The 144179-nt window shown below is 47.1% G+C and overlaps 1 protein-coding gene across 4 annotated transcripts; it reads left to right on the forward strand.

Moving 5' to 3' along the window:
* The first annotated feature begins 2469 nt into the window (after window positions 1-2469).
* LOC146179587 (galactosylceramide sulfotransferase-like) lies at window positions 2470-82122 on the forward strand. Of its 4 annotated transcripts, none has more exons than XM_084579254.1 (4): window positions 2470-3127; window positions 73990-74093; window positions 76749-77444; window positions 79169-82122. In XM_084579254.1, exons 2-4 carry the CDS (start codon window positions 74008-74010, stop codon window positions 79626-79628), a joined length of 1242 nt encoding a protein of 413 aa, XP_084435380.1. In that variant the 5' UTR covers window positions 2470-3127; window positions 73990-74007; the 3' UTR covers window positions 79629-82122. The 4 variants fall into 4 exon arrangements, with proteins under 4 accessions (XP_084435380.1, XP_084435382.1, XP_084435383.1 ...); XM_084579256.1 differs by lacking the exon at window positions 2470-3127 and adding an exon at window positions 39046-39180; XM_084579257.1 differs by lacking the exon at window positions 2470-3127 and adding an exon at window positions 39050-39172.
* Window positions 82123-144179: the final 62057 nt, after the last annotated feature.

The raw sequence follows: 144179 nt of genomic DNA on the forward strand, positions 1-144179 counted from the left end.
GACCGCCTGAAGCCGCCCTTTCCCGTATGTATATAGCCCATATAGTCACGTCACGCCTGGCGCGCTGACTCGATTCGTTATCAGCTGATCGTATGCAGTCGCGGACGCCGAAGGGCTTGTTTGAATAGTCAGTGCTTGTCAACGCAAAAGAGAAAGTTCGATGGGGAAGGAGGAAGAGACGAAAGGGGGGGGGGGGGGGGGGGGGGGCGGTATGCGCCGCCGCTGAATCAGCGCTTCACGTAGCTCAGATCACTACGCGCTGTAATAAAGCGGTGACGGCCGGGGCCCCATATGTGCAACGCGTGCCTAGTAGTTGTTGCGACGGTTCCCGAGGGCTGGAAGCGTGTGAGGTGCGCGCGAACGCGATCAACACGCCGAGCACGATCCCAACCACGGCACTCGCTTTTGGCGCGATCCCCCCCGCGGCGTTGTATAAATCTTTTCCGCCTCGCTTGTGTATACGTAGAGCGATGCAGCAATGAAGCCAAAGGGCCGGAGACAGTCGAAGAGAGATTGCGAGTTGTCACGAACTTATGGGTGTCCCCACATTATAAGTATGAGATTGTGACACCGTCATTTTCATCGCGTATCCTAATCATCGCTCAGCCGTCGGGTCCACCAATCCTCAGCACTTTTTGCATGGCCTTGATTAAGACATGATTTGGAAACCTGATCTTAAGGACACCCCCCCCCCCCCCCAAAAAAAAATAAAAAATAAAAAAAATAAATAAATCTTCTTTATTAATGTTCTTACAGCGAAAACGAGAGAGGTCAGCGGACGCTGAATGTATATAGCTCATACAGCACTGCACGGTATTTGTATCAAGGAGCGTCTATATATATATATATATATATATATATATATATATATATATATATATATATATATATATATATACGGGCCTGCAAGTGAAGGCAGGGTAAGAGCAAACATCTACGCCCACACAAGGCATATATGCACAGGCCGTATGCAGAGCTGAGCTATCGCGTAACGGATGTGCTCGTAAAAAGCGCTAATGTCCTAGGTTGCGTAACCTTTCTTTTACTATATTGCTTTCGAGGATGACGACTCCCTTGCTGAAGGCGTCGAGTGCTCGATTCACAGATACATATATTTTTGCCTAGTTAAAGCGTAAAGATCTACGAAGCTGAGGCCACCTCGCCAAGCCTGATTTTTTTTTCTTTTTCAGAGCAATAGGGCGTTGAACCGCCGCGAATTCTGTGCTTTATCACGCCAGAAATCCATCCATCCATCCATCCATCCATCCATCCATCCATCCATCCATCCATCCATCCATCCATCCATCCATCCATCCATCCATCCATCCATCCATCCGTCCATCCGTCCGTCCATCCGTCCGTCCATCCATCCATCCATCCATCCGTCCATCCGTCCGTCCGTCCGTCCGTCCGTCCGTCCGTCCGTCCGTCCGTCCGTCCGTCCGTCCGTCTGTCCGTCCACTCATCCACCCATCAACCCATCCACCCACCCACTTACCCATACGCCTGCTGGCCCCTTCTTCGATGCGATGGATATACAGCTCCGTAGCGGGATTAATTTCAATATTCTTTACACAATGTTGCTTATTCTGTATTGTTTGCCTACTCTGGTACTCTGTGCTCTTAATCCCGGATAACACGTTATCCCTTCAGCGTGAGTAGAGTAACGTCATCCAAAGCTGACCGGCTAGCATGGCGCGAATTAACGCTTCCCTCATGAGTCCTGAGCCCTGAGAAGCTTGCGCGCGCCAAATAAAAATTCGCCAACAGCTCCCAAGCCGTTCGCCGCATCTTTCATCACACTGCCAAAAACATATATAGCTTAATCGGATTCTGCAAACCATCCTCTAGAGTAACGCTATTACGAGCACGAAAGTAAAGCGGCAATGCTTTCAAGCGTTTTTTTTTTTTCTTATGGTTCCTCCTCGCGGCGCCCTCGGTAGCGAGCCACCCTCCAACCGCACAGAATGAGGTGGTCCCCCGACCAGCGAAAGATCGCAAGAATGTGATACAAACTGGCTGCAGGCCTCTGGAACTCGTTTCCGAAAGAGGGGAGAGATGCAAAACTGATGCCAAAGAAGGAGCGGGCCAAACAGAAAGGGAAGTAAACAACCAGAGTTCATGAAGAGGAAGTGCGAGAGGGGAAAGGGCGGTTGTTAAGAAAACTAATGCGAACGTCGCGACGGAAAGAGCGCGCGATAGAGCGAAGGAAAAACCGTCGAAATACGCGCGCTGCAGGGCAGACTAACGAAAGAAAAGAGTAGAGTGAGAGAAGAGGAAAGTAAAAAGTTAGAGCCAGTGAGAGGAGTTGGGAGTGAGCACTGAGCAGAGAGGGCAAATAAAGCAACAGGAGGAGTCCTATTCCTCTTTCCTGCTTTGACCCCCCCCCCCCCCCCCCCTCCCCGAAGCGGCCGGCCAGTCTATCGGAGCAGCAAAGCCAGAAGCCAAGCCAAGCCGGCGCTCCTACACACGAGAGAGGCGGGTGAGAGAAGGCGCGGCAACGGACGCGGTGAGGAAGAAGGGTCGCTCTTTGGAAGCGGTCGTCGCTTGCGCGCGCGTGCGACAAACTCGCGTTTTGTGCGCCACTGCTGCGGCCAGCACGAGGGGCGACAGCGTTTGCGACCCGTCTCCGGTGGGCTCGTCGTGCATTTGATGCCGGTGATTGTTGCGACCACGTTTCCACGAAAGGCTCGTTCGTCCCCGACCACGAACGCTCCGCTCCGTTGGTCCGTTCTCGCCTGCCGTGCTTCGACGTACGACTCACGTGCAGTGCGTGTGTTGCTTGTTTTCTCGGGCTGCTGCCAAAGTCTCATCCACGATCCAACAGCTTCGCATCGTTCCAAGCACTTTGTTTCCCCCATTCTTCGCTGTTTACGTGAGACGTCAGCTAGTTTGTCTTGTGGTTGGATGTGTTTTGCAACAGCTCGGAAGAAGCGCCCGGCGCGTCGCGAGTGAGTTGTGAACCGTTCTCAAAGGCAGAGGCGTTCGCCAGGGCCGCTGCATAGTGGCCGTCGTCAATTGGGAGCGGCTAAACGAGGCGAAGAAGAGTGGCGATGACAAATCACGTGCGGGACCCGTCGACGCAGCGAGAGCCTCGTCCTTAGAACGTCGTTCCCCTCCCAATGCTGTGAGTACGGCATGCATGCGAAGTCTTTAACTCTGACAGATACTTTCCCCTTTATATTCTTTTGTTAGCCGTGCCAGAGCTCGACTCGATGCGAGACGTGTGATCATAAGGATTGATAACTCTGTGGTGCAACGCAACAGTCAGTTGCTTTAGATATGTTGCCTTCGGTTTCCCAAGTACGGTTTCGCACGAGGCGCATCCATTGAGGCGCGGTATTTAAAACGTCGCAATAGTGAAACTAAATTTTCGACCGCCCTCTTTACTGGGAGAGGAATGCGCCGTTTATGCCTCCGAACGACCTCGTCTTTGACCTAAACAGGACATGCGCTAAGAGCACTGTTCGAGTAGCGACTGTACACCGCCGCTAGTGGGACCGCATCAAACAATGGTGTAGTCCTTGGACAGAGGATGATTCTAAACTTTGTAGAAGTGGAACAGAAAAAAAAAAAAAAAACTGGCTTTAATAATTTTGTTGGAGAACGGCGGTCCAACGAAGGCAGCACAAAAGAGACAACAAATGCGCACAATGACATGAAAAAAAAAAAAAAAAAAGGACGGAGGTTCTGATCATTTCTGTTTCTATGATGCCCCTGAAAAAATTCTCGAATAGTAGATCGTGGTTGTTCAAAAATAAAGTCGCAAGTTCAACTCCTCTGTTCGTGTCGTCTTCTTGTTCTTTTCCATTATGTTATTCGGCTCTTTTTTAAGCAATGTCTATTGTCCCAGAGCATCAGGGTATATGGTACGGCGCTATTGTTTTATATGTTTCCAGCTCTCAATCTTTGAGATGCGGTGAAGAATTCAACGAGCCCAACATTAACTGTTGCAACACTCATGCATCTCGGATCTCTTTCAATTGTATCGCTAAAGTAATCATATGGATCAGGTTGGAACGCCTCATCGGGGAAAAAGTTCTCGTCGGTCATAAAATACGGCGATTTCCTGGAGAAAAGTTACATCACTTGACCGAGTAATTCCCAATAGCTGGTGGGAAGCGACACCTAGTCGTAACAAATTACAGAACCCTGTCAAAAATGCGGCAAAATATTGTGGAGTTGTGTCGTAAACGTCAGATTGTTCTTTAGTACGTTTCTGTAGTGCTGCAGTTTTTTTTTTTGTGGTAGTTTACTGTTTTCTGTAGTTCTGAGTACTTTTTTGTTGTGACTACAGGAAATTCTCATGTTACTACAGAAAGTTGTGTTACAACAAGTTTTCTGTCAAAAACCGCACAGAAACTCTGTCGTAACAAGAGAAACTTTTGTTCTTTTTCGTCATCACAACAAAACTGACAACTGTACGTCCCGATGTATCTTTATTTCGCCCGTGTCACCACCTCAAGACACCTTCCCGAAACATTTCCAGCTAAGCGACCCGTATCTGGTTGTGTGCAGATGTTGACGTGTAGGGGTCCACAACCACATCCATGAAAGATGATAGAAAACTGGATCTAAAGACGACAGTTTCTTCTGCTACCAATACTAACTGTAATCAGGTGTCCTTGAGAATTTCGTGAATGCCTCTCATGTGTTCAATGTGTTCTTATGACAGTACTGTGTTTCACCACTGTGAAAATGTCTCGGAATGATCGATTTCGGACGCAGAACTTCGCCGGCCAACGGCACACTCTGTTATGGCTGTACGGACAGCATGCTCATAGTCATTTATGGTAAACTTAATACAAGGGGTGACCGCCGGAACATGAATGCCATCCTGCGGTGAGCAGACAGCAAGCCTTGCCATGAAAATTGGCAAAGCTCATTACAAGATCTACGTGTCGGAACAAAAGGACCCCTCTATCTGAAGTAAGGCGAGTCACTTAGAGCGCGAGAATTCCACCGAAAGCCTTATCACTCCCTTCGGTTCCGGACACTGCGCCGGACGCGACGCCGGTGGCTTATCATTGCCCAGAAAGGAGGCCGGCAGTGGCGTCATGGAATGACGGCCATTAGCGCAGTCCTGAGCCAACGCTTTTGCAATTCTGCCGTTGTTCTCGCTTTCACGGTCGGTCCGAGCACATGACATGCCATAGTGTGATGTCACAGAGAGGCTACGAATTAAGAAGACAGCTAGCCTGCCTGGTGTATCGCTATATCTTATTGGTTTTGCATCATTATGTACCCGCAGGAAAAGAAGTTCAGGAGCGTTTGCTGCAAATAGGAAGTCGGAGGAACTCACTGCTACCCTACCAGCAATGCAAACACAGCGAGTGGATCCTAGAGATGCTGTTGCATATACATAGTCATTCAGAAGTGTTCATTTGTGGAAATATTGTCTTTTGTACTAAATGAGTAACCTGTGGCAAAACAAATTCCATTTGATATCGCACTGTGATGCTATTTCTTATTCACTTAAAGATGACAATAGAAATATAACCTGATCAGCTTACCTGCGGTCCAACGAAAGTGATAGATAACACCCGTACTACATCTGGTCGCTCAGAGCCGCCGAACTGCCTGAGGTGTCACCAGTGTGCCTCTTGGCGCAGCCGTCTGAGGAGGATCGTATGTAAATAATCAACCGCATTAAGATTGTTCGATTCGCCTGCAGGGTCCTGGTACTGCCGGTGACCGCAGTTTTCTGGGCCAGTTGCATCCGAAAATGAATGGACGCTCAAAACAACTGCTATCGTTGCAGCTGATACAAGCATTTCACATTTATTTGTTTGCTGCACTGGACAAGTTCTTCAATTTATATATATATATATATATATATATATATATATATATATATATATATATATATATATATATATATATATATATATATATATATATGGGCGGGGGGGGGGGGGGGGGGGGGCTTTCGTCAGGAGTGCGAATGCATGCGATGCGGGTAGGTTCTATAGACCTTTTCACGATCCCGGGAGAAACCGGTTTGACTGGGCTGTGAAGCAGGCGTAGGGGGAGAATCCGCAGTTTTTTCCTGTGCTATGAGCACAGCCCAGTCCCCAGTATGGCAGCGCCCTTTGGCCAGTTTTGAAAAGGTCTATAGGCGAAGAGTGGAAAAAGAAACAGGTGGCGCAGAGGCGAACAATGGCATTGTAGTGGTGGGTGGGGTAAAAAGCAGGTACAGGCGGGGAGTGAAAAAGAGTGCAGGTGGGGAGTGCGAGAGAAAAAAAAATGACGGCACATGGAAGGAAGCACAGTAATAGGTATGACCACAGGTGACGGAAGCAGGAATTGCGTGACCTTCGTTGTGTGTATGGTGAGGGAGGCTGACATTCCTTCGGTCTACTGGTAGTAAGCTTGACTTGGCAGTTTGGGTGAGTTTGCGGCAGGAATTCAGGGGGTAACTGAACTTTGAAGTGGAGAAAGAATACCAGGGCTCTCATTTATACCTGCCTGCAGGGCATTAAATTTAAATATAAAGTATGATTCTAGTTGTTCCCGTTCGCGGTTGCTATGGAAGCCGCTCTGGAGAGGAGAGGAAGCACATACATGATAAAAGACCATCCACAGGAGGGTACAATAGCCCATTCACCATGCAGGAGCTGAAGATTGCACTAGGCACATGTGGTAACACAGCTCCAGGTCCTGACAGGATCACATATGGAATGCTCAGGCATCTGCATGTGAACACTCTTGAAACCCTACTCTGTTTGTATAATAAAGTATAGGCCACAGGACGCTTTCCTAAAGCATGGAAGGAAGCGATCATGATCCCGATATTAAAACCCGGAAAAGAACCCACTCTTGATGCCAGTTATCGACCTATTGCTCTAACCAGCTGTCTATGCAAGCTTTTTGAAAAAATGGCAAATCGTCGCCTTCTACATTTCCTTGAATACAGGGGTCTTCTTCTTCCAAACCAAAACTTTCCTTCATTGCCCTCATAAAACAGTTGCGACTGAAGTGTCTCAAAGCAATGAATCTGTTAAAAATTCTGTCTCACCGGTCTTGGGGCACAGATCGCGACTGCCTTCTGAGCCTTCTGAATAGTGTAGTTCTAACACGCATTGACTATGGCTCGATGGTCTATGGGTTCGCATCATCCTCTGCTGTAAAATTGCTCGATCCCGTGCACCACCTCAGCCTTCGGCTTGCCACGGGTGCTTTTCTAACCAGACCAATTGTTAGCTTCTATGTCGAGGCGAACCGATGGTCACTGCAACGAAGAAGAGAATTTACTTGTGAAACTTATGCCACGAAGGTACTATGCCAGCTGAATTATCCATGTCGCCGGCTCCTGCTTGACACAAACCGCACAGAGGTTTTCTCAAGAAAACCATCACTAATGCCACCAGACCCAATCAGAGTTGTCGCCCATATTGAATATCTGGACATTCCGGTTACCAGTCTTCATACAACTTCCATAAAAGACCTAATTGCTCCTTGGGAAATGCACGGTGTTAATTGCGACCTGTCGTTCCTTGAAGTCGGGAAACGTGCGTCCCCTATTGCCATACAGCAGCACTTCATGTCACTTCAGGCAAAGTACATATGCAATGAGTATTACACTGATGCTTCAAAATCTGCTCAAATCTCCTGTGTAGCACATGGACCACAGTTTTCGGAGTAAAAAACACTGAACAGATATGCAAATATATTTACCGTTGAATGCCATGGTATCCTGTTAGCTGTGAGACACATTATAGAAAAGAAAATACAGACATCGATCATGTACACAGACTCCCTCAGTGTTTTAACGTCCCTATCCTTTCGAAAGTGGCATAATAAGAACCCAGTCCTGAATTCCCTTTATAACACCCTTATGTCTGCCCATAAACTAGATATTAATATTACACTGTATTGGGTGCGCCAGGCCACCGCTGTATACCGGGTAACGAGGCAGCTGATAGGCTTGCTGCATCAGCTGCCCTTCGAAACACTACGGACATTGACAACATATCATATCAGGATCTCAAGCCACACATCAAAAACATGATCCTACAACAATGGCAAGAGGAGTGGGACACAGCAACTGAGAATAAACTACACACAATAAAACCAAGGATAGGCACTACAGAAAAATGAAACAGATTCAAAGAAGTAACTTTGTGCAGGCATAGAATAGGCCACACATATACAACACATTCATACCTTTTAACAAACTCTCCTGCACCACATTGTTCGAGATGCGGTGACCGGCTAACAGTGGTCCATGTTTTAATTGAATGTCCGAGACTTCAACAGCAAAGAAGACATCATTTTCCCGAATTACACAAGAAACATATACCCACACATCCGTCCATCTTTCTTAGTGATGATCCAAATTTCCCTTTAGATAGAGTTTTTAAATATTTATTAAAAGTAGGCTTTTTATACGGAATTAGTAAGCAACATGGGCGCCACCCCGTTTTTTTTTCTTTTTTTTACTTAGGTAGCTTTCTTTTTCTTTTTACTCAGACCACTATACACCGCAATTCAATGTTTTAGGCCCTATACTCCAGCGTTTTTAGATTATACACAGCGAAATAATTTTTAGGCCCTATACACCACGGTTTTAAATAGATTATTAAACATCACACTTCGGACATTTTATTGACTTCAGTTAACACTTCACTTTGTGTTTGGCGCTCTTTGGCCTAACATACTCTTGCGCCACAAAAATCAGTCCATCATCATCATCATCATCATCATTATCATCATCATCATCATCATCATCACTTTATTGACTCAATGTGCATTCGAGTTCACATCATGTTTTCACAGGGAACATGGTGAGAACGTTTGTGCCCTAGCAAGTCTCATATATATATATATATATATATATATATATATATATATATATATATAAGACACTATTAATACACCCAAGAAAGTAGCAGGTGGGACAGCGGGGTCGATGTAGCTCAGTTGGAAGAGCACCGGATGCGTTATTTTGAGGTAGTGGGTTCGGTTCCCACCATCGGCACGTTGTTTTTCCTTCTACTTTGTGTTTAATTCTTTCCTCTAAACAGATTACATTACTAATTTATGTGATTATCGAAGTAAAAATTAAAAAAACAAAAAATTTACAATCCCTAATGCTTTCCTTGGCCTCGCCGACTTCTTTCCTTCACACACACACATATATATATATATACACACACACTGGACCTGTATGGCTCACTAGTAGAGTACAAGCACTCTTCGTTTCGCATTCAATGATCGCGGATGGGACGCCCTGTTCTGACGCGTCACTCAGAGTAAGCAGCTGCACAGCGTGCTTTGCGGTAGCATTTTACCCTCTTCTTGACCTCCTCGCCCAATGCGACGGCCGAGCAATCTTGACTTTGTTTTCGACGAGCCCCGCTCCATCTGCAGCTTTGCTCCGTAGAGGTGTGAGCATCATCACAACCAACCGGAGCTGAATGGCCCACTAAGCCGTGCTGTCTATTCGACAGCATGAGACATTACGAGAATGGTTGGGTCGGGTATTATTAGCGCGGACTTAAAAAAGGAAAGAAGAAAACTAGTGCGGAAGAATCATGTAGAGGAATTAGGCGGTTAAAAGGAGTGTACGCGGTTCCAGCATCGCGGTGGCTGAATTATCACATAGTGCGGAATAGAGAGAAGTGCCTGAAACGATGAGACATGAAAGTCTGTGACCCTTTGGGCCACAATTTTCAGTACAGCTTCGAGGAGAAAATAATATCCTATTTTGAGCTGCCAATTACGACGCTAAATGCGTCAGTGCTACCCAGCGAACGTCAGATGAATAACAAAGGGCCGAACAAAACCGAATCTTGCTATAAACATTATCTTCCGAGACCTTTATAGCCCCCATAGTGCACATTGCGTAAACTTCCTTCGGCGGCTTAACCATTATGCTAAAGAGCATTTAGCGGAGAGGAAGTTGTAGTATATGTCAAGGTGGCGCAATGGTTAAGACGCACGACTGCTGAACCTATAGGACGCCGGGTATACAATTTCCTTCTCGGCGGCCACTTTTAGATGCAGGCGAAAAGCAAGATGCTCCTCCGATGTCAGCGCACGTTAAATAACACCAGGTGGTCGAAATTTTGGCCGTCCTCCACTACACGATGCCTGTCATAGCCCGAGTCTCTTTCGGAGGTTAGTTGAATCCTATACACCAAATAAAATGATATCAAAATCAACGAAACCAAACCAAACTATAGTTGTAGTATATCCATGCACCTTATGTGACACCACCACTGCTTTGAAGTCTGCTTTCCTAGCAAGCATTTCTTCAACGTGCAAAGCAAGATAAAGGAAACACTCAAGAGAGATCGCAGGACCGCAGCTTTCACATTGATTTAACAGATTATACCAGTTTCGTTTTCCTTTCCCAGCTGCTTGCTGTAGATCTTGAGGCGCAACCAAAATGGACGTTGAGCAAAGAGGCAGTGTTGAGTAAACCCTCCTCGTGTGCTTTGAAGTGGTGATGCATAGCGCGAGCAGAGGAATAAAATATTGTCACGTAGTGGTGACAAGGCCGTAGACACCAAAAGAAGACACAGGCTTGATGGTACTGAAATAACTCTTTATTGGGCTGGCGCGCCCGCAAAAGAACTAAGCAACTCGGCGGCGGCGATAGCAACAAACGTGCTCGTCGATCGTCGAACAAAGAATGCTCGTCACACTCGTCAACGCTCAATCTAAAGGCTGCTCAGAACAATCTAGACAACGTCGCAAACTGATACTAGCACAACCTGGAACATTGTAGAAGCATACGCAAGTGATCGAAACCTTCGAGACAGATTTCGGCGCATCGTGCACGACAAAGAAAATGATAACGCGTTGTATAGCGACAACGAGCATGAACAAACACGGGATACAGAATTGATACGCGTGCCAGAATCACAGTGATAAGGCCGCATGCCGGCGGCTTTTAAAAAACAACAAATACAGTTTTGAAGGTTTCGCAGCAATATAGCATCCGGCTCAACTGTTCTCAACGCTTGGAACCTATAGATTTAAACCCATTACTAAGGCACCTTTTATGTACCACATAAGTGGGACAAAAGACAAAAGCGGAAAAAAGATGGGGCAGACTTAACCGGTACCGCAAGTGCTGTCTCGCAGCTGTGCGACAAGTTCCGACACTCTTGCGGTATTGGTACTTTGGCCCACCTTTCGTCAATTTACGCTGTTCCTCTCAAAAGATGCTCTGCCAACTGGCTCGACTGTCCTCATATCATTTGTCAGCTCTGTAATGCCACACATGTGATCCGTCCTTCTTCTATAGTAGCAGGTAAAGAACAATGCCGACAGTAAATTTGCGAGGCTACGCAATTAACTGCACGAGACTCAAACAACTCAACAGTGCAGCAGTGTCAAACGCAAATACACTGCGGACTCGAGCAAAGCCGGTGATGAACTCTGGCGGATCTTTTTCGAACATGCATGCAGGTCGGGGGATCAGGAGCACATTCGTTCCCGCCTTTTTTTTTTTTTTTTTTTTTTTTTTTTGAGCGGCAGCTGTTAAGGCCCCTTTCAACGCTTCTGCGGTTTCCGTGTCGGCGTTACGGTACCAAGATACTTTGTTGGGCGAGTTGTTAAACATCCATTATTAATTTAAACAGCGCGACACACAGGACAAGATAAAAGGAAACCACGGTACAAGCGCTGTGGCTTGTACTGTGTCTTCTTGTTCGCGCTGTTTAAATTATTAATCGGCGTAACGCACTAGGCGCAAAGCGTCATGCTGATTGGTCGCAGTGGAATGATGTAATGATGATACGCAATAACAGTGCGACAAGGAAAAAGTACATTTGCGGCTATTTACACCGCAGGTTAGAGATGCGGCATGCATATATGAGTAGCATACACACATATTAGTATGAAGTAACCTCCAGATAACGTCTTGATGTTTCACTAGGAATAATATTGAGCCCTTATAGGTGTGTAATGATTGTGCAGTATGTTCGCCCATGCGATTCCTAGCCGAGGAGAAAAGCGCATTTGAAGGCCAGGCTGCCCGGTCCTGTATCTGTTTATCGGCGTAGTATTCAGTTCAGTTCAGTCGTTCAGTCGTGTCCGACTCTTCGTGACCCTATGGACCATATCACGCCACGCTTTCCGGTCTCTCACTATCTTCAGTACGGTCTGTCACAAATATAACGACGACGTGCGTGCTGAAAAATAAATGATTTAATATAGTTGACGCTTTCACCAACGCTCTCGTCATTGCGTTGCGACAGCTATAGATGCATAATATGAGTGCACATAACGTAAGATGGAGTCCAAAGTCGGACTCCACCCTGCCGGATTGTTGCCGACGAAGTTTTTGCGGGCGCATTTAGTGTGTAAGCACTTAGTGGGCAACAACCCGCCTGTTTGAAATTCAGCCAATCACATTTAAATTATTCTGTCATGTGCCCCGCAAAGTATCGCAGAGTGTCGCTGAAACGCGTCCTCCGTCAGCAGCGTCGTCAATTAATAAAGTGAATTATAATCCTCGCAGCTGACAGCCATGCTGTCGACTGCAGGGCTCCGAATCTATTATACGTACGACTCGGTCCATACTTGTAAATACCAGTGGTTGCTGGTTCTTGCTCCGCGACTAAAGCATAAAAGTATCATTCTTTCCTTAAAAAAATCAAAAGTCGTTTGAGACAGCGGCGAAATTTATTTCAACAAGCCTTGTTCTTGATTTCATTCCAGTACGTGCCGTCACATGTGATGTGGGTGACACCCACCGGTAAAAATGGGTACAAGCTTCCCCCGGCCTGGCGCTCGGTTTTTATAGGGGTGAGCGCTTGGGAGAAGTTCCGTAAACCCCTCTGCGCCCTTGGTGGGCCAGACCCAGTTTCGAACAACTTCGCAGCCTGCAAAGGTGGTTCATTTCATCTTGGTTCTCCCTTTGAGCCTCGGGTACCTAAAAAAAAGCCATGGTTAAAAAAGGGCCACATATGGGCTTCTGCCGCGCGAGGCGGGCTTATGGTTGTCCGATGGCGGAACGAAGCACTGTCCCATCGGCGCAACTATTTGGGCGATGACCCCTTTCCCAAGCATTTCACCCCTGAAGAGCCGAGCACCAGGCCGCGGGGGGAAAGCTTGTACCCATTGAAAACTGGTGGGTGCCCGGCGGCACCAGGGATCGATCCCGGTACCTCCCGAATGCGAGGCGGATGCTCTACCTCAAGGCCACAGCTGGTTTTCTGGCGCTAATTTTACTAGAGCTTCTGTATTGGTGCTAGCGCGGTAGTCTGTACACCAGCTGACACTTGGGCGAAAGCGACGGCTCATCATGCATACTACCATTCCGCATGGCTATGTCATCCACCGACTTGCTGAGTAATCGTTGCAACCATTGCGCTCCTGCCTCGTGATATTGTTTAACCGCTCATATGCGGAGCAAATAACCTGACCTATTGACCTGGCTGCAACATTCGCAGCTGACGCAGTACTGGCCTCCTAATTTGTTTAGGGTACAGCCGCCGGTATGCAGGCGGCATTTCTACAGTACTTATTAATATGGGAGTACATTGAAGAACGAAGATATATCTAAAGAGATTTCAGCGCATTCGGAGAATATCAGTGGTTGCGTTCCTGCCCCTCTTTGTGGTAGCATCTTTTGCACTGCCGCGATGGCCTTGAATAATCTTAGGACCATGTAGTTAGTATAACGTAGTTAGCGCTTTGCCTTCCTTGCAGTGGGATTTTTGCCTCTTATTTCGGCTCTAAAAAGCGGCCGTTATGACGCACCATACGGGCTTGGCCTACAAAAGATTACTGCCCTATTAGCCGCGGTAGCTCAGTGATTAAGACGCTCGACTACTGACCCGGAGTACCCGCTTCGAACGCCACCACGGCGGCCAGTTCCAGTGGGGGCGCTTAAAGGCGTCCGCGTGGTGCGTGCTGTGCGATGTTAGTGGACGTTAAAGGTCCCCAGACTAGAAATTATTCAGAAGCCCTCAACTATGGGACGTCTTTCTCTCTTTTTCCACTCCCCCCTTCCTCACTTCCCTTAAGATGCGGTTCAGGTCTACATCGAGGAGTGTGACAATTAACTTCGCCGTTCTTTTTCTGCTTCTGCAAACCAATTTACATCTATATTTACTCCTGCCCCGTTCCATCCGATGCTGGGAGCCAACTTATACATTTCCAGGCGGATCGGGCTTCGAAGCCGCGTCAGTGGGCACGCCGTTCCTGATATGGCGTCGCCGGCAGCCCACGCGCTTAACGTCATTGTGGTTTCCCTCTGCTTTTTGCTAGCGTGTTCATCTGGAACGCAGATGTTCGCCTCCTTTCGTAGGCCGAGAGCTTCGCTGTGTGAGACACCGCAACGGCAGGGAGGTAATTTTTTTCGCCGACTAGTAGGAGAGGGTATCTAGGAGGTTTTCGTTCTGAGAAGGCTGATGCGAAAGCGCGTGTTTTGCAGCTGTGGCGTTGCGTTGCCGGGATGACTATGCTGGACATTTCCAGGTCAAGTGAAATTTATTACTAGGCAGAGTCGAGTCAATTCTATATTGTAATCAGTGGGGAATGCAATCTGGCCTAAAAGTATTCGTTGACATCCGTTCGAATAAGCTCAAAGCGTACGCCAGGCTGTTTAATGCAGAAGCGTTACTATCAGCGTTCTTTCATTTCGCTGATGCCTCATTCTGGCAGCCGCTTGAAAAAAAAGAAAAAGAAAGAAAGGACTCGCCGCCAGAGGGTTTCGAATTCAGGCCGAAGCTGAGAGACCTTCGCCTCGCTCGTTGATAGGCCAGTGCGCCATTTCGTTCTTTGTTGAGTGGAACATGCTTTCTTAATATATACAACGTAAAGTAAGACCTGAATATGTAGTACCTAAAATTTCAACTTTGTGTTTGTGCACATGGGTATAAAAGTAAAAGTAACCGCTGGAACTAAACAGTACACACGTTTCTAAGAGGAACCGGAAATGATCAGAAATCATTAACGCTTGGGGAGGGATGATGCAAGTAGAGGAGGGGGGGGGGGGAGGCATTGTGTGTGAAATTACGGCGAAAATTACTTGGAAACAAAATGTTCTTGCCTCCTTGCTGCTCATTGCTGCCTGTTGCTGCCAATTGCTGCCGTTTTCTTTCATTTTATTTTTCTTGTTTAACGTTTATTTGTAACTACTTCCCTATTTCCTTCTCGAAGACCATGGGCGTATGCCGATAAATCAGTTAATGAACAAGGCTAAACGTGGCACAAGTAAGCTGCTCGGTCCAGCCGTCTGTTATTTTAACCGCAGGGAACTAAAGAGCTCTGTTGAGTTTGCGTGAGGTCACACGCCCCATGTCGTGCACTTGCGGGACGACCTGCGGACCCCAAATTGAAGAACAAAAAATAGTAACGCCACGCAGATTGTTCGAAGTGGTGAAGATATATGGATCGACTCCTTACGTCGATATTGCGCTCCAGTTGTGAATAAGGAAAAAAAAAAAGAAAAGGGTCTAAAAATGTCACGCCACCTGCGGGTAGAGAAGTGGGCTAATGAACCCCCATTTGTTGGGAGCAATGCGACGAATGCCCGACTTCCTCTCGCTGATTGAAGATGCGAGTTTCATTAAAATTATCTCGCGTGGCTGCACCTGATTGCGCTGCTCTTGCCGCTTCAAAGCTCTGACAGCATTTGTCCAACTATACACAACTATAGTTGCTGTCTAAAAGCTGTGCCGGTTTGCACGCTGGTTCGCCACGCAGCTCGGACATATACGCATCGGTCAGTGAGTATTTTTGCGCAGTGTGTATTCTTTGCAGCCATAACTCTGTCGCGTCATACCCTTGAAGTCGGAGCTTTAATGAATCTTATTCATATAGTATATTGAAGCAATATTGAAGGTATATTGAATCGCTCTTGTTTTGTCCTCCAATTCCTTGCATGGTCCTCATTTTTTGCGCTACCTTCAATACGATTTAAAACAAGCCTAATGTGCCCGGTACAGCTAACGTTCTAAAAAGACAAAATAATGCAAGTCGGACACTATAGTATAGTTTTATACTAGGGTAATTTGATTCCTCCATGAATGAAAATATTGATTTACACCAACAAACCATAAAATTTGAAAGTAATTGCATTCCTGCCTTAACTAGACCTAAAAGCTGCTTTTTTGTGTGTGTGTGTGTGTGTGTGTGTGTGTGTGTGTGTGTGTGTGTGTGTGTGTGTGTGTGTGTGTGTGTGTGTGTGTGTGTGTGTGTGTGTGTGTGTGTGTGTGTGTGTGTGTGTGTGTGTGTGTGTGTGTGTGTGTGTGTGTGTGTGTGTGTGTGTGTGTGTGTGTGTGTGTGTGTGTGTGTGTGTGTTTAACGCAAGCGTAGCTGCCGCTGGTACCCCGCAAACGTCATGAAAAGGCTGCCAGTGCCCAGAACCACAGTAAGAGCCCGGCTTTAATAAATATCGGCTCCAGCTGTAAGTCTTTCGACCACAAAAAAGCGGTCGTTCTTGATTGTAACGTGTTTATTCGAAGGTAGCGCAACTGGATACGTTCCCTGCGTAGAAAATATCCCGTAGCGCGTCTGCGGGCTTAGCAAAATATAAATTTTAACATGAATGCCTGCAAATTATGAAGAGTAAAAATGTACGCATTGCGCTAAAGGATTGCGTGGCATCGCAGTAGGTTTATTGGAGTATTGTACTTTACCTGTACTTACCTATGGGGCTGAGTACTATAACGAAAAGGGTTCTACTTAAGCTGAGGACAAACAGAGAGCTATGGAACGAAAAATGGTAGGATGTAACGTTAAGAGATAGGAAGCGGGCAGAGATGAAGTGGATGCAGCTAGCACAGGACTTAATGGGAGGAAGGTAGGAGAGGCCTCCCTTGCAGTGGGTGTAGTTCGGCTGCTGCTAATGGTGATGCAGTGGGTTTTACTATAAAATTCAGATCATTTCACTGATGGTTGAGACAGCGTCTTTATTTTGTTTAAGAACCATCTGACAGGTCGGCATCTGGAAAGTCCAGATTTAAAAATCCGCAATTCCTCAGTCGTAGTAAAGCGGTCATCTGCATGTTTGAGCGCTCGTGCCGTGGGCGGGAAGGAAGGGGGGGGGGGGGGGGGGTGCAATAGAGTAGTTCGCCCGGCAGCTAAGATTCGAAACAGGAATTTGGCGGTAGTTAGCTTTGGCGTGAGGATATTCCGAAATGCAGGGTACATATAGAAGTATAAAGTTATCCCAGCATTATCCCCTCCCTAAAATAACAAAAATGTAATCTGGGGCCCTGTTCTAGACAATTTATTTATCTATTTAACCATACTGCAGGCCAATGCTTTGGGTCTAGCAAGAGGGGCATTACAACAATAGGACTAAAAATGAGGCTGTAAAAAAAAAAAAAGAAAACTGAAGTTCACAAATTTAACTCGCGTTATCTCAGCGAAAAAAAGGACACAAATCTCGAACACAAAAGGGACGAGTGAAAAACACAAAAGTACTAAAGTAGGAATAGGATATATGTACAACAAAGAGCTAGACTGGGAATTCCTGTCTAGTTATAATATAGCAAAAACAAAAAGAAATGTTCACAAATTGAAAATGCAATGCAAATCAATGCACATGTACATGCAAAAAAGAAAGGGATTCCAGTTCTGTTAGGAAGCTGTTTGATTCAAATGTGGTCGGTGGTAATTTGTTCCATTCTTCCGCTTAGGGGAAAAGAAATGTTCTTATAGGAGTTTGTTTTTACAAATCGGAGCAAGTGCATGTTGAGTAGCATGCCTTGTTCGCCTGGTGGTAGCTTGCCGAATACGATTCGGAAGGTATTGTTAGCAGGCCGTCATTGCTACGCTCAATTGACAACAACCCCGCGGATCGATGGTTTTTTATGATAGCAAAGCGTTTGCAAGGGGAGGGCAGCTAGGGCCCCCGTGCAGCTGCAGATTTGCGTCTTCATTATTAATCCTCTAAACGGTTGCGTAGATGAAAAGTACCCTTATGACATCGTTTCAGTACTTTTTGTAATTACAACAAAATGTCTCCGCTTACTTCGCCACCTAGAGTAATTGTCTACCAAACTGCGGTGATCTAAGGAATGATACACCACGTCAAATTTGCCATGTTTTTTATGCACTCTCCTCGGTCCCAAACATGGCGCCCAACTCCTGCCCTTTACGGCAATGGAAGCATATTATTTACGTCGTGAAATGTAATTTTGACATCACCGTTTAATGTTTATGCATGACGTATTTCCCGCTACACAACGCCAGCCAATCACATTTCAGGAAGCGCCCCTTGACAGGAAGCAGTGCATTTTACCCCATTGGTAATACAAGCGCAAGTGCTTTCCTCCCTACCATATATAATTCTTCCTCCCACCCCACGATTACTTATATTTGCCATGCAGGCGGCAAGAATTGCTCTGCTAAAAATCTGTTTGCAAGGTCATGTCATTTTGACGTCACCTTAAAAAGCCATTTCGACAGCTCAAAATTTCGCGCCAAAAATTTGAAACACGTGACTATTCTGGAGAACCAATCAGAAAAGCATTATGGTGCCGAGCAGCGGCTATGCGTATCAAGATTAAGGCCCCTGGTACTGGGTGGAGAGATGATCAGCTGAGGTCCTGTCGTCCAGCCGATCAAACAGTAAAGTGATACGCTGGATCAGATCGACGATACCAGTAAGCAGTAACTATCCCATTTTTGATTTCGTGACAAGCAACAGCGGGTGGCGGACAACTTGTCTTCAGGCATTCCGGACTGCATCTGACCAGTTCAAGTGTACAATTCCCGCCAAAAGTTTCCAGGCCACGTGTTTGGCGAAGGCGTTAAAATCAATTTGAGCCACGACTATGCTTAATCATTTCTATACGGACTGCAAGCTTGCGCAACGCATTTGAGATTAGAATTTAACCCACAGGGGCCCTTGCAGGCACGTTTATACGGCTTGGTTCGCTCGTGAAACTTGAGCAGTATGCATCACGCTCCTCCCTACTAGCATATATGTGTCTGGAATGTAGTTTGTTGACAGGGTACCGGGCCGGGCACTTATTTGTCGGCGGAATTTCGCGTCGCCTTAGGCTTTTGTGCTAACCTGTACTTGTCAGTTCGTTGGCAGCCCACTCTACTGTAAGTAGAGTGTATGCAAACATTATGCATACTCACGATCTATGTATCCAATTCGTTGATTCAGAAGCATTATTTTCAACTGTATAGGAAACTTAGTAGCTCCGTAGACGTGTATTAAGCGGTATCATGCACTGATGAAAAGTAAACACCTTGGTCTAGAAATGTTTGACGGACCCTGTACGGCAAGCACACGAGTACGCGTTGAACGCTCGTGGTTATACTGTGGCGGCGTGCGACATTATTTGACCCCGTTATTTCGATATTTTCTTGATCGTGGACGGGCAGAGCTTTTTTCGCTTTAGCTGCGAGACGAACTCGTTTTTGAAAGCCTCTGAGCCCCCGAGAAGTGGTCATACCAGTGGTCATACCAGTGTAGTACTCTGGTATGACCATGTCTTGACAGCAAGGTGTGGGACTCCAGCGCTGAGCTGCGGTAATTATAGATGCACTGTCAGATGCACTGTCTGACAGCTTGCTTGTCGATCTATCAATCACGTGAGGTCTGTCAGGCTGACATAAACCTGAAGCGCTAATTTATTCAGATCGAAATCATCGATTGCCAAGTCAATTGACCTTCGCTTTGTAGCGCGCGCGTGTGTGTTTCTGTGTGTAAGTTGCCAAAATTTTCGGGCTGCACATTTATATATTGATTAATCGCTCAGTGTAACCGCTCTGTTATTGATGGATGCGTCCGCTTGTCCTTTAGCTTTTCTTTCATGGCAGTGATGTAAATTATAAGAGTATCTTTTCTTTACTCAAAGTCGTATGGGCTGTCCCAGACAGACGAAGGAATGTGTTTGCTACAACACGCTAGCGAAAACAATCGTCTCCGTCCTTTAACCAGCACCGAAGGTTTCTCAAGCCTTTCAAGCTTGTAGTTTGGTATGTCTTCAGGTCATAGGTATACTTGTAAGACAAAGTCGAGCTGTGAGTGGTCCCCATGGACCACTCACTGCTAATATGTCGGGGGTGGATCTCGCACCTTTGCCGTCTGCGGGAGTTTGATTGCCTTCTCATCAGAAGCGGTGATAATCTTTTTTTTTTTTTTTTTTTTTTTGTCCAGCCAGAGGAGGTTATGCAAATATAGCGATAGCTGGCTTCGGTTCCCCGCAGAGCCATGCAGCCACGTCTTTGTGACTTTGCCGCTGTTATTTACGTTGTGATAAAAGTGGTGCAGTGGTGGGAAAGAAGTAGAAGCTATAAACGAAGGAAAACAGCTAATTGCTTCTGCAGGTATACACGTGGTTGACAAAGTAAATTGGCGCTTAATTTTTTTAGATAATATTCTTTTCGTCGAAACGTTCGCCCATTGGCCAGCACCAACCAAGACCTGAGCGTTGACAGCAAGCATGCAGCACTATTAGTGCCTCCAGCTGTTTCCCGCGTACTCCAGGCGGTAAAAGGTCAGTTTACAACTGCCTGCTGAAATTTCTTCCAGTGAAAGCTAAGAGCCGCACCACCAGTGAGGCCTACAGGAATAAGAAGCGTAGAAAGCTGGCTAGTTGGTTTCTAGTACAATTGTGAGACATTCTTCCAGCGCACGAAGAACACGGACGAAGGACGCAGAGAGCTGAAGTCCGGCGTTCTTGTTGTCTCTTCTACCTTCATCCGCGTGTTTTTCGAGCGCTGGATGAATGTCTCACTAGCTACAAGTCGTGTCTCAAGCACAGAGACATAGCAAAGTCTGGCACACGGTGGGCTCTGGCAGCGCCAATACTTTTCCCCGTACAAAGCGATCCGAAGCAGCCACCTCGCGTACGTGCGGACCACCTGTTTATCCCGGCACATCTCGCCGCTCGCGCGACGCTTGCATGGATGGTGCGTATCGTGCACGCAATACGTGTGCAGTATGATGTGTATACGTACACGTAGGCTAGAATCCGCCTGTTCAAAAAGAACGCAGTTGTTCTGGCGTTAAAAAAAGAAATGCTATGAGGCACAGGCGCCGCTTCCTGCTCTTCAACAGGCTGCCTCTGTAGGGTGGCGTAGGTGTATAAGACGAAATCCTGTGCACATGTCTCCCGTTTGTCACAATATTCTGTTATATCAATAAAACAAAAAAAGATGCAAAGACCATTTCCTCCTCAAGCACAAAAAAATAAAAATAAAAAAGACTTGACTCGAGCTTGCAGTTGTATGCGCGCATGTGGTGCACATCCTACATAAATGAAAGAAATGAACGCTCCTGGCACTCAACAGCAGCTCATGTTGTATGAACTAGCGTTGCGAAAACCCCGGTGCTTGCTATAATGCTATAATCGTAATAACATGAGCAGGTACAAGAGCAAGGACTCGTCACAGGGTCGTTAGTACACCCAGTCGTCTTTCGTGCTGAGAGCTGCCCTGAGACGCCCGTATATACGCTGTACCCACGCTCGACGAAACACGCGCCAAGGCGTCCCTGCATCAAGGCCGTGCTCAGTCTTGCGCGCACTGTCGAAATAGCCTCGCACCGTTATTCGACAGGCTTCGGCAGCAGAAATTTTGACTACAAGGACGCGTCTGCTGACTACGAGCTAGGTGAGAATATCATTAATAATTTTCATCGCTTCAGCTCGTGAACGAAGCACTGACGGTTATAGGTTACTCCTTAATTATTCGCTATTCCGTTAATGAGAGTGACGAGCTCATTTTGTTTTTTCTAAATGATTTTCATCTGAACAAAGATTTTCTCACATGCATTTTGAGCATAGTCGTTACTGTGTGTTATTTGACTGTTCCCCGTCTTATCGCAGTCACTCGGGAATGCAGCGACTGTTTATTCGTTTCCAGTTACTTTCGTACCAGCATAATGAATGGAAATTCACGGTTATCCAGAACTCGAGCGCTTTCTCCTTGCGAAAGTGACTGCTTTTCCCCGAACAGCGGTCTGCTTTCTGTATGGATGCATTACGCGTCAGTGCGTTGAATAACCTCGGCCACTTTGTAGCATGTCTCACTCAGCGCATGCACCGACAAACGCGGTACTTCGAGCGTGATCCTTCGCACTTTTTCATAGTAACCTGCTCTCTCCCTTCTCGTCGTGCAATGCAGTTGAGATGCACTTACGCCAGCATATTTTTGACGTTTCCTTCATATTTTCTCAGAGCGTATTCGCTCACCACCCGTTGCTACTGCACTTTCCTTGTCTGAGCGTGAATGTAGAAAACTGCAAGGCCAGGTGGCTACAAATGCGCCTCCTAACTGTCTTCAGCCAATGAGCTTTTCGTGCAATGGTAGTGGTGCCAGCGGCAGGGATTGCCTCTGATTGAGCGTTAGTACAAATGAGTGTTTATTGCTGTTTGTTCTAACTGCGTACGTCAAAAGTGCAGCCATGTGTACCTTCGAGTTCATGTCACCGGCAGTCGACAGTCGGGGCATTGTAAGTTGCCTGAACATTAGAGTCGGTGCAGCCTGTACCGGTGCACTGGGAAGTCATTACCTGTGGCATCGCCCCTTTGCAAGGCGCGTGAAACCGCCAAAACGTCAAAAAACTGCGTAAACGGACTAACCGCGCGAACACAATTGTTTAGATTCCCGTTGTTTTTATGTTGTGACGATTGTAGTCATTAACGATATAATAACGCCGGGAACATGGCCGGGAGTACGATTCCTTCAAAGGTTCTTCGAACGTTTTCCGCGAGCATTGGATCACAAAACGCAAGCTCGAATCATGTAGAGCAGAATAAGAATTACAGGTGTACCTTGGAGGGGGCACTTATTGGCGGGTAGTAGAGGGGGGTGGAAGAAGGTGGAAGGGGGATCATTTCAGCGGCACTGGAATACGACAGGCGTATCGTCTTTGCGCTTGCGACGCGCGTTTAACAACCGTTATTCAAGCACTTGGCTACTATTTGATTCGAGGCATCTCACAATTCACCAGTTGCTTTCTTGCGTGCAAAACACCACTGAGCAGCTCTTTTTTGTTGCGTGTTGACAGGAAAGAGTGTTGCATCGGATATTTGTTCAGCTGCCAGTGTGCGACTTACTCTGCTCATTTTTTTCTGTCTGGTAACCCCAGCCACTCAGAGCGAAGGGACACCATTCGCTTTTTGAGAGCTATGTTTCACAGAGTTAATTTTTAAGGCCTTCTAACGTGTAGCAACACATCGATTTTAATCTGTCGTGCTGGCTGCGAAAATAATGATGATATAATAATAATAACAGTGTTTTCCTATTTGTTTATAATTCTTTGGTTCCAATAACGTTATATTTACCTTCTTCACTCCGTCGTACCGTTCCATCCTACAGTAAGTAAATTACCTCTTCTGTGTTATTCTTCGCTCAGCAACTGGCACTAGGACAAGGGAACAAAAGAGGGCCTGTGTGCTTTACAGGCCTTCGAAGAGCCTTTGTGAAAAGGAAGGTCAGACAGTCTCCTGAAGGACCGTTTCTAGTACTCTTGTTATATGTGCAGGAGTGAGGACCATAGCTCCCATCATCCTTAAGAGCTTTAGAAGCTTGTGGAGGCGCAAAACAAGGCATGCCGCACAGGGCCCAGTAACACACATGGTAAACGGCGTGAAGTATTCGCCAGAACATTAACCCAAAAGCCTCTAAACGTGTAAAAAAATTTGTCCTCTAAAATAATCATGAATAGGTCACCGCCACCATCATCATCACCACCAGCCAGACTGTGCTCACTGCATGGCCAAGGCCTACCCCGTATACCTCCAATTAACCCGGTCCTGTGCCAGCTGCGTCTACATAATCCTCGCAACTTCCTAAGATCATGCCCCCACCTATAACCTTTTCCCGCCTCCTGATACGCGTGTCTTCCCTCGGAATCCAGTTGGTCACCTTTAGGAATCAGCGGTTTGTTTGCCCTCGCATTACGTGCCCTGCTCACGCCCATTATTTTCACAATTTCATCAATTTGCCATCGATATGCGTTTGTTGCTTGACGACTGTGTCATCTCCCACCTCTTACGTTAGACCTACCATTTTCCTTCAAATAGATCGCTGCATTGACCTCAATTTAGGCTGAACGCTTTTCGTTGCCCTCACCGTTCCTTCCCCGTAACTGAGTACTGGTTAGGTGAAGCTTTTATATAATTTCCTCTTGATTGATACCGGTAAGCCACCGTTCACAAACTGTGAGAAATACACTCCACCCCTTTTTTTTTTTTTTTTTGCCTTCTAATTATTTCACACTCCCGGTCTGGATCTGCAGTCACTGCTTGCCTTTGGCAGATATTTTATCTCGCCACTCCCAGCGCCACGATTCGAATCATAAGCTGCAATAAAGTGTGTTGAAAATTACTTTAGCGTCCTGCATATTTCATTTTTCAGACACTCCTTTCGTCTTTGTATGCTTGATCATAAATCATGCTTTACGATTCGTCCGATCAGTTTCTTAACGAGAGAATGCATATCATCAGCGAGTCGCAGATTACTAAGGTGTTCTCTTTTTATACCTATCCCTAGTTGTTTGCACTTTTGGTATTTTAATACATAATATAAACACTCAGTGAATAGCACTGGATAGATTGTCTTCCTACTTGAGGACTCTACCTATGAGGATATTGTTACTTTCTTTATACAGGCGCAGCTGTGCAGCAGCTATAGATACATTCCAGTATTTTACATATGGTTTTTCTATGCCTTGGTTCCGTAATGCCTGCATGATTGTTGAGGAACTTGTGAAGGCTACATACAAACATTGGTGACAGTTTGTGTATTTCTCAATCGTCTGATTGATAGAGTGGATATGGTCTATTTTCTAGCAGCGTTTACGAAACCATGCCTGGTCTCTCCGTTGGTTGCACGCAAAATCAGTCCTAATGTTCTTATCGACTGCCTTAGTGAATATTTTCTTTCTTAAGGATTAAGGCAATCTTTGCGCTTTTTCATTATCCTTGTACTCTCAAGGTCGTGACTCGTGTGGCATTGCGTATACAGGCTGGCCAGTTTTTCCACAACCGCCTCCATGTCGTCTTTCAATAGATCTGCTGTCATCAGATCTGCTTTTTCTTCGCTATAAGTGCCTCTACACAAATATGCCTTACCAACCTACCCGAGCCGCTATTCACTTTCCGTTCAATCTGTTCTTCATCGATGTGCTGGTATGTTCGACTGACTGATTGATGAATTTTTCACGCATCGAAACCAACACTGCACGTTCTGAGAGTGGACCCTGCGAAATCTGGTTACACGGACCGCGTTTTTGTTGTTGTTCTCTATTTCATCCCGGTTGCATCAAGGCCGTCGCGGCTAGGGTTCCACCGCGCGACCTTGACCGAGCCCCGCAGCGGCAGGACGCGTCTGCCTATCTGTCTGCCTCTCTGTCCCAATCTCGCTGCGCACGCCTATCCCTGCTCCTTGCATCGGGGCCACGCATAGACGGCCGTGCATTCAGGTATGCATGGTGAGGTGGCGGCGCTGTTTTCTGCGAGGCTCCGCTCCGGCGCTGCTGCTCTGCCGCCATCGCTGGCTGGTGCCAATGGGCGTGCCATCCGGAGCCAGCCGAGCACGCGGACGGCCCGCTATCTGGAATTCCTTCCGCTCACTGCAAGAAGGTTGTCACCGGATGTCGGTGCCGTCGACACCCCGCACAGAGGAGGCAGGAGTCGGCAGCTCTTGGTTCGGTGATTAGGCTTCGAGAGAAAGTGTACAGCTGCCAGGAAATGTATGTAAGGGCGCGTTGCATCAAGCGAGTACGTGTAAGTGCGCATAGATTACCTGTGGCATGGCTGTGCGCAGGCTGAACGGGAGCGCCCGTTGGTTACTTCAGTTGACGGCGCAAAAGTGCAGGCATACGTGCTGCCATGTAGACAACGGCAGTCCTATTTTGAAGCTCTCGGCTTGTAACGGCTCGATGCGGCCAATCGACACGACCAGTAGACGCATAGCGTAAAGGGACTCGCTTATTGTTTAGCTTTTGTTACTTCCTGCGGTAGCTCAGTGGTTTCGGGTTCCGGTTGCAAAACACCAAGACTCGCAATCGAATTCCGGTCGCGGATGACGTATTTCAGCGGAGGCAAAACACTAAACAGTCACCGATTGTTGAAATTACTATATATAGCCGCTTGCAAGTGAAGAATGCAAAGGCGAATACCCCCAATGAAAAGTGGAATCGACAGAGGGGGCCCTTCCAACAACTGACGCACGAAAGGATTTATTTCCTCATCTCATGCTTGTAGGTGGCGAAGGGTGATTGGTGTTCAGTACCCAGAAAAAAGAAACGAAGATATTCCATGCTGGGGATACACGGGCAAAGGCTGGAGTAAGAGGGGGAGCAGCGTTGAAAAACTGACGTCATTGCCTGGAGGCCCGGGCCTCATTTGAAGGGAATTTGCCGCGACATTTTCTACTATTAACTGAGTATAATCCAGGATCTCCCACATAGGCTACTCTTTTTCTATTCCCTCGTTCACCTTCTTCCATTCTTTCCCTCAAGGTATGGTTCAGATGTCGGCCGAGAGCGTCATAAATACTGCACCGTCACTGCATTCTAAAACGAATGCATTTTTGGATCGTTCATTTTTAAGAAGTTCATGAAGCCGAGGCACGAAGGTTCGCTTTAGAAATAAGAAAATTGCGTTCGTTTCGCTCACAAGCGCATTTTAGTATTACTACATTGGTCGCTGGGCTCTAATTAGCACGTGCAGCGTGGTTCTGCATATATGAACAAGAATGGGGAAGGGGTGTTTTAAAGTGAAATTAGAAAGCCTAGAAGGCAGTTGGTACCGACAGGTGATGGTCAAACATCTATAGGTTCCAACAATAGAGCACGCACGCGTCAGGGAACATTCACCCACAGAAATCAGCGCCCTGCAGATGCAACGGTATGTACCGATAAGTGACGCAGCGTCTTTCACGTTTCTGTCCGTGCGCGCTGTTTCTCGCGCATTCATGTAGAAACTGCCCCGTCTATCGGCACAGTATTGTATTCGGGAAGCGTTCGATAGATTGAAGTGAAAATAGTTAACTTCTGAGCCAGAGTTTTGAGTGGAGTTAACAACGTGGTCCGGACCGAGATTTTGAATTGATCAGTTAACGCGTCTGCGCAAAAAAGACCTCCTGATGTACCTTATTTCATCGTCTTACCACATGGCGTCAATTTTTATTTTTCTGCCTCAGAAGTGTATGCACAAAGGAGCTGCCTAAATATCCTTCAAAAAAAAAAACAGCGCGACAAGGTCACAACCCCCATCAACAAAGCAGCAGCAGACAAACAATAACCCATTGAGCTGTCAGTCGTATACGAAAAAAAAAAAAAAGGAAAATATGAAATATAACTTAATACATTGTTAAGTCATCCCAGAAAGACAAAACAGAAACCGGCAGAAGGCAAGTTTATAACAAATGCATGCAACTTTCAAGCATCAAATACAGAACGCAGAAGCAAATACAGTTATTGTAATGTAAGTCAGTACGAATGGTGTTCGGCTATACCTTCTATATACATCCTACGCAGCATCTGCGTTGGCTGCAATTGAAGGACTCAAAGTTTTCAAGGGAATAAGCGTTCAGAACGCAAGGGAGTGTGTGTTGAAAACTTTCTTGCCCGGAGTTTAGGCGCGCGGTTGGCACTATCCAGTTATCATGACGTTATTAAAACGTCATAATAACTTGATACTGGAGTTTCGCGCTGTGCAACTCCACACCAGAGGTAAAAATATTCCGGAACATCCCCTACGGCGAGCTTTAAATCTGCTTTTTTTTTTTCAGCTATGGCGGGTAATACCTCTTTATTACTGCATTTCTCCACTTAGAGACATCCCCGTTTTGTCCATCACACTGTCTCTTGAACGTGCAGACTGTTCCGTTTGAATTCGTAGCAGTTACGTCCGCTTTCCTGCGCTCGCATGCCCAAAAGCAACAGGGGAGAAATTTACTACAGAGGAGACGTATATATACTAGCGTAGGGGTATATTATATTACAGGATGTATATATGGCTAGATCGCTCCCCACCTGGCCGCCCGCCTGCCACGTGCTGCTCATGCGGAAATCCGGTACACGTCGCTACAGTACGTATCCAAAATGCCAAAAATCTATATTAGCGCATTACATTTCTAAGCGTATATCGTCGACTTACAACCGTCCTTGCCATTCTCAGTCTATACCCCCGGTTGGGGATTAGTGCTAGGGGTTGCGTTGGCGCATTAACACCGTGTACTTGAATGCGACGCGTTACTGTCGCGTGCATTCAAAAACAGCTTATAAGCTGATGACTTTGGGCCGTGGCAAAAGAAGCAAAAGAAACAAGAGAAGCAAAGTCGCATAAAACCGGCGCCCTACCGTCAAAGTTGAGACCAATCACAGAAACGCAACCCCAGTGGCCTCAGTTCTCTTCCACAGTGCATGCGCTGCTCAGCGACACAAAATTTGCGCTTACTATAGACAGGCAAAACGTAGGAAGGTTACCCACGTGTACGCGGCCAGTTCGCTTTAGTACATCTACAGAAGGCAAGGGGGGGGGGGGGGGGGGGGGGAGTATATGATTGCATATTGACCTCAGGTATTGTACAAAAGAGCTCTCTTTTGTACAATACCTGAGGTCAATATGCAATCATATACTCCCCCCCCCCCCCCCTTCTGTAGATGTACTAAAGCGAACTGGCCGCGTACATGTGGGTAACCTTCCTACGTTTTGCCTGTCTATAGTAAGCGCAAATTTTGTGTCGCTGAGCAGCGCATGCACTGTGGAAGAGAACTGAGGCCACTGAGGTTCCGTTTCTGTGATTGGTCTCAACTTTGACGGTAGGGTGCCGGTTTTATGCGACTGTTGCAGGATCTAGCGTGATTTGCCGGCGAGCAGGCAATGATGAAACTTTGCGGTGTGACCATTTATTTTATTGCTTATAGCCTTGCAATCAGTAATGGCCTATTGCGAAATAGTGTGCAAATGGAAGGAAACGAAGGTTTCCGTTAAGATCTTGGTATTAAAGGGCAACTGGAGTGGTTTTGAATTCAACTAAACTAAAGGAGTCGAATGTGTTAAGGCTAATGTTAAATCATACGAAGACGGTTTGTGTTAGCGTTTAAATTGACGACGTATCGCCGAATAAAACTATTTCGGCATTCAGGCTTTTCCATAGCACATGCTGAGAAGTAGGGACGCCAGTGATGATGTCATGTGTAGGAATGATGCATTTCCAACGCAGAAATGTTTGCTCTGAGAAAGAGGCCGACAGTAAGAATGGTAAAGGTCGCTTGGCGTTGTTCGGCGGCTTCGGGTGGCTCACAGAAAGGATTGGGTGAAAGCGGCTGAAATTCGAAACCTCACCCATAATGACGTCATCGACTAGTTTCATCGCACTGCTGCAATAGTTTGAGAAGCCTTGCGATTATCGGTGATTTCAATAGTAGATTACGTCATAACTCTAAATGGTAGCGCGAAACCGCATCGTGAGCTTGATCTACAAGTTTCATATATTCGAATACGTGTGTCACGGGAAATTGTCCAATAAGCATTTCAGCTTCCCTTTAAGTCAAGTAATGAAACCCAATAATAGTTTGATTGATGGACTGGTTTTCTTGCATGTGAATGTGTCCTTGCTCTGCCAAGGAATCTTTTTGCCTTCTGTTGCCCTCCTGATCTCGAAGGCTGCCGCATATGGATACACATGTGCGCCGTTCCACGGATGACTGACGTCCCTGGCACACTGCGTGCAGCCGTTGTTCGTGGTCCTCAGATTCCGCAAACAGGGACTCATGTTATCTCAAACAAAGGAACTGCATACAGAAACGCGCGCTATTATTCGCCAGCATCAAAATCGGGCCCAGGTATGCGACAACGCCGGGAGACTACACGCATGCCACGACGATCCCCTCGATGCTTTCATAATTAAGTGCACAATGAGAATGACGTATCGGCCGATCTAACGAACGCATCAGCATTCAAGCATCGGCTGCTGATGTATTGCATGTCATACCTTGAATGTCCGCTTGCCTACGCTTCTAGTGGGTGCTGAGATCGACTATGGTTGCGATACCATTGAGGAGATGCTCGCAATGGAACGACTGAACACGCTGTCACAGCGGCCACGGTACAGTGTTCGTGGATTCGTTGCCATGCTTAGTAGAGCGCGATCATGGAGCGGAACGCGCTCTGTACTTTGCTGTCGAGACGTCATCTTCGCGCCTTGTTTGTGCCTCACCAGCTTCGCGGTACATTATTGCGCCAAGTTCAGTATACGCGCCAAAGCTCGGCCACATTTCCGGACGCAATCACGTGTTATATACGTTGGCGTTCAGAACGCGTGGTTTCTGAACAATGCCCTTTTGTTACGATAGGCGCGTAACGATGATGGCGCAACGCAACTCGCTCATTATTGTGTAAGCGCAATTAGGCTTCCGTTTCTCCATAATTGAATACGAACGATTCACGCATGCATTCTGCATGGAAGCGTAGGCGAAGTTACGTTTCAGAAAAGGGATGCTCCAGGATCGCGGGAAACTTTTTTTGCCTACTTTTTAGCCACCTGAATGGCTGCGGATTGTACAGCCTGCCACGGTACCCGCGATAATACTTCGGTCAGTAGGAGAGAATGGACAAAGCCAGGATCAACGAACTTCAGAACATCGCACGTAACATCATAATTACATTTGGGAAATCCTGCCAGCATCTTCGAAGAATGGGAAAAGATGATTGCTTTTGCGATCCGCACTTCACGACGCATACGAACGTGCACGGTCTCTACAGAGAAGCCATCGCGTTTTGGCACTATGTGATTTTACGTCGATCCATAAGGTTGGGCGGAGCAATGGCCATAACTTCTAAATTACAAAGCCAAGCAACCGTCAGGAGAATGCAGGTGACGCATAGAACGTGTGCAGTTGGCGAATCCTGCTAGTTTATCCGAAGAAATAGTTGCAAGCAATGGTTTCCGCGATGAGCAGATCACGACGTAGGTGACCTTGAAGCTTGCTACGAAGAGTCGCTAGTCTCCGGGGCCCATGCAGGCAGGTGTACGGCGCAATGTCCGGACAGCGATTGAGCGCAGTATTCTACTTTCTCTCCACCGATTATTGCCGCTTCACTTGGTGAGCATAGTTCCATTTACACGCTACGCTGAGCGCAACCGCACGGAAGGCACGAAGCTAGGCGCATGTCACCCTCCTCCGTGTGCTGTCGCAACAAAAGATGGTAGAGGGATTAGGCATTCTGCCAAGGTCGTTGCTTGCGCAGTATTTCCGCCACCTCGACAGTACCGCCACTTTGTTCAGAACCATTATAATGGTTTTGCGGGAGCCCGTCATGGCTGTCGATGTCCAAAGCTGAGTGATATGCCCAGCGTATTTCTGCAACCAGGTGCTCATATCTATGAGCAACTTCTGGTGTTTATTGGTCAGCAGTTTACGAGTGCGGCCCATTGGTACGGTATGGGAATGGTAATGGCGCCATAGTGGAATGATTCAGGGTAATTTAGACCACCACGAATGTTTTTAACCTACAATGACATTGTACAGGGCATGCACTTTTCTGGATTTCGACTGCATCAAAACGTGATCGCCGCGGCGAGGATCAGATCTCGCAAGCTCGGGCTCAGCACGTTTCATTCACTGTGCCATGCGGCGGGTCTAAAATGAACTTCGTAGTAAGTCCTACAGATTATTTTCCTGCACCGCGACTTCTTTAAATTGCACGCAAAATCCGACTTACAGAACATTTTTTTTTTTTTTTTTACATTTTACCTCTTTCGGAATGCGGTGGCTGTTGTGCGACTGTTGAATGGGGCATCTGGCTCGAAAGAAGGCGGCGAAGGGAATGGTTTGGGCTATAGAATAGGTTATAAAAAGATGAACATCTTCTATATGTGAGCCCGGCACACAGTGTTCCCGTAAGCCTTGAAGACGCTCTCATAACTGTGCGAATATCTCTGCAGCACGCATCTTATCAATGGTCCGACGCTTTGGGGCATGCATGCACGTCTTCGGACACGACTTGATGTTGCCGAACGATCGCGCCGTTTCGCTGGGCCTGCGGAAAGGATTTATAAGGAAGGATGAGTGATCTCGCGTTTCAAGCCCCTTGACGGCTATTCTGGGTTGCTCTGCTGCTGGGATCTGACCTCCAGGGGAGCGTTCGCTGGTGGCGAGTCCCAGATGTCATCTCTTCACTGTCGGCAGTAGGAGCCACGCTTAACAAAGAGTGCGAGTAGATGCTTATTTGATTTATTTTATGGTATACTTTCTGATCTATTTCCTGATTGGAATGGGATTGCACTGGTCTTGGAGCCGGAAATAGAAAACGCAAACTTTTGTTCGGTGGCGGCTCCTTGTCTAAGCACATATGTTGAAAGAGACGCGGAAGTGGGGAGTTGCTATACCGTTGCAAAGCAGCGAGCCTGACATGACCTGAAGGCGCTCCCTATAAGCTTAACCTGTTTTGAGTTAAGTTCTCTAGCCCAATATAATCGTGTAATTCGACAACTACAAAGCTTGCGCGACGCCAAAACATACATCGACATATAAGGTCAGATAAGACTAAAGAGAGCAGGATGAGCAAGGTGATTAAGAAGTAAGGAGAAGCAGATGGCGGGAATCAGGGTTGGCGCTAAGCCAAACCCTTCGCTCATCCTCACTCTGAGCAGGAGACGGTTGCTTTAGAATTGGCGCCACAGCTGTAGTGAAAGTCTTCGTCGCTGAAAAGCCGTTGCCGTGCGCGAAAGTAATAAAGAAAAGAAGGAAGTTGCAAAATGTCGTCAGTCTTTTGCATAATTAACAGATCAGAGAGCACCTGTGTTCAATGCAGCTGTTTTGCGCTGTTAAAACAAAAAGGCTCAGTGATAATCTCTCGGTTCCTCTATGTACTGCACCGTTTATATTTACAAAGGATCAGTTGATTGTCACGCCTGTAAAGGTTTATTGGTCCTGTTCGCAGAAGCATTACAGCAGTTCTACCATTGGAGTTTGAACGTCACATTCAGATCATGTTTGCATTCGGCCGAAAAGGTTTAAGATGTATGAATGTGTGCTAAAGCGAATTCGTGCACGATGCGCTCGCTTCACCCGCTGGTAGTTAATAATACTGCGTAAAAGTGCTGCGAGGAAGCGCTGTGATAAATTTGTTGCATGTATATAGATGCGTATGTACATGCAACCACCCCACCGCGGTGTATCAGTGGTTAAAGGCGCTTGATTGCTGTGCCCAAGGATGCGGAATCGAATCCCGGCCGCGGCTGCTGCTTTTTGATTAAGGAGAAAAGCTAAGCATCCACGTACAAATCAATGTTAGTACACATTAATGAACACCAGGTGGCCGAAATTTGCGAAGTCGTCTACTACGGCGTCCATCGTAGCCTGAGTCATTGTGGGATATTAAACCCGATAAACATAAAAATCAACCTATACATGAATCACCATTTATTGAAAGGATAATTGAATCGAGGCTTTCATGCTCCTCGAAGAGTGACGCTTTCTCATACGATTTATGGCTATCGGCGGAAGGTATACCCTTGAGAGAAATAAAGATAATCTCGGGGGATTATACGCTGCGTGTCTGTCTGCGTGAGCTTAGTTAGATAAGTTGCTATCCAACGAAAGAAGCTTCGCCAGCGCTCCTATCTCGCGGCGGCAAACCATTGTTTGCTTTTATCAGCTGTGCGTGCTTTCGGAATATGTTATTCTTTCAGAAGATGTGCACTACACCGATGCGGCACGCAACCCTCATTTGCTTGTAAGTTTATTAAAATTAGCGGTTGTGATGAAGGGGTTCATAATAAGCAGGACTGCAATAAGGCGATGCTTTAATGACATCATCATCCCGCATCCTTGGGAATAGTAGCCGAGCGCCGTAACCACTGCGGGGAGAGTGAATAAAATCACCGCTATGCAAAGTCGCTATCTGTAAGAGACAAGTATATTTGTGGGCTTTACGCGCAAGAAATAATGAAAATTAAAAATGATTTAATCACAAGCATAAGTACTAAGCAGGAGTAAATTAGAGGCCGCGTGTCTGCGTTTTCCTTGCTTTCTCAAACGCCTGTTCTTACTAGCAAACTATATATGACCTAAGAAACTATGGCTACGTGCTGTGTGGCCGAGAGCTTGATATGCATTACAACGACACTATAAAAAGAATTTTTTTTCTAAATAAACTTCATTTGTTATTGAGTGCCTTGTTGTCTGCACTTTTCTCGGCCGTCGTCCACACGCAGAGCTCCGTAGCAATGAATATTTACTAACTAGTCTAATTAGCCGTCCTGTCAAGTAACTTGTGTGTAAACGACGAAACAACGATGACAGATGCATGGAACGATAGAGAAGAAACAGAAACAAGCGCTTGTGGCCGCTCTACTCGACTGTCATGTAGGCTCCCTTGTTTCGACCGACATAAACCTGGCCCGACTCAGCCTTCTTTTTGTACGTAAAGTTTCTCGGCACATTTTTTTTTTTTTACATTTCACTAAAATCTATCATCTGTGCTGTCATTTTTCTTAACGCACCACGATGTAATATCCTGCAATGCTCGAAGAATGAAAAACGAAAGATAAATTTTGCAAATTTGCAGAATTTCGTCGTTGATGAACTCTATTCGTCGCAGAAACGCAGAAATCGGCTACACATTATTCAGAACGCTTTGTATTTATGCAGTGAAATTAAAAGCAGCTATGAGAATAATTTCTGTTCGTATGAAGCAGTGAAACTCCTTATAGCAAATTAAAAAAATTAATAGAGAAGGTCCAATGCTGCATGAGTGTCATGGTGCGTCAACTTGTCTGTAAAGATCTCTGGCTTTTTAACGTGGAAGTTTAGAATTCGATTTGAATGAGTGAACTGAACAACATTATTCTCATTTGTTTCTTTCAGCGGACGCTGCAATATAGTTTGCGCTGCGAAACCTAAGCGTGTTATCGTGGGGATTTTGTATTTTTGTTCGAGCTAAAATAATTGGTAATTATCTTTACCATGTACGCGGCATACGTCATACGTAGGATATTCCGAGATTCAAACAAACAAAGGAATAGGAAATTACCATGGGGAAGACGAAGTTTGCGAATATATATGTGCTACTCAGGAAAATGCCTTGACTATAGGATAGAGGGTAGACAGAGCAGGGTTCTTGTTGACTACGCGCCGTCAAGCAGCCTGGCTGACGATGAAAAGAGGACAGAAGCAAAATACGTCGTTGCGTATAGACGCCTATCTTCCAGACGGCTCCGTTTTATGGCGCTACTATCTTACTCGCAGACGGCATCCCTGCTTTGCATTTCTTTTGTTTGTCTTATTTGCAGCTGCTCAAGCTTGGGAGCAGTTTCTTGTTGTTTTTTTCTCCTGCGTTTCACAATGTGCAGCAGCAGCGCATGGACCGCGCTTAAATCTTCGGTTAGTTTTATAACTGTCTTCTTTGTGAAGAGGAAGGAGCGTATCTGGGACGCAGAGCAGCGCGAGATCAGCGCTCTTTGAAAAAAATGGCGCTTCAACGCCTTTATGGGATTCCGCGTGCGCAGATCGGCGTGTAGATCGTCTGCTTCTGGAAAAAAGCGATCGTCTGCTGAGAGCTTCACGAATCGTCCGCTAAGAAGAAATGGCGCCGCATGCCTGCGGGTGCGCGGTCGTCTGCTTTAGGCAAAACTTTTAAAAGGACTTCATGGTGAACGAGCGAATGAGGCAAGGGGCAGCAATTGAATATATAAGTGAGTTTGAGGTGGACAGAATGGTCCTTTTTTAAGAGAAAAAATTTTAAGGATAAATAGTGGGAATTCTATCATTCCTTTTGCAGACGCTGTCGTGTGGCCAACGGCAGCCTGCCAGTTCCCCTGGAGGCGATAATGCGCAACAATTTTATTGCGTTAACAATACTGCGCCAGGTTTCAGCCCGTCGCGTAGTTCGGGAAGGGCCACGCTTGACCTTGAGCCGCAGCCGAGCCGAATACGGCTTTAACCAAGCCGTAGAACGTGCCTTAGCAGCCTGTAGGGGTAACGTGAATGCCAGGTTCCTGGCAGGTTTATTCTTACATAACCGTCCCATCTGAAACGAGAAAAAACATCCCAAGCTACACCATGAGATACACTACATGCTGAACCATAAGCGCAGCCTTGGAGGTATTGCTAATGCAATTCAACCCGGTTTAAGCATAGCTAAACCATAGCTATTTGTTTTTATACTGTCAGGACATTTATTCGACTTAGAACACTGTAACCCAGCCTTGGCATGGGAAGGCATGGGCTAAAGACCATGGCTGTGATTCAAGTGAGGTTTGCAAAAAGTGTGCTAACTCAAGTCGAGGTAACCAGCTGGTAGAAAGTGGGCTTTTCTGTGTACAATACTCATTTATTTTATTTTTTTTTTTTTAGAAGTGTGGGCAGTTTATAGCGGCAGCCTCGACGTCGACGAATCATGTTGGAAGGTCGCTTTTGATCGCTCTCTTCTTCCAAGGAAGTGATTGCGGCAAGAATATAAACTGGCTGCATACAGCGGACGAGCTTCTTGCGTAATGTTCTTTAATGCCGCGAAAAACAAGCGAGTCCACGCCGCGCGACCGCTGCCAGGACGAGTTTCCTCGGAGTATTTTCCGTGAACCGCCGGCTCCGTTTTATTTTTTGGTTACTTAGGTGCACGCGGCAAGAGTAAACTGTATCGAGCTGCTGTGAACACATTCACATGTGCTTTATGCACATCATTAGCGTGCCTAGATCAGCAGAACAGTGTGACCGCATTCACATATTGCGGCCTCTGTGGAACAAGCGAGGCGCCGTGAAATCACGGCATGAGACTGCAAAGCCCCGTTTACATTTGCACGCGCTCTTGAAAGCAACAGAAAAAAGTTTGGAAAAGCAATGCGTGAAATTATCTCCATCAGGTTTCCATCTCTTACAAGCGTCGCGTTGTACGTGTAATATGTATCTTACTATAACTTTGTGTCTAAGAACAGTGAATGCGGTCAGGGTGTTTTCTTGAATCAACAGTTTGCGCACACCCTGTTTACTAATTCGCGACCGCTCGCAAACTTTTTCGCTGCCCTTGACATGGGTTCGTCTAGCTTCGCAATGGGCGTTTCGAAACATGTTCTCGTGGTTTCTTTATTCTGGTTTACGCTCTCCTGCGCTCAGCTGGCCTCTAGCTGACCGATGGCTGCCGGGAATGCCCACCGGGCACCGGCCAAATTACGAGACGCCAGGGCAACCGAGAACTGTATTCGTGCGTCATCATCACATGACACGGGGGAAAACCCCATTCATTCCCCCTTCCTTTCCCCTTTAATAGATGTAAGCGATAAAAAAAAATCGTTTCTCCCTGCGGCCTATCCGCTTTTGACCCCCAAAGCGTTTTTTCACACACACACACACACACACACACACACACACACACACACACACACACACACACACACACACACACACACACACACACACACACACACACACACACACACACACACACACACACACACACGCACACACGCACACACGCACACACGCACGCACGCACGCACACACACGCACACACACGCACACACACACGCACACACACACACACACACACACACACACACACACACACACACACACACACACACACACACACACACACACACACACACACACACACACACACACACACACACACACACACACACACACACACACACACACACACACACACACACACACACACACACACACACACACACACACACACACACACACACACACACACACACACACACACACACACACACACACACACATTTACATGTATTTTGTCCTATCACTAACCTCGCTGGCACTTGGGAACAGTCTCGGCGTGCTCCACTCTCCCTCTTTTGATTCAGATTGCATCTCATCGCTTTCAAGTTACGATCATCGTGCTCAGGTCACGAGAACTCCATTCCTATCGCTGTGTGGTACCACGCCCTTTTACCGCCAGCCGATCGTCTACACGGTAGGGAGCCTCTACACGGACCAAACGAGACCCCTCTTCTGAAGAAATGGAAAGTTTACCGCTCTCCCACTAAACCTCCTCCCCCTAGAGGGCATCCCCGTCCTTCGTCGTCGACTGCAGAACGTCTCGTAGCGTACGACGTCCCTGCCTGCTGCTTCTGGGTAAATGGGCGCCGTCCCTCCTCACCACTCTCCCCCTCTTTATCCGACTGGAAACTCGCGGTGGTGACTCCCTCCAAAAGGAACGCGGTTCGCTGCCGCTACCCACCGCCGATTTCTTTCAAATGCCCACGCTTTTTCGGCTTCTTCGTCGTCGCTGGTGTTGAGGCTGAAGGGCAGTCTGTGTGTGGGGGGGGAGTCGCTCCAGGAGCTCGCGGCCGGGCGGCGCCCTTGCCTTTCTTTCTCCTCTCTCCCTCCGATATGCGGAAAGCGGCAAGCAGCCAAACCGCTCCGCATCTCTTTCACTTTCGTCCGCCGGCTGCACTGCACGTAGAAAGAGCGCAGCCCGTCGGTCACAACGCGGATGCTTTCACTCTCTTGTTTCGCGTCCTCATCCCTCTACTGGCGGTGGAGGCGTAGGCTAATTTTAAACCTCGCCGAGGCATTCTTCCAGTACACCCTCGAAATCTGCACATCTCACGGGCTTGCAGGACGAGAGCAGACGCCGGCTACTTTCTCTGCCGCGATCTCCAATTGACCAGGATTGATCCGCCTTCAGCTGAGGACTCCGACCACCAGATCTTCTACCTGTCCGCCAGTCACTTCATTCATTCTACGTACGATCGCCCACAGTGACCTGCCCTGTGAGCAGGGCAGTATTTGAATCTCCCAGCGGTCAACGCCAATTGCTCACTCCACGCTTCTGATCACTTATCTTCAAGCCCCACTCGTCCTCCATGTGTCAAGCGATGCCTCCAAAAGCCTAGGCTGACCAACCTGCCTGCCTGTCTAGGCATCCTCACATGTTCGGCCTTCGCTGGTTTTCTTTTGCAGCTGGCAATGGAAGTGCATGCAACAGTTTCAAATGAAGGCAGCTGCTGCGGTGTGTGCTCGGAATGTTCGCGTTATCCTGCTGTTTTGTTTCCGTTCGAGCCGGAGTTCCACGGATTGCTGTTGCATCAGAATCTGGAGTGCGATGCGTGTTGTGTCGTGTGACACGGTTTTCCTCGCTGTCGTCTGCAGTGGTTTTTATTTCGCTGCGGAATGGTCTCGCAAGTATGAATGTGTTGTGAGTGGAAATCGCACTTCTCGGGATAAACCCTGTCGCCGTTGCCTAGCTGCTTGACCTCAAGTGAAAAGTTGAGGAACCTGCTTCCGAGGAGAGACGATCAGGTGTGTCGGTAAGCTCGCTTGTCCTTATATATGCAAATGCAGTATTTCCAAACGCTGATAATTCGTTTATCGGAACGCCAAAGAGTAGAGAGCGCGCTATCGTGCCTTGCAGCGAAGTGTTGTTTGTTACCGAATTTGAATTGGGCCCCATCGCTGTGGTTTAGTAATGAGGGCGCTCGACTACTCAGCCGGACGTGGTGGCCGTATTTGAATGGAGCCGAAAGACATTCGCCCGTACACTGTTCGATGGGGTCCCTTATATGTAGTCGCTTTGGAACGTTAACGACTGAGGACATGGGTGGAATAACACAACGACGCCGAAATCAATTTCATTCCCCAGGTGATGACGTCAAAATTGCGTAGCATGACAGCAAGGCGTGATTTTTTTTACGAAAAGAGCCAGCGAGATAGTAACAGGCAGGCCCAAACGCTCTGTCCTGTTATTTTTATTGCGAAAACAATATTACGGCAGGTTTCGACCCTTCGCGTAGTCCGTGGCCGCAGTCACGAATGACCTTAAACAGCCGCGCAAAAAACGAAGAACGCTCGGTCATCCGCAGCTAATGCTTTTTCTCCATATTCGGTTCAGCAGCTTTGAACCCTTCTCATTTTTTTTTTATCAACAAATGTCCATAAAACAAGTTTATTGTTGAAGAAAATTCATTTCCTACGAAGTTAGTAGCAAGCAGTAAGATGGTATCATAAATTCCAGTGACGTCGTGCAACGGAACCTCATTATGCACATATTCAAAATTTGGCCGACCAATCGCAGAGAGTGTGACGACATTGAATCGTTTTTTGATGGAATAGAATCGCTATATTATTCCACCCCAGGCCATAGACCAGTGAAAAAACGAAGCTCGTGATGTAAAATGGCAATTAGGCTAGTGCAATCTGGCTGGTCAAGCATTTTAAACTGGAGGCTTTTCTGTCACTTGGATTGGTTGCGGACGTTCCTGACATCAATAAGTGCATCTCAATTCATTTGGGGCGAAATGTTATTGGCAGGTGCAATATGAGACGTCACCATGCACAGCGCATTGCAGGATAGCAAATAGAAGGAATGCAGGATTTATGGGAAGAACGAACGGGTCACCTCTATGAATGCGCCGGCATGCTTTTAAAACTTATACTTCTAGGTAGCGAAATACTGGAAGTAGTAGGCGAATATGTCTACTTAGGACAGGTAGTAACCGCAGATCCGGACCTTGAAAAGGAAATAACAAGAAGAATAAGATTGGGATGGAGCGCATTTGGCAAGCACTCGCAGATTATGACTAGCAGCTTACTGGTATCGCTCAAGAGGAAAGTATACAACAGTTGCATATCGCCTGTACTCACCTATGGGGCTGAAACGTGGAGGCTAACCAAGAGAGTTCTACTTAAGTTGAGGACAACCCAGAGGGCTATGGAACGAAAAATGGTAGGGGTAACATTAAGAGATAGAAAGCGTGCAGAGTGGGGCAGAAAAATAACTCAAGTTACCGACATTCTAGTGGAAATTAAGAAGAAGAAATGGACATGGGCAGTACATGTAGAGCGAAGAGAGGATAACCGATGGTCGCTGAGGGTACCAAACTGGATTCCAAGGAAAGGAAAGCGTAGCAGGGGGCGGCAGAAAGTTAGGTGGGCGGATGAGATTAAGAAGTTCGCAGGGGTCAAGTGGATGCAGCTAGCACAGAACCGGGTTAAGTGGAGAAATATGGGAGAGGCCTTCGCCCTGCGGTGGGTATAATCAGGCCGATGATGATGATGATGACTTTTCACCATTATGTTACGACATTCCTTGCAAATAAATTGACCAATGAAAGACCTGCAGGGTAATAAACTTTCACTGCGTTGCTCTGATTACGCGGTCATAATTTTTCCCTATCTTTGTTTCGAATTCGACTTCCTGGTTTCTCATCGAGTTCTCACATTATGGGATTTCATGCCTCCACCATTAGTAGCACCGAGCATTAAAATAATTTATAAAAATGTTATGAAATCTAGTTAACGTTGTAGGATGTATTCGAATGCCCATGTTCATGTAGAAAAAATAAGAAATAACTTTGTACATTGCATTGTTATTCTAAAGTTGCTTTAATGTAATCGTCTCCAGATTAATATAATGTTTCAATCATATATATAAAACAACATTGCATACGTATTTCAAAACACTGGATCCCACTAGCTTTTTCGACATTTCGAACAGTAAAGTTGTTTGTAAAGTAACAGCACTTCGCATTAGCGAGTCCTGTCCGCCATATTGATTGCCTGCTCAGCCACATTATTTTATTAGAAAGCTTTGGTTATTGCTCTTTCGCCACTGTTCCTCATGGGACGCCCCGCCCCGCATTGGCGGATATATCAGCTGGACTCTGCTTGTTCGGAAATGAGTGCATGAGCCTCATGCTTTGCTCTACGTATTATAGAGCTCAAGTGGCTCGACCACAACAGACGGGGAATCAACTAAAGTTTTTATCTAATAAAGTTAATTCCATCTATCCACTTCGTCGCTCTCTGTGTGCCCCGCCAATCACGCAGCACGCTGTTTCTGGCATCAGACCGGCCTTGGTGTCTATGGTGATATCCGGATGTGCAATAAGGTTCCTATTTAAAAAAACAAAAACAAAACGAAAACGTTTTAGTGTGATGACGGTGGCATGCTTTTTCACATGTATAACGCAAGTGCGAACACGGGTGATTCAGATGTCAGGCATTCATTTTCAAAGCGTCTGTACAGAAGTCAGCGCAATAGGCATTACTCATCTGGGGGCTCTTGAATTACCTCGTAGCCTTCTGTACTGTGAGGCATCGTTACCTCGTGCCATGAAAGACGCCGACCACTCTTTTAACTTCGACTGCAGCGACCCTCACGGGCTCACTGCAATTTCTACGAGGAGGCATTCGTTGCGTGAGCAGTGGTGGATCGACCTGCGCTTGCAAACACACGCTTACCGAAATCGAATTTGCCATGCTGTTCTCTACGACCTTATCAACATTTCAAAACTGCGGCGCAGAAACTATAAAAGAAATACCAGGGCGAAGTCGAGAAAGTAAAAAATAAATGACACTCACTAAGTGCACGCTGTTCATGGAACAGTTGCGTGCGATTGCGTGCCGTGAGCCGACAACGCCTTTCTGCGCTTGCGCGCATCGTAGGCGCGGCTGAGCTGGTTGCGCTAGATCGAAACTCCCTATTGAGCTAAGGTTGCGCTTCGCGGAAGCTCTGCACCTGCCGCTTTTGCAAGCTGCCCACCGGTGTATCACCCAGCAGAGATTTATTTGTGCTCTGTTCGAGTCAGATCTTCTCCTCCTCCCCCGGGAATCGCTTTCTCTCAATTCACGGGGACAGGTAGGCATGCAACTAAGTGATCAAGGCTACAGCGATCGGGTCACACACGTGGCTGGAGTCGACCCGGCGCCAATGCCTAAACGACCGAAGTAAATTCGACCACATTTAGATTTTGTTGATGTATTGGAGCGATTCTGCTCGACCCAGCCGTATGTGTATGTATGAAGGGGAAATGAGGGTGCTCGTTATAATACATGAAGGAAAGAAGCCAGCAGTCGGCGAGGCCAAGGAGAGCATTGGGGATTGTACTTTGTCTTATTTTTCTTTTTTTAACTCCTGCGTGCGCAGAAGGGGTGCGGCAAACCGGTAAAAATAAAAAAAAAAGACAAAGTACAATCCCCAATGCTCTCCTTGGCCTCGCCGACTGCTGGCTTCTTTCCTTCACACACAGATAGAATATATATATATATATATATATATATATATATATATATATATATATATATATATATATATATATATATATATATATATATGTATATATATATATATATATATATATATATATATATATATATATATATATATATATATATATATATATATAGCCCTGCCTTTCTCAAGACTGTCTTGAGAAAGGCAGGGCTCGATCCTGCCGAAACGTCGACTCCAAATAAACTTGGAAACAGTATGAAGCAATTTATATATATATATATATATATATATATATATATATATATATATATATATATATATATATATATATATATATATATATATATATATATATATATAGAGAGAGAGAGAGAGAGAGAGAGAGAGAGAGAGAGAGAGAGAGAGAGAGAGAGAAAGACCCTGAAATGGACACGACCACCTAATCACCAGTGCCTAGTTATTGGGTTTAAATAAATGTTTTTTCCTCCTCCCTAGAGAAGCACGTCCGGCAGCGGCAATTCTGGACGCAGTGGCCGCGATTGCACCCATCCCTGTCAATGCGCGTGCGCAGGAGGGGTCCGGCAAACCGGTATACGTATATAATAGTACGTCTCCGGCAAACTAAATCTTTCTATTAATCAAATAGAAAAAAATATGCACTCCATATTCTTGAACAAATGTTTGAATGCTTCGTTTTCTCTAGCTCGCGGAAATGATTTTTTGGTATGTTTTGGGTACCCGCGTGGCCCGAAAGGCTTTCTACGCTACATGAGCATATGCACTTGGGCCAGACCGTAAACAGTGTGTCACAAATATAGCACGCCACGTGGTGCCGGAAGTCAAGGCAAGCGTCTGATCTTATCGCTTTGCGTTCGCGTGGGCGCCGCGACCGGAAGACATGCTTGGCTACCGCAGCGTTGACACTGCTCAGAGAACTGCGTCAGATATTTTAACGCGGCGTATTTATTGGTAAGTTTCCATTAGAGGTGATTCTGTGATCTTTATTTACAATGTATCAGACACGCACAACTACAATCCTTCTGGTTTTATTATTTTTTGTTATCAAGTACAAAACGTATTTAGATCCCATTCATTCGGGCGAGTATTGTTGGGCGAATATTGTCAGTGGACCGTTGGCGAACATGAAGCCGAACTTGGCGAAAATTTCGCCGTCACGATGGCAACAATTAGAAAACGCTTTAGCTCTGAGCGGGCTTCGAACCAGCGCAGCTAAGTTTTCTTGCAACTCAGGCCACTGGACCGTCGGCACAGCTTGTCGTACAGATCATTCTGCCAGGCAGCGTTTCGTTGAACATGTTGCAAACCGTAGAGTCTTTCTCATCGGCGTGTCCCTGCTTCCATGGTTGTTAAATTGATCGGAATGAACGAAGACACAGGAGGGGCTCGACTGCAGGCACCAGTAGTAGTTTTATAGCCGTTCACAAATATGAGAAAGCGGCAATGAGTAAGGGCTGATGTAGAGAGCGACTGCTATGACATGCCAGGCAGCGAATACAGCGGGAGTCAATGAGAGCATGCACTACCCATCTCGAAAAACAGAAGTGAAAGAACGTGGTGAAGTGAAACTGCCGAACGAAGCGAAGCAAGACAGGCATGTTGTTCAGTTGACACGCTACCCTATCGAAAAATCCACCAGGCCGCGTCTGGTGTTTTCACCAGGGCGGAAATTCAGGTACGGTTCTGGTGTGCCCGGCCTGGTGTGTTCATGTTGATGTGTCCGTGCTGTTGTATCCGTGCTGGTGCGAATATGTTGGTATCATCGCTCTAGACTGGTGTTTTAACACGAACTCTCTGGTGTGTCTGGTGTAATTAGCACGGATATTTAGGGCAAATGCTCAAGTTATTTCCGTGTTTTTTTTTTTTTTTGAGGGATATGTTATATCATTGGTTAAATTAATGACTGCCACAGTAGGAAATACCAGGAAGCGCAAGTAGCGGCTACTTCTTGGTTTCAGATGAATAAATTTAGCAATGATGTACCAAATAAGCTGGTTCATTATGTCATATATAAGGCGGTAAATAACATTTTGTTTAAAAGTGAGAGGTGTATAGCTAGCGCATCGATCGTTCGCCATTTGTGTGTCGACATATTTTTTCGCTAGTAGCAACGCCGATTTCTATATTCCCAGTACAGAAACGTTTACGTTCCAAGTGAAAATTACTTTCATGAAAATTCTGGTGCTTACTTATTAGCTCACAGCTTTTCGGCATTGTTACTTCCATTAATTACGAAACACTTCGAGAAAGCCTTCAAATCTGCGCGAAAAAGTTCACGTATAACGTTTAGCGCTCAGAAACTGATAAACTCACTTTCTTAAGTCCAGATTATGTTATTAATGCAGAAAAAAATGTATCTGTATGCCAGAAACAAAATAAATATTACAGGGGCGCAATTAGGTCTCCTTACGCGAGGAAATGCGAAGGCATTACAAGTTCTCCACTCTATCTATCTTATCTCAGTGTTTTCTTGACTATCTAGTAATGTGCAACGTTGTATCGCTGCGATATCGCATTATCGTTATTGATCTATTATTAATCACCTTGTTATCGTAGGTTATCGTTGTTCTTATCGTCATCTCCTGAACTGATAGACTGTCTCTTAAGTCCAGATTATGCTATTAATGCAGAAAAAGAAAAATGTATCTGTATGGCAGAAACAAAATAAATATTGCAGGGGCGCAATTAGGTCTCCTTGCGCGAGGAAATGCGATGCCATTGCAAGTTCTTCACTTTATCTATCTTATCTCAGTGTTTTCTTGACTATCTAGTAATCTGTAACGTTGCGTCGCTGCGATATCGCATTATCGTTATTAATCTATTATTAATTACCTTGTTATCGTAAATTATCGTCGTTCTTATCGTCATCTCCTGTGCACATATCGTGATCACATATACTGCCCACGCTAGCCACGAGCCGGTAAATTTTCCCGCGTTAGGAATGTATGTGAAAGCGTTGAGAAACATGGGTGATGGCGGGAACTCGTGAAGCTTAGAAATCAGCCAGGGTGACAATGCGCGCTGCCGAATTCGAAGGGCTGGAGTGGGCGAAGAAAGGGGCCGCGTTCAGCAGTAAGATGCCTTTGCACACATCAGTCTGCGGATGCCATCATACAAGTGTGAGCTTAGAATCCCCTTTTTATGCCGTTCTTCATCTTCAGGTGCCCAAAAACGGACAGCTGCATAACGCAAGGGTGCTCGCGGCGATCAACATAGAGCAGAACGTATTCACTGCGATGAATTTCGTGGTACTAGCACTAGTATCCGGCCGGATTCACACGATCAGAAGCAGTTCTCATTAGCTGAAGAATTGGTCACCTTTCTCCTTCGTGTTGGAGTTTGAGAGCTAAGTGCGCGTAATAAACTCGTAAACTCGCTATATAGTGAGCAGAGCCTGTCTTAACCATGTCTGACCTTGAGTTACCTGCCTCTACTAACATGTCCATCTTTATCCCCAGTGCGCTTGATGCGCCATCTTTCGGCGAGCTCAGCTCAGTCCGCTTCAGTTGAAGTGAATTGCGACGATATCACGCTATTGCGAGGTGCACTGAGCTGGTGAACCCGGTTAGTTAAAGCGTAAAAGAGCCGAGCAAATGAACGCCGTCCGCACATCTACTCAAATTCAAGAAAGAAATGTTCTGGACCAGTTGGTAAGAAACATATGAGGGTATAGGAGCTGCGGCTTCAAACAGGATGGAGACGAGAGTAGATAGGACGAGCGGTGCTAGCAACTGAGGTTTATTGGAAAACACCCTTAGCAGCAAGAGGGAATTTGCGCGTCGCGAATAGCAGAGAAGAAGGAATAAGCCAAAATGATCTCCCGTCAAAGCTGGGCGAGATAACCGCAGATAAAGCACAGAAATTAACGATATTCACAGATGGCTCATTACACACCTGCGAAGCGCCAATTTGCGCATATACAAACATGCACTTGCTCTGCCCACTTCTCGTCTCCATCCTGTTTAAAGTCGCGGTTACTAACCCCCTCAATATATTAACTATTCAGATTTTTGTGCGCGTTCTCATGAACCGGCAGGATCCGTCCAGACATAGGGTCGCCGTCTTCTGTAACAGGATTGGGATGCTATGATGAGGGACATGTACGACGACCACCCTTTCGAGGTTCAAATCTCCGTCTTTACATGGACAGTGCACGAGCTCGTCATTTTACGTCGTTATATGTACCACATTATCCGGGTTCGTGGCCCTGCTTTGCGCGCAATGTTTAGACGTAACTCGTGACACATTCTTGCCTCGTTCGCCGCTCGGCGTTGCTGCTCCTGAGATAAGTAACTCGAGCACCTGCCGCACATAGCCGCGCCGTAAAAAATGCCGCGAGAATTTTCTGCTGCTCGGCACACCATGCTGTTTGCTCACAAAAAGCATAGAGGGAGAGTTGGTGGTAAGGGGGAGTTGTTATGGGATGTTGTGTGCCGTAAACTACGGGACAAGTGAACCCTCTCTTCTCATTCCAGCGCGCTGTATCCAGCTGGTGAATGAGAGAAAGGAGGAACTGAGGCGGCGAGAGTCTACTTGTGTCACACTGGACCGGTTAAGTACGCCGTTAGCTCTTGGAGATCACGACTTTCGCGCGTTGACTGCCCGCGTTGTGTTCCGGGGGCGCCGTGAGAGACGCCGGTCACGAGTCTTGCTCTTCACGGACAGCTGCTTCCTAAGTGGTGGGGCAGTTCGAGCTCGTTTATGAACTCCACCGTCTCTGTCCGTCGGACTGCATGCATCTGCTTAGCGAGGGAAGGGGGGGGGGGGGGGGACAGCTGGGGCGTTGGTGAGGATAGTCTGCTTTGGGCCTTTGCCTGGTCTCGCTTGTGTCCCTCAGGAATGCCATTTAAGGAGAGGGGTGTACAGCCATTTAGATGACAGCAAATGCGCGTTGCTTTTGTATTAAGGTATGCCTGCCGGAAACCTTTGCTGAACTGGTGGACTCACTAAGTAATACAAAAGTTGAACACGTAACTTCTCGACGCGAATGGATGCAAAACATTACTTCAGACGCAAACCATTTTCGGCAAACTAGCCGGTCTGGGCAGGTTAGTAGCCGTGAAATCTAAAGTATGCTGCAACACCCCTCAGCGGTGAAGGCGACGCTATAGATGATGACGAGGAGAACAAAAAAATATGAGAACTCGAAGAGGCGAGCAACAACGCGAAAGTCACAAATGAATTCAGGAAGTGTTCTCTTTTGATCTCAGGATATTTATGTTTGGCGCAGTCCACAGGATTCAAACTTGCGCGAGGAAGCCCCCTGCGTATTTACGTCATCATCATCATCAGCAGCAGCAGCCTGACTATACCCACTGCAGGGCGAAGGCCTCTCCCATATTTCTCCACTTAACCCGGTTCTGTGCTAGCTGCATCCACTTGACCCCTGCGAACTTCTGAACCTCATCCGCCCACCTAACTTTCTGCCGTCCCCTGCTACGCTTTCCTTCCCTTGGAATCCAGTTTGTCACCCTAAGCGACCATCGGTTATCCTCTCTTCGCACTACATGTCCTGCCCATGTCCATTTCTTCTTCTTAATTTCCACTAGAATGTCGGTAACTTGAGTTATTTCTCTGACCCACTCTGCACGCTTCCTATCTCTTAATGTTGCGGATTTCCGTAAACGTGTCTTATTTAGGTCACGTTATCGAAGAACACGTTACCTAAGAGCAAGTACCCTGGCAAGCGATTGTCTTCGTCGGAAGACTCGGCCTACAAGTCTGAAAATAATGGGAAAGCGGAACCAAAATATCGAATTTCGGTCGGTTGTAAGATGGTGGTCTTAGTTCCTTGCAGGCGGTAAGAGCATAGTTGTTCGTTAGACAGGTCACGTAGAGTTTTTTGTTTTCCTTCACTGGGGGAGCTTTGGTTGCGCGCCTTCACGCGTGGAAAGCTGCTATAGTTGCTGCGAAACAAAGATATCTCTTAGCAACTATACTTCGGGTACCTGTTTCTATCAGCAGCCATAATTACTGACATTTTACATACCATATCGCATTGTGGCTTGTCAGACACGTGGTAGTGGAGGCATATTTATCTAGACTAGTCTGCACTACTTACTATATTTTCCTATTTTCACTATCTACTATATTTTCTTAATTCTGGCAGTTGTAAGCTTTACCCACTCGGCCTTCTGTTAGGTCACTGGCGTTGCTAGTCAATGACGACTCTCCCCCCCCCCCCCCCCCCCCCCCCTCTTCCCCCTATATTTACTGGCACGTGGGTGGTTCGCCATGTGCGAAGAAGATATTGTACACATCCAACAGTTTCATTTCGAAGCAAATAAATGACAAAGTCAAAATCACCCCAGTTACAAATTCAGTCACCGTATGGCTAACTAGACTGTGCAGACTTGCATTTCCGCAGCTTTTGCAATGACGAAACGACACGTTAGGGCCCTTGGTTTGAGCCCAGGCATTCAATAGATCTCGGCCGGGGCTACGTACGTAGCACGCTGGACCTGGGTGAAAGGAGCTCAAGAGGAAGCGCACGCTAATTGCATCGCGTGCGTTGCGCACAAAGGGAGGCCGCGCGCGCAATGCCAAAAAAGGAAAACAGCCTCTCCGCCGTGTACAACCCCTAGCTCCAGGATACGCGCATGCGTAATAGCTGGAGACAAAAAATGGAGTCACGCAAACTGTGGCCCTGACGGAAGAGAATAAAACGCGGCGGGAGAGAGGGAAGATGAAGGGAGGGTCAGCCATGTTGGTAACAAAAGCAGCGGCGGGACATCCATCGCATGTGAGGAGGGAGTGATACACTATCTGCGACCCTGTATAGAGACGCATCGTAAAGCGACCGCTGTTCAAACACGACTGCACTGCGAATGGTCCCGGGCAAAGAACAGCAACAAAATAAAATGGAGAAAGAGTGGAATAACACCGTACGACGTCCGGCTGTCCAAGCGGCACGAGGTAATGTGTTCTGTGCACATAACTCTGATTCCTTCTTCTTTTTTTTTTTTTTTTTTTTTTGTCATTAGGAAAGCAGACGTTGACTCGATGAAGCATAGCGCTATCCAGCTGCTGTGATCATGGCTTTCCGGCTAGTGCAGTACCTGACTTAGCGAGCTTTCTGTTCCTGTTCTGACTGGCTATGTGATGCCAGAGAGTCTAGCCGCTCTCACGCGACCAAAAAGTTTTTTCTAGTCCTATGCGTGTGGGGGAGCTTATATATTCGATCTTGTGGACCAAGAATTTGTTTTTGCAGGGCCAAAAGTTAGAGACACGCACAAATCCACTCTCGTAGAGTTGGCGCTTTTCGCTGCGATATCTCTTTTTGCAATGAGAAAAGCCATGCCTGGCCCTGTAGAAAGTTTGCCCTTCGAAGATCGAATGATGCTGCGCGACACTGGGCTGATACAAAGAATGTGAAATGAGGCCGTGGGTTTTGGTTATCGTCAAAGTTCAGAATTACTTCCAACCGTGCAAGGGAACCACCGTAGCGCGAATGGTTAGACTGCGGACAGGATAGTTTAGGGAAGCCAGCACTAATGTAGACCTTCGAACGGGAAAACACACTGTCACTGACCCAATAGTAGAACAGAAAGATAGACGGACATGACGGATTACGTTTTCCTCGCTGAAGAATAAGTAGACAACTCGACTGCATATGTTCAGATGCGATGGCCTACAATTCTCGGTGATTCTGCGATTCTTTCTCAGGATCGGAAGGCGAATGGAGTTATCTACTTTTTTTAGTGGCGAAAATGCGCATTTACTCTCTAACGTACAACAAAGGTAGAACAGTAGGGTGCACATTGACAGTACATTATTTGGTGCAGGTCGGAAGAGTAAATTAGAAGTCATGTTATGCTTAAGCTAGAAGCAATTTATTTATTTATTATTTTTTACTGTTATTCAGGTATACATTGTTGACGTTGTGCAGACAGAACTAGCGCATTTACTTTGCCTGCAGATTTATTTAGGACCTAAATCGGCGCTCGACATCGGGACATAAGCGGTTTTCAGAGGCAACACCTAATATTTTTTTTCAATAGTTTCATTCGCTGAAGGTCAAAAAGTGTGACAGGCAAACAGGAAGGAGGATGTCGGGCATAGCGCTGGCTACGTTCTATTCATGGTGCTCCCTTTGACGTCCCCGCTTCGAGTTGTAATAATTAGCGTTGCCGTCCGGCCGCCTTCCTGCGTCCTTGAGTCGGTAAATGCGCTCGCCTCGTTAGTGAGTCTGCTACAGCACGGCTTCACACTCGGACAGGCTTTGCCGATTGCATTGCCATATTGCTTTATTCTCTTTTTGTCCCGTCCTAAACCGCGTGGCACTTCACTCGCATGAATACCTTCATGCGCAGAAAGTGACGTTCACGACTTAAAGCGGAAATTTTCGCTTCGGCGAGCAAGATTCGTTCGCTGACTCAGCGCCGCGGGACCGTGGCAGTAATAGGCACAAGACCCGTGTTGCGTGAAATTGCGGAACCGTTCTAAGAGTTTCACAGTCTGGTCACCTCCAAGTGGTTACACGTCAATAAATAAATGGATAAAAGGTGCTGTACGGCTGCTGAAATTGCAGTGTGCGCCGTCCGACTGGATATTACGGGTTCAATGTATACGGGCCCGGCGACCTGTTTGCACAGTTAGTCCAACAAATCTGAATTCAGGGAAACAAACAAAGAACGAAGTCCTCGTTCTGCGTGTTCCTGTCTGCGCCCTCGTGCCTTTTTTATTATGATGCATCAAAAACCGGAAGTATGCACTAACTAGTTCAGTTATCCACTCTTTTAACAAAAGCAGACCAGTGTGTTGGTATGGCAGAGTGAAAACAGGTTTTCGAGAGTAATATACGCCCATTTGAAAAGTAAGTTGGAAGCAAAAATTAGAGTAGCGTGCCCTTGTGCTGATTTTATGGCAACTATTTCATCGCAGCATTGAGTCTTAAATGTAATAATTGTTGGAAAAAGTGAAGCCATATTTAAGCGGTATGCATGTTTCGGCCTTGCCAAGCTCCCGGGGAGTGAAATGAAGTCCTTTAGTCGGATAGCGAAACCAAGGTGACCTAGCGTCTAGCCGCGGAGCTGTACTTTCTTGAAAGTGAGCGCCTTTTGTTCTCAGCACGCCATCTTGTCACGCGTGGCGGCGTTCCTTCCTTCCTTCGTTTCATCGAGGTTCCTCGTAGGCAACCTTCCGCCCCTGCGTGCTATTTCTTACTTTATTTTCGCCCGTCATCATGGCGTCGTTAGTCCCAGCGTCGACCGACGACATCTTGCTTCCTGCGCCAGCACCATTTGTGAGAGAGGGGAGGTTTCTAATTGGTTTGTCCTTGATAACGGTGGGACTTGCATTCTCTTTCGCACCTGTACTACCCTCCGCCCCGCGATGCGGATTCTGGACTAAAATAACTGGCGTTTATACACCTTCTTTCATGGGCAGATAGCAGAAAGCAATCGAAGGCGGAGCCGGCCTCGCTTCTTCTCTTAACGGAAGAAAAGTTTGGAAAGTGACGGCCGCCAGGCCATGAGCGAGACGTAAACATGTGTACGGCGCCAGGACGGGCGCTGTTGCGCAAGTGATAGTTTGGTCTGGACGCCGAAGAGACAACGACACAGCGGTGAACGAAAACGGAGAATCCAGTGTCTCACACAGCGCGGAGTTGGTATTGTGTGGCTAACTATGTCTTTGTGGGTCGTCCTCATTTGTAACGCAAAACTCCTAACCAATGGGTGTCTATGCTTTAACCGAGCTCAAACGAAGAAAAAAAAAAGAGCTAAAGGGCGCGAGGGAACAATAAAATTAATTTAATGTTGCTTGTGAGAGTGGGAGGGGTGATGTCTGGGCCACTTGCTTGCTGCGCTCTTTTATGTCTTTTTCATCAAGTGCACGCGCTCGATTTTTTAATTTCTGTCTTAGCCTCTCGTTTGTAATGAATGAATGAATGAATGAATGAATGAATGAATGAATGAATGAATGAATGAATGAATGAATCCCAAGAGTGTGGCTGGGTTTGTACGATGGGAATCGATTCCAGGGGAAGAGAAGGAATAAAGTTTAACCCCTGAAAAGGAAAAAAGTAGCTGTTGCTTTCCAGCAGGGATCCTAATGTCCAAGCAGGATGGGTTGAAGATGAAGCCATCTGCGGGAAAATCCAAAGATAACGCTCGAGTTGGCTTTTGCGGCTTTGGCAGGAGGCACAGGGAGCGGGCTCTAAGGAGAGGTGGGTGCGGTTAGATTGGAGGGGACTAGCTACTTATTGATCCTTTCCTCTATGACTTCATGCTAGACGCCGTCTTCAGGCGTCATGTACGTTGAACACGTGCGTGGTTCGAGCGCTGCGCGTTGAACTCACTGAGCTCGCATTTCTGGAAAAGCAGGGTTAACGCCCCAAGGAGTAAAGTGAGAAATGCGTAACACCCGCGGTTGCTTCGCGCTTCTGACTTGACTGCACCTCAGTTCAGGAACTATAAAGCGATCGCTAACAGTGGTGTAGGATTTGACGCATGTAAAAAAAAAATAAAAAAATAAATAAATAATAATAATAATAATGATAATAAATAAACTGTTTAATGCCTTTCACGCCAGTTAGCTTTTTCAGTTTATTTATTTATTTATTTATTTATTTATTTATTTATTTATTTATTTATTTATTTATTTATTTATTTATTTATTTATTTATTTACATTACCCCTCAGGGCCAGAGGCATTACAGAGGGGGAGTGGTAAATACACACAAAAAAAAAATGAAGAGAGTACAGTATGTACATGAATGTCAAATAGCACCAGAGTATACAATGTTAGCTAGAGCTACGCGGAACTGCTCATAGTTAGTAATGCCAACAATTTCTGCGGGAAGGTGGTTCCAGTCTCGTGAGGTTCGCGGCAGGAAAGATTGTGAGAAGCATTTCGTGTTACATGATAAAATTCCAACTTTGTGTTGATGGTCAATGCGATGGGATACATAAATTGGACGGGGAATGAGGCGATCACGAAGAGCGGGATGATGGTACAACTTGTGGAACAGGGTTATGCGGAAAACTTTTCTGCGCGATGTCAGTAGAGGGAGGCACAAATTAGTCTTCATGGCTGTTATACTGGCTGTTCGGTTGTAGTTAGCAAGAATAAAACGTACAGAGTTATTTTGGACCATCTCGAGATTAGTAATTAAGTTCACATGAGTAGGGTCCCATACCGGTGAAGCATACTCGAGTTGCGATCTTATTAATGTTTTGTATAGTAACAGTTTCAAGTGAGAAGGAACATTATAAAAGTTGCGACGTAAGTAGCCTAGCATGCGATTAGCATTTTTAATTATGTTCTCGGTATGGAGGGACCAATCGAGGTTACTAGTAATGTGGACGCCGAGGTATTTGTATGACGGAACTGATTCCAAGGAAATGTTATCGAGGTAGTAGTGGGGTGGGGAGGAAGTTTTTCTAGATACGCGTGTGACTTTGCATTTGTTAATATTTAGCTGCATTAGCCAATCCTTGCACCATTTACCAATAGCAGAAAGGTCTGACTGAAGTAAGGTAATGTCGTTAGCATTGGTTATTTCTCTATAAATGACACAATCATCGGCGAAAAGGTGAATATGAGAATTTACAAGAGAAGCAAGATCGTTAATGTAAATCAGAAACAAAAGAGGACCAAGAACGGAACCTTGTGGAACTCCAGAACACACCTCTGTAACGCTAGAATTATAACCATTAGCAGAGACAAATTGTGAGCGATTAAGAAAAAACATTCAATCCATTTCAATAAGTTAGAGTCAATGTTCAGATTTGATAGTTTGTGAAGTAGTAGTTTGTGACAGACCTTGTCGAACGCTTTAGAAAAATCTAAGAATATGCAGTCAGCTAGTGATGAGATGTCTAGAATGTGATGCAGAGCATGTGTAAATGATATTAACTGTGTTTCACACGAGTAAGATTTCCGAAAACCATGTTGCGCTGATGTAAAAAAAGATTTCGATTCGAGGAAATTAACAAGGTTAGCGAATATTATATGTTCGAGCATTTTGCAACAGGTACTAGTAAGGGATATTGGACGATAATTACTAGGGGATGCTTTACTGCCGGATTTGTAGACTGGAACCACTTTTCCGATTTTCCACTCATTAGGAAGTGTTGAATGATCAAGTGATTGCTGGAAAAGTTTTGATAACATTATAGAAGAATAAGCCGAAGTGTTTTTTAAGAACTTTGAATTTGAAGAGACACAACTCCGGACCTTACCTTCGTCAAAACTGACGGAGGATCAAGAGAAGCGAAATGGAGAAACACGGGCCAAGAGCTGGGCAGCGATCACTACATCGTGGAGGTCGTCGTACCGCTCGAAAGCCAAGGCAACACCGGCATAAGGAAGCATCGCATTACGGACTGGGACGCCTTTCGAAAGGCGCTACCCGCGGAGCAAGTGGACATTACGGACATCGAGCAATGGACGGCCAACGTCGTTGAGACGACGGAAGGAGCCACCAAAGAGCTAGAGACGGACGAACGGATAGACAAGATGGACAGTCGGCTGGCCCACCTGATAGAAGCCAAGCAGTCCATAAAGGCGAGGTGGCAGAAGCGACGAACCAACCGAAGTCTAAGGAAGAAGATCGCCGAGCTCAACAGGCAGATCGAGGTCCACTGCAGGGTGCTATGCACCCAACAGTGGAACGAGGCCTGCAACGAAGCCGACGGACAGATGTACAAGGGCAAGACGTGGAACATGCTGCGGAACCTTCTCGACGAAACCAAGACCAAGGGCCACCAACACAACAACCTGGCCAGGATCCTACACAAGGCAATCTGCGAACACGGGGAAGACGAGGTCAAGCGGCGCTTGGACGCCAAGTACCTGCCGACCACCCCCACGGAAAGACACCCGGATTACCAAGGCAAAGAGAACGAGACGCTAGATCGCGACATCCAGACCTGGGAAGTCAGAGTTGCCCTGCAGGATCTCAATGGAAGGTCTGCCGCGGGTCCCGATCGAGTGACCAACAGAGCGCTCAAGAACCTCAACGAAGCGGCCATCGAAACGCTCACGAACTTCTACAACAAGTGCTGGCAAGAAGGAAGGCTACCCAAGTAATGAAAAGCAGCCAAGACGATCCTCATCCCCAAGCCTGGCAGGCCGCCCAACATAGAGAACCTCAGGCCGATCTCGCTCACTTCGTGCGTGGGAAAGGTCCTCGAGCACGTTCTCATGAACAGGTGGCAGCGTTACCTGGAAGAATCGGAGTTTTACCCAAATTCCATCATCGGGTTTCGGAACAAACTCGGGACGCAAGACGCCATGATCTTACTGAAGAACGAGATCATCGACGATACGACGGGCACCAAGGACAACAGAGCCGTACTCGGGCTGGACTTGCAGAGCGCCTTTGATAAAGTGAGGCACTCGGCTATCCTGGCCCAAGTATCCAGGCTAAATATGGGCAGGAGGACATACCAGTACATCAAAGACTTCCTGACGGAACGGACCACCAAAATCTGTGCGGGAGACCTGCAGCTCGAAGAGAAGAAGCTGGGCAGCGTCGGAACACCGCAGGGGTCGGTAATCTCCCCGCTACTCTTCAACCTCGTGATGATCGGGGTGGCCACCCGGCTAGAAAGAGTAGCGGGAGTCCGGCACACCATCTACGCCGACGACGTTACGCTATGGGTACCGGGAGGAAGCGACGGACACATCGAGACAACGCTGCAAGAAGCGGTCAACGCCATCGAGGAGCAGCTGGACGGGTCTGGACTCGTTTGCTCTCCGGCCAAGTCAGAACTGCTGGTGATTCCCCCGAAAGGATCGGGCAGGAAAAGAAAGAATATGGAAGTCAAGTACGAACGTCCCAAGATCACGGTCAAAACGGCGGGAGGACAAGTAATACCGGAGGTCGAGAAGATTCGAGTACTCGGGCTGCTCATCCAGCGAAACCGAGCCAACGGTGAAACGGTCAACAAGCTCGCGGGCAAAGCGGCTGCGGCAATGAGACTCATCAAGAGGGTGTCCAACAGAAAAGCGGGGATGAAGGAGGAGAGCCTGACTAGGCTCGTTCAATCCTTCGCAGTTAGCCACATAACGTACGTGGCCGCCTTCCACAACTGGAGGCCGAGTGAACGTAACAAGATAGACGCCACCATACGCAAGGCGTATAAGGCGGCACTCGGTCTCCTCGGGGGCACGAGCACCGAAAAATTCATGGCGCTGGGAGTCCACAACACGCTGGACGAAATAGCCGAAGCACAGAGAACGGCGCAACTCGAGCGTCTCTCTGAAACGAGAACCGGAAGACAGATACTGCGGGACCTTGGCCTCGAACCGAGAGAAGGCAAGCAGCAGAAAGACGTACCTATACCAGATAGCATCAACAGAAAGCTCAGGGTCTTCCCGATCCCGAAGAACGTGAACCCCGAGCACAACAGGGAGCGGAGGTTGGCGAGGGCCAGGGCTCTCGTAGACCTCCACGCCAGAGAAGAAGGCGCCGCCTACGTGGACGCGGCGGAGTATCGAGGGAACACCGACGCATACGCGGCGGTGGTTGTCGAGACATCGACGGGTGCAACGACGGGTGCGCTTCCGGACTCGAGAAGCGCACCGGGCGGAGGAGGTGGCCATCGCCTTGGCCGTTTCCGACCCCGGATGCACTACAGTGTTGTGTGACTCTAGAACGGCAGTGAAGAACTACGCCAAGGGTAGGGTATGTAGAGAGGCCGCGTGCATACTGCGCAAGGCCGAAGACATCGGACACAAAAGTCCTGTGGTGATCAAGTGGTTTCCGGCCCACATGGGCAGTGACGTGTCGGAACGCGGAAACGTGAACCACAACGAGACGGCCAACTCGGCCGCGCGAGGACTAACCAACCGCGCGGCTGCAAGCACGGCCGACTCGGAGTCTTGGTCGCGGCGCAGTGCCAAGGACAAGATGACCACCTTCAACGAAATAGTGAAATGGTACAGACTGAACAGACAGACTATGCCGCCACCTCACCCGGGGCTTACCCGGAAGGAGGCAGTGTTATACAGACAGTTACAGACGGGGTCCCTGCTCACCCCGGTGCTAGCTAAGCACATGTGTCCGAGTGTGCACGCGAGCGACATGTGTAGACTGTGCGCGAAGGAGAGAGCCGCAGCTAGAGGCTGCAACGAGGAGCTATGATCAAGAGACACAACTCAAGGCCGTCCAGCAGGTCTCGGCAGCTCTAGAGAGGCAGCGACCGAGCGAAACCGAGGAGAGGGGGGGCAGCACCCCCAAGAAGGGGGCGGCGGCCCTCTCGAACCTGCGGAAGTAGCGAGGGACGTAACAAGACCTCAAGGAGCACAACGCACGAGACTGACGTAGTGGCCGCGTCGCGGTAAAAGCTTGTCCTCCCTGCTTGGAGGGAGCCTAACCGATTCTGCAGGCATTTTAAATAAAAGTTGTTCTCTCTCTCTCTCTTGAATTTATACAGTCATATCCCGGAGCAGAGTGAAAACTGAGACCATCAATAAGCTTGTTGACACCTGGCATATCAATGGTTATTGGGGGCATAATAAAATAGTTTGAATGGTGTATTGTTGGCATAGGTACATCAGATATGGTTGTAAAGTTGTCAGTAAATGCGCGGTTCAGAATTGTAGCACAAACGTCGGAAGGAACGGGGTCACCTGTTAATCTGTTGTCAGAGCTAGACGAAGCTTGTCCCTTTCTTTAACCAGTAGTATTATTGCGCTCTACACCGCTGTCTCTAACTGGTCTTCCTGAAGCTGCATCAGGAGAATAACGTTGCTGACACTTGAAGTAGGGTGTGTAGCTGATCAATGGGCATTCTGTCTCCGTTTTAATTAATTCTCTGGTAACCGTTTTACCTGGTGACAGATGACAGTGGATGGCAGCACATCCACTGTCTAAAGTGGTCTTGAGTGCGAACGAACGGTAATCAAGTTCGACTTGATTTACAGGTTTTAATGTACGTCCCAAAGCGACTCGTGCTGTGAGGGACGCCGTAGTAGAGGTCTCCGGAAATTTCGGCCACCTCGGGTTCTTCAACGTGCAGTGACACCTCACAGTACAAATTACCGAAAAAAGTAATTAAATTACAGTAACAAAGTTACTGTAATTTAATTTGTAATGTAATTAATTACTTTTTCGGGTTTGTAATTTAGTAATGTAATGAATTACTTTTGGTAGTAATTTCGCAGCAAAAGTAATTAATTCCTTTCAAAATTACATTTACTAAATTGCGCCACTACTTTTTTAATAGACAACAAAGAAATGCCTCGAAAGCAGGAACGACGTGCGGCAAACTGAATCCAGCGTAACAGATCGGTAAAAGGAGATAGAATCGAGCAGAACAGTGCGTTTGAGACCTCGTGTGCAGCCCGGGTTACTTAGTGCGGCTATCCCATGACAACCATTCTCCAAGCAGCAGGATACAAGGCTTCAAGGGAATGCCGAAGGGAGAGATGGTGCAAGAAGGCTGGAGTTGAAAACTAGTTGGGAGCTAGGCGCAGTGGCACTCCGTGGCGTCGGCTAGGGCACAGCGCGGGTTCGGCGTGAGCAGCCGTGGCTTGAGCATTACTGAGCAGTGAGCACAAGGTGCCGACGTCGATTCTTGGAACTGCGGAAGCAATAAATAGGCTAGTTTATTCGGGCCCTTGAAATGGCGGAGACCGCTCCGGGCCAGCAAGACGCTGGGTTCGCCGGTCATTTCACGACCATTTGACCATGCTTCTACTTTTTTTGCGGTTGTCTTGTTCTGGTAATGGCAAGTGCAGTAGGAAAGAGGGAAGGAATAAGTCTCTGGGACGGAACTTGGCGGGAAGACGAAAGAATGTGTGTGCTTCGCGTCTGGAGAAGTTGTTTTGTTCAATAGCTTTACTTAGTTTTTGCATGGATGGAAACTGGAAAGTAATTTAAAAGTAATTGAATTACTCAGTAGAAGTAATTGTAATGTAATTTCATTACTTTTTCGGAGTAGTAATGAGCAATGTAATTTAATTACTTTTCTGTGATTTTCAGCAAAGTAATTAGTAATGTAATTTAACTCTTTTTGAAAAGTAATTTTGCCATGTATGCACGCTATGAATAACGAACAATCGGGTTCGGCATCTCACCTTCCCGGGGGAACCCCGGCACAAGTTACGCGACCACTGCTATCCATAGAGCCGCCGTCACCAGCTCTCTCCAATGAAGCGCGTGGCTCGCAAGCCATAGCAGCTTCCATCGTTCGACGGCGGCGATGAGCAGCTCGTTGTTGACTTCATTTATTTGGCTGCCAATGCAGGACGACGCGCTTCCACTGAGGTGGAGATCCGCCATTTTGCTCAAAACATGCTTGGAAGGCCCGCCAGACCCTTCCCGGAAGAAACAGACGTAGAGCGCCCGCTGATTGGTCAATGCTTGCACGCCGGAATTCGGAGGCGCGCTGCGCGCGCGCCGAATATCTGGCACTGTCGGATCCGAGCGTCGTGAACGCGCTCGGCTGTGGGCGGCGCGACGCGCATGCGCAGACTTCCTCTGGCCGGTGCGCGCGCTGCCAAGCGCGCAGGACGCGCGCTTCGAGAGCTTATGGAGTTGAGCCTTTAGAGTACGCCGACCTGCGTCTCTGTCGAGACATCTGTTTTTCAACTGCCAAGCTTCTTCCTGTCTCGCCTCATCTGATATCTCTTTCCTGAAAGCTGTGGGCGGGTTCTCGCTCCGATGGTATACGTCACCCCTCACGCATCCGGACAGCACTAAGCATCAATCCATCTGCGGTGTTCGGCGAAAGGACTTCGGAGAAGGAAATAACTTTGCGCGACTCAATCCGCTCGCTTAATAGTCCTCGTGATTTGTGCAACTTTTGCCACGCGCTGCTAAGGTGGTGACGTCACTAACGACGCTGAGAGCTTATACGTACGTACGACGGGGCGATGTATGGGGGAAGTGGTGGCGAAGTGGGTGATTAGTTCGGTTGGGGCTGTTATTAATGCGGCCTTTCTTACGTGACCAAGGTGTCCGGGACTTAGCTGCTTTGCGCGCGAAACAAATGACTCGGCCACGGTGCGCGGCTGTGGCGGATGTTGGTTCGGGTTCGGACTGCTTGACTTGAAACAGACGGAACACATTACGTCTGTCTCGTCCATGTTTCCTTTATTCTTTGTGCCCTGTTCTATTAGAGCACACTCCGTGTCAGTCATAGGGCACGGCGGGACCTCAATTAAACGGCAAGTTCAGCAAAATGAAACAAAGTGTAAGCCTCTCTGGCGTACTTTAATCGGCACGGAGAACAACTGGAACGGTTTTGGTTTTGCTCGTAAACGTAATGGTCTCATCGATCTTCATCAAACAAGCGCGCGCAGCTGCGGCCCATCAGAGCCGACTGATAACGTTTCGACAGTGTACGTGATGAAAGCGGGCGCCATCGTGATGTTCACGTTCGTTGCTGGGACGAAATCAAGGAGAGCTGAAACGGCCGTCAGGAAGCTGTTAGGCCGCCGCTAGCTTTCTCGCTTCAAAACGCGGTACCTGCCGAATATATTTGCTTTTGGCCGAGAAGCCTCCTAATTGAGGAAGACATCGTGTCCCTTCGCTGATATTCTTAAAGCTGAGATTAGGTGGACCCATTTATTGTTTGTCCTTCTTGAATGCCGCAGGTTTTCTCAATGAACACCCGCTGTCTGAATGAGGGTGAGGCTAACCAGATTTGAAATTGCGACGCGCAGCGTAGGCCATACAGAAGGAGGTCTTGTGGAGGTCTTGTACTCAGCGAATGTATCGGGGCCTCCTGTACGTGCACAGACAACCGAATAATCACGGCCTGTGGAAAAAAGAACCAAACTGTATAATAAAAAAAAGAAACCTGGCTGATACACAATATATACCGGGTGTCTTTTTTTTTTCTTTAGGAGGCCCAAAGTAAAAAAAAGATGAGACGTTTGACTTTAGATTTCTTTTAGTTCTTGGACTATATTGGAGTCTAAGGCGAACACCAGGGGAGAGGAAAAATTGTTCAATTAGTACTCTTAATTAACTAAAACGTTAATTAACTTTCAAAATTTTATTTTAGAGGGTCTGTTTTTAAGAATTGGAGCTTGCCCTCCCGTAGTGTACCCGTGGAAAAAATTCGTTCAGAAAATTGTAGTGTGCTATACAAGGCCTGATAAGCGACTTCACATCGTAACACAGCGCCAGCAGGCGCTTCCGGCGTAGGTCTCCAAACCCGGCGTTTTTTATGTGGACGCCTCCGGCTCGCACACGGCCGCAGTCGTCCACGAGGCGAAAACAGTCAACGGTCTTAGCTTTAGGGCCCGCAACATAACTCATGCGGAGGAGGTCGCCATAGCATTGGCTGCTTCCCACTCCGACTCGAAATATATAATTTCCGACTCGCAAGGTACCTGTCGGAACGTCGAACAGGGCTGGACCCCTTATCTAGCCTATCGAATATTTCAAAATAGCTCCTACATTGGGGACCCCGCTCACCGATATATTTTTTGGGGTCCTGCTCATCAGGGGCTGGCTAGAAACGAGGCTGCCGCCGCCGCCGCCGCCCGTACGCTCTCTCTCTGGAAAGTTTTCTCCTCCCCCTCTGACAGGACGCTGATCCTAATCCGGCTTATACATTCAAATATATCGTAAATTACTACCAATCTAGCCACAGCCTTTACCCCCGCCCATGTAAAGGCCTTTCAAAGGCGGATGAGCGGCTCTTACTCCGCCTCTATACCAACACACTGCTGTGCCCGGCAGCTCTAAAACTCTTCGGCCCTGCTTTCTCTGGAAGCTGCCCGCACTTAGGGGCGGTCCCTTCGGACATCTACCACATGGTGTGGGCCTGTCCCTCTAATCCGGCTATCCCCCCCCCCCCCCCCCCCTCACCCCAACCCAACCCGGGAGGACTGGGAGGCGACCCTGCTCGGCTGCTCCGACCTGCAGGCCCAACGGGCCTTGGCGGGCGAGCCCGAGCGGCGGCAGACGCCACTGGGGTCCCGAACTAGGGATTTCCACCTACTTTTTGTGAGAATTGGCCCCTTCACGGTCAGCTCATGCGTAAACTCTTGTACTTGTATGTGATATAAATGTTTTCCACCACCACCACCGGCGTAGGTCGTTAGGCCAATGCGTGCTTTGCGGTTGGATTGCTAGCAAAATGTATGCGAACTGACACGGCTGTTATCAGTGAGGCTGCGGTCGAAGCGAAATTGACAACGAAAAGCCGCGCGCCCGTTTCGCTGTCAGGTGATGCCAGCAGAGAGATGAAATCTTTGGGCGGAGCTAGATCTGCGTTACACGTGCAGTGTTGCCGTGGGAAACCGCGTATCAAGGTGAAATCTGTGGCCTTATAACGAGCGCCGCGTAGTCTTATAACGAGCGCTACAATTTTGTGAAGAAAACTTTTTTTATCCGCTATATTATTCGAAAAACGAGCTCCAATTCTGCAAATATAACATACCTCCTAAAATGGAAATAAAAAATTCACTAATTTTTGTTAATTAGCGAACTACTTGAAGCAGTCTGCCTCTTGCCTGGTGTCCGCCATATCCTCCAATGTAGCCACAGGCCTAAAATAAATCTGAAGTTGGTTATCTGAAGTTAATTATAGTTAATGAAAGCGAGGGCCAGCAAGGAGAAGCTATGGGATTACATGCCCCCTTCCCCTCCCCTCCCCCCCCACACACACGCACAAACACAGTTGCTCGTACGAACGCGATGATAAACATTGGAAAATGTGCTTAAGAGTTAGGACGGCTGCATATTCCACAAGCTGCTCTCTTGGCGCTTGCTGTGCTACATCACCATCACCACAACGTAACGCTGCATGCGCAACATTTTGTCTGTGTTCTCTCTACATACGAATGCGGGGGTGGAGATAGGGAACCCGACAGTGACGCCACCTCCTTTCTCCGTTTTGCTGAGCAGGCTTAACTCAATCAACCAAGTCTTTGGCCTGTCGCAATGGTGTGCTGTTTTCTTCGCATCTTGCCACCACTGCATGGTGGCCCGAGCAGCACAGCGCGGCGCCTTGTGCAGCCTCGACCTCCCGCCAGACCGTGACACTGTTTCTGGGGGAATAGATGACGCGGAAAAGGGAGGGGCGCTTGCCGACGACGGTTTCCCCTCCCCTCCATTTCTATTCCATTGGTTTCGCCGACGCCGCCACCAGACAGCCGTACGGACTGACATTGCGCTTGGAGGAGGAGGAGGAGGAGAAGGAGGAGGAGCGGATTCGCGGAAATGGATGCCCCCAGAACTTGAGGTCACACCCTCCATCGGCACGGCGTAAATGCAGGGATGAATCCGCGCCCTTGAATTGCGGCAACTCGCCTGCACCGTCCATTTCGCGAAGACGAAAGCCAGATGAGCGATGGGAGGATAAAAGTGAAATAAATAGCGGCAACTCTCCGCAAGAGCCCATGAGCCAAAACTGCGCTGTATGTATTCCCCTACCCAGTTCGAACACAAACACACAAACAAAGTCAGATTTCTAAGTATCCCACTCTACCAAGCATCCGAGCGCATCAAATTGGTGAGCGCATAGTCTAATCATGCACATGGCATTCTGTTGAGAAACAAGCGAAGTTTCACAACAGGCTCTGGCGCATCGTGGAGGAACATGTGGTGTTTTGTCCGACTTCAGAATTTCAGGCCCTCTCTTATTTTCTACTGGTAACAAAGCTCCTCCACTATTCAGGCAGCACCTTTACGTGCTGCCTGAATGATCACGTCGTGCTGCTCCGTCGATAAGGTGGCATGAACGCTCATTTAAGCAGGGTTTGGCTTCTTTGGTGCGCATGAGGTGGGGCTCAATAGTCGCTCGGATTTAGACAAAGTAAGGGATATTGGAGAAAGTAAACGGGTGTGTTCTCCTGCTTTAAATAAGGTATATGCATTCTATTAATGTGCATATGCTAATCGTTGAAATGCAGTGCCAAGGATTCGAGCATAATTATTTGTATATGCATCTTAGAAATTATATAGTTCACGTGGCGCATACCGAGCCATAGGATGCCTGCACTTTTTTGGTGTCGAATCCGTCGGTAAAATCGCAGCAGTTTGGGCATGACACGTGCCTTCAGCAGCAAAATAGTGGTTCCTCACGCAAAGTAAATATAAACTTTTTCTATAATGGTGTCATGGCCGATAGTAAAGTGCATTGCTGTATCCAACAACTGATGCACTTATATTTGGTACACGAGGTACACGAGGAAGCTGTTTAAAACAATAGACACGCCATTTTTGTGTGTGGTTTTAGGATTCGCAAGGCGTACAGGAAACTAAGTAGAATTAGGGGACGTCTGTTGATAATTCTAGTTCAAGGTCTTCTGTCCTGCAGTTTAGATCTGATTTCCATTTTGGGTTTTAGCCATATAGTAGTCCATGTTTCTGTTGGTTTGTGGGGTTGAACGTCCCTAAGCGACTCGGGCTATGAGAGACACCGTAGTGGAGAACTCCGGAAATTTTGACCACCTGGGGTTCTTTAACGTGCACTGACATCGCACAGCACACGGGCACCTTGCTTTTCGCCTCCATCGAAAAGTGGCCGCCGAGGCCGGGATTCGATCCCGCGTCTTTGGGAACAGTGGTCGAGCGCCGTAACCACTGCGCCACCCCGGCGGGGAGTCCATGTTTCTGTAACGTCTTGCGCATCAGCCCAGCACATTCTGCATCTGAGCATCTCGTAGCATTCGTCAGTGCGAGATAACTCGCTGTTTGCGTGAGTAAACAATCCTAATGGTGGCGTTGCGGCAAAGAACATTGAGCTGCGAAGGCGTGAAATTGAACCTTTCAGCTATAGGTATCGAGGGAGACATGTTACCCTAGCCACCTAGGCACATTTGTTCGACTTGTTTAGAAACGAATACATGATGGCAACAAGTATGCAAGAAGGGACCGCAGGGACCCTTTAATGATATCGCGTCATGCTCTTAAGCTTATCTGAAGTGTCCTTTAAGTATTTAGGTAGAAGAAGGTATCTTGGGGGCATCGTCTTGAAGCTTTCCAGTCTCGAGCTTGCAACAACGCCCAAGGCTTGAAAAGCGTACAGGATCAGGCTTTTGTCTAAGCGGTGCTAGCTTTCGCTTTCCCCGGCCGTGCACCGCTGCTGACCTGTACGAAAGCCCGCAAGCGACCTGATCCTCCTTCAGAGCGGACCATTACGGATATTGTGCAGTGACTACCCTCGCCTCCCTTTCCGCTATTTTCTCTCTGCTCCAGAACGCTCTTTGGGGGGAATCTGTCCGTGCCAACAGGGCCATGTCGGCACATGACCGGCAACACAAATGAGAACAGCGCCGACCTTCTAACACGTGGCAGCCACTGTTGCCTAAAATAGTTATGTGCAGCCACTATGGACCTGGAACGAAAGCCCCGTGTCGTAGTACAGCCTTAGATTCACCCCTTTTAGGAACACTATATGGTTGCGTGCATACTTTTGTGAAACCCGTAGTCCGCCCTCATTTCTTTGCAGTATATGTGGATACGCCGAACGCATTTAATCGTTGTACGTCAGTTAAACTCTAGTGACCTTAACTCATACCTTTTTCTGTGAAAATAATGTATGTACCTCATTAATTACTTTCTTCTATCTGTTTCTAGTCTACCCGTCCTCTTGAGACAAGCATAGGTTCAGCGCCGTTTAATACATTTTAACTGTTGACCATCCTGGATGGCTAATAACAACTCTCCCTTCTTTGAATAATAATAATTTCTTCTTGCGGAAGGGGGAACGACGCCACCATATGTAGGTCGCGTGATGACCTTGCGACCAGTGACAAAGTACCGCTTTCTAGCGCGCTTGTCAATCCCAGGATGCCGTGGCTCGAGTTTCTCGTATCCCCCCCCCCCCCCGCACGCGCGCGCGCACACACACACACACACACACACACACACACACACACACACACACACACACACACACACACACACACACACACACACACACACACACACACACACACACACACACACACACACACACACACACACACACACACACACACACACACACACACACACACACACACACACACACACACACACACACACACACACACACACACACACACACACACACACACACACACACACACACACACACACACACACACACACACACACACACACACACACACACACACACACACACACACACACACACACACACACACACACACACACACACACACACACACACACACACACACACACACACACACACACACACACACACACACACACACACACACACACACACACACACACACACACACACACACACACACACACACACACACACACACACACACACACACACACACACACACACACACACACACACACACACACACACACACACACACACACACACACACACACACACACACACACACACACACACACACACACACACACACACACACACACACACACACACACACACACACACACACACACACACACACACACACACACACACACACACACACACACACACACACACACACACACACACACACACACACACACCTTTTCAGCGCCTCTTTCAAAGCCATCACTGCCGTTCAAGGGTGAATTCTCGGGTGCGAAGTGAACGAACAAATTTTTGGTGGCGACGTACTGAGGCCGAACGGTGTGGAGTAGTCCCAGGCTCATATCTCACAACGCTGCAGGAAACTAGTAATGGGCCTTTGCGCAGGGGTCCGCCCAGTGCCTTAAGCAGTCGACACATGGGGCATTTTCGATCGCGACCGGCTCGGTATGGACAGCACGTGGTCGCTGTCTCCGTGCGCGATGCTGCGTCGATTGCGACCCCAGCGGATATGTCTGCGCGCTCACCTGAAACCACCGAGATTGAGCCTCGCGACGATGGTGAAGGCTAAATAGCCGGTCACGCTTGAGCGCTGTTGAGACGGACGCGTGAAAATGCGACCCTCTCACTCTTCTTTTCGGCCTTTCCATATCCTGCCATGACACGGAAATGGAAAGCTTGCTAGGACCAAAGTGCGAACGCACTGCACGGTTAGTTGGTATTCCACGTGTTGATCTGACCAGCATGAAAAGACAAAAATAAAATTATAAAGGGAGGGCTCTACTCTGCGCACGTGTCGTCTTTTTTGTCTTTGTCTTGCTTCACGGCGACACTCGCATTAACTCTTTACCAGAAAAGTGAGAAGGGTGGGCCCAGTTGTTGCTATCGGCACTGATGATCTATATACGGATGCTTTCGCAGGAACAGCCGCGGTTCTCGGCATACAAACGTTCTGGTCGTGAGGCGTGTGTCAGCGATCAAGAGGCATCGAAATGATTGGCAAGGAAAGTAGAGTGATGCATTCTGACGCTGTCCCACATACGCTTGTCTACTGCTTTTGCGCCAGTGGCGAAAGCAGTGTGATTAGACAAGCCCAGTTGGTTGCAAGCTACTTATGACGTCGTGACAGGCTTCTCGATAGATCACATGATCTATGTGGCGCTCAAGGTAGTAGCCCTCCCGCGGGGTCTCTTCCACACGCCACCGCTCGCGTTTGGCCAATCGGGCCCCGAGTCGAGTGGATGACGTCATGGCGTAAAAGATAGTGACTGCAAGGCCTTGATGTGTGAAGCACTGGAAAGTCGCACCAAGACCGTGTTGACCCAGTTCTAGAATCCGTCCTATTTATTTTAAGCCGGCGGCGCCGACGGATTATCTCGGGAGCGCACCTGTGACTTGCTGAAATCGAAGCGCTTTCCATCATGAACCAGTTGAGGCATCTTTCGTTGCTGCTCAAAGCCTGGATTCCATAACAGTGCGGGTGTCATCGCAAATGCACTTCTACTCTTCTTCCGACACCATAATCGTGGACCACTGACCTCTCCATAAGCTGTGATCTTGACGCCCGCACGTTCAAGGGACTACAGTTGGCATCACCATGTTCAGTTTGGATACAGCAGGGTAGCATCATATTGAGCCAACCTGAGCGGTCGTGGTCTGTCAACTTGCAGGTCGGTAGAATACTTTTGCACCAGTCTTTGATTTGTCCTATTCTGTTGGTTAGCTGGTCGGTTGAGCGAGAACTGAGCTGTGCGCTGTTGTGTTGTCACCATGAACAACATGCAGTTGATTGGTTATTGAGGGCCGTGTCGCGCACGCTAGGTACAGCATGTAAAATAACGTATTGTGTTTTTTTTTGTTTTGTTTTGCAGAATTTATTCTGAAAAGAAAGAATGTAGAAATACCAAGAATTGGCTAGTCCTGACGCACGCTAAGCTACAGTGGAAGTTTGATGGCCTTCGTGCTTGCGCGTCGTAATGACGTGATCTTCAATGTTGTGTAATGTCCCCTTAGTGCATGCACAGTTGATATGGCGCGTTGTTAGTATTAAGAAAGTAAACGTGAAACTCTGGAAAGCTTGTTCTGATCTGAGAAAACTATAATGACCAGCTCTGGCGCAGGTAAATGTAGGCGGCCGAAGAAAATTGACCTAAATTGACTTAAAAGAGCTATATTGCTATCCTAGGGATTGTTTCCTTGTTTCCAGCAAAACACAATCCGGAGTGCAAGTGCATGCTCATTTCCTGCAAAAGATGTAAACTCGTGTGCTTCTGTGAGAGTGATTTATTTTGTAGCGAAAGCTACACTGCGCTAGGTTTTCAAGCCGCCGGCGTGGCCCCGTGGAAGACGTTACAAAACATCGTATGTTGCATACTGAAAGTTTGTAAACGATCCTATTCTTCTGGATTCTGGCCCGACACAATCTCGGCAGGTTTGCCGAAACCATCAACTGGAATTTCGTAGCGAAAGCTACACTACGCTACCCTTAAGCATTTCGCCGGTGCCTCAAAGAGTTGGCAAGCGGTATCTGGCAGCTGACACGGTTGTGCATTGACAGGATGTAGCGTTGCCTGATGTTACGTTCGGCAGCAACTCCCAACTCTGGCCTTTCCTTTCATATGGGAGGTTATGTCAGAATCAGCCTGCCAGGACACTTGCATTCACGTTAGCCCTAGGCCACGCAGGCACATTCATACGGTTTGAAAAGCGGGTGTTAAAGAGGCTATCACTGCAACACTGAGAGGTTAAACCCACACGAAGAAGACGACGAAGAAGAATGAAATGCTGGTTGTGTTCGACGCAACGCTCGATCACCCGCAGCTAATGTTTTCGCTCCACATTCGGTTCAGCAGCGTTGAACCCTTCTCATTTTTTCTCTCACCTGTACGGAGAAAAACCATTGAATGTTCTTGAACTTGTGAAAAGTCTACTTCTTTTCTGTGTCCAATACTGAAATGGCAAATGTGTTCAACAGAGCAAGATCGAGGTTCGCTCTTCTTGCTCATTTCACAATAGCTATCAAAAAAAAAAAAAAATACGCGTTAAAAAACAAATATGTGTCGCCGGCCGACAGCGAGGTGTGCTACAAATCCGAATCAAAGGAATCGGCTGCAGTTCTTGGCACTGATTAAAAACAAACAAACAAATATTTGTTCTGAAGATGGCATGCTGTTGTGTCAACGTTGGCGCTTATGTGGGCAAAAATACATAAGCTTGAGATGTACTGTCTTAATCATGTTTAACTGTAGTGAGCGACTTAGCTTACTGTCGGCGAATTTTGACGGGAACGCGATAAGCCAGAATCTAAAAGAGTGCGAGCTTTGCATCTGAGGCATTGGAGCATATAGTACCACCCATACGTTCAAACGCAGACACACACGCAATCATATTATCTACACTGCGCCAGTTTCATTTACTAATCTCTTCTCGCTATCACCCGCTGCGGTGGTGCAGTGTTTGATTTTCTCTTCTGTGTGACTAAAAAGTTCGCTGTAGTATTCATAAAAGGCCCTCTCTATATTCACTTTATCTGAATAGACTACACCTTTCTATTCTATTTTTGATATGTCATTCTTGCTGGCGTGCTTCTTTTCTAATCCAAGAGTACGTTTTGAGGGCATTTCGCCCGCTAACAGGCACTGTGCCCTCGCCCTCACCATCGCACCTTGATATCTCTCCGTATCTATTGCCTCCAATTTCTGCTTGGCGGAGCGGATTTCTTCCATGCATGAGCCCGGCTGCTTGCTCTCTTGTGACAGTAGAAACGTGAGGTCGTTTCTAAGCGACTTTTCTTCCACCTTTTATTGCTGTTTTATAGCACACGATCGTTCAATCGCATTCATCTTTATTTCCTATTTAAGTCTTTCCCATTTTTCCCCTTGAGATTTATTACTGGCAATTTGCATCTCATATAAAGCTGACACTAGTGATTAGGGCGCTCGACTGTTGTGCCCAGGGGCGCGGGATCGAATACCGGCCGCTTTTCGACGGAGGCGAAAAGCAGGTGCCCGTGTGCTGTGCGATGTCAGTGCACGTTAAAGAACCCTAGGTGGTCGAAATTTCCGGAGTCCTCCACTACGACGTCTCTCATAGCCTGAGTTGCTTTGGGACGTTAAACCCCGTAAATCAAGGCAAAACAAATTACTCACTAATCAGTCAACCAATCACACTATCAAGCACCCACAATCAACCAATACTACATACTTCGTATAAACTCCGTAGAGGCGTCCAGCATTTTTCCAGTGTCTTTTTCGACTCGTCCCTCTCGTCCTCCGTGTTCGAGTGCATCGTTAACAAAATACGTGTCTACATGTACTATCGGGGACAAAATTCTGTGGAACAAGCAAACTGCAAGCAAAGCGCGTAACGTTCGTATTGGCCAGCAGCCTCGGACCATATTTGGCAGTGTGAAAGTTGGGCTTTAGTTCTTTCATGTGTGCTAGATAAATAAGATGATTAGTTTACATCGTGCTTCTATTCTAAAATCGGCACACGTGTGGTCCAGAGACTTTTGTCCCCGGTAGTACATGTGTCTACCTTTGCAAAGACATCAGTTCTAGAGTTCCGGTGGTCACCGCATGAAGGCGCCACCCAAATGTTTTCGCCTGAAAGACTAAAGCCAGCTTTGAAAGCTGGCTTTCAAACGGGAGTGGGCAGACAAACGACGTTTCGGCGCAGCAGAGAGCACAGTATGCTACGCGTAATACAATTTCTTCACGATGGACTTTACATCGAGCCGCCTTATCACATTTAGGCTGTGCTGTGTGCGCAGTTGCAGCAAAATTCCTTCGTCATGCAGTTTCGAGAAGAAAAACAGCACATTTCCGCGCACGACATTGTAGCGACTGTTTGTTGCTATCTCGTGTAGGTGTGTTAACTGTTGAGCGACTCGATGGGTCTTCGCTGTACTTTTGCGCACACAATTTTGTCTTTAGGGCACGTGGAATGGTAATATGCTATAGCAATACGGAATGCGTAATATGTAATACGTATTACGTGTAATACGTGGCAGTATTTATGGTGGCAAAATGACTGCCCTGGCACCATAGCGGTATCCTGCAGCTCTTTGGGGGCCTTGCTTTTTCTTTTGACGGTCGTGGCTTGCCGGGCTTGGCATTATAGAAAATCTAAACAGATCGACAGCAGAGACTCTTGAATATCGAACTTCTTGAATGGATAACGCGAACAATTTCGATGTTTGTTTTGCGCGTCTCAATCGGCCGCATCGTTAATCTTTCTAGACGAAGAAAAGCTCACTTGTCAAAATGCTGCCTAGCGAATTGAGGCTCCCCTTCTGCCATTATTCGTTTTGTTATGACTTTGTGTATCCATCTAGTGTGTCTTGTTTTAGCCCGTGGCGCTTAAAGACATCTTAAAGCAGGTAGAATTCCGAGCGACATGTCATCGATGTGGTTATTACTGGCCTGTCTTGCTTTTTTGAGGGTTCACTGTGAATTTTCTATTTCGTGGGCGCTATCTATCACCGTCAAATATTACGTGCCAGCCGCAAATCAAAGCGGAATAGTATGTTGGTCTTCGTGATTTGGCCGCGTAGGTGCACTACAAGCTTTTGACGGGAAAGCATATGGCAGCAGTACTGGCACGTTTTGAGTCCTCATGTAGCAAATCATATGGGCAACTCAGCTATCAAAGTAAACTATTCGGGATCTGTTTAATGGAGCAACAGTCCTTTCAGCAAATACGATAGAAATATGTATTCTATTTGACGCATACGAAAAAGTTCTTCAATTGGTTCACTTAAGAAAGCTTTAGAAGAAACCGGACTTCATGCTTTCGCAGAAGGAAATAAGTTGTTTGACGCCACGTTGGGGCGGCACTAATGCATTTCGTTCTGCATGTTTATAATAGTTGTCAATTAACAATTTTATTAACACTAATATGGCTACCGTCATGATCGCAGTGCGTGTAATGTTGTATTCCTGGAACTTTTCCCCTTTTCAGGGATTCCAAATGGTAAAACCTGAAAAGTGAAGGAGTTCCAGCGGAGTTGGTGAACAATTGAAGAGCCAAAATTACTTCGATTTTTAAATTACTTCGATTTTTACGAACTGCTGGAGTTTTCGAGTTTTTGCGCTTAAAAAGTACCTGGAATAAAGTTTCAGATGCCTAATAGAGGGAAATGTTTGTTACGGCATAGCACATCACCGGATTTAAAGTCTTGCTTTACAAGCTCTGCATGTGCAGTTACCGCGGCGTACTTTTTTTTTTATTCGTTATTACTGAGAAACCGCACACCTTTTCCCCTCCATCGCGCAATATTTCCTCTATTGTGAGCTGCGCTGATGGCCTTGCGTTTCAGCATTGTTCGTGCCCCGTTTTGCGCTTCTAACTGCAGAACCGTCGAACCAGCTGTAACCTCGGTTTGGATAGCCTCCCAGTTTGTTATTAGCAGCTGAACCACACCCAAAAGCACCCTACGGTGCATGCACACATATAACACATTGTGTAGAACATACTGAAAATAGCTTCACTTTCTTTTTTGCCACCGGGTTCAGGGAAAAGGGTCGAATATAATGATTTTCTAATCGATTCACTCGAGCTTTTTGCGACCCAAAAGCTGAAGTTCGGGGACTCCATACGGTAGTCGTCTGTGCTGAGGGCTGATTTCGACCGCTTTCGAGGCTGTGTGGCGAGCGCGGTGGCACTTTCTCTTTTTTTTTTTTTTTCGAGCATGGTTGACCGAGCTAGGCAACGGGTGCGTGGGCTCGGTTGGCAACGGTTGTCACCACTTGAACCCACTGCCATAGAATGAGAACAACCCGAAACGTAAGAGACTGTGTACATAGGCTGGCCAGTGCTGTTGCCGTTACTGCGAGTTAGCTGTGAAATGTCGCCCTCTTTTTTTCTATTCGCTTTCGCAGGCTCCCACTTCGGGCGAGATGCTCCGTCACTTCCACCGGGTGCTGGTCACCTGCATGGTGTTCCTGTGCATCTCACTCGTCGGCATTCTCTTCGTGACAACAAGGTTCGACATTTCTGCGATGCCTGTCAAGTGTTTTCTTGCGTTTGTCGCAATCGTGAAGCTCTCCACTAGGAATGAGGTTATCGCCGCTCTTTTCCTCGTGACCTTTCTCATCCGCCTAGATTTGACTAAAAAGCGGACATTGAGGACAAAGTGCATTTTCCGACGACGAAACAATAACCGTGCTCACTGAAAACGAAGTGTTTAAAAGGGATAATTAGGCTCCTTTATGAAATGGAGATATCACCGGCCATTAGTGCAGTTCGCAGAAGGGTTTTTGTCGCGTCTCTGAGGCAGGCTGCAGCTCTTTCACTTTATAGGACAGTGATTCCGGGGTCCTCCTTGGTCTTGGCAAGACAAAGCTGAACCGGGAGGCGGGAAAAATGAATTATTTTTCTCTACAACAGTGGAACGCGTCATTTGCTGCCGGGAAAATGTCAACATTGGAAGAAAGAGCCCTGTAATGAATTTTTACTCAGAACAATGTTTGAATTTGTACAGCCTCGATCTTTAAAAGCAATACTCGTGTAAATAGTACAGCAATTAATATAGACGACTGGTATTATGAACAATTTTCTATGAGATTTCAACGCATCTATACCTCTTAGGATGGAAGCGCCCTCCCCAGGCAATGGACGAGGGGGAAATGCACAGGGCCCATTTTTTACTCGGTATTATGGACAACGATGACAGAAAAATGTCTCCTGCGCGACGGAGGTATTTAAATTTCCGCACTTTGAGGTCATGCACTTGATGAACGCGTTTAAGAAGTGTAAGGTATACGATGACCTTTTTCGTTCTTGAGTTGCTCAGTCTATGCATCTTTCGTTTTCCTAAATGTATTCATGAGTGGCTGTGAAGAAAGATGTGTCTGCAATATCGGCAAAGTGGAAATGGAAATTTAAATTCGGTCGTATTTAGCGAACTGAGTGCTGGTATCGTGCATGTGAACTGTTGCTGCCGATGTAAACTCATTTTTCCATGGCACAGTTTTAAGCTTTGAAAGACCACTTGGCGAGTGCGTATCGTTTCACCCTATTTCAGACATAACGGTGTCCGGGGCGATGGGGATGTGATATAAGAATTGTCTGAACTCAACTTCACGGGCCACCCCTATGCCCAAAACCATATCTTAATAATAGCATGTTTAAAAAATAATTTTCTTCGCCGGCGACTCTTTATATGGACAGTTTTGCTCTTAACTAAATTGTCCATATTAACGAGGCGTGACTAATTGGCTATCCGGTCCCGACAGACGGCGTGCAGCCTATAAGCTCGGATCGGTGCTGCTCCGCCTACAGAATGGCCCCATAAGAAGTGTGTGGACGCCGAATTTTATCTGTAGACATTTCTCCTATAAACACTGCAGGAGACGGTATACGGTTATCGGCCACGTGGAAATCATCTATGCTTGGTAAGAAAAAAAAAAATTATCCAGGGATTTTCTTTTGCGATCTAAACGGCCGGGCTTTAGTGATGACGTCGAAATTCAGTAGAGGTCACGTGAGGTTATCAGTGGTCTCCGAGTTTCTCCTCAGCACTTAGCAGAGTAGGCTTCCCAGAGCTAACGATGCCTTGCTATAGAGTAGTTGAAGTGTTAAGAAAGTGACGAAGCAGGCTAGTTGGTATTGTACTGCTGCGTTGCGCAACAGCGCTTTGTAGCGAGAAAAGCGTATGGAATTAAAACGCAATCGCTTAATAAATCTGCCCTGGGGAGAAGTCTGAACGCCAAAGCAAAGTGGCGGACAGGGAGGCCAGTCGTAACGTTATCAAAACAGAGCAGCCTTCCAAGCGCAAATGTTTTCTCGAAGTTTAAAGCCGTCGAAGTTAAGGGCCTTCAAAATTGAAGGTCTTCAAAGTTAAAGGTCTTCAAAGTTAAAGGTCTTCAAAGTTAAAGGTCTTCAAAGTTAAAGGTCTTCAAAGTTAAAGGTCTTCAAAGTTAAAGGTCTTCAAAGTTAAAGGCCGACGAATTTAAAGGCCGTGCCACGTCTGTCTTCGGCCGTACTCCCCCTGGATGAAGAATAGTACGATGTTGGGGGAAGACAGCGCAAAATTGAAACCTCGAAATTAAGTTATCAAGTTTCTCCACATCATTTTGGGGTTCTGAGGAGAAGCCGGACAATTGTTTGAACTTTAATAGCCACTTTCATCGTCTCTTTACTCCCTAGCACAAAGCAACCTTAATTAATCAATGAGCTTCCTACATTCAAATGCCTGCATATCGTTGAATTCGCCAAGAAATGTTTCAGTTTCCGTTCAATGAAATGCATAGTATTTGTGGACACCGCACGCGCCGCTTAATGCGCACATGACTTGAATATAGTTACGAGGTGTTATTTCATTAAAAAAAAAAAGCTACATCATTTTCATTCAGCAGTAGGTGAGCGTACTAGTTGTGTATACGTAGCCCTAACCGATGGTAAACTGCCGAGATATGCGCTTATAGAGATATCGCTGAAAATCGGCATATTCGGTAGCACTAAGTGTCCGATGAATGACTTTAGATAAAGGGTAGTTGCGCAAGCATCAGGTCACAAGTCACATGAGTCGTACGAAAAGTTGATTGTTACAAAATTTATAAATATTGAACATACGTATAATCTGGCTAAACAACTGCCAACACATTTAACCTTTCCTTTCATTGTTTCATCTTCGCAGGACCCGTATCCAGCAACAGTACGCCAACACGGCACAGGCGCAGACCGAAAACGGGTCTTCTCACGATTCGTGCGAACCGCGCACCAACATAGTCTTCCTCAAGACGCACAAGTGCGCCAGTTCGACGGTGATGAACATTTTTCTGCGCTTCGGCACCGAGCATGATCTCAACTTCGTACTGCCCAAGTCCCAGTTCACGCACTACTTAGGCCATCCGGAACCATTCAGTCGGCGTCTCATCGCCAACATCAGCGCCTACAACATGACCTACAACATCCTCACTCATCACACGCGCTACAACGGCCGCGAGATGCACGAGCTCATGCCGGCGGACTCCGTGTACGTGACCATCTTGAGAAGGCCAGACTCCCTGTTCGAGTCGCTCTACTCCTACTGCAAGCTGGAGAACATTTTCAAGAGAAACCTGACCGCATTCGTCCGCGACCGAAACCTGACTGGCTACCTGGCCCGGCACCGTGTGATCGAAAAGCGTATCGGCCTGAACCAGATGTCCTTTGATCTGGGCTTCAACGGGCCGTTTACCTCGCCGGAAGCTGTAGCCAAGTTCATCGAGAGCATCGACTCTGCCTTCGACCTCGTCATGCTGGCCGATAGGCTGGACGAGTCCCTAATCCTTCTCAAGCACCTGCTCTGTTGGAACACTACCGACATGGTGGCCCTGAAGGTCAACTCGAGGTAGGCTTACGATGAGCATTGCCCTTGTTGGTTGTGTGCGGTCTGCAGCAATAGAGAGCGCCAAAAGAGAAAGCTGCTGCCATATAGCTGCTGTCGCTGCCCCTGTAGTCAGATAACAGCGCTTCAGCTTGGCACATATACGAATCTAGCATGCAGTACATGTAATGCACAGAAGAGTAGCAAGCAAGCCCATCGGAAGCTAGCATGCAATACATGTAATGCACAGAAGAGTACCAGGCAAGCCCATCGGAAGCTAGCATGCAATACATGTAATGCACAGAAGAGTAGCAGGCAAGCCCATCGGAAGCTAGCATGCAATACATGTAATGCACAAAAGAGTAGCAAGCAAGCCCATCGGAAGCTAGCATGCAATACATGTAATGCACAGAAGAGTAGCAAGCAAGCCCACCGGAAGCTAACATGCAGTACATGGAATGCACAGAAGAGTAGCAAGCAAGCCCCTCGGTATTAGTGGGCCCAAGTACCAATGTAAAGTAGGTGTAGCTGGGGTCATAGACATTCAATTTTGCCTGTTGTGAAACTTCCTGTAGCAAAAGGAAGAGTAAAAATTTTATTAAACAAAAATGAGTTACATGACCATGTGGTTGGGATCCTTATTCCAGGATTTCACTGGTTTTAGCCGCCTTGTGCACCTGTCTCAGTAAGGCAACATTCGGATGCTTACTAACTACCACGACATCCGCGGATAATAACGCAACTGTGTTAAAGTTAGACTTCTAAATCGCTGATAAACACGCAACCGGTAGTATACCAAGATTAGGGGGGATGAGGGGGGGGGGTGCTAAAAAGTCGCCCTAAGAGTCGACGCGAAGCGCCTTTAACACCGCCTTTTCATTAGGCGATTTATAAAAAAAAATTTTTAAATCATTTCGGGTATAAAATTATTCCTGTAACATCGGCACACATTCCAACGCACATTAGGAAGTCATACCGACAATAACGCGTTCACTAGGTACCCCTCTAACACTCTTGATGCCAACGACTCTTTGAGTTCTATGTTCTGTGCCCATCTGGAAAACAGAGGACCTGGGTTCTAACACCAATGACGACACATTTATTTCACTAAATTACTTTCAGTTTCTGAAATATCTCAATAAAAGGAACTTCCCCTCCAATTTTAGCTTCATTTGGACGCTTCTACAATCCGTTATAGAGCGTTATTTTGAATTTGGGGTGTTTAGAAGTTCCCCACGGGGTCATGCGGTTGTGACGTCATAACCCTGTCGAACAATCGGAATTTTCCCGCGCGAATATTTTCGATACAAAGTGCCGACTACTGCTACTACGTCGACGGCTTTTATATTGAATTAGCTGTATAGGCTTCGCGTAAAAATCATGTATCAGTCCGTGAGACAAATTGTAGGGGAAAAAGGCAAGATTAAAGCGCTTTTCAGTAATAACACGAATAAAGTCTTTATTGACCACTCCCTGATGACGCTGCCATTCGTAAGTTTGCCGCTGGGACCAATCACGTTTGGAATGGAGGTTCTCAACTGACATAGTGAAAGAGCGCTGGTTGGAGGTGGCAAATGGAGTAACAATGATCGAACCCAGGAGGCTCACTGGAACAGGGTACTTGTATTGGCATGTCACTTGATTAAATTATTGGAATTTATATTATTGGATTTTCTCCCATGTAGGATACGATTATAGGGTACTGAAGTAAAACTTGCATCATAAATATAATTGACTACTTTGTGCAGGTACAACGCCTACAAGGAAAAGCTATCGAACGAGACCAAGCAGCAGATTCTCAACCTCAACTCAGCCGACCGACAGCTCTACGAGTACTTCGCCATGGTCTTCGACGAGAAGGTGAAGGCCTTCGGCGAAGATAGGATGGCCGAGGAAGTGGAAGAGCTGCGAGCCTTACAGAAGGAGTACTATGATCAATGTGTCATGGCCGAAGCTTCGATGGAGAAGATATCTCCCTACTACAAGCGCAAGGACGTCGTAGCATTCAAGGCCAAGGACCACAGCCTGCTTTGTCGCAGCCTCACGTTCACCGAACTAGAGTTCCACGAGAATGTCAAGAAGCTGCAGGAGGCAAAGATAAGAAAGTACATTTCCCTCCACAAGAGCGACTATTCCACCAAACACACCGTCAGGGACGTCGCGGTAGCGGCGAGAACTGTTCAGAGGTCTGTAACTACAGGAAGGTGATTCCTAGAACATTAACTATTATTTATAAAGCTAAATACTGCGATGCGGCGTCCCTGGTAATGTTCCACTCGGGCATATTTGTTTCGCCGGTGCCGCAGGACCAAGGGTGGTGTGTGGACGGTGCTACGAACTACTGGATAAACGCAATGAAACGTCTTAGACATTGCCACATGCCCCTTTCGAGTGCGTGCTTCGAACGTGACATCTAAACCGTGACCATTGTTGGACTCCACGACTCACAAACGGATGAGGGATGGCGTTGTTGGGAATGCAGCATCATTCAAGCACAACGAGAAACGGTTTATGTCAACGCTAGAGATGTGTGGACTGAAATTGTGGCTCAAGTCAACGACCAATTTGGCGCCGTGTGGCTGGCGGGCGTTCATTTCTTTTACTTCATGCCTGCACTCTTATACGACGGCGAGGCACTTGTCCGCCAACAAATCGATGCCTTTTGGTGCGCGCCCACGGATCGCCTTCAACATTGTCGTGTGTGGAATACTTTACTGTTCGCACTGACCGTAAGCGCCACATTTCGTTATAGCTAGAACTTTGTACTTAGCGTGCGCCAGGGCCTCGCAGGTACAGTCTACGTGCGCACGCATATTGTGATACCGTTGTGATAACAGCCTACGAGGCCTTATCCGAAAAGTCAGAACAACAAAAATGAACCGCGACATATTGTTTTTGAGCTTGCCTTAGCGAATAGTTTTTTTGTGTTCGTGTGTGAAAGGTGCTTAACGTTAGCTGGTATTCCTATTTGCAGTGCCTTTTAGCGGTTTTATCTACATACACGTCCACATGTTCTATTTTTCCAGCTGCCTTAACTGGAAAACGTTTTCAAAGCTCATTCCTGCGGACACACACTACATTTCAAGCGCTTGATTACAGGTATACGCATCCAAATATGTTGCTGAGGGATGCTGAACGGTTCCCTAATATTCTCCAGGCGCATGACCTGATGCGGTAAATGGCATTACTAAACGGGCATTATGTACTCGTTGGTAGCGATTTAAGGCAGAAAACTGTATAATATGCCGTTCCTAAAGTACTGAAAAACAGTGATGGGCACTAGCATTCTTCGACGAAAGTTACTTGCCCACTTCTTTTCATTCTTTAGAGCAGCTAACAGATTTGGCTCAGTGATGCTTCTGAAAAAACAGAATGAGGAACAAAAAAAATAAATTCAGGGTAAATTTCAGATTAAAAGGTATATAGCTGTAGAAACAAAATATCTGCTGTAAGTGGTTTCAGATTTCTTGTAGGTAAACAACCACGTGAGTGAAAGTTTCATTTCTGCTTTCTTTCGCAACAGAAACGCTCACAGGCATGAATCTTAAGTGAATGAATATGTAAGGTGTTCTGCGTACATGTAATTTCTTAGTGGTTATTTACAAGTCCCTGCTGCATATGTGTTTAGCCTGTGCTGTTTTTTTTTTTTTTTTTTTTTACCCAGCTTAAGTATTATCAAAGGCTAAATCTCGTGTATATCTGGGTCCGAAAGGAGATAGAAAGTTTTTTTTTTCTTCAGCGGCAAGAAAAACAAAGCTGGAAGATCCAAATCCTCACGCGGTTTACGTTTACGTTGAGCCACTGTGACTGGCATATCGCTGGCAGATATTTTTTCATGGTGTATTAGTTTTGCTTTTAGGGGTAGCTTTTATCTACCTGGGCGACGTGTGCGTTGTTGCGCGGGCGCTTATCTGTTGACGATGATACATGTGGTACAAAAAAAGTAGGCGTCAGGACCAATCGCTGCTGTTTGCGCGCGCATGTTCTATTTTGAGGGGCGAGCACGAGGGGCGAGTGGCGATCACGAAAGTGGCGGTGCGGTCTGCAAGATCCCGACGAAAAGAAGTCTGCCTCAGCTCTTGTTTGGGCTGAGCAAGTGTGACGCCAAAGAGTAGTGCTTGTAGTGGACAGGCGAGAAACTAGTCAACTATATAGGAAGCTTATGTGAGTCATCTTCAACACTGCTCAGAACAATCAACTCAGTCGTATGCATTTTAGCGTGTAGTAATGCGGTGTCGCGCTTTGGTCTCGAGAACCGCCAGATCACAAATAAAACAAACAAAATGCTACAAGAACAGTTAGTGAAGCCATAGTCTCAGTGACGTTGCGTTATTATTGAGCGTGTTTTTACAACTTATGTTCAGTTTGTGTCGATTATGTTAGTCCTTAACGTTCTAAAAAAAGTGCATTTACATGTCCTCCAACCATGCATTGATGGTTTTGTCCCGTAAACGTTATGATGACGTGCTATGTCCTGCACATTCCTGCATAGCAGCGTTCTTTTTTTTTTTCTTTCTCCTGAAGCAAATCTATACGTTTTACGCGTGCCTTTATTGCGAGCAGCTTTAAATCTTCGTTCGATCCGCTGCTTTGCTTAGGTTCTCAGATGATCGCAAGCTAAGTGCCTTCTTTGTTCAGGAGATTTTGCACAAATATACACCTTGAACACTGCTGCGAACAAATAAAATATTTTTAAAGCACCAGAATATTATTTGCTCTTTGACTCTGTGGCGCTGCTTGTAGTTCATTTCTCCATTTTCTTCACTCAGCCATAGTTTAGAAATTATCTACAGAGCTCATAGCAGCGCGTGTCAAATGCAACTGTGCCCATTCATTTCAATGAGAGACTACTGCTCTAATATAACGCATTAACAAGTCTACGCACCCGAAGACGGGTACCTTGGACAAGAAAAATGTGCGCAAGTACTAGTTAATTATCTGCTTGTTTGCTACTAACTGCAGAAAAAGTGCTTTTTCTTTGTCTTATTTAATGGCCCATTGTAGATAATCCCGTGCAGGATACCAAGTTGTCTTGAATACTTGAGTTTCCCCCTAATGTGGCTTTTGAAAATTGGGACTCTTTCATCATATTACAAATAAGAATAAAATTCTTGCAAGAACTCATCACTTCGCGAATTAAGATGAAAATGATTGAAATTATTTAGAATATTTACAGATACTACAGTTACAAATATTTACAAGTATTACAGACATTACTCACCCCGCCAGAGTGGCGCAGTGGTTACAGTGCTCAACTACTGTTCCCAAGGATGCGGGATCGAATCCCGGCTTCAGCGGCAGCTTTTCGATGGAGGCGAAAACCAAGGCGCCGGTGTGCTGTGCGGTATCAGTGCACGTTAAGAAACCCCAGATGGTCGAAATTTCCGGAGTCCTCCACTACGGCGTATCTCATAGCCTCAGTTGCTTTGGGACTTTAAACCCCACAAAAAGCAAACACCAAACCAATTTTCTACTGGTAAAAAAGCTCCTCCACTATTCAGGCAGTACCTTTATGTGCTGCCTGAATGATCACGTCGTATTGCTCCGTCGATAAGGTGGCATTAACGCTCATTTAAGCAGGGTTTGGCTTCTTTGGTGCGCATGAGGTGGAGCTCAATAGTCGCTCGGATTTAGACAAGGTAAGGGATAGTGGAGAAAGTGAACTGGTGTGTTCTCCTGCTTTAAATAAGGTATATGCATTTTATTAATGTGCATATGCTAATCGCTGAAAGGTGATGTCAAGGATTCGAGCATAATTATTTGTATATGCATCTTAGAAATTATATAGTTACTGTGGCACATACCGAACCATAGGATGCCTGCACTTTTTTGGTGTCGAATCGGTCGGTAAAACCGCAGCAGTATGGGCCTGACACGTGCCTTCAGCAGCAAAATAGTGGTTCCTCACGCAAAGTAAATATAAACTTTTTCTATAATGGTGTCATGGCCGATAGTAAAGTGCATTGCTGTATCCAACAACTGATGCACTTATATTTGGTACACAAGGAAAGGGCTTCTGCAAACTGTTTAAAACAATAGACACGCCATTTTTGTGTTTGGTTTTATGATTCGCAAGGCATTATAGAAACCTTAAGTAGAATTAGGGGCGTCTGTTGATAATTCTAGTTCAAGGTCTTCTGTCCTGCAGTTTAGATCTTGATCTGATTTCCATTTTGGGTTTTAGACATATAGTAGTCCATGTTTCTGTTGGTTTGTGGGGTTTAACGTCCCAAAGCGACTCAGGCTATGAGAGATGCCGTAGTGGAGGACTCGAAAAGCGGCCGCCGAGGCCGGGATTCGATCCCGCGTCCTTGGGAAGAGTAGTCGAGCGCCGTAACCACTGCGCCACCCCGGCGGGGAGTCCATTTTTCTGTAACGTCTTGCGCATCAGCCCAGCACATGCTGCATCTGAGCATCTCGTAGCATTCGTCAGTGCGCGATAACTCGCTGTTGACGTGAATAAAAAATCCTAATGGTGGCGTTGCGGCAAAGAACATTGAGCTGCGAAGCCGTGAAATTGAACCTTTCAGCTATAGGTATCGAGGGAGATATGTTACCCTAGCCACCTAGGCACATTTGTTCGACTTATTTAGAAACGAATACATGATGGCAACAAGTATGCAAGAAGGGACCGCAGGGACCCTTTAATGATATCGCGTCATGCTCTTAAGGCGATCTTAAGTGTCCTTTAAGTATTTAGGTAGAAGAAAGTATCTTGTCGGCATCGCCTTGAAGCTTTCCGGTCTCGAGCTTGCAACGACGCCCAAAGGCTGAAGAGTTCAACCACTGTGAACTCCACCACGCGCGATTTTCACCGTGAGCCAAGTAAGATTTTCGCCTTAAAAAGGTAGCGATGCTCAACACGAAAAAAAGCTTTCGCCTGATCGAGAGACGCGAAGCACCCCGATATCCCTCTTCTCGAAGTGAACAAATCAAGCGTTAGAACGAGAGCCAAGGACACCGAGCGTCTTGGAACGCTGCCGGTGTGTGCAGGGCTGATGGGCACCGCTAAAACCTTACTGAACCTTTTAGGCAGTAGGACGCCCCGATCTAGTAATCTGAGTTTAGCAGAGTGATCGGGTGCCGCGCCTGTGGTATGGACACAGAGCACGCTTTGGGATGATCACAACATGGTGATCTACAAATAGAATTTATTATGTGCATACATACGTACAAAACGCACATTACTCGCAGACCAAAGCACTATACAAAACACTATACATAATGAACTCAAATGCATATGATTCCCCAGAGAGGGGAAAACAACAGAAAGAGAAGGGGGGGGGGGGGGTTCTAACAAAGTGCGACAGGCATCTCACGTCTGCTCCTCCGTACAACATAAGACATGAAGAGAAGTTTATTGCAACTCCAAAAACTGATACACACACTATATACTATACACTCTGTCCAACACTAAATCAAGCAATGATATACAAGCTGCAGGTCCGTCCTGCACAACGACCATTGCGCTAATGCCAAGCTAGAAAGCACACAACATGCACGTGTTGTGCATGTTGTGTGCTCCCTCCCCCCCCCTCCCCCCTCCCCCCAAAAAAAAGGGGGGGGGGGGGGAGGACGTTCAGAAGAAACACCACACGATACTTCAGTTCAGTTCAGGCGTTCAGTCGTGTCCGACTCTTCGTGACCCTATGGACCATGTCACGCCACGCTTTCCGGTCTCTCACTATCTTCTTAACATCACATAGCTTCATCTGCAATGCCTCGAGAATGCCATCTAACCATCGCGTTCGCTGCCTACCCCTTCTCCGGTGACCCTCAACCTTTCCCAACATCAAATCTTTCTCCAGCGACTCCTCTCTTCTCATCAGATGACCAAAGTAGCTGAGCTTTAACTTTAGAATTTGACCCTCCAATGAGCAGTCAGGGTTTATGGTCGACAATATCGACTGATTTGATCTTCTGGCAGTCCAAGGAACTCTTAAGAGTCTTCGCCAGCACCACAATTCAAACGCGTCAATTCTTCGGCGGTCAGCCTTTTTCACAGTCCAACTCTCGCATCCATACATCACAACTGGAAAGACCATAGCACGGGTTATACGGATCTTGGTTGGCAGACTAATGTCTCTGCTCTTTACTAGGCGGTCAAGGCTAACCATTGCTCTCTTTCCCAGAAGCAGGCGTCTCCTAATTTCATGGCTGCAGTCTCCTTCCGAGGTAATCTTGGCGCCCAAGAACAGAAAATCTGTCACAGCTTCCACTTCTTGTCCATTGATGCTCCAGGACTTGATAGGGCAAGACGCCATGATCTTCGTCTTTTTAATGTTCAGTTTAAGCCCAAACTTCTCACTCTCTTCTTGTACGCGCATCAGAAGTCTCTTGAGTTCCACTTCACTTTCTGCCATTAAAGTGGTATCATCCGCATATCTAAGGTTGTCGATACGTTTTCCAGCAATCTTCACTCCAGCTGAAGACTCGTCCAGACCGGCCTTCCTCATGATGCACTCTGCATATAGGTTAAATAGGCAGGGCGACAGTATGCAGCCTTGCCTCACCCCTTTCTCAATCGGAAACCAATCAGTAAGACCATGCCCAGTTCTGACTGTGGCCTCTTGCCCTTCATAAAGGTTCCTGAGGAGACAGATGAGGTGAATTGGAACTCCCATCTCTTGGAGAGCTTGCCACAATCTGCTGTGATCTACGCAGTCAAACGCTTTCGCATAATCAATAAAGCAGAAGTAAATGGGTTTCTGGAACTCTCTGGCTTTTTCCATGATCCAGCGAAGGTTGGCAATTTGGTCTCTAGTTCCTCTGCCCTTGCGAAACCCAGCTTGCACGTCCGGAAGCTCCCGATCCACGTACTGCTGCAGCCTACCTTGCAGGATTTTTAACATCACCTTGCTAGCATGCGAAATAAGCGCGATCGTGCGGTAGTTGGAACAATCTTTGGCACTGCCTTTCTTTGGAATGGGGATGTAAACTGACCTCCTCCAATCCTGTGGCCACTACAGGGTTGTCCAAATCTTTTGACATAATGTATGCAGTGTGTTAACAGCGTCGTGGTTGAGGTTTTGAAGCAACTCAGCTGGAATACCATCAATTCCGCTAGCTTTGTTCTCAGCAAGGCTGGCTAAGGCCCATTCAACTTCACTCTTCAGGATGCCCGGCTCGAGATCAGTAATCACAACCGTCCTATGTTGGGTTTGCACATCCGGGTCCTTCTTGTACAGTTCTTCTGTGTATTCCTGCCACCTCTTCTTTATCTCTGAGGCTTCAGTGAGGTCCTTGCGTCGTTTGTCCTTTATCACGCCCAGCTTAGCACTTACACGATACTTGATAACACTCAATACAGCAGTGGCGGCATGGCGAGACCATCCGGACGAACAACAAAGAAACGTGTATGCCAGCACTGGAGGAAGCTCGCCCAGACGCTCGGACAGGTACATCCAGAGGAGGAGCCGGAGATTTCGCAGCGCTGGATACATTGCGCGTGCCAGTTGCTTGAGTGCTTCCGCCTCATCCAACCCCCCCCCCCCCCCCTCAAGGCCGATGAAAAGCACGAGCTAAGAGCCAGCACAAAACCCTGATCCGGCTACAGGATGTCATCTACGCGGTGGTGGTGGTGGTAGAAAACATTTATATGGGACAAATACAGGAGGTTATGCGTGAGCTGACCCTGAAGGGGCCAACCCTCACAAACACTAGGTGGAGGTCCCTAGTTCGGGACCCCAGTGGCGTCTGCCGCCGCTCGGGCTCGCCCGACTAAGGCCCGTTGGGCCTTCAGCTCGGAGCAACCCGAGCAGGGTCGCCTCCCAGTCCTCCCGGGTTGGGTTGGGGTGAGGGGGGATAGCCGGATTTGAGGGGCAGGCCCACACCATGTGGTAGATGTCCGAAGACACCACCCCACAGTGCGGGCAGCTGCCAGAGAAAGCAGGGTCGAAGTGTTTTAGAGCTGCCGGGCACATCAGTGTGTTGGTATAGAGGCGGAGTAAGAGCCGCTCATCCGCCTTTGAAAGTCCTTTACAAGGGCGGGGGTAAAGGCTGTGGCTAGATTGGTAGTAATTTACGATATCTTTGAATGTATAAGCCGGATTAGGATCAGCGTCCTGGTCGGAGGGGGAGGAGGAGGAAACTTCCCGGAGAGAGAGCGCGCGGGCGGCGGCGTCGGCAGCCTCGTTTCCAGCCAGCCCCTGATGAGCAGGAGCCCAAATAATATATCGGGTAGCGGGGTCCCCAATGTAGGAGCTATGTTGAAGTATTCGGTAGGCTAGATAAGGGTCCAGCCCTGTTCGACATTCTGACAGGCCCTTCGAGAGTCGGAAATTATATATTTCGAGTCAGAGTGGGAAGCAGCCAATGCTATGGCGACCTCCTCCGCATGAGTTATGTTGCGGGCCCTGAAGCTAAGACCGTTGACTGTTTTCGCCTCGTGGACGACTGCGGCCGTGTACCATCCCCCATGGTGCAGGCCAGAGGCGTCCACATAAAAAACGCCGGGTTTAGAACCATAATGGCGTGCCAGGGCTTCCGCCCGCGCCAGGCGTCTGCCATCATGGTCTTCGCGTGCCATTTTGGCAGGAAGAGGGCGTACGCGGAGGGCGCATCTCCACTGCGCTGGAATGCGTGCCCGTTCTTCCATAAGTGTCGTATGTTTGATGTGGAGCCGGGCAAGAAGGCGGCGGCCCGACTGCGTCTGCGACAAACGCGTATATTGATTTGTGAGGTGCGCTTCCTTCAATTCCCTGAAGGTTTTCAGCATTCCCAGCGCCATGAGGCGCTGGTTTGAGGTATTCACCGGAATATCGAGGGCCCGCTTAATGATTTTGCGGAGAATGACCTCGAGGGCATCCTCATCTTGCTTCCGCAGGTGGAGATATGGAGTCGAATAAAGGATTCGACTGGTTACGAAGGCGTTTGCCAGCCGCAAGGCATCCTTGCTTCGTAACCCCCCGCGTTTATTGGAAACCCGGCGGACCATGCGGCCCACCTGGTCCCCCACCTTGCGGAGTTTAGCCAATGTGGTGTCTGGCTTGCGGTGTTGGTGAATGAAGAGTCCCAGTACTCGGACTTCTTGTGTTTCTGGAATTGGACCTGATTGAAGAGTAAGCTGAATTTTAGTAGTGCATTTTGGAGAGGGGCGGATGTGCACAAATTCCGATTTCTGTGGGGAGCATTGAAGGCCGCAGCGGCTAGCATAGCGGTCTACTATAGTCGCCGCCTGCTGCAGGCTGGCCTCAATGTCTCCAAGTGAGCCCTGTGTAGCCCACAGGGTGATGTCGTCGGCGTACAGAGCATGCTGCACGCCCTCGACAGCACCCAGCTGGGCCGGCAGGTGCATCATGGCCAAATTGAATAGCAGGGGAGAAAGCACTGCGCCTTGCGGCGTTCCCCTGGTACCTAGGGGGAAGGGGCCGTGTTCGTTATCCTGAATGCGGATGTAAGATTGGCGGTCTGTGAGGAATTGGCGGATATATTGGAAGGCACGGTGGCCACAGTTGGTTTGACTTAAATGAGTGAGAATAATATCATGCGTTACATTGTCGAAAGCCCCCTTAAGATCCAGGGCGAGTACGACCCTGTCGTTATGAGGGCACTCGAGGGGGTCAAGGACTTCCCGATGTAGTTGAAGTAAGACATCCTGTGCGGATCTGTGTGGGCGAAATCCGTACATGGTGTCCGCGAAGACATGTTGTGTCTCAAGGTACAAATATTCGACATGTGGAGTCACACAGCCCAACACTAAACCTGCGAGACTCGTTATGGCGGAGGCTGTTTCCACATCCAGGCCCCTAGTGGCGGTGGAGGCCGCCATCGCCGCGGCCATCGATTTTACTAATGCAACAATCATAGTTAGCGACTCCAAACCGGCAATGAGTAACTTTGCTAGAGTGAGAGTATCCAATCCCGCCTCGCAAATACGCAGTGAAATGAGAGGATCTCCTCTCTCGAGAGATATCGAATTAATATGCACCCCAGCTCATGCGGGGAATCCGGGAAATGAGGCTGCCCACCAATACGCTCGGAAATGAGCCGGCCGAGCTGTGGCGCAAAATCAGGAACCACGGAACCCTTCGGTGAGCCAGCCGTATCATACCACGAAATCACTGCACATTACAAAGCAATAAGAAGAACACTCCCACCACCCCATAAAACACTGACCAGACAACGGTCAGTGTTTTATGGATAATGGTTTTATGGATAAACAAGTAATATGGAGACAGCAAAAGGTCCTATCCTATCCAAACTACATATCAAAATTCATAAATAAGGATATGAATCCCTTCTGCCCATAAGCCTTCCTCGGAACTCTTGCCTGATCCCTCTAAAGAAGCTTGGAACAAGCTAAGGTCCAGGGATGACCCTGGCATTCAGTTCAAGGCGTTCGAATGAGCCGGCGTTGCTAAAAGGCTCCACGGCCTGCGGCACGCTAGCTGACTTCCCCTATTCCTCTCTGTTATTGATAATAAGGTTTTATCAGCCTCATCCAGGTAGCAGCGGCGCCACAAGTATCAGCCCTAGTCAGGCAGCAGCGGTGCCACAATATAAACAACCAGGTACGAAACTCGCACTGATCACCACTGGAGCCAACTCCTAAGCCCTCCAAGCCATGAGGCGGCAATTTCGAGAGGGGCTAAGCGCACTAGTTGCACAGAGACTTTGTCTCGATAATGTGAGGCCGGATTTGAAGATAAGTATTTGGCGATTTTCTGACACTTGTCGCATGTTTAGCGGAATGGTTTTATTTATGTTAACGATTCGACTTCGGTATACAGAAATCGAATCTATTTTCGAACCTTTCGTATTCGAAAGTCGAATCTTTCCCTTTCCGCGTTCGTTCCCATCTTCCTCTTACGGAGAAAGTGTGACAGGAACTGCGCCTTTCCTTTCCTATAAACCAAAGCGAAATTGTGGAAGAGGGTGCGGCATTTAGAGGTGGCTGGCTGCTCGCGGCCCTACGGGGCTGGGAGTCCAGGGGCCTTCGCTCTTTGCGGCGGAGACTCTTTTGCCACCTAGGTTTTGGTATATTTTCTGCATGCCGTCACTGTACTCGCCACTGCTTCGGTGGCGTACGACGATGTTGCGACCACTGCGTCGAAACGGAAACGGATCCGAGTGCTGTGCGATGTCAGTGCACGTTAAAGATTCCCACGTGGTCGAAATTTTCGGAAACCTCCCCTACAGTGTCTCTGATAGTTTCGGGTCACTTTGGGGCGTTAAACGCTGCAAAGCAAATCAAACCGAACCATCATTCTTTTTCTCTTTCAACTCACCTCTGTCCGCACGAGGCAGCGGTGGCGGTTCCGCTATAGAGCCAATTGGCAGGCGCGTGCGTTTTCTTTTCTTCCTTCCTCCACAACAACAATACGAAACCATTTGGTTGCTCATGGCCCTACTGAGCTTGGACTGGTAGGTCCCCTCCGTTTGAGGCGCGGGCTAGCCTGCCACAGGTGGTTGTACCTGTTGTAGGCTGTCACTGCATCCGCCGCCGCTTCGGTGGCGGACGATGGCCTTTGCAACGCGCGTCTTTCTTTCTTTCTTTCTTTCTTTCTTTCTTTCTTTCTTTCTTTCTTTCTTTCTTTCTTTCTTTCTTTCTTTCTTTCTTTCTTTCTTTCTTTCTTTCTTTCTTTCTTTCTTTCTTTCTTTCTTTCTTTCACGAGAACAAAATCAACAAAAATCACACAAATGCTATTTACATACGCTATATACATATGACACACTAAAATTCAAGCATACACAACGGAGGCTCCAGCCTTGAGAGCCACTCGGGAGGTTGTGCTGTAGCTTTCTGGATTGCCAAATACTTGTCCACGCTTTCCCGAAAATAAATTCTGGCAGGCCGTTCTTCTTTATCACAATGATAGCACGCCATTCTCGAGCGCCATATACAGTGGAGGCTCATGAGCATGATTAAATGTGGTACCCCATCCTCACTTTCTACGCATAAGTACCGATTGTTATGTGGGTCTAGCGGAAAACCTTTCATTAGAGTTCTTTGCAATACATCCCAAAAATATACTCCTTCCCAACAGTGTAAACAAACATGGTCTATTGTTTCTGGCTTCCTGCATATTAAACAGTGTGATCCCCAGGGTATAAATAGTTCCTTTTCCTCCAAAAATGTTTTTACCGGCTAGGTTCCAGTGTGCAGTTTAAAAAAAGGTTTTTGCTCCTGTCGTCACCTGCACGGTCTCCTGTCCTCACGAGGCAGCAGAGGTGGTTCAGCTACAGAGCCAGTAGCAGGCCCGTGCAGTTACTTTTCCTTCTTCCTACAGTCCCAAAACAACCATTTCTCTCCCGTTGCTGGTAAGCTGGTGCGCCTCTGTAATCTAAAAACGTTGGCCTCTGTACAGGCCTAATGCATTGCATTGTACACCGCATTCCGCCAATTATAGGCGTGTTCAGATTTCTCTGGGAATACAATGACGCAATCTATACTTAGAGCTGGTATGGAGTCAGACACTGTAACTATGACTATGAGTATGACTGACTATGACTATGACCAGGATTTAAACTCAGGGTGCTCTCGGGGGATCTGAGACCCCCACAAGTATTTAGGACGGGTCTGACACACTGAGCTCGAATGTAGTACGCTGACTAGAGCTACGAAGCAGGTTTCCATTTTTAAGGGTCTGGTTGTTAGAACACTTCTCTATCATTTGGACAATTTCGCACTCAGTTTTAATGACAACCATTACCATATCTTCTAAAACTCAAAATGGAGAAAAATAAATTCTCTCCTTTATATAAAACGATGTGCCGAGTAGACAACTAGCCGCTTTCTTTCTCTCACTTTTTATTTCTTTCTGCAACTGTTCTCTAATTACTAAATACCCCCCTCCGACGCAATCCTGCAGACTTAAAGCACTATGACTGTGACTAACCATGACTGTTACTATGGTTATGAATATGGTTGGTTGGTTGGTTGGTTGGTTGGTTTGTGGGGTTTAACGTCCCAAAGCGACTCAGGCTATGAGAGACGCCGTAGTGGAGGACTCCGGAAATTTCGACCACCTGGGGTTCTTTAACGTGCACTGACATCGCACAGCACACGGGTGCCTTGCTTTTCGCCTCCGGCGAAAAGCTGCCGCCGAGGCCGGGATTCGATCCCGCGTCCTTGTCTAACCATAAACATGGCTACTCAAAGCATAATTATCATGATTAATTGTCAGTGATCGGTTTTTTATTATAGATCTCAGGGTGACCGACAAGTGCAAAGGACGTTTTCTGGTCACACTTTTTGGTCATACGAAACATGAGGCTGAAATGTGCTGTGGATCAGCTCTGGTTAAAACTGAAAGGAAGCGGAGCTTTCATTTGCGCGGTTACGCCTGAGGAGGAGCTTGTGCATAAACACACGTGATTAAACACACGGTTAAGCACTGGTTCAAATGGTAGTTTTGCCTTTATGCCAATGAATACGCTGCAATATTCTGTGAAGAAATGAGACTTGAACCTAGTAATAGAGTGAAAGCTGTGAGTGTTCCAGGGATAGCCTCTCTAACACCTGCTTTCCAAACCGTGGTTTTGTTTTTTTGTTTTTTCGTAATTTTTATTTAAATTAAGTTTTGGGGAAAGGAAGGAGCCTTACACTTTTGAGTGGACTCCACGTAATTTGGACACCTATACCTAACGAGATGATCATGTTTTCGTATTTTCTTCTTGTATGCTGTACATCGGTTTATGAAAAAAATTATCTGTGGTTTAGCTTGTGATTAAACCTGGAGTTAAGCGAGAGCAATCTGTATGGCTGCGCTTAGGTTCGGCTTGAAAGTGAAGACATGTCTTTTGCACATAGTAGTTTACTCTATGTTTGAGCTTTATTTGTGCCTTGGGGAATCACTTCACCTATAAGTACCCCTTGCCTTTCGTGGTTGACCATTCCCATTCGGGTGTAGAAGACTTCTAGTGGTATGACATCGTCTTTAAGTCAAAACTCCGGAGCACACCACCGTCACAATTTTCGAACGAACCTTCTGTCCTAGCAACTCGCTGTTGTCGTTCGCCTCTACCAACTACCGAGCTATCTGTCTGTTTCTTCTGCTTTTTCCCCTTCTTCTTCCTTCCATCGCTTCATCGTTTCCTTCTTTTATTTATTCTTATTCTTCTTTCTTCGCTCTTTAGACAGGTACGGACAGGCATGGCGAAATGTCGAGAAAGTGGGTAGCTCTTGCTACAAAAGGGAAGGTGAAGTATCTGTTGTTGCGACTGTAGGAAGAAGGAAAAGAAAGTGCCTGGGCCTGTTACTGACTTTGTAGCTAAGCCAACTCCGCTGCCTCGTCCGCACAGAGGAGAAAATAGAGAAGAAATAAAAAGAGGGAGAGAGAAAGACTCGCGTCGCAACAGCCGTCGTCCGCCATCGAAGCTGTAGCGGGTGCAACGACGGCCTACAACGGATACAAATTCGGTGGCAGGCTAGCCCCCGCCGCAAGCGGCGTTGACCTACCAGTCCCAGCCCCGCAGGGCCAGGAACAGTCACCCTTCACCACTTCTCGCCTCCGGTATGGTAGCCGCCGCTGCTAGCGAGCACTATCTCTGTCCACGGAGCCGTCGGTGTAAACGAGGAGGTGGTGTTGGAGTTCCTCGTAGATGACGGCTCCAGTTAGCTGCTGCACTGCACAAAGCGCTGTGGTGCGTTTCCCCGCGATGCCGACGATCTCTCGCTGAACCTCCGTAGCAACGGGCCAGGGCGAGCACAGGTCGTAGGGAGGGGGGCACTGCATTGGTGAGCTGCTCGCACTCGAGCAGCGCCGCCCGCTCCCATGAGCGAGTGGCGATGTTGTCGCAACCGATGTAATAGCGGGCCGCCGTCTGCTGCGCGCTGTAAGCGATCGATATGTTGGAGCACCCGCCGCCTGGCCTGAAGTTGTAATGGCCACGCGCCTGCCTTGGCCAAAGTAGCTGCGCATTGAGAGTTTTGAGGAAGGCCGAGGCAAATGCCGAGCGCCTTGCAATGCTCGATCTCCAGCTTCTTCCAGCATGGGTTGCGCAACGTGACGAGCGATAGCGCGTAGAGAACAGGTGTCACACGAACACCCGAGCATGGTGAAGGTTTCGCTTCACTAGTAGATTGGTTTGACCCGCCGCGGTGGTGTAGTGTTAAGTCGCCCGACTACAGTGGCGTAGTACCTGGGTTCGATCCCGACCTCCGGCGGCTGAGTTCCATGGAGGTGAAACGAAGTGGCTTCAATGTGCTGTGCGATGTCAGCTCACAATAAAGAAAAAAACACGTTAAAGATTCAAAAAGGTGTCAATCAATGCGGAGCTCTCCACTACGGCACCCCCTCTCTCATTTCGCTTTCACTCCCAACTTCCTTGTTTCCCTTACAGCGTAGTTCAGGTGTCCACAAAACAAGTGTCAGATAATGCACCTTTCCTTTCCTGTAAACCAATTATTATTATTATATTGTAAATTGGTTAGGCATAAAGGAAAAGCGCGGTATCTTTAAGGTCACTTGAAAGTGAAAAACGTCTGCTGCAGGCTCGAACAACCAGCGGTAGTGAAGCTTTCGCTTCAAAAGGGTTTTCGAATTAATAACAGTGACATAAAGGAGTAGTAATCAAGTAGCTAAGTGTATAAAAGCCAACGTAAATCCAAAAGATCAGCGGCACAAAGAAGGTATTAGAGGTGGGCGCCCACCTCACCCATCCCGTGCTGCTCGAGGCGAGGTCGACGAAACATGGCGGTGGCGCCGGCAGGTGTCGTGCCGAGGCCCCCTTTATAGCAATCACGAAGCGGGAAAAGATTGAGTGCCAGTTCAGCCATGGTTTTGTGGGAGAATTATGAGCAGGCTCTAACTGCATATGTCTCCTTCAGATTATTTACCACAGCATATCGCCTGTACTCACCTATGGGGCTGAAACGTGGAGGCTAACCAAGAGAGTTCTACTTAAGTTGAGGACAACCCAGAGGGCTATGGAACGAAAAATGGTAGAGGTAACATTAAGAGATAGAAAGCGTGCACAGTGGGTCAGAGAAATAACTCAAGTTACCGATATTCTAGTAGAAATAAAGAAGAAGAAATGGACATGGGCAGGACATGTAGTGCGAAGAGAGGATAACCGATGGTCGCTTAGGGTAACAAACTGGATTCCAAGGGAAGGAAAGCGCAGCAGGGGGCGGCAGAAAGTTAGGTGGGCGGATGAGGTTAAGAAGTTCGCGGGGGTCAAGTGGATGCAGCTAGCACAGAACCGGGTTAAGTGGAGAAATATGGGAGAGGCCTTCGCCCTGAAGTGGGTATAGTCAGGCTGATGCATGATGATGATGATGATGATGATCGCAAAACTAAAATAGCTGCACTCAAGCTTTGAATTACCGAGTACCATAATCGCCGGTCAGTTTTTCCTGTTTTCTTTTTCGACTATGTTTCCAAGGGCATGACTGCGCGGATGACGGCGGGTGCCAAGCACCTGTCGGCTGAGGTGTCGCACCCTCAGAAGCACAAGCGAGCCGCTTCCAAGTAGCTAAGGGCTGCATAATAGAAAACATCGCAAGGAACGTGAGTTGGTGCTGCCATGACTCCCTGCCGATGCTCGAGTGCACGTTTACAGTACCGCGCGTCATGAGCATACAGAAAGGGATTCAAATTTCAATCTCTGATGACCTGTTTTAAGCTTGGTGTGAACCTAGTGATAGAGAGAAAGCTGTGAGTGTTGCAGCCAATTTTCCTGCGGACACCTGAATTTAATGTGGCGCCGTCACAATGTTCGAACGAACCTTCTGTCCTAGCGACTCGCTGTTGTTCACCTCTATCAACTACCGAGTCGTCGTCTTCTTCTTTCCTCCACCAACTCCTGGCCCAGCTGTCGGTGTATACCACGTGACAGTTTCTAGGAAATGGTCAGAAGCCCAGTGCAGGAAACCAAACGGGATGTCGTAAGGTCTTTCGAGTAAAATGAAATAAAACTTGTTGCTGGGCAAGTTGATGGACTTATTCCCATTCATTAATGACATGTATTTTCAGAATATATGCAACAAGGAACGCCTGAGGTAGGTATTTCTTTTTAATCGTACAGAGGCTGATAAGTCAAGATAACGTTGGCAGACAATCTTCCTTTATCCTATGTTAAGGCATTAGGCGTTCTTCGCCCGTGCTTCACGATTATCAGTAAATTGGCCGATGAAGCAGCTGCTTCATCGGCCAATTTACTGATAATCGTGAAAAACCAGTCGAAAAAAATTACAGAAAATTTTCTGATGTTACGACAGAATTTCTGTGCGGTTTTTGACGGGAAACCTGTTGTGACAACAGAACATTCTGTCGTAACATCAGAAATTTCTGTAGTTACAACAGAAATGTGCTACAGAACTATAGACAACAGAAATATACTACAGAAAAACTACAGAACTACAGAAAAGTACTACAGAACTACAGAAAAATCTGATGGTTACGACAGAACTAGAGGTATTTTTGTCGTATTTTTGACACAGTTCTGTAGGCCCGCAAGAAAGTCAAGCTGAGTGGATGCCCGTTCTACTTCATCAACTGTGGTGCGCTCTGAAAGAATCTGACACGCTTTCTGGAAGTCTTGGACGACACCCCGCACCTACACGGTGTCCCATAGGAGTTAAGCTTCAATGAGAATCTAACCGCTTTTTCCCTACAAGACTAGCCAACGTATTATCCGATGATGGCATCCAGGGGCCGTTTCTATCCCTGAATGAGCTGATAAAGACAATTAAGGGCTCTAGTGCAGAACCATCACTGGAAAGCGCTTATAGTTTGCTTTCTCGTTCGCCAACAAGAACATTTCAGCTTGTGCAATGTTCAATAAGAGTATAAAAAATTGAGGGGACGTTCAATTTTCCTTTTTAGATTGGGCAGTTGTTGTTGTTTTTCTTTTTTTTTTTAGAGAGAAAGAGCGGGGGGGGGGGGGGGGTAAGGAAGGTGAAGTATCTTACTTCCCAATGGACACTACCCTTGTAAGAGGTGCGTATGTCGTCGGTTCAAATGCTTATCGCAATCTAGCCTTGAGCTTAACTAGCAGATCGATGCTAAAAGGGAAAATAAATTGTATGACACCATCTACGTACAACTGCAGCTGCAAAAGAAATGACACGACACTGAACATTACAGACATGCTACCGTTTTTTGTCTTTTTAATCTTATAAGCATCACTTGTACTTTCTGTCTCAAAGAAGAAACGCTTATGGAAGGATACGGATCAAGCTATCATTACAGGAACCATACCGGCACTGAGAGCACCATATTGGTACCATATTGGCAGTGCTATGCATTCGTACTGATGCCACATCTTTCCCTTTCATTGGTCTAAGCGGTACTCGGAAGTACTGTTAGTTAATTAAGCGTCACCTGCTTTAACGCTCACGCTAGCGCCAAAGCATCACCATGCATTACTTGGGAGCATTCGAACATGACTTCAGACCCACTCTTAGGTATTGTTTTTTGTTGTGCGTCCTACCAATAAATTAAAGGGTTCAATGCTGCTAAACCAAATATTGAGCGAATGCATTAGCTGCGGGTGACCGAGCGTCCTTCCCCCCCCCCCCTTCTTCTCTTTTTCTTCTTCCTCATCCCACATACAAAGCCCCGCTTTAACCAAGCCGTATGAACGTGCCTTAGTGGCCTATAGGGGTAACGTGAATGCTAGGGTCCTAGCAGGCTGATTCTTATGGAAACGAGACCCAAGTTGGCAGCTCCTGCCAGCCCACACCCTAGTGTCACGTGGGGTGTGACGTCACAGCGTCACGTGGGTAAGACGTGGCTACCGGCAGCGCTACGCTGAAGGCTCGAAACCTAGAGTAGTACTGAAATTTTGCACCCCGAGCAAGAAGTCTGTAATCTAATAAGTTTGGTTTCTTCATATTTCTCGTCCTTTTTACGCGAAGCGTATCAAGTTTGTTCGAAAAAAAAAAAAAAGCTATCACCGTCGCCGTTAGCCAAATAGAAAAAAAAATGTATACATGAAAACATGCGCATTTTATTTTATATCAAACTAGTGACGCACCAAACTTAACGCAGCGTTCACGATGAACAGCTGTCCTATTATTATGTATCGAGCACCAAGTAGTGCTATTCCTACTGAAACCGGTCCTCTTGCGACATGGATCGCCACGAGTGGTAATCAGTGACGAAAGGCGCAAGATCACTATCGTTATCATTGAAGAGCTGCTGTGTTTGTGCAGTCCTTCAGGTACTCTAAGATCTATCCTCCACAGAATGTATCGACAAAACACTCAACATGCAGTAAGATGTGTTGTCGGCCTAGTTGGTGCAGTACTTCAGACATCTTATAGTTGCGCGAAAAAAAACACACACTCGTCCTATACCCTGTCTTGTGTGTGTCTTCTTTCGCGCAACTATAAGATGTCTGAAAAGCATGCTCGTCCTGTGTGTGTACTCTGACCATGAGAACTGGGACGGCACATTTCTCTACACCACACAAGACATCGATATCGCCACTCAAAAGACGGCCGGATACAGCCAAACGCGTTACAGCCTAGATACAATCCTACCATTTTCGACCTGTGACAACTTTTTCATCGCTGAGATCCTGGCTCTAGCCGAAGGAGTTCGTCGCGGATCCCTCATCCGCGGTCCATTGCTTCGTAGGAGCGCTTCAAAGGCTGTTACGCTGACTACCGCCGGCGTCTTAGCTACACTTCGGGTGGTATAACGTGGCTTTTGAGCCCACTAAGGCTCCGCGGTTTGCAACAGAAACTACTGGCCTATTACGATTGCCTTTACACTGTTATGTATAGAATTAGTTGCATCTCGTTTCAGACTGTACGGCTCACCGCAACTGGTCGCTGTTCGGCGAAGACGGAACCGTGACGTATCATTCGTATGAAGCCATATCACTCTGGGCATACTATCAGTAGGACCTTTTTTCTATCGTATTGCATTTTTATATGTATTAGTGCACAAGGGTTAACTTCATGTGTGGCCAATCCAACTCGTATGTGCCATTATCTTAGGGCACAAAGCGGGCGTCTGCTTTGGTGTGATTCCGCTTAGAGCTGTGCACGGGCTCGGGCCGGCCCGTAGGCCCGTACCCGGCCCGGACCAAGGGCCGGGCTCGAGTCGCTCGGAAGTCCTCTTCCTCAGGCTCGGGCCGGGTCCGGGCCAAGGTATATTTGTCTCGAGCGGCCCGGGCCGGGCCAGACATCACGATCATGAACACATGAAAATTGCGAAAGCACGAATACGGGCATACTGCGATAAGAGTCTAGAATTCACAGCATTTTCCTCGCGTCTTTCTCACACGAGAGCATCCGAGTTCTTCCCCGGCGTCGACCCGCCTTTCCTCCCCCCCCCTCCTCGCCGCGAACGGATATTTGGTAGCCGTCAGTGACCGAGGGTTTCGAGTTTCGCATCTCCGCTTTGGTGACACCCGCGCTCATGTTTATTTATCCGTTTCAAAATTCGCGCCATTCTTTCGCTTATCAAACGTCTCTACTATGGCTTACTTTTAGCTCAACATGACCTCGTTTAAAGCGGGACACTGCTGAAAACATCTGTGATGCAAGAATTTCCTCTTGTTTCTCTTGTTGAGAAATGTTCACGTGAAAGGCTCAGGGTGAGCCATGCAAGCTCACCGAGTAATTAGCCACAAAACCAACCCCTTGTTTAAGTTCAGAGCTAGCGCACTTTTGGAGAAGCAATTAAGCTACTTAGTAAGAATTTGCTTTCCTATCAAATAATGTATTAGTCATTCCAGCCACAAGTTGCAGCAGCGAAAGAAACTTCAGCGCTACCATCGGGTTCATTATCCAGGAGCACAGCAAATTCCTCAATTCAATGTATAACTTGTTGTTTTTGCACAATAAGTTAATTCTACTTACGTGCTGTGCCTCTACATACTCAGCAAATTTGCCATTTCAAACGTGAGAAGTCGACATTAAAAAATCTTAGATAAAACTTGTCATCCTGAAATTACTTTTTTTCATAGCTTCAGCTACTATTATAACATGACGGGCCGGGCCAGGGCCTTAAATATGAGCGCCAGGCCGGGCCGTGACGGGCTAAGTCCCTTTCAGAGGCGTCGGGACCGGGCCGGGCTCGGGTTCAGAATTTCGGCCTGTGCACACCTCTAATTTTGTTCTCTCAACAGCATGGATAGATGGATGGAATATAGGAGCGTCCCCTTTGAAACGGGGGGGGTGGGGGGTGGGGGGTGGGTAGCAGTAGCTATCATGCTCATTTTTCTCCCTATATCTTAATTATTGTTTTATATTCTATACCATCATTCTATTTATTAAATTTTTGTTTCTACATTACTACCATTATGTCACTTCTCTGCTTTTAAGCCACCAATCTTCCAGTCGTTTTTTGCTAGTTTCCACCGCCGGTTTATTCACCCGGCCACTGAGTATCTCTAAACCCCAGAGATTCAGGAACAGTGACTGCGCCTGCATCAACTTCCGGATGGATACCATTACATTCGAGTATAATAGGGTCAATTGTTTCACTGCAGTTACCACATACAGCACATACGTCATCTTCATTGTTAAATTTCTTTTTGTAGCTGCGTGTTCTAAGGCACCCTGATCTAGCTTCAAAAAGTAGGGCACTGCCTCCTGATTTATCAAAGAAAGCTTGCTTCCTGATCTGCCTTTTTCACTTTCGGTATAATTTCACACTCTGTTTCTTTTCCATCGAATTTATCCAATTTTACCTTCTGTGTTTTTCACCTGTTGCTTAACGCTCTTTATTTCTCCTTCTTTGTGACTAGCATGGATGGATGGATGGATGGATGGATGGATGGATGGATGGATGGATGGATGGATGGATGGATGGATGGATGGATGGATGGATGGATGGATGGATGGATGGATGGATGGATGGATGGATGGATGGATGGATGGATGGATCGATGGATGGATGGATGGATGGATGGATGGATGGATGGATGGATGGATGGATGGATGGATGGATGGATGGATGGATGGATGGATGGATGGATGGATGGACGGACGGACGGACGGACGGACGGACGGACGGACGGACGGACGGACGGACTGAAGGGTGGATGGATGGATGGATGGATGGATGGATGGATGGATGGATGGAAGGGTGGATGGATGGATGGATGGATGGATGGATGGATGGATGGATGGATGGATGGATGGATGGATGGATGGATGGATGGATGGATGGATGGATGGATGGATGGATGGATGGATGGATGGATGGATGGATGGAATATAGGAGCATCCCCTTTGAAACGGGGTAGTAGCAGTAGCTATAATGCTCATTTTTCTCCCTATATCTTAATTATTGATGTAGATTGGTTAACTAAGCCATCATTCTATTTACAAAATTTTTGTTTCTACATTACTAACATTATGTCACTTCTCTGCTTTTAAGCCACCAATCTTCAAGTCGTTTTTTGCTAGTTTCCACCGCCGGTTTATTCACACGGCCACTGGTATCTCTAAACCCCAAACTTCAGGAACAGTGACGGCGCCTGAATCAACTTCTGCATGGATACCATTACATTCGAGTATAATATGGTCAATTGTTTCACTGGAGTTACCGCATGCAGCACATGCGTCATCTTCATCGTTAAATTTCTTTTTGTAGCTGCGTGTTCTAAGGCACCCTGATCTAGCTTCAAAAAGTAGGGCACTGCCTCTTGAGTTATCAAAGAAAGCTTCCTTCCTGCAGGGTCCTCTGAGCAGCGTCACCTGGCGACAAATAGGGGAAATATTGTTAAAACGAATAACAGTGAATTTAAAGCCCGCCATTCCCGTCGATACACCTTGATATTGCTAAGGCTTTCGATAGAGTGTACCACGAAAAGCACGAAATTTTTTTCGCAATACTAGAACATATAAATGTTGGCTTGGCTCAGTGATATCACAAGGTGTGAGGATGGCGTATGAAAACTGTGTTGCATGTATTATTTTGAATAAGCAGTTATGAGATTGTGTGCCTGTCTGTTCTTCAGTGCGGCAAGATTGTCTGTTCTCACCTCTGCTTTTTGTTATTTACCTTGTACCGTTTCTGTTATCATTGATACATAATGAACGGTGTCTGCGGTTTCACTCTCCAGTCTACGCAGGTAGAAGTACTTGCTTCCGTGGACGATATCTCCTTTTTTTTTTTTCTTGCACAGATCAGGAAACCGTTAAAAATGTCGTTCGAGTTGCGCGCGACTACTGCAAAAAGACAGAGTGCGAAATCAATTGGGAGTAGAGCATTGGTTGTTGGTACGGTGAATGGGATAATACACCGGCAATGTTTGCTAATATGCGCTGGACGAAGGTTCAGGCGAAGTACTTTTGTGTACCCTTAGAGTATTATAAGAGCAGGAGAGAGTTGTGGAATGACCCAACGACTAAGCACAAAGCGGATGGGTGGAAAGAGTTCGCGCTCCCAGTGTTCGCTCGTGCAAGTTTGTGCAATTTGTTTTTGAATACCAAAATTTGGTATTTGCAGCAATTTTTATGCGTCTCCCACTACAACGTGCAGAAACTGCACACAGTATTTGCTTTCTTCATTTGGAGCTCAAATTGGGATCGAACTAGCCTCACTGATCTGTTTCTTGGGTGGCCTTGGTCTTTGGGTGGCCTTGGTCTTTCGAACTTATTTCTGAGACAGGTTGTGTCACGATTTTTTTTTTCCGCGAGAAAGCAGACCCTTTTTTGCGCGCAATGATGCAGATTAGCTTAGATAATGTGATACCGAACTTTATTGTCCTGTTATCTGGGCAGAAATCGCGCTTTTACTGGATTTTTACGAGTTGTTCTTGCCTTGCAAATTTTGCATGCACATTTTTCGATGGAGTACCTTAGTACTGGTTGGTTGGTTTGTGGGGTTTAATGTCCCAAAGCAACTCAGGCTATGAGAGACGCCGTAGTGGAGGACTCCGGAAATTTCGACCACCTGGGGTTCTTTAACGTGCACTGACATCGCACAGCACACGGGCGCCTTGCTTTTCGCCTCCATCGAAAAGCAGCCGCCGAGGCCGGGATTCGATCCCGCGTCCTTGGGAACAGTAGTCGAGCGCCGTAACCACTGCGCCACCCCGGCGGGGTGTACCTTAGTACTGTACCCAGGAAACAATTGTATAAGTACTTTCACAACCTCTTTGTACCGTACCCTATACCAATCTATACATTGTGGAGGCCCAGGACAAGATGTCCGAAACAAAGTTAGGAATATTTCGGTTAAGCAGTCTGGGGGTCAAATCGTTTTTCTTCCAGCTTCACCCTGGTACACTTCCCGCAAAGACGCGGCTTAATGATCAAGGTATATTTGTACCTTGGACCCTCAACTGCACAATCTGTAAAAAAATCACCGACCATCAATCACGTTTTTATAGATTACTGGGATCCTGTTTTTCACTGGGATTTATTACAAAGACTATCAAAGGAAGCACTACCCATTAATCCTTACGGCATCCGGTTTCTACCCGTACAAAGTGACAAGGCCCCGTACGACATGATTATGGTGCTGGGCCTCCACGGCACTTGGAAAACGCGGATGGCATTGGAAGAAAATGTTCGATCTGTCAGGGATAACGTCATTGAAAGTGTAACATTTCTCAGTTCTCCGTAGTCGGCCTGAGCAACATCAGTGAATGGATGTGGTCGACTGATTGATCATCATAAAAAAGTTTTAATATATTGTTTTATTCAAAGGTAGGCTCGCGATTTTTATGAAATTAGCTTTTGTAGCACAATGGATTAATATTACTTATCTCAGCAGTCATAACATGTGTTCTAATGTTTTGAGTGCAATGTTTTTTTTCGATATTTTTATTTCACAAAATTTAAATAAATTATTAATATCTTTCCTGGGGTATGTCCCCATGTTATAATGCAACACAGTAACAGCGCTTGTACTGTGGCTCCCTTTAATCTTATCCTGTGTCTTCTTGTTCGCGCTGTTTAAATTAATAATGGATGTTTACCAACTCGCCCAAAAAAAGTATCTTGGTATGTCCCCTTTGGGTTGCATTATGTTAAATTCTTGATACCGCAAAACTAGCATTGATCTGAGCCACGAGGTGATGGCATGAGAACGGTTAACACTATGCAATTACCTTCACCGTAATCGTTTCCTGCCTTCAGGGAGTGTATGTTGCCTTTGGGGGGTTGCGCTCAGAGACACCTCTCAGCAACAATCGCCGTTTAACCCGCTGCGAGACAACCAGTGAGGAGAAAGACGTTGCGGGGCGATACCGTTGAGAGAACCGAAATACGCTCTGCCGTGTGTATGAAGAAGTGGGAGTTGAGTTTGCAGGACGCTTCCGACAGGCTGCAGCAGGCTTTGGACGCCTCACATGAACCCACCTCGAGTAAAGCTTTTTCTCCAGTAACAATATGCAATTTCCTTTCCATCGTCTTTTCCTGTATATGGCTTGTTTTTCAGTGAGCATTTGACCTACACACACTCACTGGCATGCGGCAGGTAGGAGTTAGGCACGAAACAATCACTACCTTTTCCATCTTAGTAGCAGGGTTCCGGCTGAGCTTTTCGAACTAAACCCTCAGTTTCTTAAAGAACCAAAGAACTATTCCCAGACTACTTAAGCGATTCTAAGAGCGCTTCAAACCGCTTTTATGAGAGAAATGTTTGAGCAAGGGCAGCCATGGTGAGCCCTGCCTGAGTGAAGCTGCTCCTACATATTGGTGCGCCAAGAATTTTGTATTATTTATGCAATCATCATCATTCAATTTCAATAATTAGGTTTTGAAACCAAACGTTTTGAGCGGCCAGCTTGTCTGAATTGTTCCTAACGTCGCCACCTTGTTCTCGTTTGAATTGACTAAAGAAAAACTACACATTCATTACTGGCTCATGACACAGCCTTCTTGAGTATTCCACGCTGACCTTATTGCCGCAGAGCTTGAGTGTTTTAACTCCTTAAATGCGGACTTGGCGGCCAGCCGTCGTTAATGCTGCTGGCAGGTTGTTTAGTTTCACACAGTTCATGTCATTTTTTTTACGCGATTGGGTAGCAGTAGCATCCTTTCCCACAGATACGCTCGAAGAGGTTGCTTTGAAATCTTCCGCTATTTTCTAAGTTCTACTTGACTGTCTCCTTATCACACTGTTTATTATGATAGCGGTGGGGGGGGGGGGGGGGGGGATTGGTGAGTACCGATTGTTCAGTCGACAACAAGCATGAGAGGTTTTGAGTGGCATGCCTGTCAACATTCTGCAACCGTTCTGCAATCTTTTCTTATCACTGCAGTCCAGAGGACTTCATTTCCCTCGTCTTTTTCCTGGCCTCTTAGAGGAAGACGTAGAGGATGGGAATTGGGAGCCCTTATATTTCTTCTCTCATGAGTACCAACCCGCGAGACCGACAGGTGCTCTGGCGGGCCTAAAGGGTCACTGCTGCACGGGCTCCACTCAGGAAAACAAGGAAAAAAAAAACGCAATGTTTTCCTGCTCTTCTACGCGACCAGGAACAAGACGAAAAAAAGGAAGTCGAAGTATTCTGGATTGCTGGGATAAGAAAACAGTGCGTAACAGTGATGCTTTTTCTCGTCAATTTGTTAGATACCGCCACTCAAGACCTCTCCCGGTAGTTGTAGACTCAGTACTCACCCTTTCCCTATCATGGTAAACCGTGTGATAAATAAGCACTCGAGCAGACGAGAGCAGTCGTCGTCCTGTCGTCAAGGAAGAGCTGTGCCCGTTCTTGTCCATAGCGGACGTACGAGAAAAATTGAAGGCTCGCACGAAGCATCTACTGCAAGAAAAGCAGCGCTTAATATCGTCTGGGTTTGAGAACATTATTACTTTTTTTTTTTCGGATTATCTCTCTCTGCACCTCTCACAAGACATCTTACGCTCAATTCCAGGCGCCGTTACTAATCTCCGAAGCTCTGTGATTCGATTTCCAATAGAACGAGATTACTACAAAGGACAAGTGACTTATACATCTCTCTTGCAAATGACAGCCGGATTTACTACTATTTCTACATCTGCTCCTAGCCTGCAAGGCGCCAGAATTCTAGCCTGAAATCGGTGAGCACGTTTTTTTTTTTTTTTTTTTTCATTCTTTTTTTCTACGCATCGGTGCTTTTACGGAGGGGGAAATTCGAATACGAAGAGAACAGCGCAGCGAACAAGTCTGAAAAATAGAAGCAATCGAAAAGCACCTGCTTTTTACCTCAGTTTGCTGACCGAGTTCAGCTGTGTATAATAGCAAAAGCTGCCGAGGACCGGACTCTTTGTGACGTGATGCTTCGCACAAGACTCCTTTTCGCCTGCCTTCTCATGTGCGTAACAGAAACGCGTCAGTCCTCTCTCGGAGTGGTAGCTGGAATACTTTCCGGCCGACGCTGCTGTCTCCCGCAGCTAGGGGCCGAGGAGTTGGGACTACGCTCTATCTGCCCCCACCAAAGATCTGTCGACTTCGATCCCTTGAGAATACCTGCCGGATTGCCTCAGGTAGCATGCTTCTGCCCGGGCAGCCGCTGCAGTTTAAGGGGAGACTACAGGTGCCAAGAAGAAAAGACTATTTTTTCTGTTTATTATGTCAACGTTACTAATTGCACGGTTAGTAAGGGATTCGTCACAATGACCACATCATGCGTGTGCGCTGCCAGCCGAGTAGCTGATGCATCATCCGGACAAGCCAGAGCGCCGGGCCCTTTACCGCCGAGAAGCTTTCACAGCATCGGGTAGTACGTCGCAACGGCATGTATAGACGAAGCTGTGCATTGAGAGCATCGCCATCTACAGAGTTTGAGCCACAAAGGATCGACTTGGAAAGGATCGATGAAGAGCTTTTCTCGAGTTCAGCTTTCATTATCAGACTGCCTCTGCAAGGAACATCCTGCATGCTCACCTTATGCTGCTTTTTAAATCGCTTCTTTTGTTATTAAAGTGAGCCGTTCTTTCATTTTGCTTGTCTATCTCTGTTGTTGTTTTTTTGTATTTGTGGTGCATTACTCTGGCGCTGGGATACTTCATAACGTCTTTATCTGCGGCTGTTTGAATGCCAAATGATACGGGCTTATCAAAGCGGTGTGGCTTGGAAAGCAACAACGCAATGTGATATGGCATTGAGGAAGCAGGGTTGTGTGCTGCGAGCCGTTAACACTACAAGAAGCGTTAATAAACACCGATAAGAAATGGCGCCGGCTTAGGCCCGGTTCACTGTCACATCTTTAGGGGGCGGAACTTATGGCAACACTGTTGTGGCAGTCACCATAACATTGGGCGGTTCTAAACTAAGAGCACCAGAACAAAAAAAAAAAAAAAATTCGATGCGTCAGTGCCGATCTGCTGGGAGCTGTGAAATTCAAGTAATTCGACTCCTCCTTGCTGCGGGGCTTTTTGCTTATCCTATACCCGAGACGCTTTGCAAACCAACGCCGTCCAGCCATGTAACAAGACCTCGGATATCATAGATTCCGGCGAAGACAAACGGTGCACGTACCATCTCTCTTTTTACCTCTCTCTGGTGTTGCGTGTCATGTTGCCAGTGGAGCTGCAATTACATCATGTGAATAAGCTCTATTATGTATGCACGAACGAAAATCCAGGAATGTATTACAGAATAGATATCAGGCATGCATTACGCTGACAAATCATTGAAAATGGAAACTCCTAGACTCTTCGCCCAACGTTGTCCCACCGCCCCTACAGTGCAGGCTGCCATTTGCACATATAAGTATTCCGTGGACATATGGGCCGCCCGTTTCCGGCAGCCTATGCTGACCTCATGCGACTAATGTCTTAAGCCTAAACATGAAAGAACCTGTTTGGGAATCTGATAGAGCGAAGTCATTCAGAAATTAACGCTGGTAGAGAGAGTTGTTTTCAAACGATGTTGTCCGAGTGCAACTTTGCGGGTGAAGAACCAAAACGGACACTTCAAGGTCGAATATGGCAACTGGGGGTGGGTAATTTTAGTTGTAGTTGTTATAATAATTGTGTACGAAGTGGCTATGAGTGAAGGGAAGACACGGACTGCCGAGTAAAGTGAATGCGGTTAAAAGCAAGAATAAATGTTTTGACAATGATGCATATGCACGCACGCACATATTGCAGACAACAAGTATAGATTATGTATAAGGGACCAAATAACACTGTTATCGTTAGCAGAATTGAGCATTAAATACATGTACTGTACTGCGGAGAATTCTCGGACCACACATAGCCAGCAATGTTAAGTATGCCCTGGGTAGCTGGTAATCGCGGTGCTGCAGTTGTGGTGGTCGCAAAGTGCCAGAGTATCCGAGCGAAATCTCTTGAGCAGGTAGAGGAGCACGAGGAGGAGCGCGGAACCGGTTCCAACGGTGGCAGTGAACTGGTAAAGATTGCAGCCCTTGCCCAGGGCTGCAGGATTCCCGGGTGATGGGCCACTGCCGGGGAATTCTCGCGTCCCTGCTAGAAGCACCGGAAACCCCGGAGACGCTGAAGGCGATGCTGACAGCACTGAGAAAAAAGAGAATGATACGCCCTTATCAACTTTTGAGGAGAAAGCCTTTCCACAGGCTCATGGTGAAAATCTCGCGCTTGCGAGATTTTCCGCAAGGTGTGTCCGCGAGACGTCGCAATAGGTTATGACGTCGACATAATTTTCTGGTAAGGACGTCGCAATAGATTCTGAGGTCGGCCTAATTTCCCCTTTCGGGTAGTTAGGCCTTCATTCTCACATGTCGAGGACAGGAGTCCTGAGATGCCGGTGTTTCCGATGACGAAGCGAAAGAAAAGAAATAAATAAATAAAGGAAGTAAGAAGGTAAGAAATAAAAAAAGCAATAGAGAAAGAAGGAAACAAAATTATAACAAGTAAACAAAACGCAAGATGGAGGCAGATAGAAGAGGTCGAAGAGAAGAAGGAGGAATGCGTTAGCCATTAAGCTACTTATGCAAAGCTTAGCTCCGCTTAAAAGGTGCAATTCTGTAACATTCTTTTTTTTTTTTTTTTTGACGAGGGCGTCGAAATATAACATGTTATATATTTTAGCGACGCGTAAAAGAACAAGGGCAGGGCACAGCGGTTAAGACAGGAAAAACAAGCCCTGAGCTTGCACTTTATGCGGGAAGTTAACCATTTCTCAAGCAGTTCTTTTTTTTTAGAGAGGGGGTAGGGGGAGGGGGGGGGGAGGCGAGATTCGATCATCAGCACGACTGTATTCCTTGATGTCGCGCTCGTTTTTTTGAAGATCTCATGTCTTCACCTGCGTCTAAATTTCGCGATTCTGCTTGTTAATTTCCTTTGATACTCGTTAAAAAGAAAAGGAAAGGAGCGAGAAATATTGTTTATTAATTCGGAAATATTTTGCTACTGACCTGTTGAAGACAACGCAGAAAGCTAGGGAAGATACATGACGTTAAGATACTGTTCCCAAGGATGCGGGATCGAATCCCGGCCTCGGCGGCCGCTTTTGGGTCGAGGCGGAAAGCAAGGCACCCGTGTGCTGTGCGATGTCAGTGCACGTTAAAGAACCCCAGGTGGTCGCAATTCCCGGAGCCCTCCACTACGGCGTCTCTCATAGCCTGAGTCGCTTCGGGACGTTAAACTCCACAAACCAACCAATCTACATGACGTTAAGAGACAGGAAGCGTTCGGAGTGGGTACGGGAACAAATGCGAGTAAAAGTTTTTTTTTTTTTTCATTTTTCATTTCTTTATTCTCAAAGAAAACATCCTGGATGGGTCCACGGTCAAAAGCTGTTATAATAGCTTAACAAGGCCGTGGAAACATATATACAGCAGCTAATAGACTACAGCAAAGCAGAAACAAAAAAAAAAAGGATGGCGTTTGAGAGCAATAATCGAGTTAAAGTGTACAATCAACAGTGCAAAACAAATAAATTGGCATAGCAGTGCATATAAAAATAAATTCGTGGACACTTTGGCGACTAATTTGATGAAAGGCGAAAGCCTGAGTGCTGCATTCTGCTACGCGACTGTTGCGCATGTAGCGACGAATACTGCTACGACTACGGGTAAAGCGAGCGACTACTCTCACATTCTGCGAGTGCATTCATTCGGTGAATTCTGCTTGGCAGCGACAAGATCGCGCTCCTTGTATCTTCGCAGTTATTCTACGTTTACTGCTGTGCGGTTGATTTTACCGGGTGCGCGATATTAATTAGTGATTAATTAATTATTAACGCAATTGGTGTTAATTAATAACATGTATTCATCAATTACTATTTAATAATTAATAATCAGTTATCACTCATCATTACTCAGTAAATAATCAATTAGTGAATTATTAGTAATTGACCATTGATTGGGATGTGACCATACAAGGCACGCATTCGCGCATACTTTGGTGATGCACTGCGATTGGTCGAGACCTCCATGACGTCATCCCGTCTCGACCAATCAGAGCCGCCGCAAAAGCGTGACACTTTTGCTGACGACAACAGAGAGGCAATAAAGGCTTTCGCCTTAAGATCATCAATACGAAGAGTTAAACAGATAAAGGTATTTGCATTATGTGCTGTTATGACCATGCATCCGCATTTGCGCGCTCTATTGTTCGCCTGTGGGCATGGATAAGTGCTGTGGAGATGTGGTGATGGTCCAATGGCTCTAAGTGAGCCTGTTTCCAGGAATCCTGTTTTGTAGGCCTGTTTTGCTTTGTGGACACCCTGCAAATGCCAAATTGACCCTGTCAAGAGAACGTCTGGAAAAACACAAAGAAACGTCCCCCTGCGGGAAATGCAGGAAGTGCTTTCTTTCTTTTGTTCACCCTTCCAGTCGAGAAGCCCTATCGTCCAGTGAGGAATGCCTACTTTCCAAAGGAGACGACAGAGTGACATGTCCGCTGACGTGCAGGACAAGAAAGGAGCATGACGCATACAGCCATTAAGTGATTTCCCAGGAATGCAGGAAAGATTTGCAATTGTCGAAAACGGACAATGCTGGGAGCGTATGCGGCGCCCACGTGCACTTGGGTTTCTGAGAAGTAAACCCACTTGTCAGAACCAGCCTGTGGTTTCTTTGCTGAAGAATAGAAATGTACCTCCTCTCCTCGCCGTTCCCAAGCTTTTCCCGCCAACAAGTGACCAGACTCAACGAAACAATGCCGGGCCAGTCAGTGCTTCAGACCATCAGTGCAGTGATGTGTTCGATTGGATGCCGATATCTGAGGGGCGTGCCCTGGATTTGGTTGGTCAGCATCTTCAGAGAGGGGCTGGACATGGGGGGTTTTAAGGACGCTGCAGAGCACGAAATGTCGCTCTGAGCCCTGGGTAAACGGCTCATCCAGTCGCTTCTCGCTATGAACTCTTAACGCTTGCCATTTTGCTGATGTACCCTTCTTTTTCGTGTAAATATTGTAAATAAGTTTTCTCAAAGTGCCATTAAACCTGCTTGTACATATTTCACCAACTTCGAAGATTCAATCCTACTTCAAACCCCGAGTCTCTGCAACGCTACCAAGTGAAGGCCGGGTCGACGTAGCCCCAGCGTCACGACAACTGGTGACCAGCGTTGGGATCTGGATCTACAAGCTACAACATCTGGTGATTGGAGGTGGATCTGAATCTACAAGCCACAACATCTGATGACTGGAGGTGGGATCTGGATCTACAAGCCACAACATCTGGTGATCGGAGGTGGCATCTCAAAGCAACAAGCAGGAGCAACAATCGGCCCAACAAGAGGGCAGCTCGGAACATCGATCGCATGTGTGGGTGAGTGCTTGGCTTTTCTTCTGATGTGGACCAGGTTCTAGAACAGGGTTAGATTTTAGAACTGGTAAAAAGTGTTGAAACGCCTTTAGGTTTGGTAGTTTGCACTGTTGTTTTGGAAGTAGCCGACACTCGGAGCGATCATGGACCTACAAAAGCTGCAGAAACCGGAACTGTTGCAATTGTGTGAGGAATTGGGAATTGATACAAGTGGTTTGGCACGAAAACCTTTGATTATAAAGGCAATCACAGATTTGGAGCCGATGATGAGGAGCTCAGTGAAGCATGGAACCTCATCGCCCAAAAAAAGGAGGAGCAGCTCAGACAGCAGAAAGAGCGGGAAAAAGAGGAAAAGAGGCGTGAGCGTGAACTTGAGAGGGAAAAAGAGGAAAGGGAGCACGAACGTGAGAAGCTTGAAAGAGAAGCAAAAAAGCTGGACCAAGAAATTGAGCTCCGGAAATTAGAACTAGAGTTGAGCAAGAGGTCGGGCGATTGTCCCCAGCTAGCGGTACCTCGTCTCAACAAGGAGGCAGATTTCAAGATGTCAAAGTACATGCAGCCATATGTGATATCAGGGGATATCGGTCTGTATCTGGCTAACTTTGAGCGAACCTGCGAAAAACTGTCCTTCCAGCGAGACACTTGGTCTCAGAGATTATTGACGGTTCTGCCCTGCGAGGCAGCGGAGGTTGTCGCGCGGCTAAGCAAGGAGGACGCGGACAACTACGAGAAGGTCAAAGCTTGCCTTCTGAGAAAGTATAGGCTTAGCGCCGAGGCGTTCAGAAAACGTTTTCGGAACGCTACTAAGTCCAGGGACGAGAGTTACCCTGAATTCCTGTACAATTTAAGAGTAAATTTGGGCGAGTGGCTAAAGAGCACAGATTCCTACAGTGATAGGGACGCTGTAGTCGAGCGAATTCTTTTGGAGCAGTTTTATAACTGCCTCCCAGAAAAAGAAAGAAATTGGTTACAGGACCGAGGCGAAATTAAGTCGGCAACTGAAGCTGCCGAACTTATTGAGGAGTATGCTTCGCGCCGACAATTCAGCAACCCAGCAGTGGATAGGCCCCGCAATCCCAAGTTCAGTGTGAAAAACCGTCAGGAAAGGCACTTTGCTAGAGTTGGAAACGAAGAAATGAAGGTTTCTTCAGGCAAATTCCCTAGAAAGGACGGCAGTGAGAAAAGTGGGGAAGTGACCAACGTGCAGAACACAAAGAATAAGCTTGAGGCTAGGAAGCCGCTCACATGCTTTAGGTGTAATGAGCAGGGTCACATTGCCGTCAACTGCCGGAAAGAAAAGATTGCTTTCTCGTATGTCAGGGACTGCGATGAAAATATGCAGCTTTTAGAACCCTACCTGCATGACCTAGTAGTCAACGGGAAGCCTTGCAAGGTACTGCGCGATTCGGCCGCAACGATGGATGTTGTCCATCCGGCGTATGTATCGCCTTCCGACTATACAGGACAGTGTGCATGGATCCGACAGGTAGTTGAGGAACAGAGTGTGTGCTTGCCGATCGCGAACGTGGTCATCGAGGGCCCTTTCGGCGAATTAACAACCGAGGCTGCCGTTTCAGGAAAGCTTCCTAAGTGCTATCCGTATTTGTTCTCCAACAAATCGGACATGCTGCTGCGAAAGAGGGGCATCCTTTTCGGAGACAGAGTTGTGCAAGCCTTAACACGTTCAAAGGCGCGAGAACTAGCTACACTGCTCATTCCAGAGAAAGCCACAGCGGAGGAAACGGCAGTTAAAACAGTGGTCGAAGCGGAAGACAGCAGGTCAGAAAACTTTGAGAGCGAGGCATCCCAGATATGTCAATTTGAAAGTGAGCTTGATGAGACGCGGAATGAGGACGTTCTTGAGAGTAACCTCTTGCCGCCAGTGTCTAGTAATCTCACGAGACTTTTAAGTGGAACCCGAGAGGACTTAGCTATAGAGCAAGCCAATGATCCCAAGATACAGGAGATAAGGGAGCGCCACCGCGCCACTAAGACAGCAAACAATATTTCTTTCGAGATGAGAAAGGGAGTGCTGTATCGCTTATTCAAGGATAAGCGCGGAGTAGAGCGGGACCAATTAGTCGTTCCCCAAAAGTACCGCGGAGACTTACTGCGACTTTCCCATGGCAGCTCGTGGTCATGTCACCTCGGAATAAAGAAAACAAAGCAGAGGCTGTTGCAAGAATACTATTGGCCTGGATGTTTTAAGGACACGGAAAATTTTGTACGGTCATGCGACACGTGCCAGCGGGTTGGAAAGGCGCAAGATAAGTGGAAAGCTCCGATGGTGTTAGTACCAATCATTACCGAGCCGTTTCACCGGTTAGTAATAGATGTAGTTGGGCCACTTCCTGTGACAGAGTCAGGGTACCGTTATATCCTCACTATGTTATGCCCAGCCACAAAGTTTCCAGAGGCTGTTCCGCTGCGCGAGGTGACGTCCGAGAGTGTAGTGGATTCGCTGCTTGTCAGTGTTTGCACGAGTTGGATTCCCTTCCGAGGTCCAAAGTGATCAGGGTAGCGTTTTCACGAGTGTCCTCACCACCTCATTTCTCGAGCGATGCGGCATTAAGGTAGTGCATAGCTCGATCCATCATCCGCAGAGCAACAGCGTAGAAAGATGGCACTCTGTTCTCAAACGAGTCCTGAGGGGACTGTGCTATGAAAACAAGCGCGAATGGGATACCTGCCTGCCTGCAGCGCTTTTCGCTTTGCGGTCAGTGCCGCACGAATCCACTGGATTTAGCCCAGCCGAGTTGGTGTACGGAAGGTCACTGCGCTCACCTTTGCGAATGGTGCGCGAAGCCTGGGAGGGGCGCGGAGAAGACCCAACAGTAGTAGAATTCATTCTGAACCTCTTGAATCGCTTACATAACACTAAGGAACTCGTTGAGGCCAGCATGAAGTCAGCCCAGGCTCGTTCCAAGGTGTACTATGATAAGACAGCCCGTCAAAGGACGTTCTGTATCGGGGACCAGGTGATGTTGCTGAGAAGTTCAAGGCAGAATAAGCTCGAAGTACAGTGGGAAGGACCGGCTGAAGTCGTTGCAAAGCTTTCTAACACTAACTACGCAGTGAAAATTCCCGGTAGGCGTAAAGAAGTGCGCATTTATCATTGCAATCTTATGAAGCCTTATGTGCAGAGGGAAGCCGTGGTAAATCTAACTTTAAACCTTCCGAGGAGATGGGGTACAACTTGATTTGCCTCAGCGCAAGAGGAAGCAACGCTCAGGAGCTTCTCAAAAAGACGGAGCAGAGAGGAGAACTAAAGAAATCCCAGCTGTCCGATCTGGGCGAAATAATAACAGAGTTTGAGGCCTGCTTCGTGGACAGGCCAGGCAGGACTGATTTGACTGAGCACGATATTGAGCTGACTTCAGACGTGCCAGTACGATCAAGGTGCTACCGATTCTCTCCAAGGCAAAGAGAAATTCTGGATAGGGAAGTAACTCGCATGCTGGAATTGGGAGTAATAAAACCCTCGGAAAGCGATTATGCTTCGCCTATGATCTTAGTAGAAGCTCCAGGTAAAGACCCTAGGCCTGTGGTAGACTACCGAAAGCTAAATTCTCTCACCAGGGATCAAGTGTATCCTATTCCGAATATTGAGGAGAGAGTAGAACAGGTCAGTAGAGCGGCATATGTGACTACGCTGGACCTTACTCGAGGATACTGGCAAGTACCGCTCACTGAACGCGCCAGCAGATACGCGGCTTTCGTCACTCCGACGGGCAGCTACCAGCCAACAATGATGAGTTTCGGGCTCAAAAATGCTCCATTTTGTTTTTCCCGACTCATGGATAGGGTTTTAAAGGGGTGTGAAACATTCGCGGTGCCTTATTTGGACGACATTGCGGTTTTTTCCGACTCATGGGCGGACCATATGGTACATCTAAGAGCTGTACTGAGCCTTTTGCGTCAAGCTGGACTAACCGTAAAGGCCGAGAAATGTTGCCTGGCAAGGGCGACCGTGGACTACTTGGGTCACAATGTAGGTCAAGGTTTCAGGAAACCCAGCGAGATTCAGATTTCTGCGGTAGCAGACTACCCGCGGCCGAGCACGAAGACGGAAATTCGAGCATTCCTGGGTCTGACGGGATACTACAATCACTACATCCCTAACTATTCAGCTTTGGCCAGCCCTCTGACCGACGCTCTCCGCAGGACAGAACCGACAAATGTAGTCTGGGACGAACAAAAGGAAGCCTCCTTCGTAAACCTGAAGGCTGTGCTGATTAGCCGTCCGGTATTGCGAGCTCCAGACTATGACCGAGAATTCACGGTCCAGTGTGATGCCAGTGATCGAGGGCTAGGTGCTGTTCTCTGCCAGAGAGATGACGACGGTAATGAGCACCCAGTGCTCTACCTGAGCAGAAAACTGAGTTCTAGAGAGAGGGCTTATTGCGCGTCAGAGAAAGAGTGCGCTTGCATTGTATGGGCCATTCAGAAATTGCAGTGCTATCTTGGAGGGGCCAAATTTACCATAGAGACGGACCATTGTCCCCTGGCTTGGCTGCAAACTGCGACGTCGAAGAACAGTCGCCTTCTTAGGTGGAGCTTGATTTTACAGCAGTACAATTTTGAAATAAGATACAAAAAGGGGAAACTAAATGGGAATGCGGACGCGCTTAGCCGCTCTTTCTAAGCGGTCCGAGATGTTCCTCACCATGTATCCAAATTGATACTCGGGTTCTTTTTTTTCTTTTTTTTTTTCCGTGCGCTTGAATATATGTGACTATGTAAAGCAGCACGTTTGGTTTTCGAGGCATACGTGGGTCCTGAACGTCTTGAGAGTGGGCTTTTCTCGAACAACAATGGCAGTTTTCTTTTAACCTGGTCTCTTCAGACGGGAGCCGAGTGCTTGTTTAGACATGTGGTTGAGTTTCAGACAGCTCGAGCAATTTGGCCTACAACAATCAAGACAACGCGACAAGCAACAGCGAGCTTCAAGCGTTCACGTGCAGGCCATTAAGTCGTCTCTTCATGCAGCAGCTGCGACTGCTGCCCTCCGAGACTCTTCTGACGGGGGAGGAGGCTGTTATGACCATGCATCCGCATTTGCGCGCTCTATTGTTCGCCTGTGGGCATGGATAAGTGCTGTGGAGATGTGGTGATGGTCCAATGGCTCTAAGTGAGCCTGTTTCCAGGAATCCTGTTTTGTAGGCCTGTTTTGCTTTGTGGACACCCTGCAAATGCCAAATTGACCCTGTCAAGAGAACGTCTGGAAAAACACAAAGAAACGTCCCCCTGCGGGAAATGCAGGAAGTGCTTTCTTTCTTTTGTTCACCCTTCCAGTCGAGAAGCCCTATCGTCCAGTGAGGAATGCCTACTTTCCAAAGGAGACGACAGAGTGACATGTCCGCTGACGTGCAGGACAAGAAAGGAGCATGACGCATACAGCCATTAAGTGATTTCCCAGGAATGCAGGAAATATTTGCAATTGTCGAAAACGGACAATGCTGGGAGCGTATGCGGCGCCCACGTGCACTTGGGTTTCTGAGAAGTAAACCCACTTGTCAGAACCAGCCTGTGGTTTCTTTGCTGAAGAATAGAAATGTACCTCCTCTCCTCGCCGTTCCCAAGCTTTTCCCGCCAACTAGTGACCAGACTCAACGAAACAATGCCAGGCCAGTCAGTGCTTCAGACCATCAGTGCAGTGATGTGTTCGATTGGATGCCGATATCTGAGGGGCGTGCCCTGGATTTGGTTGGTCAGCATCTTCAGAGAGGGGCTGGACATAGGGGGTTTTAAGGACGCTGCAGAGCACGAAATGTCGCTCTGAGCCCTGGGTAAACGGCTCATCCAGTCGCTTCTCGCTATGAACTCTTAACGCTTGCCATTTTGCTGATATACCCTTTTTTTTCGTGTAAATATTGTAAATAAGTTTTCTCAAAGTGCCATTAAACCTGCTTGTACATATTTCACCAACTTCGAAGATTCAATCCTACTTCAACCCCGAGTCTCTGCACGCTACCAAGTGAAGGCCGGGTCGACGTAGCCCCAGCGTCACGACAGTGCTTAAAATTTACAATCTATGAGACAATTGTAAAACAGCATATATTCTGGAACACAATTCTCATTAAATATACAGAAAGTAGCTACGGAACCAAGTTGTAACAATACAAAAGCCTGCTTCATACTGAGGAAAAGTGATCGGACATCATTTAATGTAAACAATATGGGATTTTGTGCCATTCGGTATTTCTTTAGGATATGTGACAAATTGTATTGCAATGTTTGAAATTTATCATTACTGCAGAAGTTTGGAATAAACAACGAACCGGTGCTTCAAGTGTGTGATCGGTCATGGTTTGATACTAAGCATGCGATAGGTGTTAGGAATTTTTAAATATTGTCAAATGAAAAATAGAATGAGCGTGAGGTTCGAAAATGATACCAGTACTGAGGTTTAATAATGAAGTATATTTAAATGCAATCTGTGTTGAAGAAAAATAATGTATACTTTCCACGTGTCTAACAATCATTTTCTGCAGGCAATGTATGGTTTGGTGATGTTATCTAAGACTTATGTACGACAGGAAGAGCAATTTGTATATTTGTAATCTAATTCTTGTTGGCAACTAATCGCGACATCGGATCAGTGCTCTGGTTACAGCTGATTGTTTGTTGCAAAGGTTGGTGACATACTGATCCCAACTAAGCTGCTCAGAAAATATGACACCAAGAATTTTGTGCTGACTTACTATATGAATATCCGATTTGCCTAACGAAGCGGTTTCATTAAGTTGACGGTTTTATTCTTGGCTCTGAAAAAGTATTGATTTGGTTTTTTTGTGGAATTAATCTTAAGTAAACTTTAATTGGGCCAACTATGTAGTTTATCTTGTTAATTATTACGTTTAAAAATTAGGCCACTAGCCTGCCTCCGAAGCCGAGAAAAGGAAAGTGCTATCTGCATGTATTATAAAAGTAGCATTGTTATATTTATTCACAATATAATTTACATGTATGTTACATTAGTGGACCTAACACGCTTCCTTGAGGGACGTCACTTGGCATTATTACGAAAGAGGAGTGTTCATTATCTAAATAAACCAATTGTTTCCTGCCGTACATATATTATTTCTTCAGGCCGAGGGGTGTACTCGGATAGGCAGAAGTGGAAAATGGGATCAAATGCAAATTTAAGGTCTCGCCTGAGCATCGTGAGTTTGAAAACTATACATGTCTCTCATAGCCGCATATGTTGGCTGCTGTGTACACACAAGCCACATGACCCAGAAATCTGGCACAAAGTGGGACGTTTGGCACCCGAAAGCCTCATCGTATTTCCCGCGCTGCATCCAAAGATGCAGTAGTCACCATCCATGGCTAAATCCACTGCGGTACGAACGCGTCGCCCACTGATCTCAAATCAACCACGACCTACATCAGTTAATTGCAACTGCACTGATCCAGAAATCTCATAGCCCCATCTATTTTTTTTTTCATCGCCCGCTAAGTTTGTCTTCTCGTACAATCCTCTCTACTCCTGCATTCTGCCATCTGTTACCTGTTTTTCTAAAAAAAAAAAAAAAACCCCGGGGCCTTGTACAAAAGAAGGCAGCAACACGCAAATCCGCAATATAGCGAGTGTAATGGCTGCGCTTACCACTTTTGGTGCCGGAGCTGAAAGGTAGCTTCGCGCCGATGCAGTCTTCGAACAAAGACTCTGTGCCTCCTGCCTCGTTCAAGTCACCTTTTATGTCTTCATCGCTCCTCTGGAGGACGCCCAAGAGATGCGAAGAGTCTACATGCGAACCCTTCCAATGAACTTGTGTCGGTGCTTTGGCGGTGACCGGCAGATCGAACTTTCCGCGCGACATCTTAGAAGTCTCGGGAGTCCTGGAAGTCTTGAATAACTTCGCAGTAGGCCAGCCGCTTTCAACGGAGGGCAGACTCGATTGCGACGTGCCCTGGCCAGCCTGAGTACCGCTGGAGGAGCTCGACGTTTGCTTCAGTGATGGCGGCGCGTTGTCCTGCTGGGTTCTGGTGTCCAAGCTCGTCATTTGATCGGGGTCATTAAGACGTTTCGACGAGCTCGAGGACAGGCTGCACTTTTTAGAAAATGGCAACGGTGGGTCGTCGGTGTTCTCGGCGGTGTCCTTGCAGATCGTCACGATCGACGTGCTCCTCTCGCCCGGTGACAGTGTTTGCGCGACCTCAGCCTGCGAACGATTTATGACGGCGAGCAGTAACCTGTGTACTTAAAAGTCAGATCAAACCTGTAATAATACCTTAGAAATAGACTCCACATTCCGAGAACAACATGTCCACGCCCAAGGTGTCCTAGGTCTAAGTCCCGCCTTGTTACGCTGCTTTCCAGAATTGTGTTCTACGCCTGTCTCAAAAACCCCTATTGGTCGAGAAAAAAACCCTGATGGGTTGAAAGAACTTCTTGTGTCTATCAGTAAAATCCTTGACTGATTAAGAGAGGCCACGTGGGCGCGAATTCGCGCACCCCGCCGACCAACCTTTGCTCCGCCATGTCACATGACCATGTGACATTATCGACCTCGCAGGCAATGATAAATTTTCGTCGCCGAGTTTGCAAGTGTTCTGGCTAGGGTTAGTCGGCAGGTGACATTGTAAAGCGTCGACAGGTGTTCTGGCAAGGTTTTCACTATCGTGACGTCATTCACAAGGTCCAGCATTATGAAGTGTCTATGAAGATATAATGAAGAACACTAATTGCCGCTACTAACTGGCGTTCCTACGTAGAACGTCTAAATACTACGTCTACTACTGCTACCAATTATTACTGCATGACGATCACTGACGATTAGCAAACAAAACCATTAATAAATACAATCAATAAATTCAGCATGGCAACACTGTCGCATCAACTCCTAAATATACTAAAGCTCCCCAATGTTTTATCAGATGTTCATGTTTTTAATTTAATGTTTATTTTCTTTATATGCCATTTATTCGTTCGTTCGTATCTGGGTGTGAAAAGAACTTCTCGAGATTGAAGCATGGCACAGTAAAGCATTTGGTTTTGAATTTATCCATCTGGTAGGTTCATTACAAAGTACTGAAATCTGAGTTCGCGGCCACTTTTAAATTCGCCTCTTTCAAAACTCAATAGCGGAGGCCGGGATCGGTGGAATAAGTTAAACAGAAGTCAAAATTCGGTATCGTAGTATTGTCATTCATTACCTACATTTTCTTGCCCACGTCAACTCAAAACCCGTGCCTGATTGCTAGCTGTACGTTTGTAATGCCCTATCGGAGAGATGAATGATGCGGTATCGGCGCCAGACTCTGGAAGCACTTAATGGTGAAATTAGAAAGTACTCGTCCACTTCGTAGCTCGGCGTGTGTTAAACAAATAAGAATATCATTCTCTAGAGGCCACAGTGGAGACCTGACATGTAAGACTGAATCTTCGACAAAAAAATCAGCACATCTTTCACATTCCGCTAAGCAAGTTAGGCAGCAGAACATTACGTATACCGTAATCTCTTTTCTAAGAGCATGCATATTGAAGTGAATGGTGAACTTACGGAAGTCGTCGGAAAATGAGAATTCAAATTTTCCTGTCCGTTTGTGTGCCAAAACGTTTCCTGATCAGTGGCTACCCCTTGTGTATTTTGCGCTTAGCTATCCCGTCCGAATCTACCGGCGCCAGCAAACCACGAAGTACTGTTCTGGGCAAAATGTGTGACGTGTAGGACTTCGCGTCCACAATGTTCTGGGACCTGTTGTAGCTTTTACTTCACCGTCAAATGATAACGCCTGCCAACAATACATTATAATGCCCTAAAAGCTAGTCCTATGATTATTTCGATTCCCAGAGCAAAACCTTGTGAGGCTGACCTGGTGTACTTAACTAAAGTTCGACTAGTGCCGAAGTTGCCGCTTATAACTTGCAGGTGGCTATTCAGGCAGCAAGTTGCCTCGGAGGCAGACATCAATGCAATAAATGCCTGACCGATTGTCGGCCCCCTCCTCACCCTCCAACACACATAACTCAACAACAGCTCAGTAACATGCAAAGCGACATTCTTCGGCACTTTACCATAATACCATTACACAGATAGTGCAAAACAACTAACACAAACATGTCAAATACACAACTATGAAAAATGTCTTATATACACGAAAATCGATGTTAATAATCTGGAGGCGAAAGCAAGGCACCCGTGTGCTGTGCGATGTCAGTGCACGTTAAAGAACCCCAGGTGGTCGAAATTTCCGGAGTCCTCCACTACGGCGTCTCTCATAGCCTAAGTCGCTTTGGGACGCTAAACCCCACAAACCAACCAACCATATTCTGACGTTGTTAAGTTAGGCATTGTTAAAAAGCAAGAAAATATCCGGTGGCTATGTTTGTACCAACACTTTGACCGGTATAACCAGCCGTTTCTGATTGTGTGTCATTTATTATTTCAAGCTCTAATTGGCTGAAGCAGAGACATGAACCCGACATCATTGCTCTTGAGCAAATCACATAAGGGTAGCAAAAGCAAAACTGCACGGTATCAGTATTGGGTACGGATATTGTACCATCTCCGGGATGCGCTCTGAGAGAAGGAATAATTAAGGCGAATGAGGGAAAGAAGTGCAAGGAAGTACTCAGCACAACTCATGAAGAGCATGTTGGTAAGTCCAGAAAGCGTACGCTAAAGAGTACAATGTCTCGTCAGCCGAACAAACACACGGTCTGGTAACTACTACAGAAAATGCGGTGCAAGAAATCTGGCCGATGGAGAATCTTGCGGCGCATCACTGCGTTTTATGTCTTGTAATACTTTCCGATCACTCTAACTAGACAGGGCCCAAGTAATTTGTAAGTAGGATGCGAAAGCAAAAGCTAAGGAAAAAAAGGAAATTAAAAACAAATTAGTTGTGGTTTAGCTCTGGTTAACCCTAGTTGAATTGCGAAAGCAATGGCGGACGCTTCTTGCCTCTACATTATTCCCCTATCACGCCCTATCAGTGTAGGCTGCTACGTTATTGGGGACACTTAAGTTCATCTATTCAGGGTACGACGCAAGAGCGTAAGCTACCAGCCCATATAAAAAGCCACGCTTCAACCAAGCTGTATAGACGTGGTGTCGTAGGGGTAACGAGAATACGAACAGTTCTGGCAGGCTGATTCTGATATCACCCTCCCATATGAAAGGAGCAACCTGAGTTGGCAGCTCCTGCCCGTGGCATAGGTGCAACGTGAATTCAAATGTCATGGCAGGCTGATTTTTTTATGAAGAGACCGTAGCTACGCTTCTTCACGGCGTAGCTGCGGCCACCCGAGGTCTCGCTTTGGCTGTAGAAGTATTGCTTTCGCAATAAAAATAAGTAAAGCTGCAGAATACGTCCTCTAGCGACATTTTTCCTTACCTGTTGCACTTTGCATGACACAGGAAAAGAAGCCAATGGAAGGGACTCAGGAGGCTTGTCGTCCTCCTGACTGTCGGCGCCCCTGGAAGCCCTGACCTCGGACACTGTGCACTTTCGGACTCGAGCCTTAGCCAGAACGGATCCCTGCTTGGCAGTATTCGAGGACTGCTTCTTCTTTATTGACTTGCTACCCTTGCGAGAGGGCAAGGGACGTGTACGCAAGCTCGACTTATGGTCAGCCGTTACCTGCAGCGTGTTCGTGCTAGCAGCCGGATTCGTGTCGTTGGTATAGTGCGCCTCTTCCGACTGCCGCCTACTGACTGTCACCGCTGCTGGGATTGGCGTCGCCTTCTCCGGGTTCTGCGACCTGGACGTCATGGTTGCGTTTGCCCCACCTTGCGGCTTATAGCGTATTTGTAAGCTGCGGGGGATCCCAATCGTCTGATCAACTCTGTTGACCTCTTCTTCTTCTTCTTGCCTTCTGCGCATGCCTACACGTGCCTGCTTTGAACATTTTCTTCGTTGCAGTTTGGGGGTAATTATAGGGGGATAAATGCATTTTCCGCCCTTAGTCGCGGCTGAATGTCCAGATCGCGGACCCCATTTAATGAATGAGCGTCCTAACTACCGCAAGCCGACCGTTGTGAACCGTGCTGTTTTGGACAAGGAAACACGTGGTGACACAAAACAGGCATAAATTGCTTCAGTAACAACGCCGGCTAGCAATAAATACGCTGAAGAATCGACCTGGTCCTACTCACTAGGAAAGTTACGGGCGAATGCTCGTCACGCTGACAGGGAGATCCCCTAGGCTGGACTGGATAGCAAGCGGAAAAATTCCCGCGAGGCTTCGCTCCGCTGGAAGGAGAGGAGTCCGTGGCGTACGTCTTCCCGCATCGATGTCCCCCAAGGAAGGAAGGAAGGAAGAGTCTTCCTCCACACACAGCCGTGAGAAACGTTTATGCTGCTTTGACACTGGCGAAACCTCTTGACAGTTAATGTAACTACCGCGCCACCTCAGAATAGTTAACGTAGTTACCGCGCTTTCATAGAAAAGCTGACTTTAAAAGGGACAATGCGAGATAGGTCCCCAAAAATTGCACGCCCCTACATATAGGTCCCCACAAATTGCATTTTATGGCTTTGATGCGTGCGCTATTTCTGTACTCAGCGCGGAGTTCTCAATAAACTCACGCAAAACAATTTTGGGAACATTTAAGCTCCGTTTTGGAGGGCATGACAGGACACCATTTGGCAAATGGTTCCCATGTGCGGCTCTCTTTGCGGGTCCTCCTTCGCGTTCAATGTTGTCAGAGATTTTATTTGCAGAAAATACAGTTTTGAGTCAGAACCTGTCATCGCAAGCAAAGAGTTTGTGTTTACTAAACGGTAGCACAGTGAATGGGAAGAGCCAAAAAGTTATGCACTGCAAGCGTAGGTATAATAGTGTCCGAACGGCACATAAGATAGTTGCTGAAGAACAAAAATAAAGCAAACACAGTCAAGCTGACAATGCGTGTTTGGTGCTTTTTTTCAGTGGTGGCTATCGAAAAAAAGTTATGACGAGCTGTTTTTCATACAAATAAAGAAGACTGGCTAAACGTTCACAAACCTTGCGTTCATAGCAAGTACACTAACAAATTTGCGGTTCCTCAACCTGCTCTTGCACTAGTTGTTTTGTCTTAGGCAGACACATATGAATTTTTCCAGAATGGTGATTCAAATAAAATGAGAGGTAATGTTTTCCGATGTTTTTCCCATCGTAATAAGACCTTCCTAATTAAAATGAGCTTTTCATTATGCGTAAATTGTGTTGTTTTGTACCTTTCATTTGGAATGAGAAGAAATATTAATTTAAACCACGTTTTACAAGCAATATATGTAAAATAAAAATGCCTACTCTTTATTATCAAAGTTTCAGTTTCACCTCGATTTTTTACCGTATGACGCATTTAGTGCAAATATGTTCAATATCTTATTCAGCACATTAAGCTCAGATATAGCTAGGCCCGTCTTCCTCTCTGTTTCTCCTCTCTCTCTCTGGAGAGACAGGCAAAGCTGTCTCTCCAAGCACATTCAAAGTCATCAAACGTAAACAGCACATTACCTGCACACACCACTGTTAGCCCTTTTGCTACATAGCCAATGAGTTGATCCGAGGAAAATATCGCACCAGAACGCGTTTCCGGATATTTAACTACAGTAGAACAGCTCGGACTACTGCGAACAGAACCCTTAGTTTTCCGTGAGCATATAATGTCTGCCTGAGAATTCAATTTTCCTTTCGGGGCTGTGAATGCAAATGAGCTGTGTCTTATGCACACTAACAGAAACACAGTTCTTTTCGAGCCACGCCAAAATTTGGTTGACGTCTTTTTGCATCAAGAGTTTAAGGCTCACAAGGCTGATTTTAAAATACGACGCGACAGCGTTAAACATGTCTCCAGTCAGCAGCTGTATTCACAGATACTTGTTCACGTACATGCACTTTGCAACTCGCGTAATCATTATTCTCATAATTGTGATAAGTGTGTGATATATGCCTCTATATACCGTCGTAATTGGTACCACATTATGTGTGGTACTCACCTATGGGGCTGAAACGTGGAGGCTAACCAAAAGGGTTCTACTTAAGTTGAGAACAACGCAAAGGGCTATGGAACGAAAAATGGTAGGGGTAACATTAAGAGATGGGAAGCGTGCAGAGTGGGTCAGAGAAATAACTCCAGTTACTGACATTCTAGTGGAAATTAGGAGGAAGAAATGGGCATGGGCAGGACATGTAGTGCGAAGAGAGGATAGCCGATGGTCGCTTAGGGTAACAAACTGGATTCCAAGGGAAGGAAAGCGTAGCAGGGGGCAGCAGAAAATTAGGTGGGCGGATGAGGTTAAGAAGTTCGCAGGGGTCAAGTGGATGCAGCAAGCACAGAACCGGGTTAATTGGAGAAATATGGGAGAGGGCTTCGCCCTGCAGTGGGTATAGTCAGCCTGCTGCTGCTGCTGCTGCTGCTGCTGCTGCTGCTGCTGCTGCTGCTGCTGCTGCTGCTGCTGCTGCTGCTGCTGCTGCTGCTGCTGCTGCTGCTGCTGCTGCTGCTGCTGCTGCTGCTGCTGCTGCTGCTGCTGCTGCTGCTGCTGCTGCTGCTGCTGCTGCTGCTGCTGCTGCTGCTGCTGCTGCTGCTGCTGCTGCTGCTGCTGCTGCTGCTGCTGCTGCTGCTGCTGCTGCTGCTGCTGCTGCTGCTGCTGCTGCTGCTGCTGCTGCTGCTGCTGCTGCTGCTGCTGCTGCTGCTGCTGCTGCTGCTGCTGCTGCTGCTGCTGCTGCTGCTGCTGCTGCTGCTGCTGCTGCTGCTGCTGCTGCTGCTGCTGCTGCTGCTGCTGCTGCTGCTGCTGCTGCTGCTGCTGCTGCTGCTGCTGCTGCTGCTGCTGCTGCTGCTGCTGCTGCTGCTGCTGCTGCTGCTGCTGCTGCTGCTGCTGCTGCTGCTGCTGCTGCTGCTGCTGCTGCTGCTGCTGCTGCTGCTGCTGCTGCTGCTGCTGCTGCTGCTGCTGCTGCTGCTGCTGCTGCTGCTGCTGCTGCTGCTGCTGCTGCTGCTGCTGCTGCTGCTGCTGCTGCTGCTGCTGCTGCTGCTGCTGCTGCTGCTGCTGCTGCTGCTGCTGCTGCTGCTGCTGCTGCTGCTGCTGCTGCTGCTGCTGCTGCTGCTGCTGCTGCTGCTGCTGCTGCTGCTGCTGCTGCTGCTGCTGCTGCTGCTGCTGCTGCTGCTGCTGCTGCTGCTGCTGCTGCTGCTGCTGCTGCTGCTGCTGCTGCTGCTGCTGCTGCTGCTGCTGCTGCTGCTGCTGCTGCTGCTGCTGCTGCTGCTGCTGCTGCTGCTGCTGCTGCTGCTGCTGCTGCTGCTGCTGCTGCTGCTGCTGCTGCTGCTGCTGCTGCTGCTGCTGCTGCTGCTGCTGCTGCTGCTGCTGCTGCTGCTGCTGCTGCTGCTGCTGCTGCTGCTGCTGCTGCTGCTGCTGCTGCTGCTGCTGCTGCTGCTGCTGCTGCTGCTGCTGCTGCTGCTGCTGCTGCTGCTGCTGCTGCTGCTGCTGCTGCTGCTGCTGCTGCTGCTGCTGCTGCTGCTGCTGCTGCTGCTGCTGCTGCTGCTGCTGCTGCTGCTGCTGCTGCTGCTGCTGCTGCTGCTGCTGCTGCTGCTGCTGCTGCTGCTGCTGCTGCTGCTGCTGCTGCTGCTGCTGCTGCTGCTGCTGCTGCTGCTGCTGCTGCTGCTGCTGCTGCTGCTGCTGCTGCTGCTGCTGCTGCTGCTGCTGCTGCTGCTGCTGCTGCTGCTGCTGCTGCTGCTGCTGCTGCTGCTGCTGCTGCTGCTGCTGCTGCTGCTGCTGCTGCTGCTGCTGCTGCTGCTGCTGCTGCTGCTGCTGCTGCTGCTGCTGCTGCTGCTGCTGCTGCTGCTGCTGCTGCTGCTGCTGCTGCTGCTGCTGCTGCTGCTGCTGCTGCTGCTGCTGCTGCTGCTGCTGCTGCTGCTGCTGCTGCTGCTGCTGCTGCTGCTGCTGCTGCTGCTGCTGCTGCTGCTGCTGCTGCTGCTGCTGCTGCTGCTGCTGCTGCTGCTGCTGCTGCTGCTGCTGCTGCTGCTGCTGCTGCTGCTGCTGCTGCTGCTGCTGCTGCTGCTGCTGCTGCTGCTGCTGCTGCTGCTGCTGCTGCTGCTGCTGCTGCTGCTGCTGCTGCTGCTGCTGCTGCTGCTGCTGCTGCTGCTGCTGCTGCTGCTGCTGCTGCTGCTGCTGCTGCTGCTGCTGCTGCTGCTGCTGCTGCTGCTGCTGCTGCTGCTGCTGCTGCTGCTGCTGCTGCTGCTGCTGCTGCTGCTGCTGCTGCTGCTGCTGCTGCTGCTGCTGCTGCTGCTGCTGCTGCTGCTGCTGCTGCTGCTGCTGCTGCTGCTGCTGCTGCTGCTGCTGCTGCTGCTGCTGCTGCTGCTGCTGCTGCTGCTGCTGCTGCTGCTGCTGCTGCTGCTGCTGCTGCTGCTGCTGCTGCTGCTGCTGCTGCTGCTGCTGCTGCTGCTGCTGCTGCTGCTGCTGCTGCTGCTGCTGCTGCTGCTGCTGCTGCTGCTGCTGCTGCTGCTGCTGCTGCTGCTGCTGCTGCTGCTGCTGCTGCTGCTGCTGCTGCTGCTGCTGCTGCTGCTGCTGCTGCTGCTGCTGCTGCTGCTGCTGCTGCTGCTGCTGCTGCTGCTGCTGCTGCTGCTGCTGCTGCTGCTGCTGCTGCTGCTGCTGCTGCTGCTGCTGCTGCTGCTGCTGCTGCTGCTGCTGCTGCTGCTGCTGCTGCTGCTGCTGCTGCTGCTGCTGCTGCTGCTGCTGCTGCTGCTGCTGCTGCTGCTGCTGCTGCTGCTGCTGCTGCTGCTGCTGCTGCTGCTGATGATGATGATGATGATGATGATGATGATATGTGTGAAAGACCAGCCGTATTGGATATAGCCCTGTTTAACCTTACCGTATGAACTTGCCTGTACAGCCTAGGTTTGGCATGTCTGGCTCGGAATGCAGGGGTCCTGGAAGGTTCGACTTTTCTCACCCTTCCATCTGAAATGAAAAACCTGAATTGGCAGCTTCTGCCAAATCGGCCATATCGCTTGGTGGAGCTCGTTAAGTCGCACAACTTTCTGTGGCCGAACAGTGCCTGCCCATGCCGGTCCAATGGTTTATTTTTTTCCTGCTACTAATGTCATGACTGCATATCTTCCTTGCGAGCTAAAACTGGTATCCCTAATCTTCTCTTGTCGGGCACATGTAGTTTCGATGAAGTTTTTAGTTCTTCTTTACACGTATGAAAGCAGAATAAATAAAAAGCGGTATATAAAGCCACCTTGTCATCGTAAATGCGATTAAATCATGAAATGTGCATCAGACCCACCTCAGCGTAATGTCACGCATATAAGTCTCATTTTTCCCTCTTGCCCTTGAGGAATCGAAAGAATTTAATAGTTTCATTCACGATTTGATTGACATCTTTCTTCATCTTTTTCTGCAAACACATAAGGCAATTTTTTACAACAAAAATCTACACTAAAGGTCTTACGAAGTTGTCTTGATTTATTGACGGCGAGTGTCCAGTTTATTACTATTTTTATTAGTGCCTTCTGACTACCATGTTGCCTTCATTCTGTCCCTTCGAGACTTTTATTTCCACTGTTTTCGATGTGGCAAATTGAGCATGCGTGACAGTGTTGCAGTGAGCATATTTTCCTTGTGTTTTGTCCGTTTCTTATCCTTTTTTATTTTGTAGGATGATGTCATTAGTTTCCCAAGCCTTAGTAGCCTAATAAGACTACCTGAGTGTTTCAAATAAATAAAAAGCCACCTCACTCGAAGCTGTCCTCTCAACGCCGACAACGTCGACACCGACGACGACTTTTCTAGAAAACGTAGCCTTTGACGCTTTAACGCTAAAAATATGTCCATAAAATACTCTCTACAGCATCACATGTAGCTGACATTAGATAATCATGTGGTTATTTGCTGAAATGACTAATATATTATAATTTACGCTTTATTTTTACGCCAGTTATGTGTTTATCGACAAAAATAAGCCCTAACCACCGCGCGATCAAAATTTTGTTATCGACTTTCTCATTAGTCCTGTTCGTACGGCCTGCCAGCCAGAGTAAGCCAACAAAAAAGAAAAGGAAGAACTCCGCCTAAACCGGTCAATAATAGGAATCTACAGCCGAATACCAGCATCTCATATACTCATGGAAAGTTCGAGCATGTAAATCACGGCAGTGTGAGGTTACGATGACTCTCCTGAGATGCAGGATTCCTCGCTTAAATCTTTATTTATGTAGATGCGGGATCAGCCCCACAAACCTTTGCGAGGCTTGAGGTGAAATTGAAAATATTGATCACTTCCTCCTCGCTTGCCGAAGGTTTTCACATCAGAGGAGGGTGCATTTAGAAACTCCAATTGCACGCTTGGGATTTACGTTATCGGTTCCGCTTCTACTCTCCTTCGGTGCGAGTGCGAAAGGATTTGCGTTGCCTTAAATTTGTCAGTACTTACATAACTACATCACAGCCACGGACAGATTCTCTTGCTAATTGCATTCCAAATTTCCAAAACTCCAAATTTTTGCTTCATATTTTTTCATTCAATAACTTTTGTGATCTTAAATCTTTTGTTTTTGTTTAGTTGTCAATTACTTTATTACACTAATTCAGTTTGGGTAGGACATTTGGCAGTCCACACTGAACCCTGGCCAATCCCCCTTCGTAGGTATGTGCCAAATATCGAAGAAGAAGAAGAAGAAGAGGAGGAAGGTGAAGAAGAAGAAGAAGAAGAAGAAGAAGAAGAAGAAGAAGAAGAAGAAGAAGAAGAAGAAGAAGAAGAAGAAGAAGAAGAAGAAGAAAAAGAAAAAGAAAAAGAAAAAGAAAAAGAAAAAGAAGAAGAAGAAGAAGAAGAAGAAGAAGAAGAAGAAGAAGAAGAAGAAGAAGAAGAAGAAGAAGAAGAAGAAGAAGAAGAAGAAGAAGAAGAAGAAGAAGAAGAAGAAGAAGAAGAAGAAGAAGAATAGGAAAGGCATTACTTTTAATTATTCTGCTTTGTGGTTTAGCATTGATAGGCTGGTACAGAGTATGTCAAAGTGTTAAACACCTTTACTTGGTTTAGTTCTCGGGGAGAGGAATGCTCACTATCCGTCTCACCTCTCGGTGGACGCCTGCATAGGAAGAATCGCTGCTCAGCTCTGCTTACTATATCAATGTTTTCGAGCTAGAAGCACTGCTTCCGCGTTGCACCAAAGGTGGTCTTCACCGCGTTTCACTAAAGGTGGTCTTCACCTACAGCATTTCTGTATGCGGCGGTGCACACTTTACAGGCAAACAAAACCGCACAAATCAGCGCCAAAGGCTTGTGTTGTTTTGTGACGAACATGAGGTGCTGCGTATTATTCGGCAATTAAATGTACATTTATTATCTGTAAATTGCATCTTCTACTGCGTACTGTAACCTTGGACAAAGAGAGTGGCAGTAGTGGCGAAACTACTTTTTGAAGCTTTTATACTCGGCTAGATTTTTCGGACGCACAGTCGTGAGCTAAAGTGGTATATAACACTCAGCCAGTGACACAGCTCGAGAAAACTTCATGGAAATGTCATCTAGTGACAGCGTAAGGGACAGCGACAATGACACATGCACGTGTGTAAAATGGGACACCGCCACTATTGTCGCGATCTTAGATAGCTGTGGCTAGATAAAGTTGGCATGCAGTTTTTTCGAGCTCCGCCACCGGCTGAGTGTTGTATACCACTTTTCCTCACGACTGTACATGAGAGAACATTTTTATTAAGTGACACGGACGGCACGATTTCTGTCTAAATCCCTTTAAGGTGACAGGGCTAGGCCCTATTCCTCCCATACATTTAAGCCTATGTTTGTGACCCCTTTTCTCATTATCTGCTTTGATTAGAGCATTCATTTTGACATCACTGTAATCAGCAATTTGAGGTAGCGATACGGAACCAGTGTTATTGTTTTCCTAATGTCGAATTTTTTGTTTCCTTTATTTTATTAGGACTACCAAATTTTTAAGCCCCTATCTGTACTAAATTACCTTTAAATCAAAATTCTCTGCATCAATGTTGATAATTTCGGTTCAGTAGACTTTCTGTAGTGTTTATTCAACAGCTCCAAATTATCCCCCTAGCTCTAGTGATTTCTGAGAAAAAGGGTCAAATGCTCAAAATTTCACGCTTTGAGACAATTTTCTTTCAAGTTGAAGAAATTGCTTTATTACAATATAAAACTTTGTAAATACATGCTGATAATTTTTTTTCAATAGCCACTAGCCCGTTACGCACTCCTGTTATCAATACTTGCTTTCTGTGCTAGCTGCCTTGCTCTCCGGACCTCCTTAATGACCGGTCGTGTAACGAAGTATAGCCGCCGTCAGTCAGCATCACATACCAGTGGAGTGTCAATCGCCCTGCAGAAATTCCGAATGACCTCATATATCAGCTCTAGCCGTGTTGATCAATGTTATCCGTTCTGGATGCCTCGAACCGGTGCGTTGAGAGTCACTTTACACATTTCTTGGAAAACGTGCCAGCAACTACTTGTAGTACAGTGTCTTCAAGCAGCTACAAATTCTCACCGCATGCTTTACACGAACAGCTTTCGGTGATAGCACATGAGAGAAGGTTAGTGTCAATTAGGCCGTAGCCACGTCATAAACATTTGTCATTATGGTCTCCATGCGTCCCACCGACATGAAAACTTCAATAAAGACGCGCCCGGTGACGGCGGCGCCTGCCGCTGAATTTTTGTTGCGGAGATTTGGTGTCATTACTGATCGATTTATCCCAGTTCTTACGGAAGCCTCGTCTTCTAAACCACTTATTTGTCTTTTTCATTAAATGAGCACTAAATATTCAGCTTAAAAAAAAAAAATCAGCTGCCCGCGACAAGCCGCAGAAGCAGGAGCAAAATACCGTGAGTCGCGAGAAATCCAGCTGCGTCTTAATATTTGTTTGGCTAAACAAAATATGCCAGTTAGCTTTTCATTGCTTTCGGATGAGTGGCAACCATCCCGCTAAACGTGAACAAAAAAGGCGCTGAATTTTTTTTTTTTTTTTCAGATTAGTGGTTTGGTTTGCGGGGTTTAACGTCCCAAAGCGACTCAGGCTATGAGAGACGCTGTAGTGGAAGACTCCGGAAATTTCGACCACCTGGGGTTCTTTAACGTGCACTGACATCGCACAGCACACGGGCGCCTTGCTTTCTGCCTCCATCGAAAAGCGGCCGCCGAGGCCGGGTCAGATTAGGAGAACCATGGATCTCAAGCAGGTGTCAAATGCTTACCGCCTTGATTTCGGAAATGTCGATTTTGGAGTAATTATTTCGCGTGCACCTAAATGAAATACTGCACTATGTAAAGGATAAAATAGGGGTTCTGAACTACAAAAGAAAAATGTTTTTTTCCCTAAATTTTGCCTACCTTGTTTCCTAAGAATATTTTTTTTAAACACCGCCTATATTATAACATTCATCGTAAATTATTACTTAGAGTGCTTCGTACTTTTTGTCTTGTTTACTTCTTCTGCACCCGTAAAATCATTCGTCTAGAGAAATTCTTTCTTGAATATTTTAGTACAGAAGGCATTGGCGGGATGTCATACGTCTTGTTAGAGCACCGTAAGTTGCATTAGATAATGGCATGCGTGGTGCCACCGTTGACAACAATTCTGGAGAGTTTATGTGTCTGTGGAGATCCCTGCGACATTCCGGGAAAAAGAAAACGCCTGGCTCCGTTTCAAAGCACATTGAAGCACGGTTCTCAATGCTTCGAAGATGAATGATATAGTCGGTTAACTTCAGTCTTCTGCTTTTTTTTTTATTGTAACCGATAGTGCTGTTTTTTCCCGGCACCCTCCCATGCATTCACCTTGCTTGGATTCCGTGAGGATTCACGTATCCTTTGATACGTTTAAAACTGCAAAAACTATCATTCGAAAGTTTCTGTTAAGGTAACGTCATGCAAATACTCCTCGATACTAAGTTCTCCAGATAATGCACAATCAATGCTGGCGAAGCAAGACGTAGGCGCCAACCGGGAGAAAGGAAGGGGGGGGGGGGGGGGACTGTAGGGGTCGAGCCCGCTCCCCTCCTCCTGCCCTAAAATTTTACTCAAGCTAGTCCCCACCCTTACCATTGAGGATTGAGCTATAGGGTCAGGGGCAGCATAACTTCTGCTATGAACTGGCGCATTCACAAGGGCGATGGAGAGACATCGAGAGCGATGTCTCTGTTTCCAGCCGCATGCTTCACGACAGGAACGGCGAATTACACCGGAGTGAAAAAAAAAAACAAAACAAAAAAGAGCCCGCAGCAAAGTAAAATAAACAAACTCGTCCCGTCAGCCACTATATGTCAGCGCCATTGCGCCATCGTATCGCCCGTTACTTGTTGATCACCAAGACAAAGTTGTGGTCCCTTTCGTGCGAGCGATTTGCAGGAGCAGGAGCGTACGTCGATGAAAGAAAAATAGCTGGCGCCATGCAAGCAGTCAAGAGCGTCATCACTTCTCGGGAGGGTAAACTACTCTTTTTGTTATCTGACTGATGTGATAGTAGTCGACGCAGAATCTGGACGTTTGATCTTTCTTTTTGACTAAAACGATAAGGGGCGCCCAGAGACAGCACGAAGGTTCAATAATATTGTCCACCGTCGACATGCTTCTGTATCACGTGACGCTCAGCGAGGGAGACTCGATTACGCGCCAAGGGATAGTCAATAAGCAGCTGCAGCAGCAGTCAGGCACTAATATTTTATTTTCTGCCCTATTCGACTCATGCTCGTGGCACCTTTGCGGAAAAAGACTATTTTATATGAGTGGCGGCTTAACACAGCCTCCGAGACCCCAACCAACCTTGGTGTCCCCGCATGCTTTACTTGCAGCAATCAGTCGGTGCTATTCGCAGCTCTGTGCCGTTCCTTGCAGTTATCTACTTTCTAAAAAAAGATCGTTGCTGGCTACGTTTCTGGCGATAACGGTCTCTTGTTATCAGAACGCGGTATCCCTTCGATAAAGGCCAACTTCTACTTGTTTTCAGTTTCACATGAACAATGAACGCGCACAGACTAACTCTACTAGGAAAACTTCCAATACTCTCGCTTTCCCACGGCGCCTAAATAGCATACTGTGATGTGATCGCCATGCGTCCGACCGGCATTCGCGAGGCAGTAGTCATGCTACTAGGTAGTGGTACAATTGACAAAGGCATTCTATAGGTTTCTAAAAGGTCACGATATGTAGAACACTGCAGCCAAAAAGAACGGATAATCACGATTTAAAAATCATTACTGGGAGAGGCCGGTCAGCGACCTCTCCTTTCGTTCCAGTACTTCTCATAGATTTGCAAATGTGCTCCCATTGGAGTCAATCAGCAAGTCAGGCACTAAATTATGACACCCCGTACAGCTCATCGAGCTCATCGAACGTTTCATGCAATGATAGTTAATCCTTTATCGTCAAGGCGTTGACATCTTATTGCAACAGCTTTCGGGGAGAGAATACTTGGCAGCCGGCACTGCATGCACTTAAATCAATCTATCTGACTCGTACAGAAAAAAAATGATCAAACACGAGTTGACTTATGTCAATTTATTCAGCGTAATGACAGAATGATTTTTTACGGTGCCGCTTCTAGCTTACCACCCCTGATTTTGGTGCTGTCTGCATGAAGCCTCTGCAGAGTTCACTAATATCCGTGTTTATGAAAACCAAAGCTGGCATTTAAATATAGGGGTATACAATACACTGTTATGCCCAGCTATGGCCTGGCATGACTTGCCATGACTCAGCATGATTTCTATGACTTACCTGATATGAATCGTTTCCACGGTTTACCGTTTACCGTGACTACTATGACGCAAAAAGATGTAGCATGACTTACCATGTCTACTATGACTTGCCGTGGCTTAGCATGGCTGACCATGACTATGAATGACTCAGCATGACTCCCATTATCAACGAGCCCGGTGACACGGACAACAGGAGTCGACTTTGAGACAGCTGCCACCGCTCGATATTACGTGGTTAGCCGAGCTAAGCTGTCCGTGGATTTCTTTTACTCATCGATGAATATTTTTCATCGTACGCCGCGGAGCTTGCTAAATATTCTCAAAGAAGAATGCCATAAAACGATATTTTTGTTGCTTCTGAAGTATAAGAGCGCTTTGCTTCCTTCATCGGGAGTTTGACCTAGTATTCAAGATTAAAAAAAAAAAAAACAACCTCTTAACCTCAAAAAGATAGGAATTTTCGGGCGCCCATGGTAGAGAAAATTGCATGGGCTAGATGCGAATTCAGGGCAAAGATGAGTAAAGCTTAAGTTCACTACCATAATTATCGTGATTACCACACAATACATTACACACGAAGCAACTGTATAATTAACTACTCAAGTTGTCTGTACATTTTTTTCGTCCCCAAAACGAACATCTACGGATGCTACATGATCCCGAAATAACAAGCCATGTAGCCGAGCAGACTCTTGTGTAGGGCCAAAAAGAGACTGCTGAAGTGTCTTTGTATCCCCTTTAGTGCAAGCAAAGGACTCTGTTCTGCTGAAGTTTCTTGCACATGATGTCGGTGTGGCTGTGTGCCGCAATCGCGCCGAAAAATGCCCTCTATTCTTCTCCCGTTATCGCTGCTTTATAAGTGGAATCGGTTGAAGTTCTCTGCGTCTGCAACATCTACTTCTTATTTGCCCAGATTAAAGCCGAACTGAGCTTCGGGTAATCGACCATAACGTATGCGCAACGCTATCCTCGCTGCTAAACAATATACCTCGATAGTCATATCGAAAGCAAATAATTGCATGGCTGCACGAACGGCGGACAAAAACAATATCTCTCCGCCCCACTTGGCGCATTGTCGACGACATTTGCGTATCGTGAATGGCACTTGAGATTGCCTTCCGTTCCAAGTTGTGCGCTATTGAGCAAAATGTGACTGCAGACTTAGCGTGGCTAGGGATACGTAAGACTTAGAAACAGCTGATGTTAACGACTTTCTTCTCCCACTGAACGCTATTGTGCAACGTTTAACGTGCGACAAATACTTGACGTCGTGTGCTTGCCTTCCTCAAAATCCTTAAGATAAAAGGATGGTGCGATCACCTTGGAATCGCCGTTCTACCTGAGCAAAGCAATACGATGTCCGGCTTTCCGTCGACTAATGTCTGCTTTCGCTAAGGTTACAGAACGCGTTGAGAGGCCGGCAAGGCTTTTGCCAGACGCCGTTCTTGCTTTGGTTCAACAAGCCGCGGAATGAATGACAAAACTAAATAACTGGGTGCTTAGACAAAGCAGAGATGTTATGAGAGAGTTATTAAAGGCGTCAGGTCATCATTTTAACTACCTCGGTAGCATATTACTAAGACATCTGCTGATATTTTATTTGTTAGCGTTTTATAAACACGTCAATTCTGAATAGTCGGACAGAGCGTGCTCTGCAACCTCGTACCTCGTAATCCGTAGTGCAAGCCCGTACTGCAACTTCGTAGGCCGAAAAGTCGGTTTCTTTGTCAATATTACCCTGCCGATAACAGCGCCTACTTTGAGAGTATACGGACATACTGTATTTTTTTTTAGACGTGCGACACAGTCACCCCATTGTCTCTCACGTAACATTCTACCACTCCCTACCATCGGGACACCTTGTTCCAAACAGACCTGAGCCATTTCGTCTTGTGCGCTAAGCCCACCTTGTGTCCGCTTCGGATGGACCTGTGTACTCGCGTGCTGGGTGGCCATCGCAGAGTGGCCACCTGCAGCTTAAGCGCAGCCACTCGAGCAATGCATCGACTGATGCCTGCGAGGCTTGAATAAGATTCATTTCTCTCTCTCTCTCTCTCTCTTTCTCTCTCTGTCTCTCACTAGCAGACACCAAATAACCAGTAGTTTATCAGCAATGATCACAAGATATATTACTCAGTATTGTTTTTAAAACGTTGTAGGACGGAAGCTCTACTCTCCTGGATGCAACTCTCGAGTTCGCCTGGCGTCGGCGATCGACCTCCAAGGCCACGCAAGATGAGACTAGGACTTCATCGTTATTTTGGTGATTTAGCTAGCTCAAGTGTGGTATTTTCGCACTCAAAGATAATCCATAGCAGTGAATAAGAACCGGTCTTGTCCGAAACGGGGTACTCGCTTCTGATGCCAAGCGTCTCAAATACTGAGCGATCGTGCCCGCTGCTTTCGCTCGTTATACCCAGATTTAAGTGATGTTACATCTCCGTTTTTTTTTTTTTTTTACCAAACGCGCCTCACGGAGCTTCATCGAATGCTTATTATAGTTCGAGGCCCGTTGCTCATAAAATAAAGAATGCCGCCGTGAATAACAAGGAGCACTTGAGCTTGCTAACATTTTGTTGTTGCTGAGGTTAACAGAAACATGTAGCCGTGAGGAACCCGATGATTGTGATCCAGGGTAAAGTTTTTCTCATGTCTGAAAAGAAAAACACTAGGGGATAGCTCAGATCACCCGGCTCCTCTTGACCCACCCTTTCCCATCCGCATTACCCATATATAGGCCTAAGGAGCCACCCTTTTACGTTTACTTATTCACTTAGGCAGGTTCTTACATAGAGGCATTGCGTTTCAATCCCGTAATATTACCACTTGAAACGTATATAAGTCATCGGGCGTCGATAGCGTGCACCCAAAACAACGGGGACTTAGTTGAAGGGAGCAACTCGTACGGAGGCCGACAATAATAATTAAAGGCGTCAGCGGTGCTTTTTGGGAGCTTCTTAAGTGCTGCCGGATTGAAAAAGACGTGAAAGGTGAACATTATGGGTTACCGAATTTAGTTTACACGACTGAAAGTACCAGAAATAATATTAAACTTTAAGGCATTGCGATAAGGAAGCAATGCACAAAGTTACAAGAGAAAAAGAAACGTCAATACTGGAAAAATCCATCAATAAAAGGGAATGAAGCGAGCAGCGAAAAAAAAAGTACATATGATGATCAAGCAGGATCTTTTTTTTTGGAAATAGCCCACCGTCTTCCTTGACGCAGTGCGTGCATTGTTCTTTCAGGCCAGGATCGAATTCTTCGCTTTCGGTAGGTTCGCTATACACCATCACCTATTCTCTCAGTCAGCTGCCGTGCTTTGACGAAAACCCAATTCCGACGTACCACAGAGTACGCAAATGGAATATCGGGGTATTTAGTGGTCTCCGGTAAGTCCCAATCGATGTATGCAGCAGGACATGGTAATCTCAAAGGGGCCCTTATCAACCCAGCCTGAGGTTTGTATCCATTTTTACCGGTCGCGGGGCCGGCGGTAGGCTTCGAATCTGCTACCTCCCGCAGCCGAAGCGGGAGATAAAAAAAAAAAAAAATCACTGGGCCACGGCCGCGATTCATGTCAGCTATGATTAGGAGATTTGTTTTTGGTTTGGTTTGGTTTGGTTTTGTGGGGTTTAACGTCCCAAAGCGACTCAGGCTATGAGAGACGCCGTAGTGAAGGGCTCCGGATATTTCGACCACCTGGGGTTCTTTTAACGTGCACTGAAATCATCAGCCAATGCAGCGTCACCTCCGAGCGCTGCGCTGGTTATTTTTCCGGATTGGAGCCAAAGGTTTGAAGAGAGAATGGGCTGAGATATCTGCAGTCGGGATAAGCTAGGCCTAGCGGATATTGAGCTGCTATACCTTAACGAAGCTGGAGTATTTTAGGTGCGGCACAGTTCATCACGTGTTGGGGGCGGGCGGAGCCTGAAATCTTCGCGGCGATCATAACAAGAGTGAGGTCGAGGAGGCGAATACCAACGGCTGCAGCAATGGCGAGAAATGCGGCTGGCACGCATACAGTGGAAAAGCAGATGGGCCGGCCGTCCGAGGTGCGCCATTTCGAAAGAATACGGAACCGGTATAGCGCATAGGGAAGGACTCAGTGGGTGCAACAGCGGCAACTTTTGGAACGGTGGGTGAATAATATGGTTTCCCGGATGTTCTACCAAAGTTGAGGCCCACGTTCGCAAACTGGTAGCGAACGACTGTTTGAATTGGAACAGTCGTAAATTCTGTGAGCTCAGTGGTGAGGCGACGACGGTCATAGCCTCTAGTTACCTGCGGACTACGTGGGTCTAATTTGCTGGATGCGATGGCTGGTGCACTGTAGGCACGCTGTCACAAAAAGACGTAGCAACCGTAGTGGTAAGTCGGTCAAAATGGGAAGAAATTCAGCGATGTTTGGCTTGCTCAAAATGCCGGCAGACTCCTTCAGGATGTGGTTCACCTTGTCGGTCTTCGGCATGGCGCTGTCCGCTTTACGGCACAGCGCTAGGACGCCCTGAATGTGCGATGCGTGCAACTCGGTGGTTGAGAGTGCTCGATAAGCAAGACCTTTTTTGTGCATCGAGATAGGCTTACCAAATGAGTCTTTCAGCTTCTACTTAAAAATATTCAAGTATTTGATGTCTTCTCCATGCGTCTCGAAACGGATGCGTGCCATTCTCGCCAGGTAGAAAATTACGTTCGCAAGCTTGCTAGTAGCCTCCCATTGGTACTGCTCGCTTACTCGCGCATATGTGGCGAGCCAGTCGTCGACTTCATTGGTGCCGCAAAAGGTGGCCGGTTCGCGTGCCTGATCCATGAAAACGGTTGGTGCTCGTGTTGGCAGTGTGGATGGGTATGTGTCCGGTGGCATAGTTAGGGAAACAAGCTGGAGGCCACTTCGGAGTTCAGGTTGTGCGCCTGGGATAGCTGTACCCGGCACACTCTATCAAACTTATATAATCATATCAAACCACAGAGCTTTCTAGTTCAGATCGGTATATCATCATTGGCGCAATTGCAGAAAGTGTCGCGAGAAATATTTATATAAATCTGAAATCGCAGGGCTGCGATACAGCGCACGTACGCTAGGTAATCCAAGTCAAAATGGTATACCGCAGAATTAATCTGGCAGGAATTTGAAAGAAAGTTCATGCACTGCATCAAACCGTTTTGGGAATCGCAATGCATACTTTGAAGCTGCAGCAACTGCAGGCAAGAATATTGTTACAGACGCGCTCAAGCGCCCCCGTCAGCGCTTCTACTCCTTCACACATAGCAAGTGCCACGGCCGCCGCGGTGGAGAAACTGGGACTTCCGTCATGCCTGAAGGCGCGACATATCACAAGCGAATTCAAGAAAAAACGACAAGTCATTCCATATCACTCTATATCTCTGAGTAAAGTCCAACAAGTCAGCTGGCGGCAGCTCCAAATGGACACATTCTTTGATCCATAATTTTACCCCAAATGGTTCCCAGAGGAGAACAGCCCCGTCTGTTCCCTTGGTGGGCACCACAGGGCTGTCATAACACACATCTTATACTAATCCCCCGCCGTGTTGGCGCAGTGGTTACGGCGCTAGACTACTGTGTACAAGGGATCGAATCCCGGCCTCGGTGGCCGCTTTTCCGTGGACGCGAAAAGCAAGGCGCCAGTGTGCTGTGCGATCTCAGTGCACGTTAAAGAACCACAGATGGTCAAAATTTTCGGAGTTGCCCACTACGGCGTCTCTCATAGCCCGAGTCGCTTTGGGACATTAAACCCCACAAACCAAAGCCAAACCAAAGGTTATACTCATGTAATCCAGACAAGCCACCGGAGTCTGCAGCTCTCTACCCAATCGCAGTGGGAAGCCGCTCTGCTCAGCTCAAGTCCACAGGTTCAACTCCGAGTGACAGAGCGAACCGAAGAGGCCAATGAACGACATCGTCGGTCGGTCACCATGTTGCCGGCTTAGAAGAGAGACCCACCACCCAAACCCAAACCTAAAACCTCTCCTAAAATAAAGTCTTCCTCCTTCTCCTCCTCCTGGTAAGCGTTCATTTGCGAGGCCTCGTTTTGTCTTCTTCGTGGAGCACCGATGGAAGGCTTAGTCTCTTCGCTTTGTTTCACTGTAGCGAGTGCACGCCGGCGCACCCACTCTCCGCCCGCTATGCAAGCGCGAAGGTGACACGGATACACCGCGAAATATGAGTGAGGAAGCAGAAAATAGTTCATAATCAATCTGACGGCACCTACTGCAGGAAAAATGTCTCCTGTGACAGCTGCATCCCCGTCATACTCACTACGTCCCTAATCTTATTCGCCCACATAATTTCTGGTGCACTCTATTTGCCTTCCATTAGAATTCACTCAGTCACTTTTAATGATATCGGTTATCTTGGCATTGTGTGTTCTGTTCATGTCATTCCTTCTTGATTTCGACTAGAATGTGATAAACGCGCGTTTCTTATACCCTCACGCATTCGGCACGCTACACCTTCACATGTTGCTTTCCATAGCTATCTGCGTTGTCCCCAATTTAAGATTAAGTTTTTTTTTTTTTTTAGCAAGCATTCGCATTTCTGCCCCGTATAGATGAGCACCTAATCAATTCTTCGAAATAAATAACTTTGCGGAGGGACAAGATCCTTCCTCGGAAAACAATAACGGAGCCACGCTTTCTGTTTTAAGCCGAGGTGCTGAATGGACGCGTACGCCGAAAGCCCGCTCTATGTACTCCGGGAATGCCTTCCTGCATGCAAATCTGCGAACAAAAACGGGTGCAAATGTGTCCAACTGCGCTATAGATTGCTATGATAAGGCAGCAGTTACGAAGATAGCGTTCTCCTCATTTCCAAGGATTCGACGTCACCGTAGCGATGTGTTCGCTGAACATCCAACGTAGAACAATGGTGCGTTTTCAATGCCTCTGATAGGAGAGTAAATATAGTCAGACTTAAAAGGAGAAGAAAAAGCCTCTGCTATGAGCCACTCTTGTATAATCGACCACCTGTGAATAAGTGTAAGAGTAAGACGCGCTATATATGTATTCTTTTGCTGTACAGCAGTGCTGAGTTCACCTTGTAGCCGTCTTTCTCGGCTGCCCGTGCAAGTTGGTGTGCACCAGGGAAGTGGGAAGTCGGAGTCAACTCAGAGAGTCCAAACCAAAAGGTTCTTGAGACTCCAGAGGTGTGTAAGTGATCCATCATCTGTATTACTGCTATTATTGGTCTCCAAGAAGGCTTCCGTGAACCTTCTTTCAATTTCCAGTCGCCATTTTCAACCTTCATGGACTTCGTTTTTCTCGATTCCTTGGTGCTGTTATCAGTGAAGTTTATGTGAAAAGCTACTCCGGTGTCCGTTAATCAACAACTACATTTGGAACGCAGTTCAGCAGGAAACCATAGCCCCTTGTACAAACTGAAAGGGGGTTTTTACTGTGCTTTAACAGGGATAATAGCCCTGTCGAAGTTTCACGGCGAACTACACAAGAACACAGCCAGTCTCAGTCTCCACAAGCGAGCACAAGCAGCGCAGCGGCACTTCGTCGTCCTTATCCTCGTCTTCGTGATATTCTCACCTACTTAATCCTCGTCTTCGTATATCCTCGTGTAGTTCACTACAAAACGATTGGGCTCTTTGTGTGTCATCCAGTCAACATGCTCGACAGGTGGTTGTTCTTTGTATGCCTTCTTGTGCATGCAGCAGATTCACTGAACCTCGCTAGCGGAGCACGCGCAAGACAGCCATCCATACCCAGCCACTGCTTGCCCCAGCCAGGTGCCAGTTCGTTGGCGCAGCGCTCAATCTGCCCTTATCAAGAGGTCGTCGACGTCGATCCGAACAGAGAGCCGGCACGGATACCAGGTGTCAAGTGCAACTGCCCGGGTAGCCTCTGCACACTAACGGGGGACTTCAGGTGCCAAGAGCAGAAAGCCACGTTCACTGTGAAATATTTGAAAGGCTCCAAAGGAAACGACACACGGTTTCGTCAGGGATACGCAGCGGTGACGACATCATGCGTGTGCGCTACAAGCAGAGTATCTTTAGCTGAAATCGGTGTTTTACAAACCAGAGACGGCCCAAGCGGACGTAATCGCCGGTGGAAAATAGCAAACTAAGCCAGACGGAAAGATTATCTCTCGGAGATAAAACGACGTTTCTTCTGCGCGGAGGATGTGTTGCTGTGAAAATATCAAATGAAAGTCCCGAAACCCTTACACTTCCAAGCGACCTGCAAAAAGAAGAAAAAAAAAAGTTATGTCATTTCTGTGACGCATTTAAAACTGAGCTCTTTGAAAAATCTGTGGTCTCTTTTCAGAAAGCTGGAGACTCGGCCGGAAACCAGAAAATTAAAGCCAGTAGATTAGCGGCCCCGATGGCAAGATGCGACTGCAGAACGTTTCAACTTTCAGCCGCTTCGGACCACTGCTGAAGTCTCTGCTGCATAGCGCGAGGGTGTGTTACCTGCGTCTCACTGTAATGCATGTGTACGGTATAAATGGGCTCCGCGGGATCGAAAGAAACTGCGTGAGCTTATCGAAAGTAGCTGAATACAGCAGCGCGCCCTGCTTATCGGGA

The sequence above is a fragment of the Amblyomma maculatum genome, chromosome 9 (assembly GCF_055883805.1).
Source record: "Amblyomma maculatum isolate TAMU_Amacu chromosome 9, ASM5588380v1, whole genome shotgun sequence".
Classification (NCBI taxonomy): domain Eukaryota; kingdom Metazoa; phylum Arthropoda; class Arachnida; order Ixodida; family Ixodidae; genus Amblyomma; species Amblyomma maculatum.

Coding starts and splice junctions, on each gene's coding strand:
- LOC146179587 (XM_084579254.1), top strand. CDS start 74,008: ATGCTCCGTCACTTCCACCGGGTGCTGGTCACCTGCATGGTGTTCCTG. Junction 74,094..76,748: donor ATTCTCTTCGTGACAACAAG/GTTCGACATTTC, acceptor TCATCTTCGCAG/GACCCGTATCCAGCAACAGT. Junction 77,445..79,168: donor GCCCTGAAGGTCAACTCGAG/GTAGGCTTACGA, acceptor TACTTTGTGCAG/GTACAACGCCTACAAGGAAA.